This window comes from Mchenga conophoros, linkage group LG19, assembly GCF_057382185.1.
Source record: "Mchenga conophoros isolate Kocher_MC1m ecotype Shallow Benthic linkage group LG19, M_conophoros_male_GT1.1, whole genome shotgun sequence".
NCBI lineage: Eukaryota > Metazoa > Chordata > Actinopteri > Cichliformes > Cichlidae > Mchenga > Mchenga conophoros.
Window position 1 is genome coordinate 1,862,632 of NC_140544.1, and position 127,874 is coordinate 1,990,505.

General features: G+C 42.0%; 3 protein-coding genes and 1 long non-coding RNA gene across 7 annotated transcripts; 3 read left to right on the top strand and 1 right to left on the bottom strand.

Annotated features, from left to right (window-relative positions):
* The first annotated feature begins 6,408 nt into the window (after positions 1-6,408).
* Positions 6,409-34,161, top strand: LOC146551442 (mitogen-activated protein kinase kinase kinase 7-like). 3 transcript variants are annotated; one of them, XM_085256478.1, is made up of 14 exons: positions 6,409-6,639; positions 7,100-7,210; positions 9,687-9,752; positions 11,527-11,572; positions 12,682-12,820; positions 13,335-13,459; positions 15,291-15,419; positions 19,240-19,370; positions 23,552-23,636; positions 23,783-23,913; positions 24,026-24,164; positions 26,306-26,352; positions 30,189-30,304; positions 32,276-34,161. In XM_085256478.1, the coding sequence occupies exons 1-14, from the start codon at positions 6,574-6,576 to the stop codon at positions 32,433-32,435; spliced, it is 1,491 nt and encodes a 496-aa protein (XP_085112604.1). In that variant the 5' UTR covers positions 6,409-6,573; the 3' UTR covers positions 32,436-34,161. The 3 variants fall into 3 exon arrangements, with proteins under 3 accessions (XP_085112604.1, XP_085112605.1, XP_085112606.1); XM_085256479.1 differs by lacking the exon at positions 6,409-6,639 and having other exon boundaries at positions 7,114-7,210; positions 8,318-9,752; XM_085256480.1 differs by lacking the exons at positions 6,409-6,639; positions 7,100-7,210 and adding an exon at positions 8,916-8,934.
* A 7,502-nt stretch (positions 34,162-41,663) lies between these two features.
* On the top strand, positions 41,664-112,572 carry LOC146551443 (transcription regulator protein BACH2-like). Of its 2 annotated transcripts, none has more exons than XM_085258398.1 (5): positions 41,664-41,875; positions 67,595-67,877; positions 102,845-104,224; positions 106,337-106,543; positions 108,109-112,572. In XM_085258398.1, exons 2-5 carry the CDS (start codon positions 67,611-67,613, stop codon positions 108,547-108,549), a joined length of 2,295 nt encoding a protein of 764 aa, XP_085114524.1. In that variant the 5' UTR covers positions 41,664-41,875; positions 67,595-67,610; the 3' UTR covers positions 108,550-112,572. The 2 variants fall into 2 exon arrangements, with proteins under 2 accessions (XP_085114524.1, XP_085114526.1); XM_085258400.1 differs by having other exon boundaries at positions 106,394-106,543.
* On the top strand, positions 93,461-95,975 carry LOC146551444 (uncharacterized). Its single transcript, XR_014890071.1, has 4 exons — positions 93,461-93,538; positions 95,015-95,102; positions 95,401-95,461; positions 95,741-95,975. It is a non-coding gene; the product is annotated as an uncharacterized LOC146551444 (long non-coding RNA).
* Positions 112,573-114,937: 2,365 nt separating the features above from the next.
* On the bottom strand, positions 114,938-120,551 carry LOC146551445 (gap junction alpha-10 protein-like). The gene is made up of 3 exons (XM_085258401.1): positions 120,364-120,551; positions 117,294-118,761; positions 114,938-116,576 (listed from the first exon to the last, which is right to left on the bottom strand). Exons 2-3 carry the CDS (start codon positions 118,722-118,724, stop codon positions 116,538-116,540), a joined length of 1,470 nt encoding a protein of 489 aa, XP_085114527.1. The 5' UTR covers positions 118,725-118,761; positions 120,364-120,551; the 3' UTR covers positions 114,938-116,537.
* Positions 120,552-127,874: the final 7,323 nt, after the last annotated feature.

A 127,874-nucleotide genomic window follows, 5' to 3' on the forward strand; every position in this document is an offset into this window, starting at 1 on the left:
TTCCTCTCAAACAGGAAGTCAGAGATCCACCTGAAAGTGGGACTAAAGTCCTGAAAAAGTAGCCTGGCATAAGTTCCCGCAGAGTCCAGATTCTCTGTCGAGAAAGAGCTCATTCAAATCTTTGGAAAGTTATCAACTGACACTAATGAACCGTGTGTGTGTGTGTGTGTGTGTGTGTGTGTGTGTGTGTGTGTGTGTGTGTTTGTGTTTGGGGGTGTGTTTTTGTGACCTCCTGCCCCCAAAAAGGTCATAAAAGCAGGAAGTTTACTAAACAAGAAAACAGAACCCTCACATAGGATGTCCCATAATAAAACACTAGAGCCTCCCCCACCAACAAACTGGCTGGGGAGGTGGTCAGAAACAGATCCTACAGTTTGAACCAAGACTTATAAATTTAAGTACAATAATGGCAACATTTAACAATTTGACTCCAACATAAGCCATAATTCAATTCAATTCAATTTTATTTATACAGCGCCAAATCACAACAAAAGTCGCCTCAAGGTGCTTTATATTGTAAAGTAGACCCTACAATAATACATACAGAGAAAAACCCAACAATCATATGACCCCCTATGAGCAGCACTTTGGCGACAGTGGGAAGGAAAAACTCCCTTTTAACAGGAAGAAACCTCCGACAGAACCAGGGTCAGGGAGGGGCGGGGCCATCTGCTGCGACCAGTTGGGGTGAGAGAGGAAGACAGGATAAAGACGTGCTGTGGAAGAGAGACAGAGATTAATAACAAGTATGATTCAATGCAGAGAGGTCTGTTAACACATAGTGAGTGAGAAAGGTGACTGGAAAGGAGTAATAAAGCAGTGACGTAGACGTTACACTGCTCTGTCATGGTGAAGAGAGAACCGAGCGTAATCTATGGTGATGAGCTTTATGGATAGTGACGGAAAGAATGAGATGAAATGAGGAAAGGCGCTTTCTCCAATGGGTGGCTGTGCTTTTCCTTATCAACTTACTAAACCATCCATTAGTACTGGTACTACACTAAAGCCTATTAAATACAACAACCAACCCATAATTATTTTAGACGTGTAACATTACAATAGTTGCTGTTACATTCCCTAGGATGATATTAGTTTTTACTTTGTGAAATAATGTCTGGTGTTTTGTCTAAGCGCCACCTCCTCTTGATTAGGAGCTGTTGCCTGAATCAAGCCAATCAGAAATCAGCAGAGCCCCATATAAAGTCCATGGAGCTGTGTTTCTGGTCCTTCTGGCCATTGTGACTGCCATACGTGTGCAGGCTTACATACCTTTGGAATTGTATGTGTATCTTATGTGACTGTGGCCAGACTGCCTGTAGGGGAGAGCTGCCTTTGCTTTGTGAATCCTTGTTTTCTCCTGTTTATGTGCTGGTTAGGTAGGTTATTGTTGTAGGTTGTATATTTGTTTTCTTTGGAATTAGGTAAGTTCCTTTTATTTTCTATTAGGGATGTTTTGTCTGTTATGTTGGCTTTAGCTCTCCCTGAAGTTAAATGTCAGTCTGAACTAGAGCATTAAACTAGGAGGAAATAAACCTTTAAAAACTGCCATCTTGACTCCTCAATCACTGCTTTAACTTTATATTAGTCCATCCTATCCCTAGCCTGATAGCTAAAGTTAACTTTAAAAGGCAGTTACAATTGATATCTTAAATTCACATGTTTTTTCATATACATTTCTAAGTCAGCACAAACTAACTACTTGGCCAAGCTTAAAATAAATTCAATTATATTAAGATTACTATCTCAAGTTATCCTACATCATACCTTATGAACAAATCATCTCAGTCAAATCAGGCCTGGAAAGGTGGAAGAATGGACCATAGAGTTTTCACCTCCTTACCTATGAAATAAGCATGATGAAAAGGACTTAGGTCCTATGAACTTTTAAGGATGTTTTGTTTATGGCAAATATCACAAATATCATTATTTTGGACACAAACTGTAATCTTGATTATTTAACAAGGTGATTAAGTTAAACATTTACTCAACTTTAAAAATATATATTTCTAAACAATTAAATTTCCTGAAATTTAAATTCAAATAAAAGAATTACCATCTAGCCCTGCAGGCTGGTCAAAAAATTCTCTCCACCACTTCTTGTCGGTTGGTTAGCTATCACCAGTTTGTCCATCTGTACCTGGAAGTCCCATAGGATCTTAGCTCAGTCATTGTGAACCACCCTAGGGGGCATACCCCTTTTAGACCTAGGTACTTCCAGGTTATACTTAGCACAAATGTTCCTGTACACCAGCCACCAGCCGCTGTATGTCGTTCTTACTAGTACAGCCAGGTTCTGCTATGGTTCCCTAGCAACTATGAAATTAGTGGCTAATAATGTTTTATACAGCATTGTTTCGGGTGGCTGTGGCTCAGGTGGTAGAGCAGCTCAGCTACTGATCGGAAAGTTGGTGGTTCGATCCTTGGCTTCCCCAGTCTGCATGCCAAATATCCTTGGGCAAGATACTAACCCCAAGTTGCCCTCCGATGCGTTCATCGTGTGAATGTAGTTTAGTTTGCACTTATGTTTAGAAGTAAATGGGTGAATGAGGCATGTTGTATACAGCGCTTTGAGTACTCCGGGAGAGTAGAAAAGCGCTGTATAAGAATCAGACCATTTACCATGTTTTACATAAATAAAGCAGGAAATCTTCATTTTATCTAATTTGTCTTACTTTAGTTGACATGTTTCATTGGTATAAAATGAATCTGAGGCTGAGAGACCATGGGACTGTAAAAACATGATTAGGCTGCAACAGTAAATTTAACATTAGCTAGTAAACAGCAGTTAGCTAATGTAGTTCATGAGACTAGAGTCTGTTACACTTTGGTATTATAATGGAAATATAATATGGAAATATAATATGGCCATCATTACATTTTTTATTTTAACATATGAAATATATTTAATCCAAATTTTACAGCAGCGAAATGTAACTCTGTTTCAAATACTGAAGTTTAGTAAAAGTTCAAGGTGCATTTATTTCTGTTTGATATCACTCTTTATCTTCTCACAAACAAATATGTCACAGCTTATATACGGCTGTATTATATATACACTACCAGTCAAAAGTGTGGACACACCTTCTCATTTAATGGACTTTCTTTATTTTAATGACTATTTACATTGGAAAATTCTCAGTGAATGCATCAAAACTATGTAGTAAACAAAAAAGTGTGAAAAAACATGTTTCATATTTTAGATTCTTCAAATTGGTCACACTTTGCTTTGATTACTGCTTTGCACACTCTTGGCATTTGCTCAGTGACTCGATGAGGTTCATTCATTGATGCCTTCAGCAAAATTCTGCAACATTAATAGTAATGAACATACAGAAAAACCATTAAATGAGAAGGTGCGTACAAACTTTTGACTGGTTTTGACTTGTTCTTTAGCACCACTCCATTTATCTAAAACATTTTAGTTCAGGGGCCACATGGAGAAAAGTCTATTCTCAAGTGGGCCGGACTGGTAAAATCATTGTATATATAACTTAAAAACAACAACTTCAGATTGTTTTCTTTGTTTTAATACGATCAACATAAAAAATAAAGCTAGAGCCTGCGGACAGTATGTTCAAAATAGTACAGGCACAACATAGCTAATAATCATAAAACATCTCAAGTTATTTGAAAATTCTGAGGACAAAGAACAAGCACACAGTGCCTCAGTGATTCACAGAACTGTTTCACAGATCACAGAACTACATCAGGGTGTCTCTTGCAGCACTTTCAGTGGGGTTGCATAGTTTATTTGACTCCTGATACCTGGCATCTTTTAGCTTTCACCAGCTCATCAATATCAGGCTTCACATCCTGAGCGGCAGCTAACTTCAGGATGTGATTCAAGTGCCTGTGCGTGAGCCTTGAGCGCAGTTTTGTTTTATTTATGCTCATTACAGAGAAACTTGCTCACAAAGATACGCGGTTCTGAATATGCACAACAGTTTTGCAGCGAGGGCGTCAAGTTGGGGTAACCTGGCAAGAGATTCTGATAGAATGTGTTCAAGCCAGCTGCGGCAAATTTGCCCTTCAAATCCGAGTCACGCTGCAAGTCTATTATTTCAAGTTGGATCCGGACGGGCAGATCAAAGGGATTCACGGTGAACGGCGAGCAAAAAACTTTGAAGTCTTTCCCCAGTTCACCAAAAATCTGAAATCGTTGCTCAAACTCTAGTAACAGTCCCGTTATTTTATCTTTAAACCGCTTCATATCTGCCACACTTTGGAAGTGAGCTGCATCACCACCAGCGAGCTGCGTCTCCCACAATAACAGCATCAACTTGAAAGAACGTATGCTGTCATAATACTGCGTGACAACTTTGTTGCGTCCTTGCAGCTGTTTGTTCAAGTTATTCAGGTGCTCTGTAACATCCACCATAAATGCAAGGTCCTGCATCCATTCTGCAGAATGAAATTCTAACACTGGTTTGCCCTTTTCTTCCATAAACTGTTCAATTTCTTCTCGTAAATCAAAGAAATGCCTCAGCACAGCACCTCGGCTCAACCATCTTACCTCAGTGTGGTAACGCAGGCCATAGATGTGGTCTTTCTCTCTGAGAAGACTGTCAAACTGACGGTGATTGAGGCTTCTGGATGAAATTAACAGTTTGGATGACCACCTTCATGACGTTATCTATTTTCAGTGACTTGCAACACAAAGCCTCCTGGTGCCAAATACAGTGAAAAGTCCAAAAACCACGTCCTCCATTTGCAGATTGCACTTTATCTCTGAACTTTTTTACAACGCCTGCTTTCTTCCCGATCATTGAGGGCGCACCATCTGTAGCCAGGCTGACAGCGCGGGACCAGTCCACTCCGACCCTGTCCAGCGCGCCGACAGCTGCGGTCGTTGTATCTGTCATCGGTACCAACTCCACGAACTCCTTGGTGACGGTCAATGTGTCATCAACTCCGCGGATGAAAATTGCCAGTTGTGCAACATCTGTAATGTCCGTGCCTTCATCAATTGCAACTGAAAACACAATAGATGACTTTATTTTTGGCTTCAACTGGCTGTCCAAGTCCGCTGAAAGATCAGAAATCCTGTCGGCAACTGTGTTTCTTGTCAGGCTGATATTTGCAAAGGCCTGGCGCTTTTCAGGGCACACAATCTCCGACGCCTTCATCATACATGTTTTTACAAATTCACCCTCACTAAATGGTTTTGAAGCTAGTGCAATGTCGTTAGCAACGAGGTAGCTAGCTTTCACTGCAGCATCACTGATGTCTCGGCTGTGAGTAAACACAGACTGCTGTTTCTTCAGACCCGCCAACAGTTCATTCACCTTCTCTCTTCTCCGCTGTCCTTGAAAGTTGTCATATTTGTCGGCATGAAGACTCACATAGCGGCGATGGAGGTTATATTCTTTCAGCACTTCAACATGCTGGGAACACACCAAACATACAGCTTTCCCATTCACTTCCGTGAATAAATAGGAGGATGACCATTTTTCTTGGAACACTCTGGATCCACTTTTCTCTTTTTTGACAGAGACATATTGCACATCAGGTTTAAATTTTGCGGGCAAAACAAAGTAGCTCACAATTGCTATTGCACCATCCAATGGACACAATTGGAACAGCAGTTTCTTTATTTAAAAATTGCTGCTCATTTTTATACTTTACAAAATCATCTCACAGGCCGGATTAAACCCATTTGCGGGCCTGATCCGGCCCGCGGGCCGTGCGTTTGACACCCCTGATCTAAAAGCTTACTTAAGTGGGTAAAACGAAAATTCACAAGCTGTGATCAATTGCATCTGATAAAATGAAGAGTAGACTGATCTGCTCATAACCTCTCCAACAAATATGAATGAAAACACATAGCATCCTTATAAAATATGATGTAATTTGATCTTTTTCCACCGCTACCTGCATTCCAAATATTTTATTTTTGTGAGACATGTATGCCACTCTAAAATGATCACAGATCCATCCGTGGCGACCCCCGGCGCCTGTCTCCTCGCTTCCATCACACCTCCCCCGCTCTTCCTTATCTCCAGCCTAACCTTTATCAACGAATTCAACGTAACATCGCGCTGTTATGTACTCTGTGTCGTACTAACTACACTCCTTTATAGCGGCATGGTCAATGATGGTGCGTGCTGTCTGGGAAGACAAACTGTACAAACCATGGCACATGTGGTCTGTCGCCCCTGGTGGAGGTTCTTGTGCAGACAAAAACAAAACAAAAGCAGCATTCAAGACTGCGAATCACTAACAGCTTGATTGATTTGGCCTTTTTTAAACAAATAATTTATACCACAAGGTTTTACGTAGAAATAAACTGTGTTTGTAAACCAGTTTCATTACGATTTAACTTATCCGTTGCGCTGTTTACTTCTTGTATTTAGGCACTGTGTGCTGTGCAGCGTTCACGAGCGCGCATATCACAGACGTCTCTAGCCACTGCGCGAGCTGTTGGTGTCTACTTCCTGAATTCAGAGCAACAGATGAGTAAGGCAGCTCGGCAGGACTCCCCCAAGGTTTTTTTTCTGATAAAAACACGATAAACCTCGGTTTGTAAGTCCAGCGTCGTCGGCTTGCTTCGAGGAGTGTCGGCTCTCTGCCACGATGGTGGAGACTCTAGCTGGGTGTATGTTTGAGGACATCCAGTACGCAGATATCCAAGTAGAAGCGGTAATTTAAAGATATATATTGAAACTAATGTTAGCTCAGCGGTGCTAGAGATCAGTGGCTGAGTTTGGATCAGCTACGTTTCTGTCTGAGTAAGGCTCGGTTAGACTGTAACGGACCAAAGAAGTCTGATCTGTTTGTTCGCTTTGAAGGGGTACTGTTCTTAACTGCGAAGTACAGTGAGAGTCTGTCACAAGATATAAAACATGACAGTGTTTACTACTGAATAAACCTGCTAGTAATCATAACGAGGCCCCGGTTTTTAAAGGACACAGTTACTCATATGTGAACTAGTGATTCCCAGTTTAGCTATTTTATATGATACGATGACGACTGATATGCAATAAAATGTATTTTTAAAGTAAATGTTACTGTAGTCCCTCTTCTGGTATTAAGGGAAAATAACAACAGAGTATTGTCCCCCGAGTTGCAGCTGTTAATTTTCCATGTTCTTTGTCTTCAGGCTGTTGGCAGAGGGACTTTTGGGGTTGTCTTCAAAGCTGTGTGGAAAGGAAAGGATGTAGCAATCAAGACCATTGAGAGTGACAACGAACGGAATGCTTTCCTTGTTGAGGTACTGTGAATATCCTTTTTTGTGCCCATCTGTTGTACAGTATCACATATCTTAATGTAATAGGAAAAATAACTTTTCATAGGCAGTAAAGCAAATAAAATGTGGACAAGTAGATTTAACCAGATGACACTAAAACACCGCATTTGGCTGGAAAGCTCCACTCACTGTGAATGTACTGCCAGCACAGGCTACCTACCTGCTCTGCCTCCAGGCTGTGGCTCAGGAGGTAGAGGACGTCACCCACCAATCAGAAGGCTGGTGGTTCTGGCCCTGCCTGCTCCCGCCTGCGTGCCAGCTAAACCCAAGTTGCTCTCCAGTGCATTCATTGGAGTGTGAATGATAGAAAACGCAAACTCCTGGGTTTTCCGTTACAAAACAGCCGATCAGAGTTGGTTCAGTCAACTCTTAATATATTCATATTAAGCTTTCTTTCTCCACTCATCCACGTGCTATCATCAGTGAAGGTCCACAATTACCCAATGCCACGACATATAGTAGATGAAGTACTGTCTCCCATTTTAATCCAGTGGACCGAGAAACATAAATACCTGTCAGTACTGATACACACTAGATGAACCCATGGCACCATGCAACAGCTTCCCTGAGGCCTACAGCTATCTTTTCTTCTTATCTTCTCCTTGTGTCCCCTTTTTTTTTACTAGGTATGTGTGTTTTTAAAGGGATGTCAAATGCTGTCATTTTTCTGTAAAGCAAATTTACCTTGCCTTTAGGTATAAATAAAGTTACCTTACCTTACCTTACCCTATATGGTGCCACATTTTTAAGGAAAATGCATTTGTTTGTTGAGCAGCAGAGTTGAGTAAATTGAAATACTTGCCAAGTCTTCTCTGTCAGTGCTAAATAGCATCTTCTGCTATTGACTCTTGCTAATCAGGTGTCTGATGGGCACCTGAGTAGTGGCATCTGTGCACACAGACCCCACTACAGCGGCCAGTTTTGTCTGCTCCAAACATTCCACATTTAACTGATCTGAATAGGACCTTCCCTATAGGGCAGCAGGCCCTATTCAAACTCTTGTTCTTGTTCTGCAAAACCAAATTGCAGCATTATTTGATGTGAACTCTACTACCATCTCTTAAATTTAAGGCCAAGTGCCATACAATGGGGGATGTCAAAGACAAGCCGCGAAGTGGGCGTTTCAAGAAGATGACACCACAGTAAGACTATTTTCTCAACCTGCACTTGGGAACCATGGGCAGTCTTCTACAGGTTTGCACAGCACTCTACCCAGATAATCCGGATCAGACTGCACACAGCCAGTCTCCTATCTTATAGGACTGCCAGGAGGCCTGTCCTGACTGTCCTTCACCAACAGGCCCATTTGCTCTGGTGTCAATAACATGTGCACTGAAATCTGTTAATTTCTAAGAAAGACAGTATACTCTGTGTTTGGCGTGATTCTATTATGCCACTATGTAAACTACAATGTAAAGAAATTCTTTTCTTCCTTTTTTTTTTTAAGTGTGAAACAGAAACTTTTTAGTTTTACTTCAAATTTTCCCAGAAAGGAGGATTACAATGTCTAAAATTGGCCTGACAGTTCCTCCTTTTACAGTCTTCATCTCCACTTTGTGAACGTGTTGGTCAGTGCTTGGAAGGGTTTTGTCTTTGGTTAAAACATCTCCAACCTTCAGAGTTGTTGTTTGTTTTTTTTTCCAGTATCCAAAAAAATCAACCCTTTGTCAGTGAACTGAGGTTCTGCTGTGAGTATGTCAGCTGCCAACCTTTCAGATAATAGAAGACAAGCCATTTTTTCACAAATATTCCAGAAGCAAATCTGACCAAGTCTAAGGATGGTCTAGCACAGGGGTGGGCAACTCCAGGCCTCGAGTGTCCCTGCAGGTTTTATGTGTCCTTGAACCAACACAGCTGATTTAAATGGCTAAATTAGCTCCTCAACATGTCCTGACGTTCTCCAGAGGCCTGGTAATGAACTAATCATGTGATTCAGGTGTGTTGACCCAAGGTGAGATCTAAAACCTGCAGGACACCGGCCCTCGAGGCCTGGAATTGCCCACCCCTGGTCTAGCATGTCTAAAGTCAGAATTCTGACTTTAATCTCAGAATTCTGGAAAAGAAGAGAAAAAAGACGTGCCCACTTCTTTTCTTCTCCCCCCCCCCAGTGGCCCTAATCCTCTTCCGTAATAAACTTCAGTTATTCATGTCCAGTTTTTTTATAAATCAGTGTCTATTATGGATTAGCTGCTCCCACATAATGTTAGCGTAATTAAAGTAAACATCTCTAATTTTGCCCTTATTGAATGTTTTTGTTTTTTGTGTGTGTTTTGTTTTTTTTTTTGCAAAAACAAAATTAATATATATAAAATAGAATACTATTCCCTTCAAAGTAAACAGTGCTCAGAAAGTGAGCTTCCTTGGGGAGGTTTGCACTCTCTGACTGCTTTTTTAAAATGTGTATGTCCTTTACACCTGTGCTGCTTTTGTCTATGCACAGCTCCGCCAGCTCTCCCGAGTGAATCATTCCAACATTGTTAAGCTCTATGGCTTCTGTGACAATCCAGTGAGTATATCTAACACTCAACATTTGCAACAATAAAAGTTTGAATTAAAAAAAAAGAAAAAAGTTGTCCCATTATGTTTTTATCTTGTCTGGATGCGAAGAAGCAGTGATAGGTTTAGAGTTGTTTTGATCTTCATGATTTTGTTGTATTTACAGTGGCTTGCAAAAGTATTCGGCCCCCTTGAACTTTTCCACATTTTGTCACATTACAGCCACAAACATGAATCAATGTTATTGGACGTCCACGTGAAAGACCAACACAAAGTGGTGCACACGTGAGAAGTGGAAGGAAAATCTGACATGATTCCAAACATTTTTTACAAATAAATAACTGCAAAGGTGTGTGTGTGTGTGTGTGTGTGTGTGTGTGTGTGTGTGTGTGTGTGTGTGTGTGTGTGTGTGTGTGTGTAATTATTCAGCCCCCTGAGTCAATACTTTGTAGAACCACCTTTTGCTGCAGTTCCAGCTGCCAGTCTTTCAGGGTCTGTCTCTACCAGCTGTGCACATCTACAGACTGAATCTTTGCTCATTCTTCTTTGAAACAGCTCCAGCTCAGTCAGATTAGATGGGCAGCGTTTGTGAACAGCAGTTTTCAGATCTTGCCACAGATTCTCGACTGGATTTAGATCTGGACTTTGACTGGGCCATTCTAACACATGGATATGTTTTGTTTTAAACCATCCCATTGTTGCCCTGGCTTTATGTTTAGGGTCGTTGTCCTGCTGGAAGCTGAAGCTCCGCCCCAGTCTCAAGTCTTTTGCAGACTCCAAGAGGTTTTCTTCCAAGACTGCCCTGTATTTGGTTCCATCCATTTTCCCATCAACTTTGACCAGCTTCCCTGTCCCTGCTGAAGAGAAGCCCCCCCAGAGCATGATGCTGCCACCACCATATCTGACAGTGGGGATGGTGTGTTCAGAGTGATGAGCAGTGTTAGTTTTCCTCCACACACAGCGTTTTGCATTTTGGTCTCATCTGACCAGAGCAGCTTCTTCCACATGTTTGCTGTGTCCCCCACATGGCTTGTGGCAAACTGCAAACTGGACTTCTTATGGTTTTCTGTTAACAATGGCTTTCTTCTTGCCACTCTTCCATAAAGGACAACTTTGTGCAGTGCACGACTAATAGTTGTCCTATGGACAGATTCCCCCACCTGAGCTGTAGACCTCTGCAGCTCGTCCAGAGTCACCATGGGCCTCTTGGCTGCATTTCTGATCAGCGCTCTCCTTGTTCGGCCTGTGAGTTTAGGTGGACGGCCTTGTCTTGGTAGGTTTACAGTTGTGCCATACTCCTTCCATTTCTGAATGATGGCTTGAACAGTGCTCCGTGGGATGTTCAAGGCTTGGGAAATCTTTTTGTAGCCTAAGCCTGCTTTAAATTTCTCAATAACTTTATCCCTGACCTGTCTGCTGTGTTCTTTGGACTTCATGGTGTTGTTACTCCCAATATTCTCTGAGGCCATCACAGAGCAGCTGTATTTGTACTGACATTAGATTACACACAGGTGCACTCTATTTAGTCATTAGCACTCATCAGGCAATGTCTATGGGCAACTGACTGCACTCAGACCAAAGGGGGCTGAATAATTACCACACCCCACTTTGCAGTTATTTATTTGTAAAAAATGTTTGGAATCATGTATGATTTTCATTCCACTTCTCAAGTGTAAAATTGATCCATGTTTGTGGCTGTAATGTGACAAAATGTGGCAAAGTTCTCTTGCAAGCCACTGTATCTGTAGGATATGTGATTTTTTTTTTCTTTTATTCCCCCTCAGGTCTGTCTGGTCATGGAGTATGCAGAATGTGGATCTTTATATAACCGTAAGTCCTACTGTGTCTGAGCAAAGAGTTTTTTAAAGGGAAGTTAAGGAGATAGTTACTGAAACATGTTATAGTTTTTTTCCGTTGCATAGCTTTTCCTAGTATAGCTAATAAAAACGTCCTATTATTAGTTCAAAAGGTTTTCAGACCCTTTCATGTTTTCCATATCTTCTTTGTTAACCTTCACAGTGTACTTCCTAAGACAAAAATGGATGTCATAAAGCGCCCTGAGTGTTCAGATAGTGTAGAAAAGTGCTCTATAAGAAACAGTCCATTTACCATTTGGCATGTTTACATGTTAAAGTTAAAAGTCTGAATTGCCCTGTTACATAAGTATTCCAAACTTACAAGGTTTTCTTATCAATGATTCTCTTAGTTTGGTTGACCTTTCTTTTGTCTCTCATTTATAGAAACCATTGGCTTACTTGTTTGACCAAGACTGGTCATTCCTAATTATTGTCTAGTTTGGCTGGGTAGCAAGATCTAAGAACTAGACTGGATTTCAGACTTATTCCATTTTAAGATAATAGAGGCTACTGTGCTCTGGGACACTTTCAGTGCTGCAAAAACATTTTTGGTATCCTTTCCCAGAGCTGTGCCTTGATACAGTCCAAAGTTTAGAATCCCACAGCTCTCTTAGTGTCATGGCTTGGTTTTATCTTACATAACATATAAACATAATAACATATATAATAAAGAAGAACATCAGTGAGAGGTGTTTGAGACTTTATAGAAAGCTGTATGGCTTTCCTCATCGTCTTCATTGAATTCAAATAGACACGGGTATCTTCGAATGCAGTTGCAGAAGCATCTTAACGATTGTTGACAAATGTACGATATTTCAGTTATGCTGGTTCTAACAGTGTCTGAATATCCGTGGGATATTTTAGTATATTTAAAAAAACTGCTTAATTATTTCATAAAGCACAATGTTACAACAATGTAAGTAGTTAATTTTCAAATAAGTCTGGAGGCTACCATACCGTACCATTCACGCTCTTTACTAATTAATTCCAATGCATTTGAAATAGCAGAAAAATGACAGTCTCACATTATTGTGCTTATTGATATAATCATTATTTCTTTTCATCTCTGCTTCTCACTCAAAGTTCTGCATGGTGCAGACCCACAGCCCTTCTATACAGCATCCCATGCAATGAGCTGGTGTCTGCAGTGTGCCCAGGGAGTTGCCTATCTTCATGCTATGAAGCCAAAGGCTTTAATTCATAGGGACCTCAAACCACCAAAGTAAGATTCTCAATGATACAGATAATGATAAACAGTGCAGAGATTTAAGAGCACTCAAAACCTTTGTGGTGGCATTTTGGAACATGTGTTTTTTCCCCCCCACGGGTTTAAAAGTATTTCTGTTACAATTTATCTAAAGTATTAGTCACTCTTGGTGTTACTTGCTGATCGGTCTGTTGCTGCTGACCGACATAGCATAATAACTATGGGATGGATTGCCATGAAATTTTGTCCACATGTTTATTTTGCCATGATTATGAATCTTTATTTCCTGAAATTTGGCATTTTGAAGCTGACATTTGCAATATCAATTGAAGGAACAGAAGACTGTAAGACTGTTAGACTGCCATGAAATGTCATGCACACATTCACGCTCCACAGAGCATCATCATCTAACTTTTCTTCTAGGCGATATCATATTGATGATGGTATTTTGATCAGTTTTGATGAAGTATACTAGAATATAAATTTTAGATTTTTTGAAAGTCTTAAACCCCTGTCTGTACTGTTCCAGTCTACTGCTTGTGGCTCGTGGTACTGTGCTGAAGATATGCGACTTTGGAACAGCTTGTGATATTCAGACCTACATGACCAACAATAAAGGAAGTGCAGCCTGGATGGCACCAGAAGTATTTGAAGGTCAGCCATGAACAATATTTTTAGATATTAATCAAATCTTTGTTTGTCACAATGAGTACTTAGATTTGTGTCACTCACATTGTTGTTTTAGAAATGGGATTTAACAATCAAGCTTGCTTAATAACACTATGATTTTTCCATTTGATGATCTGGCTAGATGGAAACCTCTACCTATATCACTCATGGGAAGGGTCGCTTCAATAAAAATGATGGTCTTGCCAAGAATCAATTATTTATTTACACATATACCCATTTATACATATACCTTGTATAATCCAAAAAAATAGAGTATTTTTAACCCTTATGTGTTCCTTAAATGAACACACAAAAGATGAAAGTAAACAGGAGTACTCGCAGGCTAAGTATACGGCCAAGAGAGAGGTGGAAAAGGCTTATAGTGAGTTGTTTAAGATGCTGGACACAAAGGAGGGAGAAAAGAACTTGTATCGATTGTCTAGGCAGAGAGCTCAAGCTGGAAAGGATGTGCAGCAGGTTAGAGTGATTAAGGATAGAAATAGAAATAATTTTACAAGTAAGACATCCACCCATGTTTTTCCTGCAAGATGTTTGCAGTCACCACTACATTGGAGCCATTGTCATGGAAAACAACCACAATTTTGCTCAGAGTAATATCCGCAGTCTTCTCAATCCAAGAAGCAATGGTTGGCCCACTGTGTCCTTCACGGGACGTTTTTGTGAGGCAATAATAAACCTAACCCTATAAAGTGACAAGTGATATACCTCTGTGGCAACACTGATCCAGACTGTAGCTGTCATGGTAATGTTGTTCTTTGCTGATTTATCAGCATCTTTAATCTTACCAAGAGGAGCTTCATACTTTACCTCCACAAGCTGTGTAGAAATAAATTCTGGAAGATAAACCAGTGTTGATCTGCTCAAAACCCGCCCACCTCTTCAATCTTGGACTCAGGATCTCATGTTGGTCTCATGTTGTTATATACCACATTAAGAATGTTCAAATCTTGATTATGCAGCTGCCAGGATGGAGGAAAGGAAGCAGACTACCAACAAAATTCAGAGATGTAGTGAAGGAGGACAGGTAGAAGATTGGTATGACGGTAGAGGCACTGTGTTGACCCCTAAAGGAACCAGCCACAAAAAGATGAGATGAACACACAAAAATTTAATATCATTTAATTTAATAACTTAAATTTATTTGATGAAGTATTTGCTGCACTTCACTTGTCCCAAATTTTGTAAGCCTTATTCCTAAACGGATTAAATAAATTTTTCATCTCAAAATTCTACATGGAATGTCCCAAAAACCCAATGTGAAAAAGGTTACAGTGAAATTCTTCATTAAAAATAAAAAAAAAACAAATATAGCGTGTATATAAACATTTATAGACTTTGGTTCTTAAAATTGAGCTCAGGTGTATCCTGTTTCCACTGATCATTTGTCAGATTTTTCTTCAATTTGATTGGAGTCCATTTGTAGAAAATTCAGTTGATTGGATGTGATTTAGAAAGGCACCCACCTGTCTATATAAGGTCCCATAGTTGATCAAGCAAAGAAGTCCAATGTATTGTCTGTAGATCTTACCAGGAGAAATGAAGCCAGGAAGCCAAAGGGTAGTGGTTTTAAAATATATGAGAAACCCAGGAAAGATCAGAGTGTTGGCAAGTGTTGAAGGAGGACTACACTTGGTGTCAGTTAATTAACTATGACACGAGGGATATATAAACTTATTTAGTACAACTGCACGACTTTGTCACTGTGAACTACCTAATGACCATCACTTTTAACCTGTATTTTGCTGGCTATAACTTTCAGATTATTTTAAATATGGTTTTGGTTTATATTCTTCAGGCAGTAACTACAGTGAAAAGTGTGATGTGTTCAGCTGGGGGATTATCCTGTGGGAGGTCATCACACGCAAGAAACCCTTTGACGAGATTGGTGGTTCTGCATTTTGCATAATGTGGGCTGTCCACAGAGGTGAGTAGATTCTATTAGATAGTGAGGACCTTAACAGAGTACAAAAAAAGGTCCTTACTCACCTTGGGGGTAGTCTTTATCCTTCAAGCTCAAGTCCTCCATAAGAGGCCTGGGACCTTGAGGGTCCTGTGCAGCATCTTTGCTGTTCCTAGGACTGCACTCCCCTGGACAGACATCTCAGATGTTGTTCCTGGGACCTGCTGTAGTCACTCGCCAGCTTGGGAGTCACTGCCCCGAGCGCTTCAATTACCACTGGGACCACTGTTGCCTTCATCCTCCAGAGCTTCTCAAGCTCTTCTCTCAGGCGTGTGTGTTTGTGTGAGATCAAAGTAGCATGGGGCGAAGTTGGCCAACTATCGAAGTTACAGAAAGGTGTGATGTGGAAGGTGCCTGAGAAGTACAGCAAGCTGTCCATATCTGAGGCCTTGGAAACTGCCAAGCAAAGACTCATAGCCTTCAAGCCAGGCGCTTAAAGAGGTATACCAGAGAAATAGAAACAGAAGAATAAACCAGCTGTTCTCCACAGAACAATCCAAGGTGTATTCTCAGTGGCAGGAAACAGCATGACAACAGCAACACCAAGGCTGGAGATGGAGCAATACTGGAAGAGCATATGGGAGAAGGATGCAGCCCATAATGTCAATGCTAAGTGGCTAGTGGATCTAAGAGCAGACTACAGCTAGCTCACTGAACAGGGTCCAGTAACCATCAAAGTGGCAGACATCCAAGAAAGGGTCTCCAGTATGAAGGATTGGACAGCACCAGGCCCCAACATGGTTCATGCCTACTGGCTGAAGAAGCTGACTGCACTCCACAAGCGCCTGGCAGCACAAATGACCCAGCTGCTAGTCAATGAGAGACACCTAAAATGGCTAAACAAAGGCCAGACAGTCCTGATCCCCAAGGAGCCCCCAGAAGGCACCGGTCCCATCCAACTACCGGCCAATAACCTGCCTCAGTACCACATGATTGCTCCTGTCAGGCATCATAGCAGCTAAGTTGAACAGGCACCTGGCTCAATACATGAGCAGCGCATGGAAAGGAATTGGGAGTGAAACACCAGCTACTGATAGATGGAGCAGTCGCCTGAGACTGCAAGACTAGGCTGGCCAACCTGTGCACTGCCTGGATTGATTACAAGAAGGCCTATGGCTCGATGGCCCACACATGGATCCTGGAATGCCTAGAACTATACGAGATCAACAGGACCGTTAGAGCCTTCATCAGGAACTTAATGGGAATCTGGCGTACAACACTTAGACGCCAACTTCAAGCCTATAGCACAAGTCACCATCGGTGCGGGATCTGTCCCGCTGTCCTCAGTGCTGTTCTGCATAGGCCTGAACCCCCTGAATGAGATCATTGACAAGACTGGCTACTGATACAGACTACAGAATGGAGCAATTGTAAGCCACCTCCTCCACATGGATGGCATCAAGCTGTATGCCAAGAGTGAATGATACATCGATTCACTGATCCACACTCCAAGGATCTAAAGCAGCAGCATCGGAATGTCATTCAGACTGGAGAAATGTCATCGGATGGTAACGAAGAAAAGGTAGTCAAAACTGAGAGGATCGCACTACTGGAAGTAGTGAGAATAGCTACAAGTACCACAGACAAATAGGAACCACTAAGAGGCCGCTAGGAAAGCTGCAACCATCAAGTACCTGCAGAGAGTAAGGCAAGTTCTGAGTAGTCAGCTGAATTCGAGGAACAAGGTGATGTCGAGAATGACTGTGGTATGATCCTGTGGGACTTCCAGATACAGACGGACAAACTGGTGATGGCTACCCAACTGGACATAGTAGTGGTTGACAAGCAGGGAAGAGCAACCATGGTGATAGACACATCAGGAAGAAGGAACACAAGAACCTGGAGAAGTACCAAATGGCTCAGAGAAGAGCTCAGAAAGATGTGAAGTGTGAAGGTAACAGTGATTCCAGTGGTAATCAGAGCACTTGGTGCACTCTTCTTTAGCTCTCAGCGAAGGCGGTCGCACTTTTCTCCTCTCCTCCTCACCCTTATCTTCCCTGCTTAGCCTCTATGTCCTTGTCTTGTCTTGTGTGCATTACTTTCCCTGGAATAGCCTCCCACTGTCGTTCTCTAAAACCTAAAAGAGAATTATGGATTTGATCAACTGGTCTCTGAATGCTATTGACACCCTTTTCTCAACGAGAAATCTGGGCTCGGGAGAGCCTGAGTGCCCTGGAGGGACTTTCCCTGCCGGATACACGATGGACGGGTGGCAGAACTGGAGGATCATGTGCCTGGCGGGACTGTCGATCGAGGACGCTGAAGATATCTATCTATTCGGAACCATGATAACAGGCTAAGCTGGCTTAGCCCTGGTTTATCGGAGAAATAAGAGAGCGGAACCGGCTGTTCAAACCCCCCCAAGGCTGCCCGCTGGAATCGAAATGGAACGAGGCGCAACCTCTCACAACGAACGTAATATGGTCAACACCTTGGAGACGCTTGCAGCTGCTGTGAAGGCTCAAAACAACACCATTGAGCGTATGAGGGGAAACATCAGAGAGAGGCCTGCTCAAAATGAGACCCTTGAGCGACAGTTGGAAAACATCGCGGAACGGATCACTGCAGTTGTGAGGTCTCAGAATCAAAAGAACGATAACACCATGGAACAGAAGTTTGATACCATCATGGGGAGGCTCGCGACTCTCCAACGGGAGATCGAGAGGCCAGTGTGTTAAAGAGCAGCCTGAAAAATTCTCCTGGGCTACTCGCATGGAAATTAACAAAACCAACATAAACATTGCGGATCCCCATCACGGCGCCAGCTGCAGGCCCAAGGCTGGAGCCGAACAATCACTCCCTGATAATGACTGTGTTACAGCTATTCTTCCCATCCCATGCAAGGACACCTGGATTGGCTGGAGGACTGTTTACTTAGCCTGATAGGCCGAAGGACACTGTCTCAGCTAAACTATGGACACGCACACACACACACTTACACTGATAAGCACTCACTCATCCCCCCTCCCTTTCCAACGCCTTCGATGCTTGTGCCCTACCGGGGAAGATAGCAGTCAACTGGACCAGCGCAGATATACTGCAGGACTGGATGCGCTGTCTACACCGGCTCTCTCTTACCCTTTACCCGCCCCTGTTGCTTGTCTTGTGTTTCTAAGGTGTATTGATAGTCATGTGCTTTTGTGCTGAGGTGGGGTTTTTTTTCTGTTATCAAACTGTTCTCCCACTAGGAGCTCAGTCTGAGTGGAGTTTTTTTTTTTCTCCTCCTCTTACCTCATGTAGTGTATTTTCGTTGTTTTTTCCTATCAGCCTACCTTTCTGACATGTCTGCCCAATGTGATGTTTGTGTAAAGTTGGTCAGATGGTTCCTTTGTAAGTGCGCATGCGCCATTAGCGTGCTGCCTGCTGTAACCCTAATTTCCCTCGGGATGAATAAAGTATTCTGATTCTGGTTATTAAAAAGAGTATGCAAAAAAAGGCAACTACCATTCTGATATTGCTTTACCATTTTTTGTTGTTTTCATTCATCCAGAAATCTCTCTGTAACTGCAGTCTTCAAGTAATTTTTTCACCATCATAATTTTCATCATCTATTCGTGTTCACAGTCTGGTCTGAGAAACTTCTAAATTTGTTTGTAGAGCACGAACAAATTCACAAAAATAATGCTGAATTAAATATGTGAGTGAAATGTTTGTCGACGATTTACGAGACATTTGTGTGTACACACCGAATGAGGTCTTTTCTCTTGACATAATACGAAGTTTTGTTCATAATGGTGATAATGGAAACCATTGTTCTCTTCTGGCTGACTGGTTACTACGACAGGTACTCGACCTCCTCTGATCAAAGACCTTCCAGAACCCATAGAGACTCTGATGACACGCTGCTGGGACAAAGAACCCAGCCAGAGGCCATCAATGAATGAGGTCAAAAACACTATGAATCATCTAATGAAGGTATAGTGCCACTACATGGAACCACGAATTATCATTTTATTTCAGTTTGTGTGTACAGTAAAGAAATGAATTATAGCATTTGTTTTCTCAGAAATTCAGTCAAATTTAGGTTTTTTTATGATGTGGTTCACTCCATCTCAAATCACCATGAATCTCCTGCTCAGCCCTCATTGTTTTGAATTTTTTCTGCACACTGAAATCTGAGGCGTGTGTTTTAAACAGAATGATCTAAAAAGATTAAAGGCTGAAATTTTCACTTTTTTCTGTTTTGTTTTGTACCATCAAAATGAATCTGACATTTGGGACCGACTTCCCTGGAGGAGTCTGATAATAAACTGTCAAAGATACTTAGCCACATTAAAAACTCAAGTGCCAATGTAACTGTTTTTGTGTGTAAAAAGAAATATAGTAAAACAATTAAAAGTAATGACATGACAAATTGGAACTATATCTAGAAACAATTAAACAAATGATCTTTTGAGAAGGTTTTATAAATCAGATGAACCTAGAGCAGTGTTTCCCAACCACTGTGCCACAGCATATAGTTGTGCCGTGGAAGATTATCTGGTTCCACCTGATTACTACTCTAAGCCAGCAGCATGAGTAACGGGCAGAACAATTACATTCTCTTCCACTAGAGGGCAGTACAACTACCTGCTCAAATTACATCGGTTGCCAACTGCCAGTAAAACAGAAGACGAAGAAGAAATTACATAATAGTCATGCTGTGAGACAACCAGCGCCTAATAACAATAGATAAATATTTGAAAGAAAAAGTAGTCAGTCCGGTTCTGATAAATATTTATGCCCCGAACTGGGATGATGATAAGTTTATTGGCAAAATAATATCATTAATTCCAGATATGAACTCAAAACAGCTGATTTTTGGTGGAGACTTGAACTGTGTGATGAATGTAACACTTGACCGTTCCAGCTCTAAACCTACAAATCTCTCCAAAAAAGCCAAGATATTATCTGTTTTTATGGCCCAAATAGGTTTTGTTGACCCCTGGCGGTTTTTATTTCCACAAAGTCATTTTCTTTTTTTCTAATGTACATCATTCATATAGTAGAATAGACTATATGAGTACTGAATATTTAACCATTGTAGAGTCAGATCATGCCCTGTACTTTTCTCTCTACCAATCAGAACGCCCGCCTTGGAAGTTAGACAGGACTCTCCTGGCAGAGAAGGGTTTGTGTGAAATGATATAAAAAAAAAATAGATGACTTTCTAATTTTTAACCAAAGAGATAATGTTTCACCTTCTCTCTTGTGGGAGACACTAAAGGCTGTAATCAGGGAAGAAATCATCTCATATTCGTTTAGAAAACACAAAATGAATTGAAATAGGCAAGAACCATTTCTATGGTAGGTGCTCAGTACTCTCTCTCCCTCTCCTGAGCTCTACAAAAGGAAGCTAGACCTCCAAATACAGTATAATTTGCTATCAACTGAAAAAACCGAACGTCTTCTGTTAAAGTCATGAGGTTATGTATATGAGCATGGCGATAAAGCCGGACGTTTATTAGCACATCAACTTAAATGCCACTCAGCCGCACAACAAATCCCACAAATACGAAAAGATGATGGTGAGTTAACAATTGACCCCGAAGAAATTAAAGAAACCTTCACGGCGTTTTATTCAAATCTTTATACATCTGAGATTACAAGTGACTGCTCTGCTATGGAGCATTTTTTTGACAATCTTCAGGCTCCTCTTGTAACAGCGGCCCATAGGACTGAAGCTGAACTTCCACTCAATCATGCAAAAGTGACTACTGTACTAAAGGCGATGCAAAATGGCAAGGCACCCGTCAGGGCTGTCCGATCAGCCCATTGTTATTTGCCCTGGCCATAGAGCCCCTCTCTATTACACTCAAAACTTTGCCATCAATTGCAGGTATTTGTAGGATGGATAAAGAGCATAGAGTATCCCTCTATGCAGATGATCTGTTAATGTATGTATCTGATCCCGTTTCATGTGTCCCCCATATCCTCCACACCCTAAGCAGCTTTGGCTCCATCTCTGGGTACAAACTGAACTTCAGTGAAAGTGAATGCTATCCTGCTAATGACCTGGCTCTTCAAATATAGAGCAGTGCTATACCTTTCAAAACAGCCAAAAATGGCTTTAAATATCTAGGCATAAATATAACGAGATTTGCACAATCTCTATGAAGAAAATTTCTGCCCGCTACTTGAAAAGGTCAAATTGGACTTAAAGAAATGGAAACCACTTCATCTATCGTTGGCAGGGAACGTAAATTGTATAAAAATGAATATACTCCCCAAGTTTCTTTATCTATTTCAGTGTATCCCACTTTACCTTCCAAAATCATTTTTTAAATCTATTGATAAAGCTTTGGTCTCATTTATATGGGATGGGAAAAAACCTAGAATACGCCTGGATCAGTTACAGAGGCCTAAAGACCTAGGTGGTTTAGCCTTTCCAAATTTCGGCCATTAATACTGGGCCTCAAATGTTCAAAAAATAATTTATTGGCTCCACACCCCAGATGAAGATTGGTGCCAAATTGAAGCGGCGTCTTACATTTCCACCTCCCTTAGAGCCTTGGTCACCTGCAGCCTTCCAGTTTCCTCACGGCTGTACACCGACAGTCTTATAGTTCTTAACACCCTCAAAATATGGGCTCAATTTTAAAAGAACTTTGGGTTTAAAAATCTTCTCCATTTGAGCCCTATTCATAATAATCATCTTTTCCCTCCTGCCAGATTAGACTCTGAATTTGCTCTTTTGCAGAGACGAGGCATCCACAATTTTTTTGACATGTACATAGACGGTGTATTGGCAAGTTTTCAGGATTTGTCACAAAAATTTGACCTCCCTCGGTCCAGCTTATTTAGATACTTTCAAGTTCGCACTTCCTTCAGCATTATAACCCCAACTTTCCAAATATAACACCATTTACTGGTGTTGATGATCTGTTGAAACTCACATTTAAGCCTAAAGGTCTTATCTCAAGGATCAGTAATTGTATAGCCTCCTTTAAGAATATAACAATGGCAAAGATCAGAGCGGACTGGGAGGATGAGCCGGGGGTGGACTTAGAGCAGGAGACCTGGGAGAGCGCTCTTTTAAGAGTAAACAACAGCACTTCTTGTGCCAAATTAAACATCATAAAGTTCAAGATTCTTCACCACATTCATTACTCTAAGGCAAGACTGGCCAAAATATTTCCAAACATAGATGCAAGCTGTGAGAGATGTAGAAATCCTTCTGCAGATTTAACACATATGTTTTGGTCATGTCCAACTTTAAAAGCCTACTGCTCAACAATTTTCAAAACACTGTCTGAAGCATTGAATGCTGAGCTTCAACCCAATGTAGTCATGGGTATATTTGGTGCTACAGATAGAGGACATAGAACATTAAGGAAAAGCTACAAAAACATAATCGCTTTCACTACACTGCTTGCGCGCAGAAAGATATTATTGCATTGGAAGTCACAAAAGCCACCCAAAGTGGCTCTGTGGTTCAGTGACCTGTCACAATTTATACAGCTGTACTCTCAAGGGGTCGAAGGAGAGATTCTTTGCCGTTTGGGATACATTGCTAAAACATTTAGAGAAAATTAAAACCATACCCATCTGATACTCGCTTGGCAGCTACCGTATACCCTTATTGTTGTGATGGTGATTAATTTTGTGCAAACTATTGCCTTTTACGTGCACATCTTTAAATATAGTGAATTTTGATGTACCTCATTTAAATTTTTTTTTTCCTCTGGATTGGTGTCCAAGATGTTCTTGGGGTGGGGTATGCATATAAAAGAAGCATTGTGACTTTGTTACATGTATGTCTTTGTATTACATTCTTGACGCTCAATAAAAAAATATTTTAAAATATTTTAAAAAAGAAAGAAAAAGTAGTCAGTCTGACCTGGTCCTGGAGAAAACTCCTACCCAGATGAAGGCCCTAGCATGAGTAGTGGTCAGAAGAAAGCAAAAAGGGTATACTGGGGGCAAACCGAGCTAATTCTGCTTATACCTGGTGCGCAGGGAAAAATTATCGGAATGCTTTTTGTGACATTTTTGTTTGGTGGTGTGGCGTGTGATTTTTCTGATGTGAAGTATGTGCCGTGACTCCAAAAGGCTGAGAAACACTGGCCTAGAAAGAGTTCTTTAAAAATGCAGGGTGCTATGTGTGCATCTTCCAGTACTTTCCAGGTTCCGATGAACCACTGGATCTTCCTCATCAGTCGTCAGCCAGCAGAAGTGGCTCTTCGTCAGCCACAAGCACGGGTAACCATGCTACAGCTTCTACTAATGCATGATCACTTCAACAGCTATTTCAGTCTCTGCTAACTTTTTTTATAATAAATGGAATTGAAATCATTCCATGTTAAATCATTAATATTATCACAAATGATTTCTTTATTTCTGCTCAGACTCGTATGCTGACTGCACTATCAACTGTAGCCGGAGTGATGACGACATAGAACACACAAACTCAGTTGGTAGAGAGGAAACCCTGAAAAGTCCCGAGTCCAAATTTCCACTTCAGTTCAAGCCCTCAAAGGTAATAGAACATAATCACACAGTGATCACACTTCTTCACAGTGTTTTGCTTTGAACCTGTTTTATGATTTTATTTTATTATTTTTTATTATTTTATGATTTTCAAATCCCAGAGTCCTGCATCGCGTACTGGTCTGCCCAGGACCTCAGGTGTGGACGCTCAACCAGGGCCTTCCCAAAACTCAACCCACTCGAGCAGTTCTCCAATCAACTCTAGCCAGTCAGAACTGAAGATGACATTCAGCTCCACAGGTAGATTCACACAATATTATTTTCCTGCAAAATAATCATCAATTCAACCTTTAAAATATATGTGTCTGAGTAAATACTGTACCCGCCCCGCCGTGGACACATTGCAGTCATATTAGAAGATAGTAACTGCTGTTGACCTGAAGCAAGGTTTACAAGACGTCTGCCAAATTTAAAGACTGTGGTAAACTAATTTGTTTCTCTGTATACAGACAGTTTTTAGATTGTTTTCTATTTCTGTTTTGCCATCAATGTTCTATAACTCATTGGTTTTTAACTCTACATTTTAAAACATCAAAATAGCTCATGCTGTGTTAGACTTTTAGAAGCTCAAATTACTATACATGTATTTGGATGAGAGGGTGAAGTTACTGTCTAACACTAGCTGTTTGGTTAGCAACCTGCGTTTATAAATTGTATGAGACATGATTAATGCATAGCATTCTGACCACCAACAGGTGAAGTGAAAAACAATGATTTTCTCTTCATTATAGCACCTGTTGGAGGGGGGGATATTTTAGGGAGCAAGTGAACATTTTATTCTAAAAAGGTGATGTGTTAGAAGCAGGATAACTGGGGCAAGCATACGGATTTAAGTGAGTTTGGAGGCCTCACTTTGCTGCTTACAGTGCTTAAATGTTGCTAACATTTTGATGCCCGATACAACAGCACACTTTCAGAATTGAATGGCTTGATGGAGTGCATGCCTCGATGGGTCAGGGCTGTTTTGGCAGCAAAAGCGAAACCAACACAATGTCTAAGGAGCTTGGAAAGAAAGCGACTGGACTTGTTAAAGTTTCGTGAAGATGTTTCATCTCTCCAACAGGCTTCTTCAGTTCTAAAACCAAATGGTGCAGCCACCTCTTGGTTGCACCTATAAATTGTTTCCATAAAGATTATGAATGGAAATGGAGAAAGCCAACATCCACTGGAAATGAGTCTGACTTGCTGCTGGCGATATGAATCAAGCTGTCACTACAGCTCTACAGAGGCTGAATGAACTGCATCAATAGGCATGATACCCCATACTCCCAAAGTAACCCTTGGAGATGGGGTCGAATGCCTTCACCAAATACTCAGAAAAACCTACCAGGAAGAACCCAGGGACCTACTGGGTCTGATAATGGGTCCAGTGATTTCATCCAAATGGTGCAGAGTGCAGGGTATTTAAACCTATTGGGGGCTGTCCCTTAGGGTTCGTGATCCACTCGTGTGCTTCATCACGTGAGCCGAGGTGTGAAAAATGTTGGATCTCCAGTGTCACCTGTTGTAGCCAACCTTTACATAGAGGAAGTGGAAATTAAAGCTCTTGGCTCTTTCAAATGGACAGTACCTAGCCGCTGTCAAAGATATGCAGATACCTGCTGTTGCTCAGATACCCAGGGGACTGCTCAACTCCACTGCTGTTTGGGGCCAGTGAGAGTCATCTAATACCCTGGGTCGCCTACATGTTGGGTTGTGGCTACAGCTCCCAGTGTATCCACACTTGCTGCTTCATCATGTACCCATCTCCACAGGACTTTACTGTATGTGTGAGTGTGGGTGGTTCACTAAGGGTTTCAGACCCAGCAGTGGTTTCAGACTCATTGGCTACCCTTACCTGGTTCGACCAGACATTTGAAGCTTTTGCCAGGGTGTGGCCACTGTTGCATGCTATTGAATTCAAATAGCTGCGAGGAGCCACAGGTGAGAGTACCAACAGGGAAGGAACTACTCAAAGGACAAACTGCTCCAAGGAGCATGACATGTCCCCTTATCAGAGGTACTACCTCTCCCTGCCACTCCATACAGCCCAACTTCCTTTGACTACCATGACCTGGATGACAGAGAACCTACACAGACAAACCAACACAATAATAGGCAGGTGGTCATAATGTTATGCCTAATCTGTGTAATACCTGGTCAGTACCTAGTGATAGACTCCTTGTTTGTCTTCTTTGGTAAAACCTAGCACCTCATAACACTTATTTTCTAGTTCAGTCACAGATGTGGCTCAGTGAATGCATTAGTCTGACCACAGTAGCATTAGATGGTTCACTGCCAGTGTTTGGATTTGTGTTTGAAAAGTAAAAGTGTGTGTGTGTGTGTGTGTGTGTGTGTGTGTGTGTGTGTGTGTGTGTGTGTGTGTGTGTGTGTGTCTTTAGCTACCAATGGAGTAGATGGCTATCTGAAACTGGATTATCAGCTGCAGGTAAGATGGTATTTTTATTGTGCTTAAAAACACAAAAACATAGCTGTAGTTCACCATGGTATTGGATTACAGTTTTCTCTGCCTTTTCTAGGTGAAGACATATACCCACACACTTACATTTAGTGTTTATGCATGTATTAGTTATTGTTTTGTAAGTATGAGAACTCTAAATTATAAGTAATGTAGAAGATCTGCTAAATTCAGCAAAATATATATTTTGAAATTTAAAATGTATGTAATACTAAAATGTGATGTTTCTATTTCTTATGTTTGCCTAAATAAGTAAAATGTGAATATGTTTGAAATTCTGGACATGCAGGCATTTTTGGCCACTACTCCGACTTACCATGGAGGCATCCTTGTCAAAGACCTGAACCACCTGAACACCATTTATTTCTGCCATTTGTATCTGTAGTCTCATTCTTTTAGTCACTACCCGTGCTTATGACCACAGGTGAGGATGGGGTCATAGATCAACCACTAAAACTTCACTTTCACACTCAGCTGCTTCTTAACCATGAGCCCCTGAAATGAGACCCAGGAAGAGGGTGATAGATTGCCTGAAGCAGTTAGGACAGGACAGTGCCACTGACCGGACTGGCTGTATCTAGGGGAATCTACACCAAGTCTGTATGGTTTACTGAAGATACATAAACAGGGTGCACCTTTAAGACCGATTGTCTGCATGATCAACTCAGTCACCTATAACATCTCAAAGTTTCTGGCTTCAATTCTCAATCTGTTGGTATCTGAACACCACATCCAGAACACCTTGGAGTTTGTTGAGAAGGTGAGAGATGTCATTATGGAGGCAGATGAAACCATGGTCTCGTACGACGTTACATCTCTCTTCACTTGCATCCCAGTCATGGAAGCGTTGGAGGTAGTCCGTAAGAGATTACAGGATAACCCCAACCTCAGCAACAGGACCGCTCTCAGCATCCACCAAGTGTGTTTGAACTGTGTCTTCATTCTACCCTGGAACACCAAGTCATTGGTTCAGGTATGTGGATGATACCTGGGTGAAAATCAAATCTCAGGACGTTCCACAATTCACTGATCACAGGGAGGATACGAAAAGTGGCAGGTTAGCCTTCTTAGACTGTGAGATTTCCATCAGTAATGGGCGACATCTAAAACTGATGTGTACAGTAAACCTACACATACGGATCAGTATTTAAGGTTTGACTCTCATCATCCACTGGAGCACAAACTGAGTGTCATCAGGACGCTACAACACAGAGCGAACACCATCCCCACTGACACAGCGGCCAGAGAAGCAGAAGAACATCAAGAAGGCCCTGAGTAAATGTGGTTATCCCAGCTGGACTTTTGTCAAAGCTGGGAAGGCTCCTAAAGAAAGCTGCAGATGATCCAGGAGAAAAATACAACCTCCGACTAAGCGAAAACCTGTAGTGATCCCGTACGTGTCAGGAGTATCGGAGCAGTTGAGACGCATTTTTTCTAAACACCGGGTCTCTGTGGCTTTTAAACCCCAAAACACACTGCACCAAACACTGGTCCACACCAAGGATCGGGTCCCCCGACACAAGCAGAGTAACATAGTTGTTAAGTGCCAGGAGGATTGCCAGGATTTATACATCGGGGAAACCAAACAACCTCTGGCTAAGAGGATGGCACAACACAGAAGAGCCACCTCGTCAGGCCAGGACTCTGCAGTCTATTTACACCTACAGGCCAGTGGACACTCTTTCAATGATGAGGATGTAACATCCTGGACAGGGAGGAACGCTGGTTTGAGGGCGGAGTCAAGGAGTCCATTTACATGAAAAGGGAAAGACCATCTCTGAATTGAGGAGGGGGCCTAACGGTACATCTGTCACCATCTTACAATGCTGTGACTGCAGCCATTCCCCAACTCTCTGTGAATGGGACTCATGCTTATTGATTGGTGGTCATGACAATTTCCAAATTAATGATCAAGGAGCTGACGTAACAGCCCATTGTTCCTTCAGTGGGCTGGTTTCAGTCATTATGCAAATGTACTGTTTATAAGGTTGTGGAAACCTGCAGTCCGCTGAGACTGAAGAAGTCACCTGGATAAGTGATGAATCGTTTCTCCCACTAAAAACGCTACGTGGATGATTGAGCATGCATCCATACGTTACTTCAGATGCTGCACCAATCCATCTAGCTGTAAAAAAGAAAAAAAAAGATTATGGTAATTACCATGTGCCAGAATGAGGACCCACACACATGATCTGCACTTTCTGGTATCTTTTATTTGTAAGGTTTTATTTCCCACTTTATCATAGCACAAGCAGCATTTCAGCTGCTCTTCACACACACACACACACACACACACACACACACACCCACCCCTCTGGTCCCGGCACCATCCTTAAAGGGGAGGTGTGTTTTGCTGATGGAGATCAGGTGTGTGTCAGCCTCCCCTGACACCACATCCTGAATCCACTGCTCCAGCCCTCCCCTGCAGCTGAGCCACAGACTGCACCCCACCACATACCAATATTGTTAATTAAGGGCAGCCGTGGTATAAATCACACTGTATCTCAAACACCTTGAGGTGACTGTGAATTATCTCTTTATAAATAAGATTTAATTGAATGAACTTCACTTGGTGATGGTCTGATAAATTTGCTTAACAAACTCTACTCCACAGCAATTGATTGTCAGTCTGAATTGGCCACACTGCTCTTTCTACCGGAAAATCATGGTATTGGACTTAGAGGTGCTAATTTTTATCCACACTGATTCACAGTCAGCTGTAAACCGCCCCGGTGCAAGCTGCAGGCCACCACTCAGTAAAGCCAACAGAACCACTTACCTGGAAAAATATATAAAGATTATGAATGGAAATGAGAGAAAGCCAACATCCACTGGAAATGAGTCTGAGTTACTGCTGGCGATATGAAATCTAGCTCTCACTACAGCTCTACAGAGACTGAATGACCTGCATCAATAGGCACAGGGTTTGATAATAAGTCTGCGCCTGCCTGATGTGGTCAGGCTGAACCTGCTTCTATCTGTGAAATGCACAGGATGCTAGTGGAGGACCTACCATTTCTGGTATTGTGTGGCAAATGCTTATTACGCTCCGCAGTGCTGGGCAGTGAGCGTAGAGCCCACTAAAGGACGTCAGACCACCCTCATGAAGTCTGTGATTGTTTGGTCATAGAAATTCGCACCAGTGGCTTGCTAAAGGTCATTTTGTAAGACTGGCAGTGCTCATCCTGTTCCTCCTTGGACAAAGGAGCAGACACCAGTCCTGCTGATGGGTTATGGACCTTCTATGGCCCTATTTAACTCTCCTAGAGTAACTGCCTGTCTCCTGGAATCTTCTCCATGCTCTTGAGACTGCTGGGAGACCCAGCAAACCTTCTGCAAATTGCATGTATTGCTAGACATACTTGGGGAGTTGTACTTACCTGTGCAACTTAGTAGGGTCCAGGTATTGCCTCATGCAATTAGTAGTGACACTGAACTCAGCCAAATATAAAAATAGTGAAAAAAAGAGAGAATATGAGGAGGGAAACCTGTAAAACCATTCATTCAAACCATTTGAGGGTTGTCTCATTGTTGCCCCTTTACTGCACCTGTTATTAACTCCATAAACACCAAAACAGCTGATACTGAGTAACAACCCCCTCTGCTGCTAAACTGACAAGTTCAATATTCTAGAAGTTTAACTGACTTGATGTTGTATTCTGATTAAAAACTGTTTCTTTCTTTCAATTTAATTTAATTTAATTTAATTTTTTTGAGCATTATAGTAGTATTCTCATCCAGCTGTTATACTGAAGTCTGCATGTGTAGAGTGTTGCATTAACCACAGCGTGTCCCTGTGTTTTCAGCCTCTGGCTCCTTGTCCAAACTCCAAAGAGTCCATGGCTGTGTTTGAGCAGCATATCAGGATGGCTCAGGAGTACCTCAAAGTCCAGTCAGAGATTGCTCTCCTTGTTCAGAAAAAGTAAGTCACATGCACAATATTAACTTAAGCAGAACTGTGAACATCTTAAGATGTGTGATAAGAGTGCATGCTTTAATCATGCACCTGGAAATGGAAAAATCAATGCAAACATTTAATCTTCAGTTAAAAATGGTGGACTTCCTATTGGGTTTAGGTCTTCAGGCCAATGGACAAAAATGTTAAAATGATTTATGTGAATCCTAGCATGTGGGCTCAACCAATAAAATACGTAGTATGTTAATATGAGCCCATGCTGCTTGAATAATATTGCCGTCTGGTCTCTGGGGAGGCCAATCCATGGTTGACAGTGTTAGATTGTGTGTTGTTCTATCCATGTATGCTTTTACTGCACTGGCAGTAGGGGTGGGGGAAAAAATCGATACTGTGTAGTATCGTGATATTTTGTTTGCTAATAATGTATCGATACAGGGACAGCAGAAATCGATATTTTGTTACAAAAAAGGTTTTTGTGCTCTGACTTCAGAGCATGTTGATCCTTTTTCTGAGCAAGAATCCTGACATTCCTTCACTGTCCAAATGTGTTTAACTTGTTTTTTGGCAGCAATAAACTAAATTTAAGACATGTTTTATTTTAATTAAGTTTAAAACTTTTTTATTTACTGGAAAATTATATTTTGTTTTAATTTACTTTCAAATTCTTCAGTTGCTGAATGGGCTGCATAGTTTTCATAAATTGCATAGTTCAGAATAGCTATAGTTGTACCAGATGGTTGCATTCAGTTAAGTTGGACTTGACTGTAATACAAACCGTTCAGTTTGTCAACAATAAAACTGAAATGAGAGAAAGACTGAGTGTGAGACTTTGATATTAGATAAAATGAATATTGATAAAGTTTACCTTTATGTACAGAATCTGAATATCGCAAAATATTTTTAAAAATTGCAATAATATCGTATCGTGCGTTAAGTATTGTGATAATATCGTATCGTGGGATGTATGGTGATTCCCACCTCTAACTGGCAGTGTGTTTGGGGTCATTGTCATGTTGAAAATTGAAACTGCTGCCAATCCGTTAGTTTCCAGAATGATTGCATGGTGGATTAAAATCTGTCTGTTCATCATTCTCTGACATGATCTTAAAACACCAGCTGAAAAGCCGTGACTTCCTTTCTGTTTTACAGTTGGCTACAGACACGCCCTGTTGTAACTCTCTCTTAAATTCCACTGTATTCACAGTGATTTGAACAAAAAAAAAAAATCTAATTTGGATTCATCTCTCCTGTTGCCACTAATTTTCAGTCCAGTTTTTGTATAATTTGGAATACCTCAGCCTTCTCTCCTCATTTTCATTCTTTAAGAATGGTTTCTCTTCCACTGAGACCATTTGTGACGAGGCTTCAGCAAAGAGTAGACGGATCAACTGAAGGGCCTCTTTCTTAAGCACGTGACTTTGAGACACTATTCATAATTCATCCAGGGGTTGGGTTTTTTTTGGCCAGTTTCTTTTTATTTTCTTGGAGTGACACTGCACTACACCCTGAATTATGACATGTTATTAGAAAATTATTACTTTTTACCTGTCATAGTGTTGTCTTTGGCATTTTTCAGAGCATGCTAAAAATATGATTTTGCAATAAGCTGCTTGTAACAAAGGGCCTGAATATAAAATTTAAATATGGTTCTTTGCCAAGTTGTCTATTATATGTAGATGCAACAAATTCTATTCATTTTTGTAATGTAAATACACACTGAATTCATTGCATTTTTCTGAGAAATCCATCCTCTAAAAACACACTGTGAGTCAACAATAAGAATCGAACAATAATGAGCTGGTGTTTCTCTAAACAAGACAAGCAAGAAAGTGAGATTCTGAGTTCATTTGTTTCTCACCAGCAGGCAGCAGCAGAGAGAATTTCCACTGTGGTGCACTGAAGCAAAATTACAAAAACTGCATTGTCTAAATACTTTTTGGATCTTACTTTATGCATGTCATTGCACCCTCTATGTAGGAAGGAGCTAATGACTGAACTGGAGCAGGATGAAATGGAACAGCAGGCCTCGTTTCGACTCATCCAAGAGCGCAGCAATCTGCTGGAGGACAACAGCAGCCTATCAGCCTACTGCCAGGGCCTGAGGAGTAAACTGAGCCTGATGAAGAGCCAGAACTAATAGCACAGCTGGAACAAAATGATGGGTTGCAGCAAGCAGTCCACACCACTGTTGTTTTTACTGTGATCGCTCCCCTTTTAAAAGAAGAGAACAATCACTGGCAGAAAAGCCCGTTATCTTAGAAAATGAGACTCTGCTAACTACATAAGGTACATCAAGATAATATTAAAGGGAAAGTTGTTAATTTAGAATTAAAGCCTTTAAAGTAAAGCTGAATTATAAGTTGATATTCTTTGTTAATGAACCACACTGTGTGTACAATTATTAGGCAAGGTGTATTTCTGAGGATTAATTTTATTATTGAACAGCTACAGTGCTCTAAATCTGAATGTTTAAGACAGTAAAAGTGAGGTTTTGTCTTTCATAAGAGAATATATATATGAGCACAATTATTAGGCAACTATTATTGTGCAGAATTATTATGCAACTAAATGAACAAAACGAACATTTTTCCATCTCACCTGTTTATTTCCATCTGTTAAAGTGAGAATAATAAAACGACTCAAAATTTACATATAAACATTTCTGACATGTCCAAAATAATAATAATGATAATCAGGGACTAATATAGCCACCCTTCTTTTCAATAACTCACAAGCCTTCCATTCATGGAGTCTGTCAGTGTCTTGATCTGTTGATGATCAATGTTTTGTGCAGCAGCAGCCACAGCCTCCAAGACACTGTTCAGCGAGGTGTACAGGGCCCACAGGTTCTCAATGGGGCTTTTCAGAGTCCTTTAGATCTCTTTTTTTGGCCCATTTTGCCTGAGGAAGAGAAGCTGCCTGAAAATTATGCACACCTTTATATAGAGTGTCGGTCTCCTTAGGCCACACCCTCACTCATCACGCAAATACACATCACCTGATATGCAACATTAAGTTTATACAGCTTGAAGTTGGAAAATATGCATAAAATTATGATATGGCCAAAATACCCACTTGCCTAGTAATTGTGCATGCAGTGTATGGATTTATGATGTGATGTGTAACATTCTTTGAGGCAAGCTGCTTTGAAGGATCCCGGTATTTCTTATAAGATACTTTCGGACAACAGGAACTTTGTCATAGTTGCAGTAACTGTTGACGGTAGATTTCAAAGGTCCAATTTTATTTGATTTTATCATTTGCATGATAATGGTCATGAGAATTCTCATTGATCAAGGCCCACTGATCAAAGACCACTGATGAATTATTTGCATAATTATGATGAAAGAACTGACCTCCCTTTGTTCCTTCAGTGGGCTGGTTTCAGTCATTATGCAAATGTACTGTTTATAAGATTGGAAACCTGCAGTCAGCTGAGACTGAAGAAGTCACTTGGATGAGTGACGAAACGTTTCTCCCACTGAAAACGTCCAGATGAACAGAATCAACTTTTGGACATTTACTTACCTGGATGATTGAGCATGCATCAAGACATTATTGATTGTGGTTACTCAGCTTATGGTTCAGCAGCAAACTCTTCCATCAGCTGGCAGAGAGGAATGTAAAATTCTTAATAATACAATAAGATAATACTCCATTACAAATAAGGCAGTGTAGTCAGACATAAAAATAAAAGTGTACAGTTGGATTGGAGCAGTCTTTTAGAGTTGCAACAATGAGTAAAACTTAGTTCCTCCTGTAAGATTATTTCTGTTCTCTTTTGTACTAATGTTTGTCAGCATGATGCTTTCATCTGATCTTGTAGCAGACCTCTAAGTCTGCAATAAATGAGTAAACAGCCAGCAAGTGTTGCGACTTAATACCATTTTAGCTTTTCAGCTGATATCCGTCCACCTATGTTAATTGCAGTCAGTTAAATCTGGCAACATTGTACGACAAAATGTAAACATTCCTCTTGCTGGAAGTGAGAAAGAAGGGAAACAGATTTATATTTACATATTTTTGGCCATTGTTTTGTTTGAATCTATTTGTCCTGAGTTCAGTCATGTTTAAATCAAAGTGGTCCTGTTTGGGTCTTTGCAGTCTATCAGGCAGAAGGTCATCTGCCACAGGATTAACTGCCTTGCAGAGACTACTGTTGTGATTTGGAACTATATAAATAAAATTGAATGGAAAAAGATTAAATACCGTAGGTACATCATATTAAAAAATGTTGATGTTTCGTGAAGATTACGTGAAGTACCCTCAGAAGGTCTGCTAGATGATGTTAATGCAGCACTACGGGCAATACCTACAACCACGATTACCGACACTAACAAGCTCATCTACAATACGGCAACAGTGATCAGTGAGATGCTTGGCTACAAGTTGAACAGCGACAAGGGGCAGTACCCTCCATGGAGAAGGAGGCTAGAGGGCAAGATCAAAGTAGCACGGAGGGAGGTTAGCCAACTAACAGAGTTGCAGAAAGGTGCGACAAATAAGGTGCCTAAGAAATACAGCAAGCTGTCCATACCTGAGGCCTTGGAAACTGCCAAGCAAAGACTCACAGCCTTGGCCAGCCGCTTGAGGAGGTACACCAGAGAGATAGAAGGCAGGAGAATAAACCAGCTGTTCTCCACAGAACCAGCAAAGGTGTACTCTCAGTGGCAAGGGAACAATAAGAGAACAGCACCACCAAGGCTGGAGACGGAGCAATACTGGAAGAGCATATGGGAGAAGGATGCAACCCATAACGGCAATGCTCAGTGGCTAGAGGATCTGAGGGCAGACCACAGCGACCTCCCTGAACAGGGTCCAGTAACCATCACAGTGGCAGATATCCAAGAAAGGGTCTCCAGTATGAAGAGTTGGACAGCACCAGGGCCCGACATGGTTCACGCCTACTGGCTGAAGAAGCTGACTGCACTCCACGAGCGTCTGGCAGCACAAATGAACCAGCTGCTAGTTAACGAGAGACACCCGGAATGGCTAACTGAAGGCCGGACGGTCCTGATCCCCAAGGACCCCAAGAAGGGACCGGTCCCCTCCAACTACCAACCAATAACCTGCCTCAGTACTACATGGAAGCTCCTGTCAGGCATCATATCGGCTAAGATGAACAGGCACATGGGTCAATACATGAGCGGGACACAGAAAGGCAAGAATACCAGAGGCGCAAAACACCAGCTACTGGTAGACAGAACAATCAGCCGAGACTGCAAGACCAGACTGACCAACCTGTGCACTGCCTGGATTGATTACAAGAAGGCCTATGACTCAATGCCCCACAGCTGGATACTGGAATGCCTAGAATTGTACAAGATCAATGGGACCCTAAGAGCCTTCATCAGGAACTCAATGGGGATGTGGCGTACAACACTAGAGGCCAACTCCAAGCCCATAGCACAAGTCACCATCAAGTGCGGGATCTACCACGGAGATGCTCTGTCCCCACTGCTGTTCTGCATAGGCCTGAACCCCCTCAGTGAGATCATTAACAAGACTGGCTACGGATACAGACTACGGAACGGAGCAGTTGTCAGCCACCTCCTGTACATGGATGACATCAAGCTGTATGCCAAGAGTGAACGAGACATCGATTCACTGATCCACACTACCAGGCTATACAGCAATGACATTGGAATGTCGTTCGGACTGGAGAAGTGTAGTCGGATGGTAACAAAGAGAGGGAAGGTAGTCAGAACTGAGGGGATTGAACTACCAGAAGGCAACATTGCAGACATAGAGGACAGTTACAAGTACTTGGGGATCCCGCAGGCGAATGGGAACCATGAAGAGGCCGCTAGAAAAGCTGCAACCACCAAGTACCTGCAGAGGGTCAGGCAAGTCCTGAGGAGTCAGCTGAATGGTAAGAACAAGATCCGGGCCATCAACACGTACGCCCTGCCCGTGATCAGGTACCCTGCTGGGGTAATAGGCTGGCCAAAGGAGGAGATAGAAGCCACTGACATAAAGACAAGAAAGCTCCTTACCATGCATGGAGGGTTTCACCCCAAGTCCAGCACCCTGAGGCTGTATGCTAAGCGGAAGGAAGGGGGCCGGGGACTGGTGAGTGTCAGCACCACAGTCCAGGATGAGACAACGAACATCCAAGAATACATTGGGAAGATGGCCCCAACTGACCGAGTGCTCAGTGAATACCTCAGGCAGCAGAAACCCAAGAAAGAGGAGGGAGACGAGGAACCATCATGGAAGGACAGAGCCCTGCACGGTATGTACCACCGGCAGATAGAGGAGGTGGCTGATATCCAGAAATCCTACCAGTGGCTGGACAAAGCTGGACTGAAAGACAGCACAGAGGCACTAATCATGGCAGCACAAGAACAAGCTCTGAGTACAAGATCCATAGAGGCTGGGGTCTATCACACCAGGCAAGACCCCAGGTGCAGGCTGTGTAAAGATGCCCCAGAGACAATCCAGCACATAACAGCAGGGTGCAAGATGCTAGCAGGCAAGGCATACATGGAACGCCATAACCAAGTGGCCGGCATAGTGTACAGGAACATCTGTGCCGAGTATAACCTAGAAGTCCCGAGGTCAAAATGGGAGATGCCCCCAAGGGTGGTGGAGAATGACCGAGCTAAGATCCTGTGGGACTTCCAGATACAGACGGACAAAATGGTGGTGGCTAACCAACCGGACATAGTGGTGGTAGACAAACAGAAGAAGACGGCCGTAGTGATCGATGTAGCGGTTCCGAATGACAGCAATATCAGGAAGAAGGAACACGAGAAGCTGGAGAAATACCAAGGGCTCAGAGAAGAGCTCGAGAGGATGTGGAGGGTGAAGGTAACGGTGGTCCCCGTGGTAATCGGAGCACTAGGTGCGGTGACTCCCAAGCTAGGCGAGTGGCTCCAGCAGATCCCGGGAATAACATCGGAGATCTCTGTCCAGAAGAGCGCAGTCCTGGGAACAGCTAAGATACTGCGCAGGGCCCTCAAGCTCCCAGGCCTCTGGTAGAGGACCCGAGCTTGAAGGATAAACACGGCGTGCTGGGTGTTTTTATATATATATATATATATATATATTAGGGGTGCAACGATATTCGTATCGATATTGAACCGTTCGATACAGTGCTTTCGGTTCGGTACGCATATGTATCGAACAATACAACATTTGTAATTTATTTTATCAATTTTCCTTCTGACGATGCTGTCTGTGTTGAGCGCTCAGTGAATCTGCGTTCGACTACTCCGCCTAGGCTGCACTGTCCAGCGCAGATCCACTGAGCGCTCAACACAGACAGCATAGTCAGAAGGAAGAGCGCAGGGCAAGCTAGCGAGACAGAAGTTAAGCTCTCCTTTTAACATGGACCTCCCCCACTCTCATTCAGATCTGGCTTTTGGAATTATTTTGGTTTTCATGTGACGTATGACCCTGAAGGTAAGCGAGTCATGGACTAAAGTAAAACAATATGTTGAATGTGCCATGCAATGCTCAATTACATTGGTGTGAACTAGTGTGTTAGCGCAGTTAGCTCGTTAACGTGTTGGCCGTCTAGCCCCATGCACGGAGCGATCGGCGGTAGCTCGTTAACGGAGATTTGCCGTGTTGTGGCGTTAAGGTCATTTCAACGAGATTAACCTGAAAGCACTAGTGGGAACACAACGAATATGACTGCACATTTACACCGACATCATCCTAGTGCAAAGACAAGTGGAAGCAGACAAAAAAAGCAAGCATGCTACTAACTTTAGCAGAGTCATTTAGACAGCTGTTAGCACATGATTCTCCTTATGCTGCTGAGAATATAGCCCAGAAGAAGCGGATAGTATAGCTTTTATTTTGGAAAGAGACATTTCTCTGTAATAAACTCTCTTTTCCAAAGATGAGTGATTCCTCAATCAGATACAGGGCTTGCAATATCGCTAGCCCGACGTCCCGGAGCTAGCGATTTTTTCAGTCGAGCTACCAAAATCTATCTCTTCCCTGCCCGTCGGGCTATTGTAGGAAAAATATATGTCAATACTTTTGCATTCTTTCAGAAATGTAGCTGGGTAATTATGTCATTGGCATCGGTGAGCCACTGTCAATATGTGACATATTGAAGTCGTGTTTGAATTTGCGCTTGTTTTTTTGCTTTCACTTTGCAATCGTGCGAACTGTGTATAGAGAGCGACAGCACTGATCTGTGAGTGATGATAATTTGTGCACCAATTCCTCTGACATCGTCTTATTAATCGTTAGCTTACTATGCAAACATGACAAGTGAAATCTCCCGCAGCTTAAACATGTGAGAGGTTGATCGCGCAGAGAATCGCTGAGCTTATGTGAGTGCGTGTAAAAGCATTTCAGTTCTGCTGAGCCAAATAAGACAGGTCAGGGTGAAGAAGTGACAGCCAAAGAAAAGCTTACCACAAAACGGAGAAGTTATGACAAATCAGACTATAAGGCAAAAAGAAAGTGCAGCTTTATGGTTTCATGGACAAAAGAATTTCTGTGGCTGCAATATGACGAGCTAAATAACCAGGGCTGCACATAAGTGGTCCGCAGGTGCGTATTCGCTGTCAAAATAAAAAACGCGCACAAGGGTTAGGGTTAAATTTAAAAACTGTACTTTTGAATTAAAATATATATTTATAATTTTAATAAATGACAAATTAAAAAGGCATGAACATTTTTTTTGTATCGAAAAAATATCGAACCGTGACACCAAAGTATCGAACCGAACCGAACCGTGAATTTTGTGTATCGTTGCACCCCTAATATATATATATATATATATATATATATATATATATATATATATGAGGGCCTATGACTGAATGCCCCACACCTGGATCCTGGAATGCCTAGAACTATGTGGCGGACAACATTACAGGCCAACTACAGTGCTTTGCTCCACTGCACCTGATGCTTTGTTGTAAGGCTTGAATGTTGCTGTTCGGTCATGGAAACCTATTCCACAAAGCTCTCCACGAACTAGTAGCCAGGAAATTTCATCACTGGACTTGTCACATAGGTGGCATACTAACATGGTACCACGCTGGAACTCAATGAGTTGAGGAATGATTGGAACATCTCAATTAAATGATTTGGGTGGGTGAGTAGACACTTTTGGCAATATAATGCATGTGAAACTGTGTTTCATGTAGCTGTCATACTGGCCTTCTACTGCTGCCTCCACTGATTTTTTTTCAGCTGACCAACATTGGTTGTTTTAAAAAGGAGAGAATTAAAATATGCATGTTACTGTACTTTCCACCGTGTGGTTAACTTTATTTTTATTATGATTGTATACATGTTGCTGAAAATACGACTTGATTTTATTTCTCTTTCTATAGTTCTGCAGTACATTTGATGTGATACTGTGAACAGCAATTATATCTTATGTTAGGGCTTGTTCACCTGCCAAATGCCCCTTTAACCACTGACAATAGTAAATTTTGTGTTTGAGTGTGGAGGCGGACCCATTACCTTTCTTGGTTTTTGCTGGTGTTCTATAAATCACGTCAAGACGGACTACCTGGAGAGAACCCATGCAAACGAAGTGAGAACAAGCAAATTCCAGTTGAACTCAGGATCTTTTAGCTTTTAGGCCACAGTGTTAACCATCGCACTGCCGTGCTGCCCCCCTTGTTATTTCCTACCATGATAATTCATGGAACCCTGAATACATCTCGTCTCTACTCTGCAGTGATCTTAGTTGCCAGAGAATCTGCAAAAATCAGTCACAGCTATTTATAACAGCTTGACATTGAGAATGTGGGCTGATCTGAATTTAACTGCTCAGAATGAAGCCCAAGAGGTGCCAGTCTTTGGCAAACTGATAAAATGTAACAGCTCTGCAGGATTATGCTATGTATTAGAAACAATGTCATACCCACTGCCCAGCTCAGAATGGCCTTCACACACTGCAAACAGGGTTTAAAACACACGATTTAAAGCTAGAACTACACCTGCTTTGTGCCTGCACAAGTGTTGTACTTTAGATTCAATGTAACTTAACCAGCAACAAGAACATGCCACTAATTTTGTTCCCAGTGCTTTTGAGCAACATAAATTGGTTATTTCATTTTAGGGACAATGAAAACAGAAACGTTGACAAGGTACATATCCATCTCTAAAAGAACTGTAACAGGACACCTACACCAGGAGATGCCGGACTAGAGCAGCGCAGATACTGAAGGACCCGTCCCATCCTGGCAACAAACTGTTCCAACTTCTGCAATCTGGTAGAAGGTTCCGCATCTTCCGGGCAAGGACAGAGAGACTCAAGAGGAGCTTCTATCCCCAAGCCATCCGTGCCCTAAACACACACACCCGCCCTCTCACATTATCTATAATTGACTGAGACAGGACTCTTCCAGACACTAAACCAAGGCACAATGTACATTTCAATTCCTTTAATTTTAAATATGTTTATATTGTCTATCCTGTAAAATAGTCAGATGTCTATTCTTATTAATGTACAGAATTCACCTGCTTGCTGCTACTACTGCACATTCACCCAGTGTATATACTATATGTATGTATGTATATATATATATATATATATATATAATGTTCTTCCTCTACACCCCCCCCCCCCCCCCCCCCCAATTTTTGCACATGTCGAGGAGCGTGTCAGGCTACATTTCACTGTATGTTATACTTGTATAACTATGCATGTGACAAATAAAGAACCTTGAACCTTGAACCTTGAACTGTAACGGTGTAAAATGTAAAAAAGACAAAAATTTGCACGAGAAGGTAGCAGTATTTCTCCATCTCGTTGCTGTTGTTTTGTTGTAAAGTTTCAAGTTTTGTGTATCAAGTGAGAAACTGTGTTCACTGTTTTTCAGAAGTGTTGGTGAGCGAATGCAATGATTTCCAGAATCATGTCCTGTTGAAGGATCAGAGAGCGTAATCATTGTCCTATCAAAGTCAAAGTCACAGTCAAAGTCAAAAAAACTTTGTTTATTTACATTCTCTAAATCTTCATGATTTACTCACATTTTACTTAGTGTTCAAACTATTGTGGAAAGTGGATTCTAACTAGAACATTTTTTTCCATTCTTATCGACTTCTCTTTAGACCTAATGGATTTTTCCCAAAAGCTTTTTTGTTTTTTATAATTTGAATACAGTAGGTGAATGATGCATTTTAAAAATATGAATCACTGTTCAAAATTTAAATGTTATGCTATTAGCTTGGAACATTGTGATCTGCTGAAATGAACAGCAGCTTGACAGATAATTCACCTCGTGAATATGTTGGTATGATATCTTCCTGAGCCTCAAGTCCACAACACATCTGTGCTACGTCGTTTGGAGGGCGGGGCTTTGTTTTCGTAGGAGGGGAGGGGGTCTCTTGGCCGCTGTTGTGAATGGGGGGTCAGCATGACGTCAGGAAACCAATGTCAACAATGCAGCTGGAGGAGAAAAGGCGTTTCATCCTAACACACAATCACACTCACAAGAGACCCGTGTATCACTCATCGATTCACGTCCAAAGCCTGTTAAAAGCTGCGGTTCTGCCTGTCGAAGGACTGTGGACACTGCACAGCATGGATTAATTTTTGTTTCTCAGAAACTGAACGCAGACGAGCAAGAAAAACAACAACAAAAACTGGTAAGTCCTCCTCTGCTCGTTTACTACGCTTGGACAAAGCAGACAACAAGAACCTCTGTCAGCACTGGATTGGACTAATCTGCTTGGCTAGATTCCCTCGCTTGTTTGTGTTGCAGTTTCATTGCTGTTGTGTTCACTGGAGTTGCTTTGAGCACGGTTTCACTTATTCCTGAGGCGTACCCGCCTTTTATGGTTTGCTGACACGGGTCAGCAGGTATGCAGTGGACTACGCTATATGTGTGTTTGCCTTGAAAACGCGTAACCTTTGCCGCAAAATACGTCGGGACAGTACGAAGCTTAACAAATCTGTGTCTTGGGGCTGTTTTGCTAAGCTGATTAAATTCAACAAACAGTATCACGAATTTACGTTATTAAAACGACTAAATATTGTTAGTATCCAACTGAAAGAAACCTCTGTTGTACTCCGTACTGGACCACCAGTACAGTTAGTTTATGATAATCACATGCTTCTTAAAAGGAACGTTTGTACATGTCTACCGTTATTTGTTTGCTAACCACATCCCATTTTTGTAATACATTCTCTAATACTTATCTTAAGTTTAAACTGGAGGCACATGTTTTACGCGGGAGACAATTGCTTCCAGAAATGGACTCGAGCCCTGCCATTCTCGGGGAGGGAGGACAAAGGACCCAGCCTCCCTGCGCCTTATTCCCGTCTCAACTACTGAACAGCCACCTCATGAACACTATTCCACGATAAGAATAAATCGCTATGTATCTTGTTATTCCTGAGAAAGGATGTGTCAGAATTGGCTCTGCTTCTGCTTTTCAACCATCGCAATCCCTGTGCTCAAACTGTGACATAATCTCTGAGGTCTTTTTTGTTTAAATTTTGAATATCTTTATTCACTTGGCATATAAATATTTGTTACACCCAGTCATCACCAAATCCCGTTATTTCTACTCCCCAGATAATATGACTGGAGACTTAGAAGCCATTGTGAGCATGTCTTCTTGTTAACAGATTAGGTCTTTGTTATCCTTCAGCAAGTAGCCTACTACAAAGCCTCTCTTCATCTTTGTGTTAATAGAAATGCACTAACATCAGAATGTTTGACGCTCTTGTGATCTGTTTTCTCTTACAATTTCCATACTGTGGGGCAGGGGAAAGGTGACTTAAGCCAGTCTGCACATTAGCAGACTTCTTGTTGTAACTTACTGGGTTGTTCACAAAAAATAAATTAAATATACTACTACTACTATTAATAATAATAATGATAAAAAATGGTGGTGCAGAGGTTAGCACTGTTCAATTCAAATTTATTTATATTCACAACAGTCGCCTCGAGTCGCTTTATATTGTAAGGTAGACCCTAGAATAATGCATACAGAGAAAACCCAACAATCATATGAGAAAGCACTTTGGCGACAGTGGGAAGGAAAAACTCCCTTTTAACAGGAAGAAACCTCCAGCAGAACCAGGCTCAGGGAGGGGCGGGGCCATCTGCTGTGATTGGTGGGGATGAGAGAAGGAAGACAGGATAAAGACATGCTGTGGAAGAGAGACAGAGGTTAATAACAAGTATGATTCAGCAGAGAGGTCTGTGAACACATAGTGAGTGAGAACGGTGACTGAAGAAGAAACACCCAGTGCATCATGGGAATCCCCCAGCAGTCTAGACCTTTTGCAGCATAACTAAGGGAGGATTCAGGGTCACCTGGTCCAGCCCTAACTATATGCTTTAGCAAAAAGGAAAGTTTGAAGCCTAATCTTGAAAGTAGAGATAGTGTCTGTCTCCTGAATCCAAACTGGAAGCTGGTTCCACAGAAGAGGGGCCTGAAAACTGAAGGCTCTCCCTCCCATTCTACTTTTAAATACTCTAGGAACAACAAGTAGGCCTGCAGTGCGAGAGCGAAGTGCTCTAATAGGGTGATATGGTACTACAAGGTCATTAAGATAAGATGGGGCCTGATTATTCAAGACCTTGTATGTGAGGAGCAGGATTTTGAATTCTGGATTTAGAGAAATATGCTCTCTGTTTCTAGTCCCTGTCAGGACTCTTGCTGCAGCATTTTGGATTAACTGAAGGCTTTTCAGTGAGTTTTTAGAACATCCTTATAATAATGAATTGCAGTAATCCAGCCTGGAAGTAATAAATGCATGAACTCGTTTTTCAGCGTCACTCTGAGACAGGATATTTCTAACTTTAGAGATGTTGCACAAATGGAAGAAAGCAGTCTTACATATTTGTTTAATATGTGCGTTGAAGGACATGTCCTGGTCAAAAATGACTCCAAGGTTCCTCACAGCGTTACTGGAGGCCAAGGTAATGCCACCCAGAGTAAGAATCTGGTTAGATACAATATTTCTAAGATTTTCAGGGCCGAAAACAATAACTTCAGTTTGATCTGAATTTAGAAGCAGAAAGTTAGCGGTCATCCAGGTCTTTATGTCTTTAAGACATTCCTGCAGTCTAACTAATTGGTGTGTGTTATCTGGCTTCATGGACAGATAGAGTTGGGTGTCATCTGCATAGCAGTGTAAATGTATGCTATGTCTTCTAATGATGCTGCCTAAGGGAAGCATGTATAATGTAAACAGAATTGGTCCTAGCACTGAACCCTGTGGAACTCCATAATTAACCTCAGTGTGTGAAGAGGACTCTCCATTTACATGCACAAATTGTAGTCTATTAGATAGATATGATACAAACCACTGCAGCACAGTACCTGTAATACCTACAGCATGTTCTAATCGCTCTAATAGGATATTATGGTTGACAGTATCGAACGCTGCACTGAGGTCTAGCAGGACAAGCACAGAGATGAGTCCACTGTCAGAGGCCATAAGAAGATCATTTGTAACCTTCACTAAAGCTGTTTCTGTGCTGTGATGAGCTCTGAAACCTGACTGAAACTCTTCAATAAGCCATTCCTCTGCAGATGATCTGTTAGCTGTTTGACAACTACTCTTTCAAGAATCTTTATAATAAGAGGAAGGTTGGAGATTGGCCTATAATTAGCTATGATGGGTCTAGAGATGGCTTTTTACGTAACAGTTTAACTACTGCCAGCTTGAAGGCCTGTGGTACATAGCTGATTATTAGAGATAGGTTGATCATATTTAAGATTGAAGCATTAATTAATGGTAGGACATCTTTGAGCAGTCTTGTAGGAATGGGGCCTAAAAGACACGTTGATGGTTTGGAGAAAGTGTCAAGGTCTGCGGAGGCAGACCGTGCGGAAAGGTGTGTGGTGGACCCAGGTGCGAACACAAACGAGGATGCGGGAGTGGATTTCAACCAAAACGAGCCTTTTATTATGGCTGAAAAACTCATGGAAAAGAACAACAAAGTAACTGAGGGAAAACCTGAACATAGACTGGGAAACTATGACTCTAATGAGATTTAGACTGCAAAATACAAACTATGGCTGGGATACTATGACAAGGGGTAGGGGAGATAACACAGACGACGCGAGACAGACTGTATGAAACACAGAGACTAAATACACATGAGGGATGATCAGGGGAAGTGGCCACACATGGGAACACAGCTGACACACATGAACTTAACGACAGGACAGAAGGAGTGAAACTGAATACACTGACCGTGAATACAGACTTTCAAAGTAAAACAGGAAACATGGAGATTAGACAAGACACATGAACCGGGGAGACGTAGTACAGGGGAGATGACATAACCACACGAAGGGCAAGGGAGACTTAATACACGGGTAGTATGTACAAATGGCTGGACTGCCTTAGTGACCCTAAACAAAGAATAAACATCAAAATAGGCTAAAACACAAAACACTGGGTCGCACGACCCAGGACCATGACAATACCCCCCCCTCAAGGGCTGGCTCCCGACAGCCCAAAACCGAGAAACCAAACAAAAACAGAAAAACCCCACCCAGGGCGGGAGGCGGGGGACCAGGACGGAGGGACCAGAACAGGAAACAAAACGAACAACAGAACACACAGGAGCACAAGACCAAAGTCAAAACAAAGTTCAGGGGGCCGACCCAGAGCCCACAGGCACAAGAGTACACGGGTCACATGGTCGGGGGGCCGACCAGGCGGGCGGCACAGGTGACAGAGCCGGTCCGGAGGCCGGCTGCGCAGAAGGCAGCGGCGGCGACGAAGGCGACGGAGCAGTTCAGGAGGCCGGCCGCGCGGAAGGCAGCGGCGGCTCCCAAGTGTCAGGCGTACCGGCCGAGGCTTGGAGGGCACAGGACCAGGCGACGCTGAAGCAGAGGCTGGCCCAGGCGACGCTGAAGCAGAGGCTGGACCAGGCGACGCTGAAGCAGAGGCTGGACCAGGCGTAGCAGAAGCACCGGCTGGACCAGGCGTAGCAGAAGCACAGGCGGAGGCTGGACCAGGCGAGGACGAAGACTCGGATGAAGCTGGACCAGACGAAGCACCGGCTGAAGCAGGACCAGGCGACGACGAGGCGGCCGCAGGTGGCGGCTGGACAGGCTCCTCGGGCCCTCCAGCTGACGAGGCATGAGGCTGAACGGGCCCCTCGGACCCTCCAGCGGAGACAGGAGGCTGAACGGGCCCCTCGAACCCTCCAGCGGAGACAGGAGGCTGGATGGGCTCCTCGGGCCCTCCAGCTGACGAGGCATGAGGCTGAACGGGCCCCTCGGACCCTCCAGCGGAGACAGGAGGCTGAACGGGCCCCTCGGACCCTCCAGCGGAGACAGGAGGCTGGATGGGCTCCTCGGACCCTCCAGCTGACGAGGCATGAGGCTGAACGGGCCCCTCGGACCCTCCAGCGGAGACAGGAGGCTGGATGGGCTCCTCGGGCCCTCCAGCTGACGAGGCATGAGGCTGAACGGGCCCCTCGGACCCTCCAGCGGAGACGGGTGGCTGAACGGGCCCCTCGGACCCTCCAGCTAACGTGACGTGAAGCGATGGTGTCGCCGCAGGGTGCCGGATAGGCACACCTGGGAGTCCAACAGCAGATGCAGGACAAACAGTTATGTAGGCCCCTGGCTGGACTAGGAGCTGAGGAAACACAGGCTGCTGAGGCACAAACCCAGAGAGAGAGAAAACAGGTAGAAAACAGTCTATAGGGCTTAACATCTTGGCATGAAAAACCGTGAAGTGAACAGTGGTAGGGACCACCAGTTCAGAGCCAGCAATCATTAGGTTCCCAGAGTCTGCATCAGTCCAAGGTGGCTCGCAGGTTACTGGCCCAGTCTCAGTAATCCTAGGAGAGGCCAACATAAGCTGGTTGGACTTAACCGATGGTAGTGTGCGGCTCAGAGGAGCTGGTTCAACCATACGGAAAACAAGAATTGCCACTCGATCCACAAAAACAAGGCTTAGATCATCAGGAGCTAACTCCTGAAAAAACAGTAAACACACAGGTATGGACCTAACCAATGTCACCGTGGTAGCATGACTGTGGTGTGTTGGATGGATGTGTTTGTTGGAACCTGCACCCGCAGTGATCTGTGGCGTCAGAGTGATGACTATATTGAGTGGAGAGACAGATACAGGCAAAACGGTACGTAAACCATTAACTGAAGCAGGTGACACTTCAGGCTGAGAGTGAGTGGTTACAACATTGTTCGAGGCTAAAATCTTATCCAGTGATGAGTTCACAGAGACAGGAGAAAACGGTGTCACATTAACCCTGATCTCAGCCTCCATCTCCTGAGTGGAGGTACTGGTGCTGGAGCAAAACAGTTCAGAATCACCCTGTGTATGACCTTCAGGAAGACAGAATTCATATTGTGACGTTACACAGTCCAGGTTACCATGATCAGCATTTATGTTTTCATCTTGACAGGTTAGAGTGAGTTCATGATCGGCGTTCACCGTTTTCAGTTCATTAAACAAAAGAGTAGCAGGGAAAACAGGATCACTAGTCATGTTACACTTTAATCCATGATTTGCCAACTCTGCAATATCCTTGCTTACTGTGGCTTCAGAGGGCCCCGGAGTTGAGAAAACACAGTTCTTGAGGTCAGGCTCAGAAACAGATAGCTCAGACTTGGATGGAACCTTAGACATGGTAAAAGACACAAAAGGAAACACCTTCACCCCACTACTCACATTATTACCCTGAGAATCAGTGGAAGTCTCTTTCAGTCTATGTGTAGATTTTCTGGTCCCTGCAGGATTGAGTGAAGCAGTCATGATCGGCTGAGAAGGACTGTCCCTAGCCTGTGGCTTGGTGAATAGCTCATTGCTAGCCATATCACCGGCTAAGTCTGTAGTTACTTCACATGCCGCCCGCTCAGAGGAAACTTGGCTTGACAGAACAGGTTCACTCACCTCCGAGCATCGGGTGATGCGGTGACGACGCGAACGCCGTTTTTTCTTGGCCGTGGGCCCCGTTAACGTGGAAAGTGGAGCCTCCTGCGGTGATGCAGAGGCTGAGGAGGCGAGTGTTGGCGGAGCGTCAGGCGGGAGCTCCTGGCAACTCCGGGGGCCCCCAAAGGCCAGGCATGTCCCGCGGAAAATCTCACCGTAGTGAGGAGCGAGCCCTGGCTTCCCCCGTTGCTCCTCCTCCAGTTGCGCGCATGCGGCGCTCTGCCGCTCCTCGAGGTCGAAATCCATTACCTCCACAGCCTCCTCGTGTCGTTCAGTGGAGGGCGAGACATGCCGTAGCGATGAGCGACGGCGACGTGAACGCCGCTTCCGTCTTGAAGTGGACGCGGATGGAACTTGGTTTTCTGTGGTGACTGGCTCCTCGTCTTCCGACCACATCCGCGCCAGAAAGGAAGCGGGAGAAGAGTAGTCCGATCGAGGCAGCGAGGACGGGCGGCCGGTCCGAGGCGGGGCGGCTGGCGGAAGCTCCTCCTCGGAGATAAGCCAGGGCTTCCAGCGTAGCTCATCCTCCCGATACGCTCGCTACACCTGCTGCCGCTCCTCCTCACCGAAGTCAACAGCCTCGGGCATCTCCGTGCAGGCAGGCGGTGGCGAAGATGCGGAAGCTGATGAAGTGTGAGCCAATGGCGTGTCCGTGGTGAGCCTCACCGTTCCGACTATGACCGCCACTGGCTCATGAGGCGGCGGGGCAACGGCGCGATGGCACGGCTCTGGTGAAGGTGCACGCCCACCGGGCCGCTGCTGCTGCGGACGGAGTCGGAGAGCGGAGACGAGAAGGTCGCTGACGAGGGGGTGCAGCGTCTCCCATAACCAGGGGAACACAGACACGCACACCCCTACCTGGCGGGCGAACTCCTCCCGCTCCTCCTCACTGGAACAGTGCAGCCACTTGTCGCATAGCGACTCCACTGTCCGGACAATCTCCAGTCTTTGCGTCGCTGGGTCCGGCATGCTCGCGTCGTACTGTCAAGGTCTGCGGAGGCAGACCGTGCGGAAAGGTGTGTGGTGGACCCAGGTGCGAACACAAACGAGGATGCGGGAGTGGATTTCAACCAAAACGAGCCTTTTATTATGGCTGAAAAACTCATGGAAAAGAACAACAAAGTAACTGAGGGAAAACCTGAACATAGACTGGGAAACTATGACTCTAATGAGATTTAGACTGCAAAATACAAACTATGGCTGGGATACTATGACAAGGGGTAGGGGAGATAACACAGACGACGCGAGACAGACTGTATGAAACACAGAGACTAAATACACATGAGGGATGATCAGGGGAAGTGGCCACACATGGGAACACAGCTGACACACATGAACTTAACGACAGGACAGAAGGAGTGAAACTGAATACACTGACCGTGAATACAGACTTTCAAAGTAAAACAGGAAACATGGAGATTAGACAAGACACATGAACCGGGGAGACGTAGTACAGGGGAGATGACATAACCACACGAAGGGCAAGGGAGACTTAATACACGGGTAGTATGTACAAATGGCTGGACTGCCTTAGTGACCCTAAACAAAGAATAAACATCAAAATAGGCTAAAACACAAAACACTGGGTCGCACGACCCAGGACCATGACAGAAAGTAAGTAAATGGTAAATGGCCTGTATTTGTATAGCGCTTTACTAGTCCCTAAGGACCCCAAAGGGCTTTACACATCCAGTCATCCACACATTCACACACTTGTGAATTACTGAAATTAACTAATGGGAGAAAAAGACTCTAAATGAATATCAGTGGTATCATATCATATCAAATTTATTTGATTATATCAAATTTATTGTACACCAAAAAGTGCTTTCCAGTAATATCATGATACAGATAAAATCACAATATATTTATATATATATATATATATATATATATATATATATATTAATTACAGATATAAAATAATTACATCATGTAAATGCAGAGCCAGATGAAAATCACCCTAATTAGCCTCGCTAGGTTAAACAAGTAATTTTTTTAGACGTGATTTAAAGATTTAATAGAATCAGATGCGCGAATGTCAAGAGGATCATTATTCTATAATTTGGGTGTGGCAACGGCGAAGGCACAATCTCCTCTAGTAGGTACTGAAAGTAGCTGTAGATAATGTTACGTCTGTGACATTATCTGCTGTGTAATCAATTATTGTAAATGTAAATGTTATCAGGAAATGATCAGACAGGAGAGGGTTTTCAGGAAACACTGTTAAATGTTCAGTTTCTATGCCATGTGTTAAAACAAGATCTAGAGTGTGATTAAAGTGGTGGGTGGGTTCTTTTACATTTTGAGAGAAACCAATTGAGTCTAATAACAGATTAAATGCCATGTTGAGGCTGTCATTTTTAGCATCTACATGGATGTTAAAATCACCCACAATAATTATTTTATCTGAGCTCAGAACTAAATTAGATATAAAGTCTGAGAAATCAGAGAGAAACTCTGTGTAAGGCCCAGGTGGACGATAGATGATAACAAGTAAGACTGGTTTCTGAGTTTCACAGCTGGGGTGGACGAGGCTAAGCATCAGGCTTTCAAATGAATTAAAAGTCTGTCTGGGTCTTTGGTTGATTAATAGGCTGGTGTGAAAAATTGCTGCCACACCGCCCCCTCGGCCTGTGCTTCGAGGTTTCTGGTAGTTAGAATGACTCGGGGGTGTTGATTCATTTAAACTAACATAATCATCCTGCTGATCCTTTGGTGATCAATTATTAAGTCATGCACTAACAGAGGCTTGGAAGAGAGAGACCTAATGTTTAATAATCCACATTTCACTCTTTTACTCTTTGGTTCAGATGTGGATACTGTATTGTTCTTTCTTTGCGATTTTTTTTTTTTTTTTTTTTTTTTTTTTTTTATGTTTAAGACATTTTTTGCTGGATTTTAGTTTGCTTATTTTTTTTGTCTGTTTGGGAGCTGAAACACTCTTTATGGGGATGGGGTTTTGGGGAGATAATAGGAGGAGAGAAGCAGCAGAGAGGCATGTAAGACTGCAACTCTCCTTCCTGGTCCCAACTCTGGATAGAGATATTTTTGGTGTTTAATAAATTTGTCCATCCATCCATCCATCCATCCATCCATCCATCCATCCATCTTCATCCGCTTTGTCCGGGGCCGGGTCGCGGGGGCAGCAGCCTAAGCAAAGAGGCCCAGACCTCCCTCTCCCCAGCCACCTCCTCCAGCTTATCCGGGGGAATACCAAGGCGTTCCCAGGCCAGCCGAGAGATATAATCTCTCCAGCGTGTCCTGGGTCTGCCCCGGGGCCTCCTCCCGGTGGGACATGCCTGGAACACCTCACCCAGGAGGCGCCCAGGGGGCATCCTTGTCAGATGCCCGAACCACCTCAGCTGGCTCCTTTCGATGTGGAGCAGCAGCTGCTCTACTCTGAGCCCCTCCCGGATGGCCGAACTTCTCACCCTATCTCTAAGGGAGAGGCCAGCCACCCTTCGGTGGGAGACCCTACCAGGGGGCAAAAGTCCCCAGACAACATAGCCCCTGGGATCCCTGGGACACACAAACCCCTCCACCACGATAAGGTAGCGATTCAAGGATAAATTTGTCCATATTTCTAGAAATGAGAGCTGCTCCATCCAAAGTGGGATGGATGCTGTCTCTCCTAACAAGACCAGGTTTCGGGAGAAAAAAATGGAACACAGTCTTCGGTATCCAGCTAAACTTCATGTGAAATATAATGGACACCTGAAGGTCTTTTCTACTCCGGGTGAGGTGTCCGTGTTTATAAACTCTGAGCTGAATAGTTTGTAATAGAGCTGTATGATTTAAGCTTCTTCTGTAAAATATTCTTTAATGTTCTGAGAGACCGGTATATTGATTTTTCTTCTATTTAACAGTTTGTTTGAGCACGGAGTTAAGCGTAGTGGGTTTTTTTCCTGATTGGACACTCTGTGGAGGAATGTGTTGAAGGCCGTGTGCCCAGTGGCCTTGGGCCGAGAGGGACGCCAGTACTTTCTTCCAGAAGTGCTTTATGCGGGGGTGGGGGGTGGATGGGGAGTGCCTATGGTTTTTTTTTTGTTTGTTTTTTTTAGGCTGTTTAAGTGCAGTGTTTTTTTTTGGTTTTGTTTTTTATGTGTGTGTGTGTGTATATGTACGCACATGGCGATGGAAGTCGATATCTGATCGAGTTGATACATGATGTTTTGGTTAAACAATGAGGTGTGCTTTGAGGGAAACGATGTAAAAATAGTTCTCGGACATATAATTAAAAGACGTAAAGTTCTCTCACACCTTAAATCACTCAAAGCAGATATAATATTCATTTAGGAAACTCATATAAATATTAACAACCAACGAAGATTAAGAGCAAATTGGATATCTCAAGTGTATCAAGCTCCTTTTACCAGTAAGGCCAGAGGTGTTGCGATTCTCCTTAAAAAGAATGTTTCATTCTGTCCAGACTTTGTGATCGCTGACCCATATGGCAGATACCTTATAGTCACTGGTCAAATTAATTTACTACCGATAACGTTGCTTAACATCTATGAGCCAAATGTGGATAATCCTGATTTTTTTAAAAGAATGTTTTCAACTTAATACCTACAGTAACCGCCAACATTATTATTGGTGGTGACTGTAACTGCTTCCTCAACACTTTTTTGGATAGACTATCTATAAAAGCCCCCTCTAATATTAGGTCCGTACAAACTCTGAATGATTTAATTAAAACTAGAAATTTAATTGATATCTGGCGCTTACAACATCCTACTGAGAGGGCCTATTCATTTTTCTCTCATGTCCATAAAACCTATACTAAAATGGTAAATGGCCTGTATTTATATAGCACCTTACTAGTCCCTAAGGACCCCAAAGCGCTTTACATATCCAGTCATCCACCCATTCACACACACATTCACACATTGGTGATGGCAAGCTACATTGTAACCACAGCCACCCTGGGGCGCACTGACAGAGGCGAGAATTGACTATTTTCTGATATCCTGCCCATAGTTGTTGATTCAAATTACCATAATATTGTAATATCTGACCACAGCCTGGTTTCAATGGTCTTTAAAAACAATTTGACCAAAAATTATAATTGGCGTTTTAACCCTTCCCTTCTGAATGATCAAGAATTTATTAAATATCTCAATGCGAATATGGATATGTTTCTTGCTACTAATGATAACGGAGAAGTTTCGGATTCTACTTTATGGGAGACCTTTAAAGTCGTGATGAGAGGTCATATTATTTCCTTTGAATCTTCCAAGAAAAAAATATTGGGAAAAAGGCAAATAAAGAAATAGAAAATAAGCTTCCTGAACTGGAAGAAGTATATAGATCATCTTTGTTGCAAACTGATTTAAATGAAAATTTGAAATTAAGGTATGAATATAACACAATTTTAAATAAACGCATTAGCAATCTTCTCTTGAAGCTCAAACAGAGACATTTTGAATTTGGAGATAAACCAGAGAAACTGCTGGCAAATAAACTTAGAGGGGAACAAGCAAAACGAGCAATTCAAAAAGTGATAATGAAATCCGGTAAAGTAAGTACTAATCCAAAGGAAATTAATACTTGTTTTACCAAATTCTATAAAGATCTGTATTCTAGTAAAATTAAACCCTCTCAAAGCGATTTTAGCAACTTCTTCGATCAATTATCTATTCCCCAATTAGATGAAGCCCTGAGAGATGAAATTGATTCCCCTGTCTCCGAAAAACATCTTTTAAGAACAATCCAAGCCTTACCACTTGGAAAGACAGCTGGCCCAGATGGATTCGGTAATGAATTCTTTAAAGCCTTCCAAAATAAAATTACTCCTCTCATGCTTAGGATGATAAATGACCCCGTTAAAAATAAAAGGTTACCAACTTCACTTTACGATGCAAATATTTGTTTGCTTCACAAAACTGGAAAGGAGGAAGGTGACCCAGCAAATTATAGACCCATTGCTCTTTTAAATTGTGATCATAAAATCATAACCAAAGTCTTAGCTACAAGATTGAGCAAACATATTTCAACAATTATACATCCTAATCAAACAGGATTTATTCCTGGTAGATGGTCATTTAATAATGTCCGTTTATTATTAAATACAATTTACTCAGGTTATGGAAAAGAGGCTAAAACAGCAGTATTTTCTCTGGATGCCCAAAAAGCGTTTGATCAGATTGAATGGCCTTATATATTTGAGACTCTAAAACAATTTGGTTTTGGGGAGTACTTTAGGGATTGATTAAAATGATTTATCTGTGTCCGGTGTCCTGCATTCTCACTAACGCAGATAAATCCTCCCCCTTTCAATTACAGGGGGATCCCCTCTCACCGCTTCTTTTTGATATAGCTCTGGAGCCCCTTTCCATTAACATAAGAAACCACCCTGGTATACAGGGAGTTAAATTTGGGAATGTTGAAAGTCTTGTTAATATGTATGCAGATGATTTACTGATCTGCCTTCCTGAACCAGAAATTTAATTCCCTAATCTTTTAAATTGCATTAAACACTTTGGGAAATTATCAGGATATATGATCAATTGGGACAAATCTGAATTTATGCCAATAACAGATAATCTATGCCCAAAGTTCCTCAGCTCACTCCCATTCAAATTAGTGACTACATCTTTTACCTACCTTGGCCTTAAGATCTCTAAAAATCCCAAACTCCTCTATAAATTGAATTTCTTGGAAATGCTGGACAAGCTCAAAGACGATATTAGAAAATGGAAACTGCTTCCACTGTCTCTGATTGGTCGAATAAATGCAGTTAGAATGGTGTCTTTGCCACGTTTTTTATATCTTTTTCAAAACCTTCCTATTTATTTGCCACTTAAATTTTTTAAGCAGCTTGATTCATTAATTCTTTCATTCATTTGGGCATGAAAACCCCCTCAGATATCCAAGGCTCATCTTCAAAAAAATACTTCCAGTGGGGGGTTAGGTCTCCCTGTGTTTAGACATTATTACTGGGCAGCAAATTTAAGAGCTCTATTGCACTGGCAGTGGGTTTCGCCTACTGATTATTGTTATGCTAAGCTTCCGATCTGGCTTCAGGTAGAGGCAGCAACCGTATCTGGTTCTTCTAATAATGAACTGGTAATGAACTAATCATTTGATTCAGGTGTGTTGACCCATGGTGAGACCTAAAACCTGCAGGACACTGGCCCTTTAGGCCTGCAGTTCCCCACCCCTGGTATACTGTCTAGTATAAAGGCAGAATCGCCAATTACCAGAGTTTGATCCCCAGCAGGTGCTACTAGGAGGATGAGGAGTACCACTAGCAATATTTTTAAAATCAGTTATTGGCTCTGTATATGATGTGAAGTTATGATTTTTAACATTCCAAAACATCCTGCAAAACAAACTAAGGTGTACTAACTTTGTATAAAAGACTGTATAAAAGTACTCTACAGTTTAGTGCAGAATGAACAGGTTAGTTTGCCGTATTTAAAGTAAAGAACAGCGTATTGCACTGGTGTCATAGATGTGGTGTTCATGGTTTATGTTAGGTTACATTATTCATTCAGTGAGTTCCATCTTTATACTAACTGTATACTGCAGGGGTGGGGGAACTCCCGGTGTCCTGCGGGTTTTACATGTGTCCTTGATCCAACACAGCTGATTTAAATGGCTAAATTACCCCCTCAACATGTCTTGGAGTTCCACAGAGGCCTGGTAATGAACTAATCATTTGATTCAGGTGTGTTGACCCATGGTGAGACCCAAAACCTGCAGGACACTGGCCCTTGAGGCCTGCAGTTCCCCACCCCTGGTATACTGTCTTGTAACCCAACCAGTGCAGGGGCCTCCCTATAACCCGGACTCTGCGTTGTGTAATTTTGTGTTGGATTAGGGTGTACAGTAGAGAGACCAGTATGACACAGGCGTTCAATTTGTGGCTCGGACCGCGCCGTTTATTTAGATGCTGGGGCATAAACAACTCCAACTCTGCTGCTGGCCCTTGCAAATCACAGTAAACACTGAGTGAATATTAAAACATACTGAAGGGCAACAACAAAAAACACATTACACAAAAATAATCATGTAGTTAAGGCACCTTTACAACATTCCGTGGTTTCAGGTATGTGCATGACGCAAAATTAACATAGCAGGACTACTAGCGAACTGCAGCTAAAAAGCTAGTGATTCGTCTTGCATCACTTTGCATGAAGAATTGCGCTGCTAGCAAGCAGAGATGTAGCCCAAAATCGCAGCAGACATTTCCAAATCTCAATAAACGCAAGATATGCAGAGTGTGACTGGACATACTCCATGTGAGTGAAGTTGGCCCCCCCACCTTCTTCAATTCCAACAAAAGTGGTATCAAACGTTTGTGCTACGTTTGTGCTGGTTTGTGCTGCAAAAATTTTCGTTTGTGCTGCTATCATTTTAAAGATATTAATAGAAATTTCTAGAGGTCATCAAAGGTCAACCAGCCCCCCCACATTAATGGAATCAAACAAAATTGGTGTCAAACAACTGTTTGTGCTGGTTTGTGCTGCTAAAATTGTTGTTTGTGCTGCTTCTGTTTTAAAGATATTAATGAAAATGTAAAGGTCAAAAGGTCAACCAGCCCCCCCACATTACCCAAATCAAAGAAAATTTATGTTAAACGTTTGTGCTACGTTTGTGCTGGTTTGTGCTGCAAACATTTTCGTTTGTGCTGCTAACATTTTAAACATTTTAATAAAATAACGTCTTGATGCGTACTTAATCATCCAGGTAAGTAAATCCCAAAAGGTTGATTCTGTCCATCTGGACATTTTCAGCTGGAGAAACGTTTCGTCATCATCCAAGTGACTTCTTCGGTCTCAGCTGACTGCAGGTTTTCCCAACCTTATAAACAGTACATTTGCATAGTGAAGGAAACTAGCACCTCTGAATGAACAAAATGCTGGGGGGTTAGTTCCATGATTGTTAGTATGCAAATTCTTATGACCATTGATCAATGACAACTAATCAAAGCCTACTGATTAATGGCCCTGAGTACCATTCACAGAAAGTGGGGAATGGCTACAATCACAGCATTGTAGGATGGCGAAAGATGTACCCTTGGGCCCCCCTTCTCGATTCAGAGATGGTCAGCATTCTGACAGCCCGATGGACAAAGCTGTCTCTCAGTCTGTGTGTTCTGGCCCAGAGGCTCTTCAGTATCCTTCCTGATGGCAGCAAACTGAAGACGCTGCTGAAGGGATGAGTGTAGTCACCTGTAATGGAGAGGACCTTCCAAATGAGGCAGGTGCATTGTCATTTTTTCCTGCAGAACCCAGTGCAGGAGTCATACTTGTGCTTCTCAGTTTGCAGAGGAAGTAGAGTCGCTGTTGGTCTTCTCCACATTCAGGGACAGGTTGTTGTTGCTGTACCACTCTGCCAGATGGTTAACTTCACCCCTGTAGTAGATCTCATCGTGGGTCAGCAGAGTGAAGAGAAGTGGGCTCAACACACATCCTTGGGGAGCCCCCATATTCAGTGTTCTTGGGCTGGAGGTGTTGCTGTCGACCCGTACAATCTGCTGTCTTCCTGTCAAGAAATCTAGCAGCCAGTTATACAGCAAGGTGCTGATCCCCAGCAGATCCAGTTTGTGAATGAGAGGGAATGATGATGCTGAAAGCTGAACTGAAGTCTATGAACAGCACTCTGACATATGAGTCTCTAGTGTTGAGATGTGTGAGGGCTGAGTAAGGGGCAGCTGAAATTCCATCATCACTTGAGCGTTTTGACGAAAGCAATAATTTGATTTGATGCATGACGTTCAAAGCACTTCATAATGATGGAGGTGAGTTTGACAGGACGGTAGTCCTTAAAGCAGGAGGTAGATGACTTCTTGGGTACAGTAATGATGTTGGAGGCTTTGAGGCATGTGGGAACGGCGGTACTGATTTTGGCAAGGGATCTCCACACACTGTCTGGGGATTGTGTCACCACGGTCTGCAGAGTGGGCTTGTACTCTGTGATGGTTTGTATTCCTTGCCACTGCCTCCAAGTATCTCTGCTGTCGCTGAAGCTTTGCTGTAGCTGATGCCACGTGACAGGTTTGCCCTTGCTGTTCTTTGGCTCACCTAATTCCCGGCTCTGAAGGCTGCATTTTTCAACCTTAGGAGCATTTAAACCTGACCTGTGAGCCATGGTTTCTGATTGGCCCGGACAGTGATAGTCCTGGTGTCACAACCTGCAGGATCGGCAAGGTGCTGATCAGAATCTCTCCACTCCTAGCCCTCCTTCTCTTCTCTTTTTCCCTCTCTCTCCCCCTCTCTTCTTCTCTGCCCTGTTTTGCAGGGGCGGAACTCATGGCGGCTTCACGCCCTCGGTCCACGCCTTCCTGGATTGGGAACACCTGGGCCTCATCAGACCAGCTGGTATATTAGAAGGAGGAGATCAGCTGTTCAACGCTGGATTGTTGTGAAGGCTCTAGTCAGTACACGTCTAGCTTAAGTTTCCTGTGCCTCCGTCTCAGAGACTTAACGAGTGTTTCTTTGTTCCTAGATTCCCCGTGGTTCCCCGTGTGGAGTGTGGAAGGAGCGACTGGTCGCTAGCGGAGAAGAGAGAGGTTGAACTGAGCGCGTGTGTGATTTCCCCGTTTTCCCTGGAGCCCTGCCCCTCACGTCTTGTATATAGCACTAACCCCACACTGTCTGTACATACACTTGGTGAAGATCTGTAAATAAACCGTCTCTGTTTAAACGCTACTCATGAGTCCTGCGAGTGGATCCTCTAAGCAACCCGTGACACCTGGTCTCTGTGACATCATCGATGCATTTTGGGATGTAGGCAGTAACAGTTTCTGTATATTCCTGAAAGTCTGTGGTGTTGTCGTGTGTGGCAGCCTGTGGTGGAAAAGCAGTCTTGCAGTGCCTCTGAGGACCCTTCTGGCCACACCTGTACCTGCTTACGAACTGGTTTGGTGACTTTGACCAGGGGCCTGGGGGAACCCATGGCACACCTAGGTTTCTGCCTGTACTGACCCTTATGCAAAATAGGTGGAATTAAGACACAGTTCCAAAAGCAAACACAACTGATCAGTGCTGAGAGTGGTCCTGTTGCTGAGGTTGGGATGATCCTGTAATCTCTTATGAACGACCTCCAACGCTTCTATGACTGGGATGCAAGTGAAGACAGATGTAACATCTCTCTCTCACTGTACATGTACTGTTTATAAAATTAGGGAAACATAACCTGCACAAACAAAATAATTTGCAGGACAAATGTTTGACATCAATTTTGTTCGATTTGAAGAAGGTGGGGGGGCCAATTTCACTCACATGTGTTTATAAGGATGGGGAAACCTACAGTCAGCTGAGACCGAAGAAGTCACTTGGATGAGTGACGAAACGTTTCTCCAGCTGAAAATGTCCAGATGGACAGAATCAACCTTTTGGGATTTACTTACCTGGATGATTAAGCACGCATCAAGACGTTATTTTATTAAAATGTTTAAAATGTTAGCAGCACAAACGAAAATGTTTGCAGCACAAACCAGCACAAACGTAGCACAAACGTTTAACATAAATTTTCTTTGATTTGGGTAATGTGGGGGGGCTGGTTGACCTTTTGACCTTTACATTTTCATTAATATCTTTAAAACAGAAGCAGCACAAACAACAATTTTAGCAGCACAAACCAGCACAAACGTAGCACAGTTGATTGACACCCATTTTGTTTGATTTAATTAATGTGGGGGGGCTGGTTGACCTCTGATGACCTCAAGAAATTTTTATTAATATCTTTAAAATGATAGCAGCACAAACGAAAATTTTTGCAGCACAAACCAGCACAAACGTAGCACAAACGTTTGATACCACTTTTGTTGGATTTGAAGAAGGTGGGGGGGGGGGGGCCAACTTCACTCACATACAAACTCCTCATAAAAGTCTGTGGGGAAATTCCCACGGGACTTCTAAGAACTCAGTCTCTGTATAGCTTGCTCTTGTTGAAGGGGTCCGATATTGCGCCCAGGCTGTCTTTGTTTTCCCTTGAACACGGCTGGCGTATCTGAGACAGAAAATTATCCATATCTACCTGATCTATGGTACATTCTAATGTATACAACTTTTCCTAAAATGTCCTAACAGCTCTTTAGCTGCTCCTTAGCGTCATCGAAAAGTTAATTTTTAAGCATAATCTTAACAGTAGAGCGGGTGTCCTTGACCCAAATTGAGACTGGGAGTTCGTATAGCACTGTTACCTCACAGCAACAAGGTCCTGACTTTGACTCCACCATCCGGCCAGGGCCTTTCTGTGTGGAGTTTGCATGCTTTCCCCATGTTTACATGGGTTTTCTCTGGATACTCCGCCAGAATGTGTATACAGGTCTTTAGTTTAAATTGATGGAAAAAATGGAAAAAGGCAAATTGACAAAAATCTTTTAGCATGCGGTTCACTTGCTGGAGCTTCTTTACTGACTGATCCATTGATAAAAGCCACAAGATGTGTCTTAAACTATAAAAATAATATCTGTATTTCCAAAGTCTGTATGACAGCAAATAGCAATCTTGAGGATTGCTGTTTATTTTTATTTTGTTTTCAATCTTGCAGAATGCCGAAATATACTTAATGAAAAAAGGAGTCCAGTGGGTAAATAGTGGCAGCGGATAGTATTCAGGCAACAAAAAAAACAGTGCTGAATGGGATAAGCCTGAAGTGTTGGTAAGGTAATGCAGGAGATGATCTGCAGTGCTGAGATGAGCAGGGAGAAAAAACAGAACGTTAGTACTATTTCGGCAAACCCCCAGTGCTAGGATGTGCCTGTTTAAAAACCATGAGTCAGCAGACACACATATAGAGCCTAATGTTGATGAGAAATACAGACTGCATGCTCAGCTGTCTGTGTCAGATTTATTGTACTACAGCATGAAAATGAAACGCAATGAAAAGCTTCTGGACAGAGCTGCCCACAATCTGTGTGGAATTCTGTCAAATACATAAAGAGTGTGTGTGTGTGTGTGTGTGTGTGTGTGTGTGTGTGTGTGTGTGTGTGTAAAATGACAAGTTTAAACAGTATCCTGTCCATTGTGTCTGTATTTATTTTTTCCGTACGCTGTATCTGTTTTTACAGCATCATTTGAAGAGACATTATTAGAAACTGAATCATAGCTTCTTTTTTTTTTTTTTTTTTTTTTTTGCTTGTCCCGTTTGGCTCTTTTGCCATCAGAATTATTGTCTAAAGGCAAAGAAAGATGCCCAACGGATTTACTTTACCAAATGGACCATCCCAGCCTTGCCGTAATGGTCTATTTGATTCACCTTTTATTGTTTATTTGTTAAATACGGGACAGATTTGACTGGGGAAAAGAAAGGGAAAGAAAAACAGCGGGGAAGAGGGACGGAGATAAAGGACAAAAAACAACAAAATAAGCAGACAAAAAATACATATATCAATCACCTGGATCACCTGTTGAGAAAGAAAAAAGAGAGAACAAGCAGAAGAAAAAAAAAGAGCAACATAATAAACAACATCACGATGATCTATGGGAATGTAACAGTAAATACTAAATATTAAATATAGGCCCCTCCGGACCGGGGCCTATTTCAGCAGCCCTGCCTGGCCCCACAGAGCCCAGGACAGCCCACCCGACCCCACCACAAGGAAAACTGCAACCACCCCATCATCGACTCATCTTCCATACTACACAAGACAATAGACGCCCAGGCTGAGATCTTCCTCCACCTCTCCTATATCTCCTCCTCCTGCAGAGTGAGTTCCTGAAGAGAGGAGACCTCCTGCAAGATGTAACAGCCTCCCCCACCAGTTGAAGAGCCCCCCAGGTGGCTCGATGAGCCGGCGGAACCCTGCGCCAGGGCTGGGCCCCCATACACCCACCCGCCCACAACCCCAGCAACATACCAACCAGGACCCAAGCCCCCGAGGCCCGGCCAGGGCCCCAGCCCAGAGTCGGAGCACCCCCAGAACCTCACGCCCGTCCCGGACCCACCCAGGGCCAGCCAGGCTACCAGGTAAGTAACCCACGTCCGTCAGCACAGACCCTCCCCTAGCCCCGCTGCACGCAGCCACGAGGAAACCGTCCCCTAAGAGCCAACAGAGCCCTTAATAGGCCATGACCGCAACCCCGGGTTGAACCCTCCAAGGATGATGCTCCTGGGGAATCCCCCAACGCCCCAAGCCTGTCCCTACCCCCACACCAATCACAACAGCAAAGGTGGGACCAAACTATGACCCCCCCACCCCCACTAGGTGATGGAGCTGATCAAAGGAGCCCAGAGCAATTGATCTGATGTGATGGCAGAGGCTGTATCAAGACTAATGTAATCTAATAGATCATTTCTATATTGGTTAGAATTAAGATTATTTTTATTTTTCCAGTTCATGAGGACTGTTTTCTTGGCTATGCATAGGGCAGTGAAAACCATATGGGCGATATGTGAAGTGACATCTTCACATATCTCGCGCCAAAACGTCTGAACTGGTGGACAGAACCAAAGAGCATGGATATAATTGTCCGGTGAATTGGTTTGGAAGTGTGAGCAGTTGTTGGTAGACGTAAAACCCATCTTGAATATCCGATGACCTGTATAGTGCACTCTATGTAGTATTTTGTATTGAATTAATTGAAGACTGGGATTTCTAATTAAATGAAAGGTTTTTAAACATATCTGAGACCAGAAGTTTAGGTCTAAGTTAACTGATAAATCCGCTTCCCATTTTGCAATAGGAAGTGATATTGATTCATCCGTTTTAGAAAGCATTCTGTATATTTTGGATAGTAATTTGGGGGGTTTAAGAGTAAGAAATTGAACCACACTTGGTGGTGTTTGTAGTTCAACTTGACCCGGTTTAAATTTCTTTTTTACTATGGATTTAATTTGTTGATATTCTAAAAATCTTTTCTTGTTGATCCCATATTGTGTAACTAGTCTGTCAAATGGAATAAAGTCTGTTCCTTCTAATATAGGAATCAAATACTTATATATAAGTATTTTGATTCCTTTACCACTCCAATCTGGAAAGTTTATCATATTATTGTTTTGTAATATGTCAGGGTTATTCCAGATAGGTGTACGTTTGCATGGGATTAATGAAAACTCCGTCAATTTTAGAAACTCCCACCATGCTGTCAGAGAAGAGCTGATGCTGATGCTTTTGAAGCATTCATGTCGTTGGATGTTTGAGCTGATAAATGGTAGATCTGAAATCTCTAGATTATTGCAAAGTGCTTGTTCTACATCTAGCCAAGGTTCATCTAAGAGGGTATGTTTTAGCCATCCTGAGATAAACTGAAGCCTGTTGGCTAAGAAGTAGTGCTGAAAGTTAGGTAGTTCTAATCCTCCTTTATCCTTGGTCTTTTGTAGTGTTTTTAAGCTTATACGTGGGGGTTTATTTTTCCAAAGGAATTTGTTCATGTATGAATCTAGAGATCTGAACCAATCTTGTGGCGGTTTAGTTGGGATCATTGAGAATAAATAATTTATTTTTGGCAAGATCATCATTTTTATAGCGGCAACCCTTCCCATGAGTGATATGGGTAAACATTTCCATCTAGCCAGATCATCTTCTACCTTCTTTAAAAGTGGGATATGGTTTAATTTAGTTAGATCTGCAAGCTTGGGAGAAACATTAATACCTAAATATTTTATATTTCCCGATTGCAGTGGTGTAGAAGAGGAATTATGGAGGGAGCAATTAATCGGTAGAACTGTAGATTTTGACCAGTTAATTGAGTAATCTGATATTCTTGCAAAAGAGTTTATCAATTCAATCACCCCAGAGATATTGGTTTGTGAATTTTGGAGAAAGAGTAACACATCATCCGCATAAAGGCTGATTTTATGTTCCACGTTCTTGCATTTTATGCCCTTAATTACTGAATTCTGTCTAATTGCAGCTGCTAGTGGTTCAATAAAAATTGCAAACAGTGAAGGGGAGAGTGGGCATCCCTGCCTGGTGCCCCTCAAGAGACAGAAGCTGGAGGATGTCTGGTCATTTGTTCTGACACAAGCTGTTGGGGAATTATATAATATTTTTAACCAGTTTATGAAAGAGGATCCAAAACCAAATTTGTGTAAAGTTGCAAATAGAAATTTCCAGTTAACTCTGTCAAACGCTTTTTCTGCGTCTAAAGAGAATATTGTAGTTTCGATGTTTTTACTGTATGAGTAGTCTATCAAATTAAGTAATCTACGTGTATTTGTTGATGAGTGCCGACCTTTTATGAAACCAGTTTGGTCAGGATGAATTAAGAGGGGGGTTATTTTCTCCAGTCTCTTTGAGAGAGCTTTCCAGATTATTTTAAGGTCTACATTTATAAGGGATATTGGACGATAGCTTGAGGGATATACAGGGTCTTTGCCTGGTTTTAGCAGGAGATTAATGTTTGCAGAATTCATATTTGATGGAAGTCTGCCCTTTTCTTTAATTTCCAACAACGTTCTGTAGAAAACTGGTGCTAGAATCGACCAGAATTCTTTGTAGAATTCTGCAGGAAAGCCATCTGGACCTGGAGCCTTATTATTGGGCATACTTATCAGGGCTTCCTGGAGTTCACCTGGTGTCAGTGGTGAATCCAGTGCCATTGCTTGAGTGTCTAATAATTTTGGAAGAGTTATGTTGTCCAAAAGCTGATCAATTTCTTTTTTAGATGGGTTTATTTGTGGTGAATACAACGTTTTATAGAAATCCCTGAAAATGTTGTTTATTTGTATCGGTTCATATATTGTGTTCCCAGATGAATCTTGAACAGCACATATAGTTCTTTTTTCTTTCTTTATTTTTAGCTGGTTTGCTAGAAATTGACCGGATTTATTACCATGTTCATAATTTTGTAGGCGTAGTCTTTGTACTAAGAATTTTGTTTTTTTTATCAATTATCTCATTTAATTCTCGTTTTGTTTTGTGTATTTTGTTCAATGTTTCCTGATCTTGGTGGGACACGTAGGCTTCTTCTAGGGATTTGATGGTTTTTTCTAATTCCTGAATATTTTTGTTTTCTTCTTTCTTTTTATGTGATGAGAAAGGAATTATTTTACCTCTCGTCACAGCTTTCCCTGCTTCCCATAGAACAGATGCTGATGTTTCGGGAGTGTCATTATAGTCTAAATTCTTTTTTTAAATATTTAATAAAGTCTTCATCTTTAAGCAGTGATGTATTAAATCTCCAGTTTTTTCTTGGCGTAGTATTATTCTTGTGCATTAGTGTTAAAGATACAGGACCATGATCGCTGACAGCTATAGGGTGAATCTCAGTGTCTGAAATGTCGTTCAGCAGTGAGCTGCTGACCAGAAAATAATCCAGACGAGAGTAAGAGTGATGGACATGTGAGAAAAAAGTATATTCCTTACTGGTGGGGTGAAGGGAGCGCCATGCATCGCAAAGACCAAAGTCGCTCATATACTGTTTGATTATATTTGTGGACTGCCAATTACGCTGAGTTCCTGCTGTATTGAGCCTATCCATTTCTTCATTTAGTCCAAGGTTGAGGTCGCCTCCAAGAACAAGTGTGCCATCTAAGTGTTCAGAGAGTGCACTGAAAAAACCTTTTTAAAGTGCCTGTATGCATGAATAGACCAGGTGTTTGTCAAAGGGTGCAGGAAAATATGCAGCAGTAAAGCAGTTTGCAGTTTGGTTTTAATACATGTAAGTCTAGAACACCAAACTTTTTTTAAACTATTAAAGGAGGGAGTACTCCTTTTTTATTATAAGAGTTAATGAAAAAGAAATAATTGATATAAAATGTAAAAATGTAATTACAAAAGTCCACAGATTGGACTGGAACTAAAATGTGGCTAGTAAGAAAAACATAGAATGTATAGTAAAACTACTGAAATGTGTCTGCAGTTGAAACATGTTTCCTAGAAAAAACAATAAATGTCTATTAACTGACTGACATTACTGGTTTAGAGCAAATATGTCTGCTATAGTTAATAGCTTTAGCTGTATGGCAGCTATCAGAAGACATAGCAAATGCATTGGATAACAGAAAATATACTTTGGTAGTGTTTATTGAAGTAAAAACCATTTGACACAATAGAGCTTGGATTACTGATTAAAAAGCTGGAGAGACATTGTATTAGAGGGATAGTTATTGGTTAAACAGTTACTTAAATCAACGATATCAGAATGTACAAATAAATAATGCTGACTCACATTTACTGAAGGTTACCTGAGGTTCTTTGCTGTACCTTAAACTATTAATAATGTACTAGAATGACATATTTAAGATGTCTTAGTTGGTAAAGTTCACTTTATTCACTATATTATTCTGCTGAAAAAAATTGTAACAACTTTTTGAGTACAGTGGAAAGTTTGTTCCTAATAGTTCCATACATGACCAATTGTGTGGAGGTATACATTTGTTTTTGCCGGTTAATTGCATATTTTAAAATGTAGGTACTGATGTTTCCGTTTTTTTATTTTTTGCATGATAATTGTTCATAATTAAACTATTACAACAAATAGTCTGAGGTCTTGTATTCACTATAAAGGTATAATTTGAAATACACTACTTTTATTCATCACATTGCAGATGATGTGGTTCTGTTGACTTCATCAGGTGACAGCCTCCAGCTTGCACTGGAATGGTTTGCAGCCGAGTGTGAAATGGTGAGAATGAGATTCAGCACCTCCAAATCTGTGGCCATTGTCTTCAGTCGGAAAAAGGTGGAGTGCCCACTCCAGGTCAGGGAGGAGTTTCTGCTCCAAGTGGAGGAATTTAGGTATCTCGGGGTCTTGTTCACGAGTGATGCGAAAAGGGAGTAGGAGATGGAAAGATGGATTAGTGCTGCAGCTGCAGTGATGCTGATGCTGACGCTGTAGCAAAGCTCTTAATTTAGTGGCCGATCTACTTCCCTACCCTTATCTATGGTCACGAGCTGTGGGTAGTGACCGAAAGAACGAGATCGCGGATACAAGCGGCGAAAATTAGCTTCCTCCGAAGGGTGGCTGGCCTCTCCGTTAGGTTGAGGAGTTCAGCCATCCAAATCAAAAGGAGCCTTTTGAGGTGGTTCGGGCATCTGACAAGGATGCCTCCTGGGCGCCTACTGGGTGAGGTGTTTCGGGCATGTCCCACTGGGAGGAGCCCCGGGGCAGACCCAGGAGATGCTGGAGAGATTATCTCTCGGCTTGTCTGGGAATGCCTTGATGTTCCCCAAGCTGGAGGAGGTGGCTGGGGAGAGGGGGATCTGGGCTTCTCTGCTTGGGCTGCTGCCCCAAGACCTGGCCCCAGATAACCGGAAGAAGATGGATGGACTACTTTTTTCCCCCAAACACATTAAGTTCATGTACAAAGTATCTGTATCGGATCAGTATTTTTAATACCAGGCTAAATATTTCTTGGTATGTCCTTAAGATTGTAAAGGAAATCACTCGTATTGAACAACACTAATCCCAATTTAATTATTTACTTATTTACTTCTTTTTGGTGTTTTGAAAAATAAAATGTTACTCATACAAATAGTTTAAGCTTAACTGATATTGTGTCCTGACATGTGTCTTTTCTCTGTGCAGGGTGCTACACAGAGTGATGTCGACAGGCAAGCAGCAAGATAGTGGGGCGGCAACGCCTCTGTACGTATATGAATCCAAAGTCCACTGTGCCAATATGATGTTGTGCCTGGAGGATCAACGGCGGCAGGGCATCTTGTGCGATGTGACTGTACTTGTAGAGGGCAGGGAGCTACGAGCACACAGGGCTGTCCTTGCAGCTTGTAGCCACTACTTCCTGCAAACTCTGCTGAGACACAGCTGGTCACCTGGTGATGCAGAACTCATCATTAGCTTGCCAGACAAGGTAAAGGAGCACCATGACAGCACATAAGAATGGCAACATTCACTGATTTTAAAGATTTGACTCATGTCATTAGTTTAAATAAATAAATAAATGTTACAGGGGAGGTCTAGAAAAAAAACACATAACATCAGTTTGGGCTACCGTGTTGCAGTTGTTATCAGCATTCGCATAGTAAACAGAATTTTACCTCCATGCTTTTTAGCTAAATCTATCTAGAGAGATAGATCTGATTTTTTTTTATGACAAAATGTGTCTTTTGCGATCTCTATTCATTTTAAGAATTCATGGTGATGTGCACAGAAAAGTGTAAGAGTATGTATGCAGAAAGAGTTACAGCGAGAAACTCTAATCCTGTATACTTCTTTCCTCAACCAAATGATCAAAATTCTTAGAAAACTGAGCGTTTGATTAATGGTTTCAAAAGTATTGTAAGGATTTTCAGGTTTTGCATCCCATGCACCATTTACCCTTGGCCGTAACGAGTAACCCTAAATGTAGCACACAACGGACTCAATGCACACAGGGTGATCAAGTTCAACTTCAAATTTATTTATATAGCACTTTTTAAAAACAACATGTGTTGACCAAAGTACTGTACAATAAAATGGACAAAGCAGAAGACATAAAAGAAACATAGAATATTGTTTTAGAAGAGAATAAAATCATACAAAGAATAATGGTAACAAACTTATGATGAATCAAAAGCCAGAGAATAAAAATGGGTCTTTAGACAGATTTTAAAAGTATCCACTGTTGGGGAGGAAATGCCCGGTCTCCTCTGTGTTTTAGTCTGGACCTGGGGACAACCAAAAGCATTTGGTCTGCAGACCTCAAGGATCTTGGGGGAGAATACCAGGTTAGGAGATCAGCAAGATATGTAGGGGCTAGTCCATGCGCAAGGTCTTAAAAACAAGTGTTAAGATCTTAGAGTCAATTTGAAAGCTGACTGGCAGCCAGTGTAGTGATGCAAGTATAAGAGATAAATGATCTCACTTGCGTGTGCCAGTTAGGAGTCGTGCTGCCGCGTTTTGGACTAGCTACAGTTGGCCAGTTGATGAAGAGGTAACACCAAAGTAGAGGCTATTACAGAAGTTGAGATGAGATGAAGGCATGGATCGCTTTCTCAAAATCTCTGAAACAGAGAAAGGGTTTAACTTTTGCAATTAGGCGAAGATGAAAGAAGCTGGTTTTGACTACATTATTTATCTGTTTATCAAAGGTTAAATTGCTGTCAATTTAGTTTTCTGTTATAGTTTTCTAAGGGGCCAAGGTCATAAAGGTTAGAAGGACCAAAGACAATGACCTCAGTTTTCTGTTCATTTAGATTTAGAAAATTTAGAGCCATCCATGTCTTTACATCTTTCAGACAATTAAACAGTCCCTTCAGAGGATTTACTGATTTTAATTTCAGTGGAAGGTAAATCTGAGAATCGTCTGCGCAGCAATGAAACGAAATACCGTATTTTTTAAAAAATTGATCCCAACGAGAGCATGTAAATTTAAAAGAAGACCCTGCAAAAAAGCACGGTCCTTGGAGACAATGTGTCTGAATCTAACAGAAAAGTAAGATTAGATAAGTAGGATTTAAACCATTCCAAAACAAGCCCTTTAATTCTGACACATTGTTCCAGTCGACAGATAAGAATACTGTCATCTATTGTGTCAAAAGCAGCACTGTGGTCTAATAATATTAAAATAGCAGAATCTCCCAAGTCAGTAAAAGTTAAAAGGTCATTAGAAACTTTTAAAAGTGCTGTGGTGCGTTTCAAAACCAGTCTGGAATAGTTAACCAATGTCGTGTTGATCTAAAAAGGTCTGAAGCTGCAGAAGGACAATTTTCTCCAGAACTTTTGACAAAAAGGACAATTTAGAGATTGGACGGTAATTTGATAGAACTGTTGAGTCCAGATTCTGCTTTTTAAGGATGGGTTCCACCACATCATGTTTAAAGTCAGAGGGAACAGACCTAGACTGAAGACTGTTATTGTCAATGGAAAGCAAACATGTACCAACAGTGTCAAAAACATCTATCAGTAAGCTAGGTGGAATGATATCCAAGGTACATTTTGAAGGTTAACAAGTTTCTGACTACTTTATTAAGTAATGTAAGGGATACTGGCTCGGAGTGGTCAAAAACGGCCAAAGTTGGAGTATAAACACATGGGTCAGAAATGGGAGGAATAATGTGAGACCTGATATCTACAATTTTATTAATGAAGAATTTCAGTAGATTCTCACATGTTATGTTCACTGCTATATGAGGATCAATAGTAGGAGGATTAAGAACTGAATTTATAATACCAAATAAAATCAGAGGTTTATGGTAATTGTTGGACACGATCTTGGAAAAGTTTTTTGTTTTTGCTGCTCTTGCAGCTTTCTGGTAAGTTGACAGAGATTCTCTAAGTGCCTCAAACGACGCCTGGAGACAGTCCTTTTTCCACTTTCATTCCGCTTTACTACATACCTGTCTGCGTTCCCTGGTGTCATTATTCAACCATGGTGGGTTTTAGGTTTTAGATACCTGGTGGTAAAAGGAGCAATGTCTGCTTGTCTGGAAAGCAGTATTTCCAGACAAGCTTAATTGAACAGAGAAAGCAGACTATTAGTTGTCGAATGAGTGGACTTGTTAACAGGTGATGCCTGATTTAGATTTTTATAGGAGCAGCACATTTGATTTACCAGGCTGACCTGAAAAGAGACACTCAAATAAGACATGTGGTCCGAAAGATTTATGTTACAAATTTTAGTGTCAAGGAGTGATAGGCCGCAAGAAAGTACGACATCCAGGGTATGATTGCGTTCGTGAGTTGGGCCTTTGACTGACTGAACCACCTCCTCTAGCTTATCCGGGGGAACACCAAGGCATTCCCAGGCAAGCCGAGAGATATAATCTCTCCAGCGTGTCCTGGGTCTGCTCCAGGGCCTCCTCCCGGTGGGACATGCCCGGAACACCTCACCCAGGAGGCGCCCAGGAGGCATCTTTGTCAGATGCCCGAACCACCTCAGCTGGCTCCTTTCGATGTGGAGGAGCAGCGGCTCTACTCTGAGCCCCTCCCAGATGGCTGAACTTCTCACCCTATCTCTAAGGGAGAGGCCAGCCACCCTTCAGAGGAAGCTAATTTTCGCCGCTTGTATCCACAATCTCGTTCTTTCGGTCACTATCCACTAGGGATGGGTATCGTTTAGGTTTTATCTGATACCGGTGCCAAACCGGTACTTTTGAAACGGTGCCGGTGCTTAAACGGTGCTCAAACCGGTGCTTAAAGAATGGAGAACACAAAATTGGTCCAAAAACCTCTCATGTTCAGCTGTTTTTTTGTAAAAAGAAAAAAACAATGTTAGCCTTTTCTGCAGCTATGGGGCATATATGGTATCACTCTTGGCTGGAAGCAGTGCTTAAACAATGGAAAAAACACAAACTTTGTCCAAAAACCTCTCATGTTTAACTGTTTTCCACTTTTTCTTTGGTCATTTTAGCCTTTTTGGCCAGGGTGAAGGGAGTACCTGCCATCAAACAAGAAGACAGCCGCATGTAGCTATGATGATGTTTGCTAGTTCACCTTACATGCATTAATGTAATAACGTGGTTAGCCTACTCAACATAAATTACACACGAACAACATTAAGCTACTCACGCAGAGAAGAACGGCTGCTGCTGCCATCATCATCCTCATCATTTCTGCTATACTGGCAGGGCTAGGGGCCAGGACTCTCCTCTTCGGGTTTTTGGGGGATGTTGCTAACTCCGGGTCCCCTAACAGGCACCAAACCCGCAGTAGATGTGCACGGTGGCAGCAAGCTATCAAATACGGTGCATTTCTCGGCTTTTTAAAAAAACGCTATGCGTGGCCAGTAGGGGTGCAACGATACACAAAATTCACGGTTCGGTTCGGTTCGATACTTTGGTGTCACGGTTCGATATTTTTTCGATACAAAAAAAATGTTCATGCCTTTTTAATTTGTCATTTATTAAAATTATAAATATATATTTTAACTCAAAAGTACAGTTTTTAAATTTAACCCTAACCCTTGTGCGTGTTTTTTATTTTGACAGCGAATGCGCACCTGCGGACCACTTATGTGCAGCCCTGGTTATTTAGCTCGTCATATTGCAGCCACAGAAATTCTTTTGTCCATGAAACCATAAAGCTGCACTTTCTTTTTGCCTTATAGTCTGATTTGTCATAACTTCTCCGTTTTGTGGTAAGCTTTTCTTTGGCTGTCACTTCTTCACCCTGACCTGTCTTATTTGGCTCAGCAGAACTAAAATATATATACTGCTGCTTTTACACACACACTCACATGACGGTCAGCGATTCTCTGCGCGATCAACCTCTCACATGTTTAAGCTGCGGGAGATTTCACTTGTCATGTTTGCATAGTAAGCTAACGATTAATAAGACGATGTCAGAGGAATTGGTGCGCAAATTATCATCACTCACAGATCAGTGCTGTCGCTCTCTATACACAGTTCGCACGATTGCAAAGTGAAAGCAAAAAAACAAGCGCAAATTCAAACGCGATTTCAATATGTCACATATTGACAGTGGCTCACCGATACCAATGACATAATTACCCAGCTACATTTCTGAAAGAATGCAAAAGCATTGACATATATTTTTCCTTCCTACAATAGCCCGACGGGCAGGGCAGAGATAGATTTTGGTAGCCCGACTGAAAAAAATCGCTAGCTCTGGGACGTCGGGCTAGCGATATTGCGAGCCCTGTATCTGATTGAGGAATCACTCATCTTTGGAAAAGAGAGTTTATTACAGAGAAATGGCTCTTTCCAAAATAAAAGCTATACTATCCGCTTCTTCTGGGCTATATTCTCAGCAGCATAAGGAGAATCATGTGCTAACAGCTGTCTAAATGACTCGGCTAAAGTTAGTAGCATGCTTGTTGTTTTGGTCTTTGCACTAGGATGATGTCGGAGTAAATGTGCAGTCATATTCGTTGTGTTCCCACTAGTGCTTTCAGGTTAATCTCGTTGAAATGACCTTAACGCCACAACACTGCAAATCTCCGTTAACGAGCTACCGCCGATCGCCCCGTGTGTGGGGCTAGACGGCCAACACGTTAACGAGCTAACTGCGCTAACACACTAGTTCCCACCCATGTAATTGAGCATTGCATGGCACATCCAACATACTGTTTTACTTTAGTCTATGACGCGCTTACCTTCAGGGTCATACGTCACATGAAAACCAAAATAATTCCAAACGCCAGATCTGAATGAGGGTGGGGGAGGTCCATGTGTCTTGCTAGCTTGCCCTGCACTCTTCCTTCTGACTATGCTGTCTGTGTTGAGCGCTCAGTGGATCTGCGCTCGACAGTGCAGCCTAGGCGGAGTAGTCGAACGCAGATTCACTGAGCGCTCAACACAGACAGCATCATCGGAAGGAAAGTTGATAAAATAAATTACAAATGTTGTATTGTTCGATACATATGCGTACCGAACCGAAAGCACTGTATCGAACGGTTCAATATCGATACGAATATCGTTGCACCCCTAGTGGCCAGGTGTTTCATCGGATTTGAGGTGTTACCTCCTTTGACAGTATCACAGTATCAGCTTAAAGCACTTGTTGCTGCTGAGTTTGCATATTTTGCTGTGAAGTACAGCCAGACTTTTGACCGCTTCACCTTGGGCATTTTTAATCTGTAGCTCTGCTCTAAAAGAACGTACGTACCTGGACCCGCCTACTATCCTCGGAAACGTAAAATGATCGGCTAGAATCTAAAGTGTATCACAGCTCAGGAAAAAAAAAAGCACCGAAATAAAGCACTGAAATGTGCACTGCTTTTCGGCCTGGTTACTACCGTTTATGATGGCACTGGATACCGGTACCCATCCCTACTATCCACAGCTCGTGGCCATAGGGTGAGGGTAGGGACGTAGATCGACCGGTAAATTGAGAGTTTCGCTTTTACACTCAGCTCTCTCTTCACCACAACGGACTGGTACACCGTCCACATCACTGCACCAATCCGACTGTTGTCACCCACTCCTGTCACTCGTGAACAAGACCCCAAGATACTTAAACTTCTCCACTTGGGGCAGGAACTCGTCCCTAACCTGGAGTTAGCACCCCACCTGAGGACAATGGCCTCATATTAGGAGGTGGTGATTTCTCATTTCCACCGCTTCACCCTCAGCTGAGAACCATTCCGGTGCAAGCTGGAGGCCATCACCCGATGAAGCCAACAGAAGCACGTCATCTACGAAAAGCAGACATGAGATTCTGAGACCACCCACAAGCTTGCGTGGTCTCATTTTTAAAAATTACAAATGGAATCGGTGGCAAAGGGCAGCCCTAGCGGAGTCCATCACCCACCGGAAACAAGTCTGACTTGATGTTGGCTATGCAGACCAAGCTATGCGGTTGTATAAGGATAGAATGGCCCGTAGCAATGGGCCAGAAACACTTATACTCCCCAAGCAGGTCACTCCGAGGGACATGGTCGAATGTCTTCTCCAGGTCCACAAAACACATACAGTGGGGCAAAAAAGTATTTAGTCAGCCACCAATTGTGCAAGTTCCCCCACCTAAAATGATGACAGAGGTCAGTAATTTGCACCAGAGGTACACTTCAACTGTGAGAGACAGAATGTGAAAAAAAAATCCATGAATCCACATGGTAGGATTTGTAAAGAATTTATTCGTAAATCAGGGTGGAAAATAAGTATTTGGTCAATAACAAAAATACAACTCAATACTTTGTAACATAACCTTTGTTGGCAATAACAGAGGTCAAACGTTTACTATAGGTCTTTACCAGGTTTGCACACACAGTAGCTGGTATTTTGGCCCATTCCTCCATGCAGATCTTCTCGAGAGCAGTGATGTTTTGGGGCTGTCGCCGATAAACACGGACTTTCAACTCCCGCCACAGATTTTCTATGGGGTTGAGGTCTGGAGACTGGCTAGGCCACTCCAGGACTTTCAAATGCTTCTTACGGAGCCACTCCTTTGTTGCCCGGGCGGTGTGTTTTGGATCATTGTCATGTTGGAAGACCCAGCCTCGTTTCATCTTCAAAGTTCTCACTGATGGAAGGAGGTTTTGGCTCAAAATCTCACGATACATGGCCCCATTCATTCTGTCCTTAACACGGATCAGTCGTCCTGTCCCCTTGGCAGAAAAACAGCCCCATAGCATGATGTTTCCACCCCCATGCTTCACAGTAGGTATGGTGTTCTTGGGATGCAACTCAGTATTCTTCTTCCTCCAAACACCACGAGTTGAGTTTATACCACAAAGTTCTACTTTGGTTTCATCTGACCACATGACATTCTCCCAATCCTCTGCTGTATCATCCATGTGCTCTCTGGCAAACTTCAGACGGGCCTGGACATGCACTGGCTTCAGCAGCGAAACACGTCTGGCACTGTGGGATTTGATTCCCTGCCATTGTAGTGTGTTACTGATGGTGACCTTTGTTACTTTGGTCCCAGCTCTCTGCAGGTCATTCACCAGGTCCCCCCGTGTGGTTCTGGGATCTTTGCTCACCGTTCTCATGATCATTTTGACCCCACGGGATGAGATCTTGCGTGGAGCCCCAGATCGAGGGAGATTATCAGTGGTCTTGTATGTCTTCCATTTTCTGATGATTGCTCCCACAGTTGATTTTTTCACACCAAGCTGCTTGCCTATTGTAGATTCACTCTTCCCAGTCTGGTGCAGGTCTACAATACTTTTCCTGGTGTCCTTCGAAAGCTCTTTGGTCTTGGCCATGGCGGAGTTTGGAGTCTGACTGTTTGAGGCTGTGGACAGGTGTCTTTTATACAGATGATGAGTTCAAACAGGTGCCATTCATACAGGTAACGAGTGGGGGACAGAAAAGCTTCTTACAGAAGACGTTACAGGCCTGTGAGAGCCAGAGATTTTCCTTGTTTGAGGTGACCAAATACTTATTTTCCACCCTGATTTACCAATAAATTCTTTACAAATCCTACCATGTGAATTCATGGATTTTTTTTTCACATTCTGTCTCTCACAGTTGAAGTGTACCTCTGGTGCAAATTACTGACCTCTGTCATCATTTTAAGTGGGGGAACTTGCACAATCGGTGGCTGACTAAATACTTTTTTGCCCCACTGTATAGACTGGTTGGGCAAACTCCCATGCACACTCCAGGATCCTCGAGAGGGTAAAGAGCTGGTCCAGTGTTCCACGACCAGGGGGAAAACCGCATTTTTACTCCTGTATCCGAGGTTCAACTAATGGACGGACTCTCCTTACCAGCACCCTATCATAGACTTTCCCAGGGAGGCTGAGGAGTGTGATCCCCCTTTAGTTGGAATACACCCTCCATTAATCGCTACCTTATCATGGTGGAGGAGTTTGTTAGGGTGTCCCAATGACAAACTGGTCCTGAGTGAGGTACCAGACAAAGAGCGATTGAAAAGACCTCTATGAGTTTACAATCAAGGGAACAGTTCACACTGCCCGGGATTGGGTTACCGGGGCCCCACCCTGGAGCCAGGCATGGGGATGGTGCCTGAGGGTGAGTGTCTGGTGACTGGATCTTAGTCCATGGACCCTGTAGGCCCACCACCTGCAGGAGGCGCTGTAGGGGTCAGGTGTAATCTATGTCGGGCCATGTAATTGAGCATTGCGTGGCACATCCGACATACTTTTTTACTTTTGTCCATGACGCGCTTACCTTCAGGGTCATACTTCACATGAAGACCAAAATAGTTCCAAAGGCCAGATCTGAATGAGGGTGGGGGAGGTTCAATTTGCCATGTTGCAACAAGCTTAGCTCCTGTCTTGCAAGCTTGCGCTGCGCTCAGTGGATCTGCGCTCGACAGTGCAGCCTAGGCGGACTGGTCGAACGCAGATTCACTGAGCGCTCAACACAGACAGCATCGTTAGAAGAAAAGTTGATAAAATAAATTACATTTTTGTATTGTTCAATACATATGCTTACCGAACCGAAAGCACTGTATCGAACGGTTCAATATCGATACGAGTATCGTTGCACCCCTAGTATTTATATATAAACATACATGTTAGCAGAGACGGGTCTTCCAGCAGAATCTGCATGAATATTGAAGATACTTATTGTCTAGACGGAGGAATAATCACACGTGGGGCATCGGCTTTTACCGGAACATTCACACCAAAAGGTGACTTTGTTTATTGAACTCTCGCGTATACTCCGCAGCATAACAGGAAGCATCCTTTCAAAATAAAATCACAACAGATGACAATGAGGGCATACCTATTAACTAGCTCAACACCCCCACTTGCACTCACGTTGTCAGCTTTACATGCATTCCAAAAGAAACAGTTTTTCTTTACTATTTGTTTACACTCCAAACATATATTTCTCAAACTTCAATAACTTCCCCTTTGTTGCTGGCTTTGTCATAACATCGGCCACCATCGGACCTGTCGAACTATTCCAATATCAAATTTCCAGCATTAACTGTTGAGCTCACAAAATGATACTTGATATCGATATGCTTACACCTCTGTCTGTTAACAGGATTCTTTGCCAATGCAATAGTCCCTTGATTGTCCTAAAAAATCTTTGGTGGTCCCTTTTGATGCTCATACATGCTTTGCAACAGTTGTGTCAAGTACAAACATTCTTGTGTTGTTGCTGCCAAAGCTATGTACTCTGCTTCACAAGTTGACAAGGCAACAGTTGGCTGCTTCTTTGTTCGCCATGACACCAAAGTACCTTCTTCATTCAGGCTTATGCAGTAACCTGTAGTACTCCTCCTGTCAGTCACATCTGCAGCCCAGTCTGAGTCACTGTGACCTTGTACTCTCAAATCTTTGTCACTTTTCCTGTAGCACAATGTCTTGTCTTCTGATTGTTTCTCGTTAAACAATTTTTATTCGTTATCAAGAATAGCATAAAACATAACAACCAAACAGAAAAGAAAGAAAGAACCACCCCCCCACCCCCCAACACACACACACACACACACACACAAAACATATTTTCACTCAATTACCCACAGATATAGAAAGAGAAAAAGATAAACTCCAAGAATGAATTATCCTTTACACTTACTTCCTATTTAACTGAGAACATCTTAATCGCAACCACCCCCCCTCAACAGTTGGGACAAATCATCTGGCAAATAAGAAAGAAAAGGGACCAAACATTGAGAAAGAGACCCTCATTTCCTCCTAAAATAGCAGCAGTTCTTTCGTGAGGAATAACTTTAAATAATTCTCTGTACCACAACGTCACAGAGGGAGGTTTATCCTTAACCCAATTAATGAGAATACATTTACTAGCTACCAGCAATAGTTTGTCACATAATTTGCGCTGCAAGTGATTCAATGTTACTTCTTTTGAGGCTAGGCCAAGAAGAAAATACCCAGGGTCCCTTTGAATCAGATTGTTAAAAATATTACTTAGTTCTTGAGATATGAAGCTCCAAAATCTTTTGATTAATTTACATTCCCAAAAGTAATGTAAAAAAGTGCCAGTTTCTTTTTGACATTTACTACAAAAATGGGAAATATGAGGTACAATCTTATGCAAGACATTAGGAGCTATATTCAATTCAATTCAATTCAATTTAATTTATATAGCGCCAAATCACAACAAAAGTCGCCTCAAGGCGCTTCATAGATACAGAGAAAAACCCAACAATCATATGACCCCCTATGAGAAGGCACTTTGGCGAAAGTGGGAAGGAAAAACTCCCTTTTAACAGGAAGAAACCTCCGGCAGAACCAGGCTCAGGGAGGGGCGGGGCCATCTGCTGCGACCGGTTGGGGTGAGAGAAGGAAGACAGGATAAAAGACATGCTGTGGAAGAGACACAGAGGTTAATAACAGATATGATTCAATGCAGAGAGGTCTGTTAATACATAGTGAGTGAGAAAGGTCACTGGAAAGGAAAAACTCAATGCATCATGGGAATCCCCCGGCAGCCTACGTCTATTGCAGCATAACTAAGGGAGGATTCAGGGTCACCTGGTCCAGCCCTAACTATATGCTTTAGCAAAGAGGAAAGTTTTAAGCCTAAGCTTAAAAGTAGAGATAGTGTCTGTCTCCCGAATCCAAACTGGAAGCTGGTTCCACAGAAGAGGGGCCTGAAAACTGAAGGCTCTGCCTCCCATTCTACTTTTAAATACTCTAGGAACAACAAGTAGGCCTGCAGAGCGAGAGCGAAGTGCTCTAATAGGGTGATATGGTACTACAAGGTCATTAAGATAAGATGGGGCCTGATTATTTAAGACCTTGTATGTGAGGAGCAGGATTTTGAATTCAACTCTGGACTTAACAGGAAGCCAATGAAGGGAAGCCAAAACAGGAGAAATATGCTCTCTCTTTCTGGTCCCTGTCAGTACTCTTGCTGCAGCATTTTGGATTAGCTGAAGGCTTTTCAGTGAGTTTTTAGGACATCCTGATAATAATGAATTACAGTCGTCCAGCCTGGAAGTAATAAATGCATGAACTAGTTTTTCAGCGTCACTCTGAGACAGGATATTTCTAATTTTAGAGATGTTGCGCGAATGGAAGAAAGCAGTCTTACATATTTGTTTAATATGTGCGTTGAAGGACATGTCCTGGTCAAAAATGACTCCAAGGTTCCTCACAGCATTACTGGAGGCCCAGGTAATGCCATCCAGAGTAAGAATCTGGTTAGATACCATATTTCTAAGCTTTTCAGGGCCGAGTACAATAACCTCAGTTTTATCGGAATTAAGAAGCAGAAAGTTAGTGGCCATCCAGGTCTTTATGTCTTTAAGACATTCCTGCAGTTTAACTCATTGGTGTGTGTTATCTGGCTTCATGGACAGATAGAGCTGGGTGTCATCAGCATAGCAGTGAAAATGTATGCTATGTCTTCTAATGATGCTGCCTAAGGGAAGCATGTAGAATGTAAACAGAATTGGTCCTAGCACTGAACCCTGTGGAACTCCATAATTAACCTCAGTGTGTGAAGAGGACTCTCCATTTACATGCACAAATTGGAGTCTATTAGATAGATATGATACAAACCACTGCAGTGCAGTACCTGTATAAAGGCGATGTATGATTTTGTATTGGGTTTCTCGCAAGCGGTTGCAAGTAAAAGTGGAACTACTCATGTTAATGGCTCCTTTCCACTCCTCTTCGGTATATTGATTATTAAGATCTCTCTCCCATTTATAAATAGCGCTCAGTGTGTTGCTACTAAGAGTATATAGGAGAGAATGAAAAGCTGAGATAAAATGAGTTCTGTCTTTTCACTTAATAAGAAATGTCTCAATATCATCATATATAACTATTTCTGAAGACTGTGGAATTCTAGAATGAACGAAGTTACGAACCTGGAGAAAGCCAAAAAAATGGTCTCTAGGAATATTAAAATTTGACTGCAATTGCTCAAAGTTCATCAGTGTGTTGTTTTGATACAAATTGCCAATTACCCTTAATCCCTTTTTGTGCCACTTATCGAACATACTACGAGACATTCCTGGAACAAAATCTTTGTTTCTCAGTAAAGGAGTCAAGAATGAAGTGCAATCTTCTCTACCCAACATTTTACGCATTTCCCCCCAGACCCTTATTGTATTATAAATGATTGGGTTATTCTTAATCCCCATTTGTAATATTGTTTTTTTGTCACAGACAGCTAAGCTCCAAAGGGAATAAGGTAAAGTGGACCAAGAGTCTAGGTGAGAGTGAGAATTTAGATAAGCATGTAGCCACTCCCATAAGACACGGCTATGACATGCCCATGTCTTTTGATTGTTTCAAATACCTTAGAACATGTTTCACAGTAGTCCAATGTTCCACAGCTGGTTCTTTGAAGTGCTGTGACAGCTTACTTACAACAAAACTCAAATCTGGTCGTGTGCAAGAGGTCAAGTAAATAAGGCTACCTACTGCCTCTCTGTACATTCTGACATTGTTCATTTTCTCAGCATCATCATTGTAGTTCAACTTTTGTTCACAAGGAGTTGATCTTGGTTTACAGTCTTGCATTTGAAATCTTTCCAGTATGTTTTCTGCATATCTCTCTTGTGACATTTTTACACAATCTTTGATTTGCTCAAAATCAATACCAAGAAAATGTTTGAGTTTCTCCATATGTTTCATTTTGAACCTTGCAGTTAGCATTCCCTTCACAGTTTTCAAAACCCTTTCATCACTGGCTGCAATAATAATATCATCAACCCATATAATCATGATCACTTTGTCTTTTCCTGTTTTCCTTGTGTAAACACAATGATCTACAGGACTCTGCATGAAGCCGTTCTCTATCAAATAGTCATGTAATGTCCTGTTCCAGTTTCGGCCTGACTGTTTAAGCCCATAAAGTGACTTTTCCAGCTTGTAGACCAGTTTCTCATCTGTTTTTCCTTTTACTTCATAGCCTTCTGGCTGCTCAATATAAACTTCAAAGTCTATTGGTGCATGCAAGTATGCAGTTTTTACATCCATCTGATGCAAAATCAGGTTTTCTTGTATTGCACACTGCATCAATACTCTTATGCTTGTCAGGTTAGCAGTCGGAGAAAAAGTTTCATCATAGTCTATCCCAAAACACTGGGTGTAACCTTTAGCTATGTACCGTGCTTTATATTTTTTTGATCCATCACCACTGTTTTTCTTCACATATACCCATCTACCCCCCACTGCTTTCTTTCCCTCAGGTAAGCTTGTTAGGGTAAAGGTGTTGTTCTCTTTTAAGGATTGCATTTCCTCATCCATAGCTGCTTTCCACTCTCTAGAGTTGGGTGACTTTACAGCTTCACTGAATGTCACGGGTGAGTTACTTATCAGTCTGTAACAGTAGTCTATGTTAGTCAGCACTTGATCATCAATGTCTTCTCCTGACTCATATTCATTTAGATAATCTGGTTTCTTTCTTGTTCTAGAAGGATACCTTCTGGAGTTTTCAGTCTCATCACTAAGTGGCATCTGACTGTTCACTTCTGGTTGGTTGTCAGTACCTGGTTCCTGTGAACTGGTACTGGGGCTTTCCCTGTTCACGTTTGGTCTCTCCCTCACCTGTATGTCCTCATCCTCAGATGTTATATCAGTTTGTGTTTGCTTTTCCTCATTGTGTTTGGTTAAAAACTTAACCAGCCTAAACTTTTGCACTTTAGCGCTGTCTGGGAAATAAACCTTGTATGCTGGACTGTTTTTGTCGTAGCCTACAAAAGTCCCTTTTGTACACTTAGAATCCAGCTTACCCTTGTCTTGCTTGTAAGCATAACACTCACTCCCAAACTTTCGCATTCTGGATAGATTGGGCTTCCGCCCAGTCAGCAAAAAGTAAGGTGTCTGCCCTGTCCGGTTGTTAAAGCACCTGTTTCTCACAATAGCTGCTGTTTGAACTGCATACGTCCATAATTCCTTTGGTATGGCACTCTCAATAAGCATGCACCTTCGCATATCAAAAAGTGTTCTCCAGCCACGTTCTGCTGTACCATTCTGGTGAGGGGAATATGGGGCTGAAGTTTCATGTCTTATTCCATGTTTGTTTAACAATACCTGGTAACTCTTTGCCATGAACTCTGTGCCGTTGTCTGACCTGATACACTTTACCTTCCCGTGTGGGGCTGTATCGGCCAAAAAGATTTCAGTTGCTGCATTTTTTCACTTTTGTTTTTGAGAAAATATACAAATACTGCACCGGAAAAGTCATCGGTAAACAATAATGCATATCTGTGTCCATCTCGTGATTCTGGATCTATCGGCCCTGCTAGATCCGTATGTACCAGCTCGAGAGGTTTCTCAGCTCTTCTCTCAGGGTTTCTATTCCTAGTCTGGACAAATTTTCCCTGGATACACACCTCACAGTTCAAACTTTGGTTGTCTGTTTTCCCCTTGATTTTCATACCTTCAACCACATTTTGTAACTTCAGAATGTCTCTATGATTGCAATGTCCCAAAATTTCGTGCCATGTCTGCACATCAAAACAATTATTACACTTATCATCATACTCACTTACAGTTTCAAGGTAATAAAGTCTGTTGTGCTCATGGATGTAGAACTTTGTACCGTCTCTGTGTTGAAGGACGTTCCTTCCTTTCTTAAAGATGATAGATAGTAGCTCCGTTCGTGGTGGCCGCTCTCACAGAGAAGATATTCTGTGGAAATGAGGGAATGCATAGGGCGTCTTTCAGTGTTGTTTTACACTGTCTCCCTCTGCTGTCAATCAAGCACACCTCTGCATCTCCTCTGCCTTCAGCCACTCCTTTACACCTGGTGCCATCAGCTAATTCCACACAGTGTGTTCCCGGCTGGAAGTCGTCATTAAATTTCTTGAACGCTGTTTTATCATTCAGGATGTGTGATGTTGCGCCAGTATCCACCATCAGGCCTTTGGTCCTGATGTCCTGTCGCTGTTGAGGTTCCGCGTTATGAGGTGCCGTAAGGGACATTATTACTGAAACGCTCTCACACACACAACTGAAACGCTCTCACACACACAACTGAAACGCTCTCACACACACAACTGAAACGCTCTCACACACACTACTGAAATTTTAGCTCTCACACACACAACTGAAACGCTCTCACACACACTACTGAAACGCTCTCACACACACTACTGAAATTTTAGCTCTCACACACACTACTGAAACGCTCTCACACACACAACTGAAACGCTCTCACACACACAACTGAAACGCTCTCACACACACTACTGAAACGCTCTCACACACACAACTGAAACGCTCTCACACACACAACTGAAACGCTCTCACACACACTACTGAAATTTTAGCTCTCACACACACTACTGAAACGCTCTCACACACACTACTGAAATTTTAGCTCTCACACACACTACTGAAACGCTCTCACACACACTACTGAAATTTTAGCTCTCACACACACTACTGAAACGCTCTCACACACACTACTGAAACGCTCTCACACACACTACTGAAATTTTAGCTCTCACACACACTACTGAAACGCTCTCACACACACTACTGAAATTTTAGCTCTCACACACACAACTGAAACGCTCTCACACACACTACTGAAACGCTCTCACACACACTACTGAAACGCTCTCACACACACTACTGAAACGCTCTCACACACACTACTGAAATTTTAGCTCTCACACACACTACTGAAACGCTCTCACACACACTACTGAAACGCTCTCACACACACACAACTGAAACGCTCTCACACACACAACTGAAACGCTCTCACACACACAACTGAAACGCTCTCACACACACACAACTGAAACGCTCTCACACACACACAACTGAAACGCTCTCACACACACTACTGAAACGCTCTCACACACACTACTGAAATTTTAGCTCTCACACACACTACTGAAATTTTAGCTCTCACACACACTACTGAAACGCTCTCACACACACTACTGAAACGCTCTCACACACACTACTGAAATTTTAGCTCTCACACACACTACTGAAACGCTCTCACACACACTACTGAAACGTTCTCACACACACAACTGAAACGCTCTCACACACACTACTGAAACGCTCTCACACACACTACTGAAACGCTCTCACACACACAACTGAAACGCTCTCACACACACTACTGAAACGCTCTCACACACACTACTGAAATTTTAGCTCTCACACACACTACTGAAATTTTAGCTCTCACACACACTACTGAAACGCTCTCACACACACTACTGAAACGCTCTCACACACACTACTGAAACGCTCTCACACACACTACTGAAACGCTCTCACACACACTACTGAAACGCTCTCACACACACTACTGAAATTTTAGCTCTCACACACACTACTGAAATTTTAGCTCTCACACACACTACTGAAACGCTCTCACACACACTACTGAAACGCTCTCACACACACTACTGAAACGCTCTCACACACACTACTGAAACGCTCTCACACACACTACTGAAATTTTAGCTCTCACACACACTACTGAAATTTTAGCTCTCACACACACTACTGAAACGCTCTCACACACACTACTGAAACGCTCTCACACACACTACTGAAATTTTAGCTCTCACACACACTACTGAAACGCTCTCACACACACTACTGAAACGCTCTCACACACACTACTGAAATTTTAGCTCTCACACACACTACTGAAACGCTCTCACACACACTACTGAAACGCTCTCACACACACAACTGAAACGCTCTCACACACACTACTGAAACGCTCTCACACACACTACTGAAACGCTCTCACACACACTACTGAAATGCTCTCACACACACTACTGAAACGCTCTCACACACACTACTGAAACGCTCTCACACACACTACTGAAACGCTCTCACACACACTACTGAAATTTTAGCTCTCACACACACTACTGAAACGCTCTCACACACACTACTGAAACGCTCTCACACACACTACTGAAACGCTCTCACACACACTACTGAAACGCTCTCACACACACTACTGAAACGCTCTCACACACACTACTGAAATTTTAGCTCTCACACACACTACTGAAACGCTCTCACACACACACTACTGAAACGCTCTCACACACACACTACTGAAACGCTCTCACACACACTACTGAAACGCTCTCACACACACAACTGAAACGCTCTCACACACACTACTGAAATTTTAGCTCTCACACACACTACTGAAATTTTAGCTCTCACACACACTACTGAAATTTTAGCTCTCACACACACTACTGAAACGCTCTCACACACACTACTGAAACGTTCTCACACACACAACTGAAACGCTCTCACACACACTACTGAAACGCTCTCACACACACTACTGAAACGCTCTCACACACACAACTGAAACGCTCTCACACACACTACTGAAACGCTCTCACACACACTACTGAAATTTTAGCTCTCACACACACACTACTGAAATTTTAGCTCTCACACACACTACTGAAACGCTCTCACACACACTACTGAAACGCTCTCACACACACTACTGAAACGCTCTCACACACACTACTGAAACGCTCTCACACACACTACTGAAACGCTCTCACACACACTACTGAAATTTTAGCTCTCACACACACTACTGAAATTTTAGCTCTCACACACACAACTGAAACGCTCTCACACACACTACTGAAACGCTCTCACACACACTACTGAAATTTTAGCTCTCACACACACTACTGAAACGCTCTCACACACACTACTGAAACGCTCTCACACACACTACTGAAACGCTCTCACACACACTACTGAAATTTTAGCTCTCACACACACTACTGAAACGCTCTCACACACACAACTGAAACGCTCTCACACACACTACTGAAACGCTCTCACACACACTACTGAAACGCTCTCACACACACTACTGAAACGCTCTCACACACACAACTGAAACGCTCTCACACACACTACTGAAACGCTCTCACACACACTACTGAAACGCTCTCACACACACTACTGAAATTTTAGCTCTCACACACACTACTGAAACGCTCTCACACACACTACTGAAACGCTCTCACACACACTACTGAAATTTTAGCTCTCACACACACTACTGAAACGCTCTCACACACACTACTGAAACGCTCTCACACACACTACTGAAACGCTCTCACACACACAACTGAAACGCTCTCACACACACTACTGAAATTTTAGCTCTCACACACACTACTGAAATTTTAGCTCTCACACACACTACTGAAACGCTCTCACACACACTACTGAAACGCTCTCACACACACTACTGAAATTTTAGCTCTCACACACACTACTGAAACGCTCTCACACACACTACTGAAACGCTCTCACACACACAACTGAAACGCTCTCACACACACAACTGAAACGCTCTCACACACACAACTGAAACGCTCTCACACACACTACTGAAATTTTAGCTCTCACACACACTACTGAAAAACCAAGTCATTTCAGTTGAACAGGAAGGCATTTCAGTTGAACAGGAAGGCATTTCAGTTAAACAGGAAGTTAATTCTTGACAAGGAAACTGAAAGAAAAAGTGTTAGATTTCAAACAAACCACTACACAGATGTCTACTCAGCAACCTGTTAGTTAGGGGTGGGTTTTTATAATCGATTTATTGATTAAAATCGATTCTGGCTTGGATAACGTGAAATCGATTCATTAAAATCTTGAATCGATTTTTTAATATAAATTTATTTTACCCGAAATGCCAGAATCTCTGGTGAAACCTCACAAAATTTCAACAACCACCAAACAGCTAAGACAGTAAATGAGAGCAGGTACACGGCTTCTGCACAAAGACGTAAACACACAGCGCGGACCCGCGGATCAGAATCAGTGAGATGTCGCCTTTCTCACCCGACAGCACGGACACGGTCGGGGCTGAAAGCCGACAGCTCGCTGACTCTGATCTGTCGGCGGGTCCGCGCTTTGTTTTCACGCCGTTTTTGCGCCGATTCTAAAGCTGTTAGTTTTATCTCTCTCCAAACAATATTGACTGAACCAGCAGCAGAAGAAGATCCAAACTGCGCTTCACATAAACATCGTCATGAATTCCCTCACTGTTTTGCTTCCACCACGATAAAATCGCACGTCATGCACAGCCCTCTCTCTCTCTCTTTCTCTCTTTCTGTACTTCAAGAACAGTTTCCCGTCTAAAAATCTGTTTTCTGTATTATTCGCTTGCTTGTTATGCACAAGTCTACTGTTGTTTACAGCGCAGTCGGCCGCTGTTTTTTTTTTTTTTTCATTTTACATACTTCCGAAAAGAAAACCTAATAAAACCGCTGTAACGTCAGAGGTAACGTTCATATGTTGATTAATGGTTTTCTTTCGTTTTTGATGTACTGCAGAATATTTTTTATAAAATCCCAGGCCAGGAAAACCACCTTCATGTTTTTCTGTTTTATCTTCAGCTACTTTGACACAAAGGCATCTGCTATGATGCTCACACCTTTGATAAAGTCTTGCGTGTGTCAGCTTCCTTTTTTTAAATACAAAAATATGTAAATGTACTGATCTGAATTATAATATTTCTGACTGTCAAAATTCCCCATAATCAAATCGAATTGAATTGAATCGAATCGTGGAACAAATCGATTCTGGACCTTAGTGAGACAGCTGCATTACTTAACAATATATTAGCCTCAGCATAAGTCAAAGTTTAGAATAGCGGGAGACGTGCATTATCCTGGTTATTTTTTTGGCATATGTGCTTTTTGTCTTTTTTAGCAAAGAAAAATATCTTAAAATCATCAATAAAACCAGGGAGAGAAGGCTTAGCGTTCCTCCATTTAGCACAATGGATATGATATTTACTCAAAAGTATGATGATGTTAATAATGTCTGAGACATCCAATGCTAGATGATCCATATAAAAAAAAATTATGATGTAATTCAAACAGTGGCACATCATTAATATTTAGGGAAATCCAATTTTTTAAGTTGCACCAAATACATTGTGTGATAGGGCATAGGAAAAAAAAAAGATGTTCTAGGGTTTCATTTTCATCAGTTCAAAAAGAACACTGATCCACCTCAAAGCCAAATCTCTTTTTTTTTAGAAATTCTGCCACAGTATTAGTTTTGTTTAAAGTGTGTTTCTTTAACTTTAGGTAGAATAGGCTATTTCATAAATTTTTAGTATGCTTTATCCAGTGTATATGAAATAACTAAATTAGAACCATGCCATGTAACCATTCTGTTGTAACTATGAAATATTTTGTCTTTGAAGAAACTACTAACAAATTTCTTATTGCATTTTTATCAAACAGCTGACATTGCCCTAGCAATAAATTTGGGAGCACTGATGAGAAATTATTGTATATCATAAAAATTTTAATCAAATGAAGCAGAGGCAGTGGGACCAGTTCACAAAATTTGTTATATTCTCTTTGAGAACAGTTTAGACAATATTTTTCTGAAAAGTCTGTGTAACTTAGAATGACACCGTTATCATCCAACAAATCTGTTATGAATATAATATTTTTGTTCAAACCAGTCACTCTTGAAAATTGATTTTTGATTAAGTGTTATTACCCTATTATTCCATAAGGTTGAATTATGGGGAGAAGTTGAAAATCTCATTTTCCCAAAAATGCAACGTCTGTTTTGGAAAGTTTGATATCTTTATGGGGATTTTATTTGCCGCAAAATCACATTTCAAAATAAAGTCTAATCCTGTATACTATTTTATTAAACAAGAATCATGGGATGTGGAGCTAAGTAGAGTCTGGCTGTGACAGACAAGATTTTAACCATTTAATTCTAAGGGTGCCAACCATAAATTCCAATTCTGGAGTTTTGATACCACCTTTATTGTATCCCTTCACAAGCTGAGATCTTTCTATTTAATGGGTTTTATTCCTCCACAAAAATTCGAACACATTTCTATTTATGGTTTTCATGGTATTTATCGTTTTTTTATTTTTATATCGTTTACGTGGCGCAAAAAAGGTTGGGGACTGCTGTACTAGCAGGTTGCTGAGTAGAAATCCTTGTAGTGTTTTGAAATATACCACTTTTTCCATCAGTTTCCTTGTCAGGAAACAACTTCCTGTTCAGCAGAAATGCCTCTGGTTTCAGTGGTGTGTGTGAGAGCGTTTCAGTAGTGTGTGTGAGAGCGTTTCAGTAGTGTGTGTGAGAGCGTTTCAGTTAGGTGTGTGAGAGCGTTTCAGTAGTGTGTGTGAGAGCGTTTCAGTAGTGTGTGTGAGAGCGTTTCAGTTGTGTGTGTGAGAGCGTTTCAGTAGTGTGCGTGAGAGCTAAAATTTCAGTAGTGTGTGTGAGAGCGTTTCAGTAGTGTGTGTGAGAGCGTTTCAGTAGTGTGTGTGAGAGCGTTTCAGTAGTGTGTGTGAGAGCGTTTCAGTAGTGTGTGTGAGAGCGTTTCAGTTGTGTGTGTGAGAGCGTTTCAGTAGTGTGCGTGAGAGCTAAAATTTCAGTGGTGTGTGTGAGAGCGTTTCAGTAGTGTGTGAGAGCATTTCAGTAGTGTGTGTGAGAGCGTTTCAGTAGTGTGTATGAGAGCGTTTCAGTAGTGTGTGTGAGAGCATTTCAGTAGTGTGTGTGAGAGCGTTTCAGTAGTGTGCGTGAGAGCTAAAATTTCAGTAGTGTGTGTGAGAGCTAAAATTTCAGTAGTGTGTGTGAGAGCGTTTCAGTAGTGTGTGTGAGAGCGTTTCAGTTGTGTGTGTGAGAGCGTTTCAGTAGTGTGTGTGAGAGCGTTTCAGTTGTGTGTGTGAGAGCGTTTCAGTTGTGTGTGTGAGAGCGTTTCAGTAGTGTGTGTGAGAGCGTTTCAGTTGTGTGTGTGAGAGCGTTTCAGTAGTGTGTGTGAGAGCGTTTCAGTAGTGTGTGTGAGAGCGTTTCAGTAGTGTGTGTGAGAGCGTTTCAGTTGTGTGTGTGAGAGCGTTTCAGTAGTGTGTGTGAGAGCGTTTCAGTAGTGTGTGTGAGAGCTAAAATTTCAGTAGTGTGTGTGAGAGTGTTTCAGTAATAATGTCCCTTACGGCACCTCATACTGCGTAGTCATCGCTCATCCGGAAGACATAGGCGTCGTCGCTCTCTGCGTTGCCGCCCTCCTCCAAGGCTGTGCGCGCTTCATCATTCCGTTGTCGTCTCCTGCAAGTTGACTCTCGATGGGTGTTGCTTCTACAGTGACCGCACCACTGTTTGTAGCGGCATGCTCTGGCCTTGTGTCCCCGCTGGCCACACTTAAAACAGACTATGTCTGACATGTCTCTCCTGTGATCACTAGCAGCTGCTGCGGGTCTCGCGTTGGGTTGCACTCTCGCCTTCATGATGTTATCCTCTTGTTCTTGTTGTTAGCTGCGGAGTTTTGTTTTAAATTCCGCAAACTTGATTTCTGATTCACTTTGCGTAATGTGAAGAGAAAAAGGTTTAAATGCTTCTGGTAAACATTTTAACACCATCGCTACAAGCAGACCATCACTAAGTGTCTCTCCAGCATTTCTCAGGGCTGTAATAAATGTCTCTGCGCGTATGATGTACTCGGTGACACTTTCACTGCTTGCTTTCTTCAGAGAAGTCAGTTCTCTGACTTCTCTGATAAAGGCTGATAAAGGCTGATAATTCTTGGTTTACCTTTTCTCGCATAATAGTCTCGTAAAATTTTCAGTGCCTCGCGTCCATCATCGGCAGCTTCTTTCTCTCTGCATAGGCCTGGGCATTCTTATCTTCGTCGTCCTCATCTTCGTCATCACTTTTAAATATTGTGTCTTTCAGACCTTGTAATCTAAGATGTCCCAAAAAACTTGTCTCCCACAGTTCATAATTCTTCTCGTCTCCGTCAAAAACCAACCTTACCCATCGGCCACTGGGTTCACCTGCACGCTTACTCATGGTGCTAACTTAGCATGCTAGTCCTCACCGAACACGCTGTACCTTGCGACTTTTCTGGTGGTAAACTTTCCCCTGGCGTAGCTTCAATATTTTCCTGGGCCCATAACCTGTTAGCAGAGACGGGTCTTCCAGCAGAATCTGCATGAATATTAAAGATACTTATTGTCTAGACGGAGGAATAATCACACGTGGGGCATCGGCTTTTACCGGAACATTCACACCAAAAGGTGACTTTGTTTATTGAACTCTCGTGTATACTCCGCAGCATAACAGGAAGCATCCTTTCAAAATAAAATCACAACAGATGACAATGAGGGCATACCTATTAACTAGCTCAACAATACATAAAGAAAACCACGTTTTTTTACATTACTAATTCCTTTTGTGCATAATTTTATATTGTTGTTGAAAATTAATTAATTAAAGCAACAAAACACAACAAAACTCTTTTTAGTGAGCCGAGCCGAAAGAGCCGGTTCTCTAAAAAGAGCCAGAAATCCCATCACTACCGTACAGAGCAGGGGAAGGCGGGGCTTGTTCCTTCCTAACCAGTAGGGGTGTCAAATATACTCTCTGGAGTTTTATTTTTATATTTATATTATTTATATTTTATTATTGATTTACTTTAGCTCAACTCAGTGATTAACAGAGTAATGATGAATCACAATTAACAATAACAATGTTGTAGTGCATTACTGAGTCGTGTAAACTCACTGGGTTACAATTACAACACAAAGAAATCACAAAACTCCATGAACTCAACTTATCCTTATTTATAATGGCGTAACTGTAGATATTGTAGTTTTTCTTCATCTTAAGTTTAAAGAACTTGCATATAAATCATTATAGTATGATGCTATGATACATATTATTGGGGCACTACTCCAATCTGAAATTTCATTCTGTATTCTGACGTTCCTCTTTATACTATGGTATTCCATTTGGTGCTCAGTTGAGCTGTCAAATATATTTTTGTGATGTGTATGAAATACTTATATACGTCATATAGATGTTGGCATTCACATTGCTTTAGGCATTGTTTAAGCAAAGTTTCATCAAGCTTGGTCAACTAGTCTAAAAGGAGATGGGGAATATACAAACATACATATATACATACACTACGATCATTAGGACATAATATCTGCAAGAATTAGTAAACTGTTAAAAGGTATGGTAATATCACAAATGGTGTATTTAATTTTACTTGCCTATCTTAAAATAATATAGTATTATTATATTATTTTCTATTAAGTAATAATAATAGAAATGCATTGCCTTTCTAATACTATTGCAATAGCATGCATATTCTATATTATTCTTAATGAATCTGCAAGTTTATTGAGTTTGAGCAATACATATAAGATGCCTGCAAAATTACAGGCTCGCATTATTAAAAATACAATATAATTTAGTGTCATCTTATAGCGTTTTTTCAGATAAGCAGCATGAACGGGGGAACATTTTAAAAATGTTTTTATAAAAGTAACAATAGTGAGTTTAGAGTGAGAAAAAAGGACCATTCACAGTCAGCAGTGGGCACCACGGAACGTAGTGCATCTGCAAGGCAAGTATTTCTAACCTAAATTCAGTAGCATTAGCTAGCTATTATACCACAGTGTTTTTATTCCGAAATGCATATGTGCAGCCCTTATTATTATTCAATCTGTAGTCCGTTCCTCCCTGTTTGAAATGATTGTTTCTCCCTTCCTATTTTATTTTGTTAGTCAACTGTCTGTTGTTGTATGTTGCATTCAGTTTTCTTCCATTTGTATCACTGTGTTAATTAGTTTTAGCTGTACTTTATTTCCCATCTCTACTTACCTTAATTCCCTTGTGTGTATTTAGAACCTATTTTCTTTGGATTTTTTTTTTCAGATTGTTTGTGAACCTTCTGTCATATAATCCCTGTAGTCTGGAGAAATTTAGTGTTTGCTGGATTTTTTTCCCTCTGCGAACCTGTGTTTTACTGTATCATTGACATCTGTATACAACTTTATTAAAGGTTAGTTTTCACTTTAGTCTGCTGGGTTCTGAGTGCTGTATTTGCCTCATCCCACGCTTCCTGACAGATCAGAAATGCATAGCACTGCTCCAGACAGATGCATTTAATTATTAAAATTTAAAGGAATTTTACAGTTTTACCCTTTGTTAAGTTCTAAAGGAATTATGTAAATAATTATATTTATCTAAATAATAATTATCACAATAATTTGTGAACTTAATCTTAAATATTTATTTAAATAATTGGGAAAATTAATTAAAGAAGAAGAAGTAAGAAGTAAACTTAATGTGACTTCTTCACTGTCACTTGTGGTTTTGCAGGATGGGGTCAGAATTTTCTCTGCAGTATTAAAAATGGTATTGAGTGTGTAATACGGTGTTGGCCAAGACCGCAGCAAAAAGGAGAGGTAGGTGTCTACAAATGTCCAAACATCTTTGACCAACAGAACTTTGCATGCTCACTGAGACTCTAAATTTAGGATAGTCTTGGTTTAAATGCTTTTATTTGTTGTTCTGCTTTGTTTGTATGACTCATTAAAAGTAATTTGGCAGGTAACATTTTTATTTCAGAAGTTTTCTCTTGTGGTTTGTTTGTTAACAGAATTAAATCTTGAGATACAGGAAGTGCGTTGTCATTTTAAAAGTAACTCGCATCATTCGGTAATTTGTCATTTAACCACAGTGTGGTTTTAAGGGCAGCAATGAACGGGTCTTATGCCAGCAGTAGATTCTTTCTTCATTTTAAAATGTTTTGAAGGACAAATATAGCAAATTTAAATGTACTAAAAAGTAATGTTGTATTACAGCAGTATTATAGTACATAGGGGTGGTTGTAGCTCAGGAAGTAGATTATCTACTAATCAGAAGGTTTGTTGCATTCAAGTTTAATTTGACAAGATACTGAATCCCAAGTGGCTCTCTGATGCATCTATCATCCATCCATCCATTTGCTTCCGCTTATCCTTTTCAGGGTCGCAGGGGGATGCTGGAGCCTATCCCAGCTGTCATAGGGCGGGAGGCGGGGTACACCCTGGACAGGTCGCCAGTCTGTCGCAGGGCCAACACACAGGGACAGACAACCATTCGCACTCACATTCACTCCTATGGGCAATTTAGACTTTTCAATTAACCCATCCCCACAAAGTGCATGTCTTTGTCTGTGAGGCAACAGTGCTAACCACTGTGCCATTGTGCTGCCTGCATACATACAAGTGCTTGTAAGAATGGGTGAATGAGCTGTGTTGTATGTAGTGATTTAAGTGCTCAAGTACAGTAAAAAAAAAAAGTGCTATTCAAGGACCAGTGCATTTACCTTTACATGGCATCTGCCTTTTGAGAACTTAGTTATCTCCCTCTCTATCTTTTTCTCATTCCAAAATTATTTGGAAAAGTATTGAAAGAAATAACTTAATAACTGGTTAATAATGTTTTATTAACTGGTCGGTTAAAATATTGTCAAAAGACTCATTATAAAGCAATAAAGATCTGAGTGAGTTAAAAACAAATAGAAGTGACAGCTTACAGATGTGGCTTAACAGGACTAAACATAAACATACAGGTAGATAAGTAAAATCTGTTTGCTTACTTTAAAGTACACAGCTTCCTTCTTTCTCTCTTTTCTTTTTCTTTCTGTCTTATTTTTTTTTAAAAAAAAAGTCAAATATGTCAAAATAGCTACCCAGCAATCTGAAAAAACATTTTCTTATGTTCCTGGGTGAAAGGTCCAGGTACTTTAGTTATAAGAAGTTACAGGCACTGAAACACCAGCCAGGCGATTAAGGGGCAGCATTGTTTCAGTTCAAATGCAGAAAGCCATACATAGCAAAGCTGTTGAAACTACAGTCTTGTCATCTCCATTCATTCCAATGGACCATTTTTTACAGCAATGGTGGATCATGGAGCCTCGCAAATAGTTCCTGGAAGTTAGTAACAGCTGTGCCAGCACCGAAGTTTCAGATGCACTTTTAGAAGGTAAGAAGTTTGAGCTCGGGTTTTTTAAATGTTATGAAATCAGAAAGAAAAGCTTTCAGTTGTGATTTTTTGCTGTGTTGACCAAGTGAAATATTAGCTAAATATAGCATTGAGGAATTAAGCTGTCTGGTCTGTTTAAAGTCATTTATCCTCTGCTATGTACAAACTGGTATGATAACTGCACAACAATCAGGGAAACTGATAGCTATTTTTCTGATATATGGCTTTAAATAAAAAAAACAGTATTTTTGAGAAGTTTTGTATACAGTTGACTGTTAGCATCTGTGTGACGTTACAGCTCAGCTGATGACAGAAACAGAGGGAAGGCGGAGGACTCAGAATGAGACTAAAACGACAAGGTAAGTTTAAAATATGACACCAGCTCTGAAAAGAAGAATCATCTAATAAAGCAGTTTTATACAGCTGTATTACGTATGTTACCACACACTCTTTTTTTAGTGTATATTGAGCACACAAATTCATAGTAACTGATGGCACACTGTTTACCATCAACAACTAATTCATTTACATCATTCAAATTGGTTGTTAGAAATCACACCTTATCTCCTGATGCATTTACCCATCCAGGTCTACACTGGTATGTCTAACATTTTCTTTCTCTCTCTTAACTCTGCCAGCTCAGGCATCTCAGGATAATTCAGCCTGAAAACTTTGCACTAAGGCAGCACCCTGACCATAAGACTCATATCCCTGAGTGTTTCAAGCTTATGAAGCGAACACTATATTTGCCAGTATTTTGGGCTTTGTTTGTAAGAAAAAATATTTATTACTTGAATATGATTTGCTGTATTTGTTGTTGTTTTAATCGATGATTATATTAATCTTGTTTTAAAATAAAGAATGATTTTTCTCCTTTTGGTTTCAGGTCACTCTTTTTTTTAATGTACTGTTATCTCTGAGAGAGTACAGCTTCCCCATGCACCACAGCACACAGCAGTACATATACAAGAATAACAGTGGGAAAAGAACATGCGCAGGTGAACATTCAGTTTTTCTCATAGTTATTTGAGATTTTTATAATGAATTGATTTTTGTAAACAACTGCAAGTTAATAGACAACATAAACATAGATGTGTTTGTGAGAAAACAATTATAAGACTAAAATGGCTTTTAATAGCAAGCATGTGGGGATACACTTGATACACAGCAATTTGGGTTTTAACACATCCTGAATCCTGTAAAATGTAAAATTTAACAGTAGATGGACAGAGAAATTCCTGCTTCTGTTACAAACAGTGGACGCTATTATGGTCCACCGTGTCCATTTCCCACTTTGCCTTTCTAAAACATAAAATATACACATAAGTAGAAGTTGCAGTAATCTGCAGTAACAACAGATGGAGGTGGCCAACAGGAAAATAATCACAGACATTATCAACACATTTACATGCACACACATATTAGCTGCCTAGATTAATCGATTCTGACGATTAAGGACCCTCAAATGTACTTGCTATGTTTTTTGCTCACTACTGACTTCGGGGCTTTAAATACATTATCTCCCTCTGCTGGTAATGCAATTTCTGCATGCAGGAATGGATTACCATTTCATGTTTTGGAGAAACAAAGCATGAAAAGGAGACGGTGGAGCTGCGCGTCTATGCCGGTTGATGTTCAAGAGTATACCAGATAAAAAACATGGAGAAAACATAACCTTTCTTGCTCAAGAGGGGTAGGGAGAATGGATGGAACAGTAGGGTTGGCAGAAATTGAGCTATTTTTTGGCACATAAGGCAAGAGTATTAATGGAAGTAGTCTCCTAGTTACTGCCACTCCTATGCTCATTAGGGAACCACTGGCTAGCACTGTAATGCCCCAGATCTGTCATAATGATGAATATAGTTATGTGATTGCAATCTGCCTTACATGCCTCCATGTTGCACTGAGGCATGTAATACAACATGAATGTTGTACTGTACTGAAATGCTTTGGTAAGGAAATACAGCATGTATACAACAAAACCAATCAGTATTTGCAGTTGTCTCTTTGTTGTTGTGGCAACCAACACCCATGAGCATGCCTGAACTTTGTCATTGTATTGTTTTTTTTGTTTGTTTGTTGTTTAATTAAAATATAGGCACATAGTGTGGAGTTGATTTATATATATGTGTGTGCGTGAATGCGTGTATATAATTCCCCCCTTGCCCTGTAGTCGGTCGGTCTTTAACCTTCAAGCTCAGGTACTCTCCCTCATGGATCTTTGTTGTTTAATCCTGGATAGTGGTTGTGACATTCACTAGTTTTAAGCCTCCTTCCTTCTGCTTAGCGTATAGTCTCAGGGTGCTGGACTTGGGGTGAAACCCTCCATGCATGGTGAGGAGCTTCTGTGTCTTGATGTCAGTGGCTTCTGTTTCCTCCTTTGGACACTTTATTATCCCAGCTCATTGCTGTAGATTCTAGTGGTATGCATCAGTAAATTGATATCTTGGTCACTCCTGGCATACAGCTTGGTGCCATCAATGTAGAGGAGGTGGCTAATGATTGCACTATTCCATAGACAATATCCATAGCCAGTCTTGTTAATGATCTCAATGAGGGGGTTGAGGGGGCTTGACTTGCTTTCAGTGTAGATAAGCATTGGCAACACTTTTTAAGCAACTTTTCCTCCAGACGTTTCCTCCATTGAGTCACTAAGGGATAAGGTTAAATAGCCCTAAAAGTTACCTCCTGTCTCCTAACCACGTTTCCTCAACCTCAGTGGACACAGCACAAGGTCACCAACACTCAGACAAACCTCCACATCAGCATTGAAGTAACAAAATTTGAAACAAACTGTTCCCTCCACAAAGAAATCATAAGTTTAAGCTGTTGCACCATCTCCTACTCTCAAATCTTGGAACGGTTATGTCATTGACAAGCCATTAACATTTCACACCCCATGTCATACCCTAGTAAACTGCCAAGTGCACAAAAAGCTGAAACAAAAAAGGCCCTCCACTTTGTGATGGAAGTTTTGTGGTTTATGCTCACATTTAGATTCAGGTGCTCAGAATTTTACTGTAGAATGTTGTATAGCCTTTTATTTCTCAGGTGAAGGACATTCATTTGTCACTATGCCTTGGCCACAGCTGATCGCATTGCAGACTTTATTAACAGAGAATTTCATGACAACTTCTATTTGTAAGAGTGACAACAACTGGTATAAATGGGCATGAGAAAAAGAGAAGTGCGATGTTCTGAGAACCTGAAAACATTTACACAAGACACAACAGTGTGACAGTGTAGAGTGCCGTGGATGTCTGCAGTACTGACATTGTCCATAAGAATAATTCTTCTTTTTACTATTCATGTACAAGTATTGAGTATATTGATCACGATACTAATCTGCCAAGGTCATGTCGGTGCACACAAAATCCCTTAAAGCATTAAAACAGACGCTGTCATTATTTAAAATGCATTTCTCGTTCAAAATATTAATCAGACTTCTACTTTCATTATATTGTTAACTAAGAATAAAGATGATTTATTATTAGCAAGAGCATGTATAGATAAACTCTGTTTTAGCACTCTGTATTTTAACCTAAAAGGCTGGATGTTAAGACCTTTTACCTTCTCTGAAGATGTGATGACAGGTAATACACTTTCCCACCTATCTCAACAATAGAGAGCTGTAGACGATGCTAGCTCACAATAGACTTATGTTATATGCATACCATTATACATACATGTTACTGAACAAGCACATACACACACCCACATAGAGTAAACGTATACATTTTGTAACTGTGTCAAAAACCCTGTCCATCACATTCACACTTAACAACTCCACTCTAAAGTAAACCTAATGCAAAAGAGTTGAAGGATGAATAACGGTAAGAAGTGAAGGGATCCAGACAATCCATCCATTCGCTACCGCTTATCCTTTTCAGGGTCGCGGGGGGCGCTGGAGCCTATCCCAGCTGTCTGTAGGGCGAGAGGCGGGGTACACCCTGGACAGGTCGCCAGTCTGTCACAGGGCCAACACACAGGGACAGACAACCATTCACACTCACATTCATTCACACCTAGTGACAATTTGGATTATCCAATTAACCTATCCCCACAAAGTGCATGTCTTTGGGATGAAGCCGGAGTACCCGGAGGGAACCCACGCAAACACGGGGAGAACATGCAAACTCCACACAGAAAGACCCCGGCCTGATGGTGGAATTGAACTCAGGACCTTCTTGCTGTGCGGCAACAGTGCTGACCACCGTGCCACCGTGCTGCCTGGGATCCAGACAAGAATGAGTAAATCAGAAATGTGAAAAAATAACCATGACAGTGGTTGATTGGTCACTTATGGGGCACAATTATCAGCTCACAATATCTAACCCCCAACTGTTATGTGCCATCTCCTTTTTCTTCTTTTACTATGAGGAAGAGTGTTGTAATTGATCTCTTCCAGTTTCATAAGCACTCTGTGACTAAATTAATAGATTTATTATGTATTATAAGTTTAAAGCTACTAAATATTATATCAGCCCGTGTGTACACATAATACACTGTTCTTGGTCTCTCACAGCTACAAGCATTATACCTCATTGTTTTTCAGCCACACGACTTGGACACGTTGAAGTAACTGAGCTGACCATGAACTCCTATAGTATTCTAGTCAAATGTGATGTTAAAAGTTGTCTGAAATTAGTGGATATAATAGGATGATGATCTGCACTCCGTCGTTACAGTTGTTACATCATTTTGGAAAATTTATTTTTTCTTTGGAAAAATGTTTTATTTACATAGTGCTGTTAGTGTCCCCCTGTACTCTGTGATTCTTATGCCAGTGTTTGTCCTATAGCAAAGAGTTTGTAAGTGCCCTTAAATTATAGCACTTGGTATTTTCAGCAAAGCTTATGCAGTAGTTGGAGATGTGTAATATAGTACACTTGTGTACTGTGGTGTGTGATTACTTTTCTACATATCTCTAAAAACACAGATTTACTCAAAAAACAGGCCACATTTCAACTGAAATAAGTACTATGCAGTGCATCCGGAAAGTAATAACAGTGCTCCAGTTGTTTTATAGGCCTTACCTGACGTTATACCGTAGTGACACACATTAGATGACCCCACACAGTCATGCAAGTGCTTTCCTGAGGCCTCTGGCTATCATTACTGCTCCTGTATGGTCACCAGGAACTAGCTTGTCTGCAAACATGAATACCTTTGGCAATGTAGTGTACTTTGGAATAAGGCTGTAATATGACAAAACGTGGTACAAGTGAAGTGCTGGGAATTTTTTCACTGTATATTAAAATATTGATAACAAAAATGTAATTCAGTTTTATTTATATAGAACCAAATCACAGTTGCTTCAAGGCGCTGCGATGATACAGAGAAGACAGAAAAACCCCAACAATCAGATAACTCCCTGTGAGCAAGTGCTTGGGGACAGTGGGAAGAAAAAAACTCCCTTTTAACAGGAAGAAAACTTTGGCAGAACAAGGCTCAGAGAGTGGCGGCCATCTGCCATGACCGATTTGGGGTGAAGTGAGGAAGACAGAACAAGCATGCTGTGGAAGAGAGACAGATATTAATAATAAGTAACGATTAAATGCAAAGTGGTGTATAAACATATTTTTTAGGGCCAAGTACAATAACCTCTATTTTACCTGAATTTAGAAGCAGAAGATAACAGAGCTGACTTAAAAGAGTTGAGCATTGTGTGTTAACTGTCTATATCTATAGGAAAATCAAAAAATATTAAGATGGTAAACGGGGCATGGACACACCTATAAAAACAATAAATGCAAGAGTTTCCAGTAGATTCAAGTCAAACACACTTAAATGTGCTTCCAAAGACAAAAGCTAACTGTGGCCACAGTAATTGAAAAAAAATGGTGCTTCACTTCTGATTTGGTTATAATTGATGTTAAATTTTAGGATTTCACTTGACGAGCAGTGTTTGGCTTGCTTGTCCTGATGTAAGGTCACTGCTTGTATATGGCAAGTAACTGAGGGAGGGAGTGACAGTGATTAGTGTAGTGATACTGAAGATTTGACTTCAGTCCATATTTAGGGGAGGTGTTGAGGTTTGCTAGCTCAGCTTTTGCTGTTAGCTGTGATCTGGTCTTCCAAAAGAAATTTGCATCGATATAATATGATCTAATTTTTAAATACAGTGGGGCAAAAAAGTATTTAGTCAGCCACCGATTGTGCAAGTTCCCCCACTTAAAATGATGACAGAGGTCAGTAATTTGCACCAGAGGTACACTTCAACTGTGAGAGACAGAATGTGAAAAAAAAATCCATGAATTCACACGGTAGGATTTGTAAAGAATTTATTCGTAAATCAGGGTGGAAAATAAGTATTTGGTCACCTCAAACATGGGAAATCTCTGGCTCTCACAGACCTGTAACGTCTTCTGTAAGACGCTTTTCTGTCCCCCACTCGTTACCTGTATGAATGGCACCTGTCCACAGCCTCAAACAGTCAGACTCCAAACTCCGCCATGGCCAAGACCAAAGAGCTTTCGAAGGACACCAGGAAAAGTATTGTAGACCTGCACCAGACTGGGAAGAGTGAATCTACAATAGGCAAGCAGCTTGGTGTGAAAAAATCAACTGTAGGAGCAATCATCAGAAAATGGAAGACATACAAGACCACTGATAATCTCCCTCCATCTGGGGCTCCACGCAAGATCTCATCCCGTGGGGTCAAAATGATCATGAGAACGGTGAGCAAAGATCCCAGAACCACACGGGGGGACCTGGTGAATGACCTGCAGAGAGCTGGGACCAAAGTAACAAAGGTCACCATCAGTAACACACTACAACGGCAGGGAATCAAATCCCGCAGTGCCAGACGTGTTCCGCTGCTGAAGCCAGTGCACGTCCAGGCCCGTCTGAAGTTTGCCAGAGAGCACATGGATGATACAGCAGAGGATTGGGAGAATGTCATGTGGTCAGATGAAACCAAAGTAGAACTTTTTGGTATAAACTCAACTCGTTGTGTTTGGAGGAAGAAGAATACTGAGTTGCATCCCAAGAACACCATACCTACTGTGAAGCATGGGGGTGGAAACATCATGCTATGGGGCTGTTTTTCTGCCAAGGGGACAGGACGACTGATCCGTGTTAAGGACAGAATGAATGGGGCCATGTATCGTGAGATTTTGAGCCAAAACCTCCTTCCATCAGTGAGAACTTTGAAGATGAAACGAGGCTGGGTCTTCCAACATGACAATGATCCAAAACACACCGCCCGGGCAACAAAGGAGTGGCTCCGTAAGAAGCATTTGAAAGTCCTGGAGTGGCCTAGCCAGTCTCCAGACCTCAACCCCATAGAAAATCTGTGGCGGGAGTTGAAAGTCCGTGTTGCTCGACGACAGCCCCAAAACATCACTGCTCTCGAGAAGATCTGCATGGAGGAATGGGCCAAAATACCAGCTACTGTGTGTGCAAACCTGGTAAAGACCTATAGTAAACGTTTGACCTCTGTTATTGCCAACAAAGGTTATGTTACAAAGTATTGAGTTGTATTTTTGTTATTGACCAAATACTTATTTTCCACCCTGATTTACGAATAAATTCTTTACAAATCCTACCATGTGGATTCATGGATTTTTTTTTTCACATTCTGTCTCTCACAGTTGAAGTGTACCTCTGGTGCAAATTACTGACCTCTGTCATCATTTTAGGTGGGGGAACTTGCACAATCGGTGGCTGACTAAATACTTTTTTGCCCCACTGTAGATGTTTTTCATTCTTTAATTTGACTCCTCAATTCTGTTCCACAGGTGACAGCCAAAGGTTTCGCTCCACTGCTTCAGTTTGCCTACACCGCCAAGCTGGTTTTAAGTCAGGAAAACATCCATGAAGTAATTGTGTGCGCGGACGTCCTAGGTATCCATAATTTGGAGGACTCTTGCTTCCGGTTCCTTCAAGCCCAGCTTAAGAATGACAGCCAACCTAACCATAATGGCACGGTGGAATACGATGATCATATCACAACAGAGAATCCAATCTTTTCTGAGGAAATATCCTGTTATGATTCTGCAGAAATAAGGCAGCAGGACAGTCATGTTCTTGCTGACCTGCCGCAGTGTCCAAAATATAAGAAATATCAGGATGCAGTTTGTGACAACAAGCACAATGTAGAGAACCATCATATTAGTAATGACATCATTTTGGTTAACCATACCTCAATTAGCCCTCTGAGCTCACACTTCACCGACAGTAGCGCTGTTCCGCAAACACGTCTTACTCCCTCCAGGATCAAAGAAGAACCCTGTTTATTTGAGGAAGAAGGAGATGAAAGGAATGACAGCAACTCAGACTTGTGTACTGAGGAGGTATTGGAGATGGAGTTAGAGGTAGAAGAGGTTCCAGTAGAAGATGTGCAATCTTCCAGCCAAGTATCATACTCTTCCTGTTTGCATTCATACCTCCAGAGAGGTGGTCTCAGCAGCATGCCAAGCACCACCATTCAGCAGCTACTAAGCAACCAACTGTCTCTCAACCATTACAAAGAACTGGTCATACAGAGACCACAAACCAAGAGGGAATCTCTGGATGAAGTTGACCTCAACACTGGCATTGCCAATGTGATACCAGCAGCACTTACTGGTATAAGTAGAAACCTTGAAAATTCGGTGTCTAAGCATGAAGGGAAGCTGGACAGACGCAGTGTCATTTTCTCTTCTGTGCCTATCAAGCAACATATGCTGTCCCATACATATGTTGATGAGGCCATCTCAACCTTGATGCAGGAGGAATCCCTTCCCTCTAGTCAGTCATTCCTTATTACCAGCTGCCCCGTTTCAACGAAAACATCAGTGGACTCTCCTACTACTTCTACATCATGCAACCAGATTTCCAGCCCCCGTGCCTCATACTCTTACCCAGAGGATGCAACCATTGGTAGCTCATCTTCTACTTCGTCCCAGTTTGACTTTTCCTCATCGTCACAGTCAGGCTCAATTTCTGGACTTCCTCACTGCCTGGCTGGGATGGTGGAGCACAGGAATCCCCACAATGAAGTAGTCCTCACTCAAGACTACACAAAGATTAAATCTGAAAAGACATTCAGTGCTAGTGGTGGGAACTCCAGTGATGAATCAGGCTCTTTCTCAGAGGGAGACAGTGAAAGTGGCACCTCTCGAATCTCTGGACCTGAGGTTAGTATGGCTCTTTATTATACTCCATTGGCTAAAATGTCAGTGTGTTGGCATTGAGGTCGTCTGGGAACTGTCTTTCTGGCATGAGAAATGCATAAAAGCAGAACTGTATATATTTGGTTTGCAGCAGAAAAGAAGAGGAATGAAAGTCAGTAGAAGCGAGACAGAATACATGTTGAGAGGGAGGCAGGTGTAAAACTGACGATGTCAAGAGCAGAAGTAGAGATAGTGAAGTTTGATGAATTTAAATACCAAACTGCACAAAAAGGCAAAGAAGAGAGTGCAGGCAGGATGTCCATGGATGTGCTGCCCACATCTCCCATCTGCTGACCCAAGCTCCAGTTATGCAGGTTATGAATATATACAGTACTGAGCAAATGTTGGAGGCCAGTCCGTGACTGATGGGCCGACTGTGTGTTTTTCTAGCCAGTTGTGCTTTTACTACATTGTTAGTGTGTTTGGGATGGTTTCATACTGACAAATGAAGCTTTTGCTAAACAGACTCTTTCCAGATGATATTGCCGTGTGGATCAAAACCTGACCACTGTATAAGACCCATCGGCACTGATGTTCAGTCCAGTTCTTGTATAGTGTGGCATACCTAGGTCGTTGCTCCCTATAGCCTTTACTGAGGAATGGCTTCTCTCCAGCCACCCTTCCACTGAGACCATTTACGAACAGTTTGTGAATCAGCTGAAGGACCACATGCATCTCTGACGTCCTGTGTTAGGTCTTTTTCAAAGAAAGTGACTTTCAGATAGTATTCATTTGCTGTTTTTGAGCCTGTCACTTCTTCTTTTCTCCTCAGTTCAAACTGTGTCCAGTTTGTCCAGGTTAAACATAGCACCCCATGCCGATATAAAATATAATAGCTCGAATCACCTTGTTGGATCAAAAATTTAATTTTATAGCTGTCAAAATGGGATATCTTTCATATTTTTCCTAAGTTCAACAAAAGAAATGGGTGCAAATGGTATATTTTTGTGACAGGTTGTGAGCAAATAAGTGCCTTTTCCCATTGTCAGCGCAATAAATGATACCATACTTGAATGTTGGCATTGTTGTGCTGAGCATTGCTTGTTTGAAGAGAACAGTTTGTGCTGTTGTAGTGGACTGTTCTGATGCAATGTAAAGCTAAGAGAAAAAAGAAGTGGTCAACATACACATGCTGTCAATGCCTTAGTATTTTAAATCAGATGCATTGAAATTTGTTTATGAGTCTTTTATTTATTCAGTCAATAGATAAAAAAAAATGTCAGTGTGTTTCCATGGAAAGAAGAATAATACACAGAACTATAACCGTTTTGATAAGGCAGAGTTGCATAGAAAGGTAAGCCGATAGTCTCTGTTCTTTGTGCCTGAGCTGGTGCACAAACAGCAATACTAATACTGACATCTAGTGGATTTTATATCACAGTGCACTCCATCTGACAACATGCAACTGCAGCAATTGATACTTCTTCCATTTCTGAACACATACTAATAACAGTTATGTCTATAATAAGTCTTTCTATGTTGAAGTCTTATATTCACAGTGTAAAAATATTCAAATTTATAGTTAAGTACTTTACTGGGGGCACCACTTAATATAATGATTTATGACCAAGACCCTGAGACAGCTGAACATCTCCACTTGGGACAGCCACTCGGGTGAGAGCCATGACTCCAGAGTTAGAAATGCCATTTCTCATCTCAGTTACATCTTCTCAACAGTGCAGGCTCGTGGTTGTCACTTGGTGACACCAACAAAACCAGATCATCTGCAAAAAGCAGAGAAAAGATCAGAGTGTGTGATCCCACTGAAGTCGTAGATATAGAAAAATTGCAGATATGTATGTATGATTTTTTTTTTTTTGATTGAGTTCACTTCATCTAATTTTAGGACAGGTTAAAATCTAATGTTTTAGGTCATATTTATGCAAAATAAAAATAAAAAAGGAAACATTTGAGGGTTCGCAGACTTCCAAACAGCATTTTATATAAACTATATTTGTAAATGTAAATAGAAAATATCTTAAGCATAAAATATAGTTTTCTTAATTTCCATGGCAACAGTCCTGATTCATTTGGTTTAAAATTAAATAGACTGCAATAAAGACCTGGTTTTTGTAGGTGAAGCTGCCTTTTCCTGTGGACCAGATCACCAACTTGCCACGCAATGACTTCCAGATTCTCATCAAGATGCATAAACTGAACTCAGAACAGTTGGAATTCATCCATGACATCCGCAGGCGCAGCAAAAATCGCATTGCTGCCCAGCGCTGTCGCAAGAGGAAGCTAGACTGCATCCAGAACCTGGAGAGCGAGATTCACAAACTGGTATGGTCAACTAATACACATACACACAGGTTTGTGGGTATAAAATGGAAATGTGACACTTCTTAAGCCATATTTTAATATAACATGTTCCCCAGTATCCACATTGAAAAGCTAATGCTCTACAGGTCTGTCCAGTGAGCGTGTTAACAATGTATCTAAGCCATTCACAGATTTAAAAGCAATTAAAAGTATGAACTTTTTACAGGGAATTTGTAAATATGGTGAAAGAAAACAATATGGGTGTGGGTGTAGCTCAGGAGGTACCACAGGTCATCTACTAATTGAAAGGTTGGTTGTTCAATCCCTGGCTGCTCCAGTCTGCATGCCAAATATGGGCAAGATACTAACTAAGTTGCTCTTGAGGTCCATCGGAGTATGTTATATGTTATATAGAGTAATAAATTATTTATTTTTGTATTTTTTATATTTTTTTGCCTCTTTTCTTTTTGTTTTAGGAATTCCGGTGCAATGTATTTTTCTTTTTACATGCATTTTGTAAACCCTTAGTGATCCATAAGCTTGAACTATAATTTAAATCCACAAATGCTGGTACTAACCTCACATTTATTATATTTGGCTTTTTGGAATAACAGACCTAACACAGATGCTGTAGTGACAGAATCTGTGTGAGTGCCTCCACTCACCCTCTCCATTTGTACTTTCCTGTGTGGACTAGCGATTCATGGAGGGTGTGCTCCACTTATGGGGTGATCATGCTACTCAGCTTCACTGGAAAAGTCTACTCCAAAATACTGAAAAGGAGATTATCATCATTATTAATATCTCACTACACTATGTGGTGTTGACCCTGGTCATGGAACTTTGAACTAGCTCTTGTTTCAGGGTGCATGCGAGTTTGCCCAACAAGTCCACCTTTGGTTTGTGGATTCTGTGGGAATTCTGTGGAACTCTGTGGGAGTATGCGATATCCAGCTTGCTGTTACACACCATACACCTGCAGACTTGTTTGCAATGGAAGTTGGACTTTTCCAGGGCTCCCCTTTGTCACCAATTCCTCTCAGAATTTTAATGCAAAGCCAAGGGGTGGAAGGCTTCCACCTTAGTGGAATCTTAATTTGAAAAAAAAAAGAAAATTAAATGGCGTCACTACTAAAGACTGCCAGAAGGGAAACCCTCCTTGATTTTTCTCATGTTAAGCAATAGTGGATCATTGTCAGTCCACTTTTGCAGGGGTTTTTCCTGCTGTACGTAAATATCTGTTGGAATATATTGACAGTTGTTACATTGATTCCCAGCTCCAGTGCTATTACGCCTATTAAGAAACTCACTAATATCAATCTTGTAAGCACTTGTCTGTAATGTAACAATATATGATATATAAATTTTACTAGGTCTAAACTTGACATTGCAACTTTTATTGAAAAGCAAAGAGGCTGCTCGTGTAGACATGAGATTGAGTTAAAAGATTCTTCACAGGCTTATAACTGTAATGATCGGTGTGGGGCCAGATAGGAAGTGGGCTACAGTTAACCTGATGAAGTGATCAGCAATGAGGGAACAGCAATGTCATGATAACCTGATGATGCTTTGTCTTATGAACCCAGGTACGTGAGAAGGAGAAGCTGCTTAGCGAGCGAAACAGGCTGAAGGTTTGTATGTCCGAGCTGTTGCAGAACCTCTCTTTCCTCTCCCAGCAAGTGTGTAGGGAGGTGCAGGGCAGCCAGCCATCACCCGACTTTGCCAGCATTGATCTCACATCCAACCCCTCATCACCTTCAACTGAGGACGGGTCTGTCCAACCCACGTCACCTGTGACCCAACAAAGTGAGGTTGCTTGTACATCTAATTTGAATGCCAATCAGGAGGGGTTAGAGGATAGGCAGCCCGCAGAGGAGATGTTGCCTTTAAGGCAGGAGGATCCTGAGCTTTCACTAGTGCTTGAATCTACTGACGAAGTATGTAGCCCCACTGTAACAGTGGATTTCTGTCAGGAGATGACTGTGAAATGCACAACAGAAGAACACAACAGACAAGACTGTGCTTAGAGTTTGGGGCTAAATGACACGATCGGTGCATACTTTGATATTTAAAGCATTTGTTTCTTTTCTGTTTTTTTAAATGAATGATACCAGTATTGTCTTTCAATATTGTTCAGCAGGTATTTTTTGGACTGGTATAAAATAAAAGCACTGGCAGCTTTCTCTCTTTCTGTGTTCCATTGGATTCTCTTCTTCTCTCATGCATCATGGGAGGCTAAACTCAGGAATTCTACAGAATGTACAGTAATATGCTTGTTAACATAAACCTGAACTTTACTTTGCAGTCCTGTCTAATCTTGACAGTTACTTATGTGCAAAATGATTTGTGGTAAATGTTTGGATATATTGTAAGTCAGTTTTCAGTTTGAACCACTAAAATGTGGAAAAGTTTAGTTTAGTATTATTATTTCTATTAATGTTATTTATATAAAGTAGCTTTAAGCTGTTTTGAATATGCACCCATTTTACTTCAGTGTGTTGATGCTCCTCCAGTTATTTTACCATGAATTGGAATTTGTTAAAAAAATATTCTAATATCTATATTTTAAGGAATCCCACCTTTACTTATGGCTGGGGCATGACCAAGATGACATAAATCCACACTAAAACCACTAAAGCCATTTTTAGAGATCTTTCTGGTGTTTGGGTTAAACAATGGAGCTATAATTGGACAAGTCTGAATGTTTTTAATTTTAGTGAGAGCTCAGCTAGGCCATGCTGACTTTCCTGGATATTTTTGCATGGGTATCCACACTCTCTTGCAGACCATGGCACCTTAGACAGATAATGAAATTAATGATACAAATATTCCATCTAAATGTTGTAATCAACAATTGGCTAATTGGCCTGAAAAAGAAAAACATACGTATCTCTTGAACTATTGAAGTGAATCTGATTATATAAAACAGTTTAGGCTTGACTCTATAAATTGATGCAGTAACTGTTAAGTGATGCAGGACTTTAAAGTAAAATGTTACCAAAGTTCTGTATTTATAAAATTTCACATTGGGAGAAAAACAAATAAATGAGCTGTCATACGCATTTAGCGTTTCTTATGTCAGACTTGATCTTCACTTTTTTGTGTATTTTTTTTAATCTTCTTCTTCTGTGTTTTTTTTAAATGATTCTACTAAAGAGGCAGAGATACATTACAGAGTCAAAGCACTGTCCAGTACATCTGAGGGGGAAGATGTGGCATTGGTTACATGCTTTGTGACTTTAGCACTAAAATTAAGTATGAAGCCAACTAAGTGGTTTCCAATAGATGGTTTCCATAGGGGTTACTTTATATTTCTCCTGAAGATTTTTAAAATGTTTTCTCACTTGGTCTTTCTAATATGAGTTTAGTATAAAAATCAGAATGCAAAAACTGTAAAATTAAGCTTGGCACATCCTTGTCAAAACTGGTGGTCAAACTGGGTTTGGGGTTTCTAGAGAGACCTGTTTCACTTGATCCTGACAAAAACTAAAATGAAGTATTAATTGCTGGCCCTTCTTTAACAAAGCTTACAAAGAAATTACTGCCTTTGATTTTAAAGCATATAACTCAAAACAGTTACTACTGCATATAAGAATATTTGAATATTGCGAAAAGTTTTTTCCTATAAAAAACATCAACTTCCATATATTCTGTATTCATTACATTCAAAACATTTGAAAATCAGAAGTCATAAAAAATAATGTTGAGCTTGAGTAAAATAGTATAAATAGCATATATCCACTTGGAAACTTGGGAGAGCTTCACAGAGAGTGTACTGAGGCTGGTACTGGTGCATCAAAAGCACCATGCACAGATGTTGCTCCTTTTATAAATTCACCATCTAATTAAAGACAATGTCAGAAGCATCTTACCAGAGCTAAGGTAAAAAGCAAAGGAGCTGGTCTGTTTCTCAGTGGTCCAAAGTCATATTTTCAGATGAAGGCAAATTTTGTAATTCATTTGAAAATCAAGTTCCAGAGGAAGAGTGGAGAGCAACAGAATCCAAGGTGTCCAATGAGAAGTTTCGAAAGTTTGTGATGATTTGAGGTAACACGCCGTCAGCTGGTGTTGGTCATGGTTGTTTCACACAGTCACACCAAAGTCCAACGTGAGTGTAGCTGTCTACCAGGAGACACCTAATGCTTCCATCTGCTGACAAGCTTTATGCAGAATTTCCTTTTATATCCAGATTGGTAGGAAACTCCTACCAAATGGTTTGCTGACCATGTTATTACTGTGCTTGATTGAACTAGTCCCTCACTTCAATATTGCCATAGACACTGTTAAAAAATTATCATCTTATATGGATCATTTCTACAGAGATGTTTTTGTTGTTTGTTTATCTGGATTCTTCTCTTTGGGAATTTGGCCAGGAAAGATTGGTGATTCCAAAGAAGCTCCTCCCAAATGGTTTGCTGACCATGTTATCACTATTACCACTGTGTTTGATTAGCCCCAGAAAATTAGGCTTTAAATTAGGCTAGGCATTTCTCTCAATTGCAACATGCTAACAATGAGAAGTCACTGTTTTTGCTGGATTTTAAACTTTAGTAAATCCCAGTTGTTGACATGTGAAATTATAAAATAATCGAATAATCATTGGCTTTGTCTGAGAGAGGTCATAATGTCTTGGATCATTGGGATACATTAACCATTATAATGGGTTTAAAATTCAGTTATACTGGTACGATCTGTAACCGACAGTTTAAAAGACCAGTACATAGAATCTATTTGTGGAACTGGATAATAGAATTTATAACTTTCCATGCTCAGAAGGAGAAGTGTAAGGAAATCATATTCTGTTATTTCTTTCCTTTTGACCCATGTATTTATTGTATTAGTAATATTTTAGTGTTTGTAGTAATTATGTATTAAATTGCACTCATCTTGCATTGTTCATAAGACAACTGTGCTGAAAAGTATTCAGTGCAGCATGTTCAGTTTCAAATTAACAAATGATTTCAATGTGCTGAAACTCCAAGCAAATAGTGAATTTCTACATACGCATCAGTATCTGTAATACTGCATGGTGGTTCAAAGTTTCAAGCACACTGGCACATATTGATTTAAAGGGATGCCAGATTCATCTGTTGAAATGTCAATGGTGAGGCACGTGGCAGGGGTGAGTGCTGCTGGTGTCTGTGTTGTTGCTGCTACACAGTGAACATTATGATGAAGCATGCCCATGGCATTTTAATGTGGGTTGTGCCACTTTTAGCACAGGAAAGTCTAATATGACACTCATCTTTATTCTCAGATATCAACCCAGGAACTAAAGAGTCAAAACTTCCCTGTGTGATTATGTAAATGTGAAGCTATTAGTGTGGCAAAGATGATAGGATATTTAAATTCAAAAAGTACTCTTAATGGATAGGATGTGAGCTTGACATGCCCGCTTTAACACATGAGAATGACAGGCAATTACATGAGCAGGTCCCTCACTCACTATTGCCACACACACTGTTCTTTATTTGCAAGTCACTTGTACTTTTAAGTTGTAATATTTTAACATAAAGAGGTGTGAGTCAGTTACAATGTAGTGTAGTAAATGGTCTTTTAACTGTAGTGATAAAATTAACACAGATAGTTCATTTTAATAGAAATGATGATGTTTTATTTAGATTGGTTAAAAGTTTCAAGACTTTGTGATAAGAGTAGGATTCTAACTGGTGCTGCTAGAGGGTATAGGCTTAACCATCAAAGTAATATTTTATTCACTGGAAATTCCACTGCTCTTATAAAAAACTGCACTGTAAGTGTCACAAAACAAGGCAATCAAATTTTGTCATCACCGGGGTCTAGTAGTAGAATTTCCACGAGTTTATTTCAGGCATTTTGTTTCATTATTGATGAACCTTCCATTTCCTCCCCTCTGAAAATATTGAGAGCCAGCAATCAATATATTAAAAACTTATGTAATTAAGAAACATCATTAAACTGGGAAACATTGTTATGAAAATGTGGAATAATCACAGAACATGCATGGTTTGTATAAAAGTGCTGAAATGGAAAAATTACTTGAAATAAATAGATGTTTTGAAAATTAAAAACACTTTGTTTTGAAAATGTGTTGGGTTATCTCACAGTATCATACATCTATCATTGTTTTTATTTGTATTTATCCATAAGATTATGTGCTATAACTTCTTTTCCTTTGTGTGTGTTGGTTTTTTTCATATGCCCAATGCTTTCTCAAATGTCCTCCTGGATAAAGGAGATGTACACTTGATCTAATTAATCTGATCCATATTTGTTGATGAGCTTACAACACTGTTTCTCACAGAATATTCACTTTCCCTGTTACAAAACACCTTCAAATTTTAAAGAGGTCAATATAAAATGCTTAATCCAGTTACACCCACCTATTTTATGTCTGGTTTCTAAAAGAAAATGTCTTGTGAGGGGAAAAAACACTAATTGCAAAGATATGTGATAAATATTTGGGGTTTTGATATTTTTTGGGAATGTAGTGTGTGCAATCATAATATCACCTACACTTGCCTTTGAGTCAACATTAAATTTTGTTGTACACTTTGGAATATTTAATCCCTAATTTTAATAAAGGAGTGATATAAAACTGCTGTAAGACTGGAAAACGTCATATCATAGAATTATGTTGCCATATTTTTTTACTCCTGTTCACCACATGCGCTTTGTGCAGTCATGAAGAAACTTCATGCAGTGATTCTGTGCCTTGTTTTGGCTGTAAATTTAACAAGATTTTGGTTTAATTGAAGGTTTCACTTCAGTGAAGTAAAAGGTATCATTTGGTGGTCTGAATTTTAGAAATCCAAATGTCAGGGTACAACATTTGTAGAATGTCTAGTAGTCTTTTTGATAAATATTTTCAGTCATGTAGTGCATGTAATTCCATTTCAAATGTAAATTTAAGCCAGAGACTATCGGGGCAGCATATGTTACTATTAGGGGTGCAACGATACACAAAATTCACGGTTCGGTTCGGTTCGATACTTTGGTGTCACGGTTCGATATTTTTTCGATACAAAAAAAATGTTCATGCCTTTTTAATTTGTCATTTATTAAAATTATAAATATATATTTTAACTCAAAAGTACAGTTTTTAAATTTAACCCTAACCCTTGTGCGTGTTTTTTATTTTGACAGCGAATGCGCACCTGCGGACCACTTATGTGCAGCCCTGGTTATTTAGCTCGTCATATTGCAGCCACAGAAATTCTTTTGTCCATGAAACCATAAAGCTGCACTTTCTTTTTGCCTTATAGTCTGATTTGTCATAACTTCTCTGTTTTGTGGTAAGCTTTTCTTTGGCTGTCACTTCTTCACCCTGACCTGTCTTATTTGGCTCAGCAGAACTAAAATATATATACTGCTGCTTTTACACACGGACTCACATAAGCTCAGCGATTCTCTGCGCGATCAACCTCTCACATGTTTAAGCTGCGGGAGATTTCACTTGTCATGTTTGCATAGTAAGCTAACGATTAATAAGACGATGTCAGAGGAATTGGTGCACAAATTATCATCACTCACAGATCAGTGCTGTCGCTCTCTATACACAGTTTGCACGATTGCAAAGTGAAAGCAAAAAAACAAGCGCAAATTCAAACGCGATTTCAATATGTCACATATTGACAGTGGCTCACCGATGCCAATGACATAATTACCCAGCTACATTTCTGAAAGAATGCAAAAGCATTGACATATATTTTTCCTTCCTACGATAGGCCGACGGGCAGAGTAGCCCGTCTGAAAAAAATCGCTAGCTCCGGGACGTCGGGCTAGCGATTTTGCGAGCCCTGTATCTGATTGAGGAATCACTCATCTTTGGAAAAGAGAGTTTATTACAGAGAAATGTCTCTTTCCAAAATAAAAGCTATACTATCCGCTTCTTCTGGGCTATATTCTCAGCAGCATAAGGAGAATCATGTGCTAACAGCTGTCTAAATGACTCGGCTAAAGTTAGTAGCATGCTTGTTGTTTTTGTCTTTGCACTAGGATGATGTCGGCGTAAATGTGCAGTCATATTCGTTGTGTTCCCACTAGTGCTTTCAGGTTAATCTCGTTGAAATGACCTTAACGCCACAACACGGCAAATCTCCGTTAACGAGCTACCGCCGATCGCCCCGTGCATGGGGCTAGACGGCCAACACGTTAACGAGCTAACTGCGCTAACACACTAGTTCCCACCCATGTAATTGAGCATTGCATGGCACATCCAACATACTGTTTTACTTTAGTCCATGACTCGTTTACCTTCAGGGTCATACGTCACATGAAAACCAAAATAGTTCCAAACGCCAGATCTGAATGAGGGTGGGGGAGGTGCCCTGCGCTCTTCCTTCTGACGATGCTGTCTGTGTTGAGCGCTCAGTGGATCTGCGCTCGACAGTGTAGCCTAGGCGGAGTAGTCGAACGCAGATTCACTGAGCGCTCAACACAGACAGCATCGTCAGAAGGAAAGTTGATAAAATAAATTACAAATGTTGTATTGTTCGATACATATGCGTACCGAACCGAAAGCACTGTATCGAACGGTTCAATATCGATACGAATATCGTTGCACCCCTAGTTACTATGGTAAAATGATATCATTGTACTTTAAATTATTTTATGTAATGTTATATTTTGAAAGATAAATTTGTCAGCATTACCAGGAAATTGAAGACAGTGTTTATTTGGCACACAGCACTGGGTATATGGGAAGAGTTTTCTGACATTCATTAAAGTTTCAGATGCCTCCAGTTTGCAGTGATCTGATATCTGATAGCAGACTAATAGCGTTACCTATTTTATCCAGCCAGTTTACAGAATGAATGAATCTTGGATTGTGAAATTGTTGTTTTAAGAAAACAAAGTTAACAAAAATAAACAGTTGAACACACTTTTAACATGTATCTACCTGCATGCTTCAGCATACCTCTTCATGAGTAAAGACCATAGGACAGACAAGTAGACAGCTTCTGTGGCATTGTTTGTAACTTTTTATAGTATTTGTACATTTTACATTTTCATTTTACCTGCAACATGACTGTTAGAAACAGATTTAGTATTTTTCATTTCTTTTTTATCTTTGAATATTCAAATGACCAGTGTTTAGTTTTTTTTTGTAACTATTGTGCAATGCCATGCCTTGGTTATTTGATATGAGAAAAACATACATTTTGCCTGGGCAATCGTTGTTGAAAAATAAAATAAAAAGCATGGAAATTCCATAGTGGTGTGTGTGTGTTTGTGTGTATTTTGTTTAAATAGTTGTTGAAAAAAGCTTTTTGTGGGGTTGTTTGTTTTGTTTTGCTAATAAATATTTCATTTTAATACAATATAAAGTATAACTCCACATGAAATCACTGCACTGCACTACACACACACACGTCTGCGGTTGCTATTCTCGTGGGGACATCCCATTGACATAATGTTTTCACTTACCCTTACCCCAACCATCAAAGATGAATGCCTAAACCTAACTCTTACCCTAAACCTAATCATAACCCAACTGTAACCCTGACACTAAAACCACATTTTGAGTGTAAAAAATGCCTTCAACCCCGTGGGGACCTGGATTTTGGTCTCCATGAGGGCTGTTGGTTCCCACCAGTACAGTAACTTTCAGATTTTGGTCCGCACCAAGGTAGGAGCAACCAGAACACACTCACACACACATTCTAATGAAGTCTTTGACTTAGAAAAGGTATTTAAGTTAATAAAGTCCATGTTACAGAAACAAACAGATCCTCTTAAGCGCAATGATTAATAATTCTTTTTGTTTTTTGCTTAAAAATTATCAAAAATTTGGCCAACACACTGAAAGATGTCCATTTTCAAAAAATCCTTTTCTATTAATGTGAACATGTAGACATTGTAAGGTGCTTTGGCACTGAGTCTGCTGCCTCATCATGGCTGAGTGGTTTGGGCCACATGTGACTCGAGTGGATCAATGTTGATGGCTGGATCATTGATACAGTTTCTCCCTTGTTTGTGACCTAGCTGGGTTGTGGACAACAGCTCTTACAGCCATGACATTAGCCTTATCTCTTCACTTCTTCATGATTGAGGAGATATCCAGAAACATACTCTGGAAAAGACAAAAAGACAACTCTGACATTTAATGTATTGGCACATTTTCATCACATTCAGAAAAAGCAAAAAGATGAATGACTTATTATATTATTTTTATTATAAAACTTATTTTATTTGTGTCAGGGCTACTATGCAGCTTTGGACCAACCAGTTTAGTTAGACATGGGATCTTAAGGTTAATGCAGTGTTATTTAAAAATCTGTTAAAGCATGTGTGCTTAACATATATGCTTAATTTCTAATCTATTCTAATTACTCTTAATTTCAGAACAATTAAACATTGGCAAACCATGCATGAAATTTGTCTTATAAAATAAAAATACAATATGTTCCAATTTTGAATATTTCATTAGGACTGACATTTTGAGCTTTTCAATTAAAATTATAGTGAAATAATTACTTGCCAACTCTGTAACTCTGATTTGTCCTTAAATTTCTGACAAGAGGTCAAACAAATGAGAAGCCATTTAATGCCTTTATCTCTAATAATTTAGGGGAATTTGGAATTCTAATCATTATTTCCACAGAATACTGAATCGATAGTACTGGGCCTTAGCTAGATTCACAAGTAGAGTATCTACAATTACACATACAGTTCTGTGTGTATATAATTATAGTACTGTACAGTCTAATTTAGACTTTGAATAGCTGAGGTCAACTTTCTGGACAATTGTGTTCTGTTATTTAGGCACATGAGACTGCTGTTTACTTGCCATTGACATTCTTCGGCCTCCGGCTGGTGGCATCATCGGCATGTCTCCCTGCAAGGACCCCAGTTCATCTGACTCTTCTGATGTATGTAAGGAGGGACTTGTGGAGCCAGTCATGGACGACAAGCTCTCAGATGGCGGCCTGATCATAAAGCTAGTCTTCCGAGTGTTGGGGATCAGGAACTCGCTCCCCACTGACTCCCTTCTTTCATTTTCATTAAGATTTGGAATAGCTCTGGGCCTGACGTTGCTACTGGCCAGCAGAGCTTCCAAATGGCTGGGGTGAGGATGGTCTTCCTCATGAATGTCCTTGTGGCTTGTTTGAGTCCCATCTGCAGTGGACATGACAGGGATCCAGGCTTGACTGAGGTCCAGGTTTGTGGGGACCTCTGAACCCTCACTAGTTTGGGGAGCTTGGATTGCACAGCTCAGGGCAGACGTGGGTGGATTCCTTGCTTGGGGATAGATATAGATGGTTTGACTGTGCCCCACATGAGCCAAGCTGTTGTGTCTTGGTGCGTCCTGATTGGCTTTGAGCCCACTGTTGTAACGACTCGGTTTCAGGTCCGCCCCTGGAATCACTTTGAAGGTTTGAGTTAAAGGCCCATCGTGAGGTGATACATTGCTTGTTACACAGAGATGTGGTAGGGATGACTTCCTCTTGGACTTGTAAATCAAACTGTCATCTTCTGTGTACCTCTCTGCATACAACACCTGTTTGATTTTCCTGATACCTAAGTGGGATATTTCTAGAATGTTTAGGAAAAGTGAGACACCAGCGATGGCAATCATGAAGGCCATAAATATCGTCTTCTCTGTGGGCCTAGAGATGTAACAGTCTACGCTGTTGGGGCAAGGCAGTCTCTCACACTTATAGAGAGGCTCCAGCTGGACACCATATAGTATATACTGGCCCAGGATGAAGCAGATCTCCACCACGGAGCGTGTAAGGATATGGATGATGTATGTTCTCAATAGAGAGCCTCTCAGAGGTGCCTTCTTCACTTTCCTCTGCTCTTCCAATCTCCTCAGCTCTCTTTCCACCCGCTTTTGTTCATCCAACGCCAACTCAGCCTCATCAAGCTCCTCCTTTAGCTGGGCCCGTCGTCGGTGACGTTCCTTCTCCAATGAACGAATGCAGTAAAGAGCATGGCCCATGTAGACGAGTGAAGGCGCAGACACAAAAATCACTTGCAAGACCCAGAAGCGAATTAGGGAAATGGGGAAAGCACGATCGTAGCAGACTGCCTTACAGCCTGGTTGGTCAGTATTGCAGACAAACTCTGACTGCTCATCATCCCATACATCCTCAGCAGCTGCTCCCAGAATAAGCATGCGAAAGATGAAGAGTATAGTAAGCCAGATCTTTCCCACAATGGTGGAATGTATATGGACCTCTTCTAGGATGCTGCCCAGCAGGTTCCAGTCACCCATGGTCAGCTTCTCACCATGTCACTGTCACATACTCAAACTGTGGAGATACAGCATGCAAACACAACCCATTATCACACAAAACACAATACATTTTAATATCCATCCATTCTCTACCACAAATCCAAGTTTACAGTAAATCTATCCCCACTAACTACATGTCTTTGGACTGTGGGAGGAAGTTGGAGTACCCGATGCAAACTCCACACAGAAAGACGCGGGCCTGATGGCAGAATTGAACTCAGGACCTTCATGCTGTGAGGAAACAGTGCTAATCACCATGCCGCTGTGCATGTTGGCTAGAACCATGCACAGTTAACTTTTAAATATTAACTTTTAAATTAACTTTTAAATATTGTTCATTGTATCAACAGATTCTACTATTTATGACAATTCTATAGATACCAATGTGATTACTGTATTTTCTGATAATCATTAAAATAGCGCCAAAAATACAAAAAACACAAGAAGACAGAATGGTTGCAAACAAACAATGGCCTGCACACTTTTCTGCACAGATTTTGCCCTGCAGAGCATGCACATCAATGCCCTTATATGCAGGACAACGCACAACCAAGATTCCAGCCTATGAACCCAGCTGATATAATTTTGACCTGTTTGTGTACAAATTCAGCAATAAACTAAAAAGAAACGGTAACAAAACTGCATCAAATGTGGGGTGAAGAGCTAAGAGAAGATACAGTGGGACTTTGCTGTTTTATAACACAGCAGCTTTATAGTTAACGTAAATAAGCATAAAAAAAATAAGGAATGTGAGGAGACCCATGACTAGCTTGCGCAGTTTTCTTCTGGGTGTTCCAGCTTCCTACCACAATCCAAAGATATGTATGTTAGGTCAAATGGGATTCTAAATTGAGCATGGATGAAAGGTAGACAAAAGTTGAATATATGGTTATATATATATGTGTGTGTATGAATATATTGTTTAATGTTGCATGTTGCACTTTAAATGGTTGGTAAGACTTGAAAAGTTCTATATAAATGCAGTCCATTTCCACTAACATTATCATTATCCTCATAGAAATTCACACAAGAGTCTAGGGCTGTTTGAAAGCAAGATGACTTTGAGCCAATGATTTTATTCTTTAAACCATACCTGGTTTGCTTCAAGGCCTGAGAAAAAAAGGGACTGGCAATAGAAATGCATACTATACACTGGATGTTAGTGTCTGTAGATACGCAAACTAAATGCTCTTGTGTTATTATTTACAAAGTCATAAATTCAGTTGGAAAAATGTTCTGTTGCTTTACAATAACCACAACAAAATGCAAAACTTTAAGTACATACAATGAGTGAAAAAATGTTTCCCATTCAATCCAATAATAGGTTTTTTAATTTATGTTATATCATCCCTGTTCTTATAATTATGTAGCCTGAGAAAATCAAATAGGTGACATTTTAAGGTAAATCACAGTATAAAGAATATAGGTCTTACAACACACACAATACATATATTAAACATAAACATTTACTAAAGTTTCTTTCTTTATTTTCCATATGGGAAGACTAATTTGGTCGTTTGAGAAAACTAGCTTACGCGAGTCATTCAGGGCCTCATTGGAGAGGATGACATAACAGATCTTTTCGTTTCAACGCATCAACCATTTCAGAAGCACTTACATGTCACTGGTATGGCTTCCCTCTTGGCCTCTTGATGCACTTCATTGTGTTTATGTTTATCCTGGGAACCAAATGGGTCTGTACGGCTACCCCATTGAGCTATCTAGAGGTTCTTTTGTGCCCATCCAAAACTCCAGTCCACATCCCAGAACTCTCCTCTCTCTTTGGTTCTATATGGCTGTGCGTTTTCTGGCTGCTTGTTTGTTGTGAGTGCTTTCCCGTGTTACATGCAGAGTTCACAGGATGTAAGCATTGATTGCCTCTCGACGGGACATTGCCCCCACCCTACTCCTTTCTCCCACGCCAACAGTTCCAACTCCAAACAGTGCATTCAATATAATTCTTCCATGTGGAGAGAGTTTATGTTTATGTTTATGGCTGGTCTTTCGCACAGGGCCTGCTTCTGGTATACTCAACCTAAAGATAACTGAGCCAGCATGGACATCTTAATGTCAAAGTTAAAAGTTCACTCATCTAATGTAGAGACTGTGGTTTTATGGTTTATGTCCTACCTGCCTCAGTGTAAACAACTTATATTTTAGGAGTTGTCTTATGCATGTGATTAGATACATTACAAACCCTGCTGCGTAAATTCAATCCAACAAAGTGCATACAGGCTTATTGTAAACTCTCACATGAAGGTAATGAAAGAATATTCATGACTTTGGCCAAAAACACACTGACACTCCTATTTTGACAGTGTATTCTATTTCTTCTAAAAATACTTAAACATTTAGCTTAGATGATATTTTAACTATTGAACGATTTCCCACAGATCCAGTCAGTGAGCACATGTTTTTGCATTCATGTCACGATGATATTAAAACACTGATCTCACACTGTCAATGCAGTGTGCAATAGGACTAGTATGTCGTGTTACACATAGTGATTATGAAAAACACAATTACATAGACAATATAAAAATGGGGATGCCCAGCTTCAGTGTCTGAAGTGAAGCAACTGCAGAGGTGCTTTAAATCTCCAACAAGGGCTAAGGTATGTTGTACCAGCTGACTTTTTTGAGTAAATGACTCACATTCTTATTTGGTTTATTATCTTGTGACTGAAGGGTCTCTGCAAAATGGACAGGTATAGTGTCTTTGCAGTCTCCTGACTTGAGCTGCTGCAGAAACATTCTCATATATCGCATATTTGTTTCATGTTGTGATGAATTCTTTAGTCAGTTATGTGGACATTTGAAAAGTTGTAGCAAACAAACATTCTGCAGCTTTTTGAAAACTCCACAGCAAAAAATGAAATTGAAAGGTTTCTATACTTCCCCTGACAATTAACATTTAACTGTCTCTCATACATGTTTGTGCTTACAGATTCCCTCCCATAGAACACAGATCGCAGTAATAGTGCATATTACTAGCTTGATTTTAGAGCCCTACTGCTTGCCTGCATAAAATGACCAGCTTTGCCTGTAGGGCCTTTAATTAGGTTTCCATCACTTTCTGACAGAGTCAATGAAGCATTGATTTGATTTTCCCTTCAGAAGCTACTGCTGTGGCCACTGAGGCCAAATGCTAGATGTCACACCAGGATCACTGTGTTACACAACAAATGCAAGCTTTATGAGGAGCTACACCCAACTGCCTGACTAACATCTGAGCTGCAAGGGTGGGACTTTGTCTAAGCAATGACACTTTGTGTAAAAACACCCACATTTAGGGACATATACTATGACATGAGTACAACATACCCAGTGTGTGTTTCTGTTTTTGCGATGCACTATCAGCAGTCAGGAAAGTGGTCATGAAGCAAGCTATTCAATTCAATTTTATTTATAAAGCACCAACTCACAACAGTTGCCTTAAGGTACTTTATATTGTAGGGTAAAGACCCTACAATACACAGAGAAAACAGAGAAAAGTCAGATGACCCCTATGAACAGGTTTTTGGTGACAGTGGGAAGGAAAAACTCCCTTTTAACAGGAAGAAACCTCCACCAGAACCAGGCTCACAGAGTTGTGGCCATCTGTCATCATTTTTTAATATACACTTTGAAGGATATATCCTGGTCCAAAACAACTACAAGGTTCCTCACAATGTTACTGGAGGCCAAGGTAATGCCATGCAGATTAAGCATCTGGTTAGATACCATATTTCTAAGACTTTTAAGGATTATCTCAATTCAGACGCAGAAAATTAGAGGTCATCCAAGTGTTTCTGACTTTAAGACATTCCTGTGGTGTAAATATATATATATATCTGTTATGTGGCTTCATGGATAAATAAAGATTGGTGTCATCTGCATAGCAGTGAAAATTTATGCTGTGGCTTTTAATGACACTGCCTAAGGGAAGCATGTATAATGCAAACAGAACTGGCCCTAGCACGAAGCCCTGTGGAACTCCAAAATTAACCTCAGTGTGTGAAGAGGTCTCTCCATTTACATGAACAAATTGGAGTCTGTTAGATAGACAGATAGATTCAAACCAATACAGCACAGTATGTTTAATATCTACAGCGTGCTCTAATTGCTGTAATAAAATAGTCAAAAGTAACAAACGCCAATGAGTCCACTGTCAGAGGCCATAAGAAGATCATTTGTAACCTTCACTAAAGCTGTTTCTGTGCTGTGATGAGCTCTGAAACCTGACTGAAACTCCCGTGTTACGTAGCCTATCAATAGAGATAGAATGATCATATTTTAGATTGAAGCATTAATTAATGGCAGGACTTCTTTGAGCAGTCTTGTAGGAATGGGGTCTAAAAGAGGAAGTAATTACTGAAGGAATCCTTGGCTTCTGATTTCTTTATATAGCATCACAGAGGGCTTTTTTTTAAATAGTGGAACTATTTTTTCCTCTATACTATGTGCAACAATAATGATGATCTTCTAAATTAGTCAGGCGCCATTTCTTTTCAAGGACACCAGTTATCTGTTTTAAGGTGCAAAAAGTCAAATACTTCTGATTTGAGGCTTTCTTTTCAGAGGAGCTATAGTATCCAGTTAGTAGGGTTCGGTTCGGTACGCATATGTATCGAACAATACAACATTTGTAATTTATTTTATCAACTTTCTGTCATGGTCCTGGGCCATGTTGGCCCAGTGTTCTTAGTTTCCTTGTATGTTTGTATTTTATTCCATGCTTCCCCTGCCCATTATGTCTAAGTTCTCCCCGTGCTCTCTCTTCCCCCTGTGTGCCCTCTATGTATTTATGAGCCCTCGTCCCCTGTCGTGTTTATTCCATGTCTCCCCTGCCTGTTACGTTGGTGTTCTACTCGTGCTCTCTCTCCTCCTGTACTTCCTGTTTCACCTCTCCCGTCAGTGTTCAGTTCACCCCGCCCTGTCTCGTTATGATTATCAGTGTCACCTGTGTTCCCCGTGTGTTCCCACTTCCCTCGTTAACCCTCTGTGTATTTCTGTCTGCGTCTCCCTCTGTTCAGTGTGACGTCGTCCCTCATGTTGTGTGGATCTCCCTGTGTCTCTCTGCGTATGTTAGTTTACTTTTCCCAGTTTAGTTTTGTATTTCCTATGTTCTGCCATTCCAGCATTAAAGCTGTGATTTTGAGTTCATCCCCGTGTCTGTGAGTTTTGCGTTTGGGTCCTCCTCCTGCCTGCCACACAGCCGAGCCTTGACAGTACGACGTCACCAGACATGGACCCAGCAGGCTCCTCCCGGGAAAGCGATTTGGCCCGCATCTTCGGCCTGTGGGAGCGAGTTTCCCACGCCTCGGACATTAAAGCCGTGTCCATTGGGATAAACGCCATCGAGGCTATTCTCAAAGGGAATCCCCATCTCCACGAGCTCTCAGGATTTTCGGGCCTACTGTCCAATCTGCAGAAAGCCAAGGAGACAGTACAAATTCGCGAGCTCGTCATACCGCAACAGCGACCGCCACAATCGGGAAACGTTTCCACGCTGCTGCCACTGGACTCCTCTCCATCCACCCTCCACTCTGACTGTCACTCACCCGCTGCTTTTCTCGCAGCAATGTGGTCGGAGGATGAGGAGCCGGCCGCGATCTCTCCGTCGTTGCCGGTTTCCTCCATCACCGCACCTCCGGCTTCCCGAAGAAAACGGCATTCACGCCGCCGATGCGCCACCCCACAGCCGGACATTCGGCCTTCTAATTCACCTGCTGTGGTGAGTGAGAACTCTGTGTCTTTTCCAGACATTATGACTGTTCATTCAGGGGCTGTGTTTTGTGTGGCGGAAGTCAATGCGAGCTGCTTATCGCCTGCGCAGCCCTTCACAGCTCCGTTAGCTCCCTCGCAGCCCTTCACAGCTCCGTTAGCTCCCTCGCAGCCCTTCACAGCTCCGTTAGCTCCCTCGCAGCCCTTCACAGCTCCGTTAGCTCCCTCGCAGCCCTTCACAGCTCCGTTAGCTCCCTCGCCGCCACCCTCAGTTCAGTTAGCTCCCTCGCAGCCACCCTCAGTTCAGTCTCCTGTGTCCCCGCTAGCTCAGCCATTAACTCCACCACAAGCTCCATTTTCACCTCTACCATCGCTTCAGTCATCAGTTCGGTCTGCCACTCAGTCGCCCTTAGCTCCATCATCCACTCTACCACCTGTTTCTCTTCCACCACAACCGTCACTACACCCAGCCACTCAGGCTGCTACTCAGTCAGTCATTCAACCCATAGCCCTGCCGTTACCATACCCTGTAGCTGAGCCACTAGCCGTCCGACCCACAGCCACTTCAGCCACTCCTTCACCCGTTACACCTCCACTACAACCATCACTGCAGTCTCCGGTGTCCCCAGTGCAGTCTCCAGTGTCCCCAGTGCAGCCTCCTTTAGCACAGTCATCCACTCAATCACCAGCTCCACTTTCCCCTCAACTATCACTACCACCTCTAGCTCAGTCTCCTGTGCACTCACCTCTGGTTCATTCTCCTGTGAAGTCATCAACTCCCCTGCCTTCTCCACTCTCACCACCTCCGTTACAACAGACATCAGTTCAGTCCCCTGTGCCAGTGCAGACGCCCTCAGTTCAGTCTCCCGTGCAGTTATCTACTTCACCACCGTCAGTAGCTCAGCTCCCACTCTCACCCGTGTCTCCAGCAGCTCAGCTCCCGCTCTCACCCGTGTCTCCAGTAACTCAGTTAGCTGCCCAGCAGCCACTCTCCGCTCAGTCTCCTGTGTCGCCAGTTTTGCTCTTTCACTCCATGCAGAGAGGTAACTGGATTTCTACTCAGGGTACTTTCCATGGTTTAGCCGCCGTTGGCACAGTTTGCCACTCCAGGGCTTCCCCAGAGGCTAGGTCTCAGTCACCAGCTGATTCTGGACCCCTGAAGTTTAAGCAGCCCCTTAAGAACTGCACCATGTTCGCATTGCCTGGGCAGAGTCAGTGCTCAGTGCAGCGCCAGTTGTCCTCATGTCGGCCGAAGGACTTCATGCCTGTTGGCGTTGTTTTGGCCTCCGCTGGAGGGTCCGAGGGGCCCGTTCAGCCTCCCGTCTCCGCTGGAGGGTCCGAGGGGCCCGTTCAGCCTCCCGTCTCCGCTGGAGGGTCCGAGGGGCCCGTTCAGCCTCCTGTCTCCGCTGGAGGGTCCGAGGGGCCCGTTCAGCCTCCTGTCTCCGCTGGAGGGTCCGAGGGGCCCGTTCAGCCTCCTGTCTCCGCTGGAGGGTCCGAGGGGCCCGTTCAGCCTCCTGTCTCCGCTGGAGGGTCCGAGGGGCCCGTTCAGCCTCACGCCGCATCGGCTGGAGGGCCCGAGGAGCCTGTCCAGCCGCCATCTGCGACCACCTCGTCGTCGCCTGGTCCAGCTGCATCCGCGACCGCCTCGTCGTCGCCTGGTCCAGCCGCATCCGAGTCTTCGTCATCGCCTGGGCCAGCCTCTGCCTGTGCTTCCGCTACGCCTGGGCCAGCCTGTGCTTCTGCTACGCCTGGTCCAGTCTCAGCCTGTGCTTCTGCTACGCCTGGTCCAGTCTCAGCCTGTGCTTCTGCTACGCCTGGTCCAGTCTCAGCCTGTGCTTCTGGTCCAGCTTTGGCTTCTGCTTCTGCTGCTCCGCCTGGTCCGGCTTCGGCCTCTGCAGCTCCGTCTGGTCCTGCCTCCGAGTCTTCGTCCGCTGCAGCCTCCTCAGAGTCTTCGTCCGCTGCAGCCTCCTCAGAGTCTTCGTCTGCTGCAGCCTCCTCAGAGTCTTCGTCTGCTGCAGCCTCAGCCTGTGCTTCGCCTGGTCCCGTCTCGACTGGTCCTGTGCCCACCGGGCCTCGGCCAGTACGCCTGACACTGGAGAGCCGCCGCCGCTGCCTTCCGCGCGGCCGGCCCCCTGAACTGCACCGTCATCGCCTGAGTGGCCGCCGTCGCCTTCCGCACGGTCGGCCCCCGGACCAGCACTGTCATCGTCGCCGCCGCCTCCCGCGCGGTCGGCCTCCTGAACTGCTCCGTCGTCTCCTTCACCGCCGCCGTTGCCTTGCGCACGGCCGGCCTCCTGAACTGTTTCCGCGTCGCCGCCGTTGCCTTGCGCACGGCCGGCCTCCTGAACTGTTTCCGCGTCGCCGCCGTTGCCTTGCGCACGGCCGGCCTCCTGAACTGTTTCCGCGTCGCCGCCGTTGCCTTGCGCACGGTCGGCCCCCTGAACTGCTCTGTGTTTGGGTTATTTTCTTGGGCTCCGGTGTTTGCTGTGCTCTTTTGTTTTCTGTTCCGGGCCCTCCGTCCTGGGCCCCCGCCGCCCGCCCTGGGTTGTTTTCTGTTTGGTTTTGTTTTTCTGTGTTTGGGCTGTCTGGAGCCAGCCCTTGAGGGGGGGGTACTGTCATGGTCCTGGGCCATGTTGGCCCAGTGTTCTTAGTTTCCTTGTATGTTTGTATTTTATTCCATGCTTCCCCTGCCCATTATGTCTAAGTTCTCCCCGTGCTCTCTCTTCCCCCTGTGTGCCCTCTATGTATTTATGAGCCCTCGTCCCCTGTCGTGTTTATTCCATGTCTCCCCTGCCTGTTACGTTGGTGTTCTACTCGTGCTCTCTCTCCTCCTGTACTTCCTGTTTCACCTCTCCCGTCAGTGTTCAGTTCACCCCGCCCTGTCTCGTTATGATTATCAGTGTCACCTGTGTTCCCCGTGTGTTCCCACTTCCCTCGTTAACCCTCTGTGTATTTCTGTCTGCGTCTCCCTCTGTTCAGTGTGACGTCGTCCCTCATGTTGTGTGGATCTCCCTGTGTCTCTCTGCGTATGTTAGTTTACTTTTCCCAGTTTAGTTTTGTATTTCCTATGTTCTGCCATTCCAGCATTAAAGCTGTGATTTTGAGTTCATCCCCGTGTCTGTGAGTTTTGCGTTTGGGTCCTCCTCCTGCCTGCCACACAGCCGAGCCTTGACACTTTCCTTCTGACGATGCTGTCTGTGTTGAGCGCTCAGTGAATCTGCGTTCGACTACTCCGCCTAGGCTGCACTGTCGAGCGCAGATCCACTGAGCGCTCAACTGAGCGCTCAACACAGACAGCATAGTCAGAAGGAAGAGCGCAGGGCACCTCCCCCACATTCAGATCTGGCGTTTGGAATTATTTTGGTTTTCATGTGACGTATGACCCTGAAGGTAAGCGAGTCATGGACTAAAGTAAAACAGTATG

Coding starts and splice junctions, on each gene's coding strand:
- LOC146551442 (XM_085256478.1), top strand. CDS start 6,574: ATGGTGGAGACTCTAGCTGGGTGTATGTTTGAGGACATCCAGTACGCA. Junction 11,573..12,681: donor ATGTGGATCTTTATATAACC/GTAAGTCCTACT, acceptor TCTCACTCAAAG/TTCTGCATGGTGCAGACCCA. Junction 23,637..23,782: donor TTCGTCAGCCACAAGCACGG/GTAACCATGCTA, acceptor ATTTCTGCTCAG/ACTCGTATGCTGACTGCACT.
- LOC146551443 (XM_085258398.1), top strand. CDS start 67,611: ATGTCGACAGGCAAGCAGCAAGATAGTGGGGCGGCAACGCCTCTGTAC. Junction 67,878..102,844: donor TCATTAGCTTGCCAGACAAG/GTAAAGGAGCAC, acceptor TCTGTTCCACAG/GTGACAGCCAAAGGTTTCGC. Junction 104,225..106,336: donor CTCGAATCTCTGGACCTGAG/GTTAGTATGGCT, acceptor TGGTTTTTGTAG/GTGAAGCTGCCTTTTCCTGT.
- LOC146551445 (XM_085258401.1), bottom strand. CDS start 118,724: ATGGGTGACTGGAACCTGCTGGGCAGCATCCTAGAAGAGGTCCATATA. Junction 116,577..117,293: donor GAGGCCGAAGAATGTCAATG/GCAAGTAAACAG, acceptor TGTCTTTTCCAG/AGTATGTTTCTGGATATCTC.